Here is a 144,179-nt window from a genome sequence, read left to right as displayed (position 1 = left end):
CGTCGGCGTGGAATCCAAAATAATAAGAAACAAACTCCCTATAAGAGGATGTATTATTTTCCCATCACTCCTCGTCTACAGCGGCTGTATGCATCCACCGCGATTGCTTCTCATATGCGATGGCATCACGACCACCATTTTGACATGGAGACGATGACATACCCATCTGATTCTCCAGCATGGCGTCATTTTGACGAAACACACCCGTGGTTTGCTGCAGAAATTAGAAATTTCAGGTTAGGACTTTCAACAGATGGATTCCAACCATTTGGCCAAACGGGACAACAATACTCATCCTAGCCCGTCATTTTAACGCCGTACAATCTGCCACCTTGGATGTGTATGAAAGATGAGGTCATGTTCCTCTCTTTGATCGCACCTGGACCGAGTAACCCGAAGGATAAGCTTGATGTTTTCTTGCAACCATTGATTTTCGAGCTTCAAGAACTTTGGTACGATGGTGCTGCCACATACGACATACACTCGCAGACTAACTTCACGATGAGAGCAGCATTGATGTGGACCATAAGTGATTTCCCAGCGTATGCGATGCTTTCCGGTTGGAGCACAGCTGGAAAACAAGCATGCCCTTATTGCATGTCTGATTCGGAAGCGTTCACACTAGTGCACAGTGGTAAGACGTCATGGTTCGACAACCACAGGAAGTTTCTGCCCGATTATCACCGACTATGGCGTAAGAAAAACATGTTTATACGAGGGAGAATTGTTTTGCATCCTGCTCCTGCCATCAGAACAGGAACCGAGCTGCTAAATGATATAGAAGATTATGGTTTTCTACCTTCATACGATGTCCAAAACAGAGAGATATGTCATTTGGCAAGATGTGGTTGGAGAAGACGCAGTATTTTATGGGAGTTAACGTATTGGCTTACGAATCTGATCAGACACAATTTGGATGTCATGCACATCGAGAAGAATATTTTTGACAATGTTTTCAACACGATCATGAATGTCCCCGGACGTACGAAAGACAATGCAAAATCAAGGGCAGATCTGGTTGAAATGCGTATCAGAACTGAATTACATCCAGATGTGTCTACAGGTAGACATCCCAAGGCTAGTTACACTTTGGAGCGTAGTGCAAGGGAGGTTCTTTGCAGATGGCTTAAGGATGTCCGTTTCTCGGATGGTTATGCCTCCAACATGTCCAGGTGCGTTAAACAAATTGCGGATGTTCGGTATGAAGAGTCATGATTGTCACGTATTCATGCAACGACTAATACCCGTTGCATTCAAGGAGTTGTTACCCAGAGAGGTTTAGGAGGCATTGACCGAGTTAAGTCTATTTTTTGCAGACCTAACTGCTCGTAATATTAAACAGAGTGACATGATGCGCTTGCATGAGCAGATACCAGTAATTCTTTGTAAGTTGGAGAAGATATTTCCACCAAGTTTCTTTGATTGTATGGAACATCTTTGCGTCCATCTGCCCCCACGAAGCTTGCATTGCTGGTCAGTACAATTTAGGTGGATGTATCCTTTCGAAAGATTTTTACGAAGGTTGAAGAGCACGGTTCGTAATAAAGCACGCGTGGAGGGATCCATATGAAATGCTTATTTGGTCAGTGAGGCTTCCATTTTTTGCGAGCATTACTTTGGTGACTCGATACAAACAAGACAGCGGAAGACTAGACGCCAACAACAAAACATAGTGAACGAGATTGGGTCAGAGATTTTTGCAATATTTATGGTACGTGGTAGACATATCGGTAGTAAAAGACTTAGATTGCTGTCAAACGAGGAATACCATGTTGTGGCGACATATGTTTTGTTGAACTGTGTTGAACTGAAGTCCTACGTGAGGTATGCAATGTTATGTTTGCGTTTTCAATATTACCGATATGTATACACATTTTCGTAGTATTTCATTCTGACAACATTTTCATATCTGCACAGCATTTACGAGGACCAAATACGTGCCGAGATTCCTGGGATAAGTAATCAAGATTTAGACTCCAACATACAGGCTAACTACTTCGGTTGTTTCAAATCTTACATAAGAGTAAGATTAAATTGTAATTAATTTAATATTTAACATTAATTATTATTACTCTCATCACCTTCGAGGTGCTATTGACAATATTGTATGCTCAACGTAGGCTATCGAGCAACAAGGAGAGTTCGTCTCAGAACAGATTAAACAAGTAGCGCCTGGTCCAATGCGAAAAGTTAATACTTACAGAGGTTATTGTATTAACGGTTTTAAATTCTACACTGTTCACGACACAACGTTTAAAGCTACAGATAATTTAGGCGTTCAAGTTCGTGGTCATTCAAGTGATGATGTTCAAACCGAATATTACGGCTTCATCGAAGAGATCATTGAGATTGAATACCCTGGTCTCCCGTTGAAGAAGACCGTAATATTTAAATGTTGTTGGTACAATCCACATCCTAGACTAGGTACGCGCGTTCACCGTAAGTACAAAATTGTTGAGGTGAACCGGACCAGACATCTTCCCAGAAACGAACTCTTCGTCTTCGCTACACAAGCTTCACAGGTCGTGTTCTTGCAATACCCAACTTCAGGTAGAACCCCTTCTGCTTGGCTTTATGTAAGCGGTTTGAGACAGAGGGCTTATGTTGCAGACATCGTAACTGACAATAACGTACAGACCGACGCGACAAGTGCATTTCAAAACAATGAAAGTCAAGTTCATGAAGTTGAAACACAATTTCTTTTGAATTCAGAAAACCTTGTCGATGCCACTGTTAACTTTGACGATGAACTTGACGCGTTAAGCACAGACAGCGGAACCGAAGATGTACAAGAAAGTAGCGACGAAAACTTCGAAGTTGAAAGTGATTAAGTAATGTTATATTTATAAATCTGTGAATGTTTCTCTAGTATTAAATTACCATTTTCGCTATTATGAAATTTATTGCTTTTATTTTAGATTAATATCATTATTAAATATTTTTTTCATTAATCTTATTAATATCTATCCATTACTATTGTTATTTTTTATTTTCATAAATAAGTCATTCCTAAAAAATTCATTCTCGTAATAATTAACATCTAACCATTAGTATTATTATTATTATTTATTGTTGTCGAATACTTAATTTATATAATAATTATTGTCAAAGTTATTATTATAATTAAGTTTGAAAAAAATTCTCGAAATCACCAAAGTTATTATTAAATTAATAATTTAATTAATGCATATTTATAATTATGTAATTAGAATAAATATTGTTAATGAATGCTCAATTATATTTATTATTTGATAAGCAAAAAAATGATGTTGTAACATGTTATTATTATAATATAATTAAATTTTGGGTAGTGTTATTGACACTTCAAAAAATATTAATCATACTTCAAATTATATTTTTATTATACTAGTTGACAAAATTATCTTTATTTATGAATTTCTAAATAAATATAAAAATGAAAATATTATTTGACTTTCAAAATTTATATTTTTACATTTATATTATGAAAATTATTATGTTTACATCATCATTCATTCTAAATTAATATAAAAAAAATTAACAATTCATGTGCAAAAAAAATTATTAATATTTTATAATTATGTAAATTATTAATTTTAAGTACATATATTATTAAATATGTTATTATAGCTATTATAAACATAGATACATATACATGCCTAATCTATATCCTTCCCTCGACCTTTCTATATCCTTCCCAAATCCATTCACGTGTCCCCTGCTTTAACCTAGCAGGGTCCATCGATTCGCCGTTCTAATCCGGGGGAAAGCTACTTGGCAGCCTCCAACGATTCGCCTCAGTATTATCTTCATCGTCATCTTTGATACCCGGCCAGCTGTTCTCCCGATCTGCTTGTTCTTTCTTCTTCAAAACCTGTTCGAACCCATTTTTAGCAGCCCAGCGTATCGCCGCCCTTTCGCCGGCTCCGACAGCTTTCGATTCTATGGGAAGGTTTTTATGTCGTTTGGAACATTTTTCGAAGTTTTTGAGGTATAATTTCAAGCTTAGGGTTTCGAAAATTAAGACATTTTGTGTAAATTTAATTCCAATGTTTGATATTTGATTTACTCGTGGTTGTAGGAACTATACTGAAGGAGATTAAAGGTATCGGTTAGTTTTTAGAAATTATTTGAAATAATTTCAAAATTCCAGATTTCTTAAGTTGGGTTGTTCGACTTTGATAGTTGTTTAAAGCTATTTTCTGAAATTTCATAATATTCATATTTGTGTCATTCGATGTGTTTTTGTATTTCAGTATTATATTTTTAAGGTAGTACGTTTGTTTGTTTTGGTTGCTCTGCCTCACATTTCTTTTATTTTTGTGATTGGGCATTTGATTGTTCTTTTAATTTACATATTATTGTTGTAGTTTCTAGGTAGACTACTGTGATTTTTATTCACATTACTTAATTGTTATTTGCTGGAATTTTGATAACTTATAAGCATTTGATTAGGCACAAGCAGTATTGTGGAGAAAGGGGCTGATTATTAAAGCGCTATACTTGATATGATGATTTGTAAGCATTTTTTACTGCTGGTGTCAATAATTGTCTTGAATTTTTTCATTGCACAATCTCTATCCAATATCATAGTTAGTTTGTCTTTGTGAACCATGCAATATCTTTGTTACAAGTAATCTTTGGCCTCTTTGTAGATATTATATATTAAGACATGGCAGACCCATTTTTCGAGGACGAGAGTGACCAAGATCCACGAGAGTTCATATGGTTGGAATATGATAAGTAAGTTTCAAATGTTTATCATGTAATCATCATTGCATAAATATGATTGATGTCAAATTTATGTTTATATTTTATATTTCTCGTTTAAGGTTTGCCCCAGAGAATCATAAAGTCTCTTCGTACATAAATTCTTTATTCTACACACAAACTTGCGAGGAAGGATACTCTTGGAAGTTCGTGACAACTGACCAATGACAATGGTATTGGGATGAGTTCGTGGTAAGAATATATATTCATAGTAATTGACAATAGGATGCCTTGTTAATATTTACACATTAAACTATTGAATAATTTCTTAATTGATTGAGCAGAAGACGTACAGATGGGAAGTATCCATTGACTCATATATCAAGAGGGTTTGGTACATCAACATTAAAGAACTGTACCGTCAAACTATCCACCGATGGCGAACGTAGGGGAAACATCCAAAAACAGTCACTGAAGAGACGTGGTCCAAGTGGATGGAGGTGTGGGCTTCTCAAACTTGGCTGGACACGGCCAAAAAATACAAGGCGAACAAGCACTCCGAGTATGCGGGTCCTGGGACAGGCCAGACGAAGCATACTGGTGGATCCAAGTCTTATGCAATGCATGTTGTCGACATGGTATTTATCTTGTGCAATAATAAATATACTTTGATACTTATACTTTGTATTTTTTTTTATTTCATTTCACTACAGATCATTACTTCAATACATCGGTAAACTAATGTTTTTTAATAATATATAAGTTATTAGAAGAAAATCAAAGAGAATATTCTATTACATGTATCAGGTTTGGAAACTTCAAGAGCAAATCTGGTAATATTTTCAGAAACTAATTAACTTTGTTTTATTATGAATAGTCAATAGACATTGCAATTTTATTTGATCTGGAATTGTAATGACATATGATATAATGTATTGTTACAGCGTAAGAAGAACAAGCACGAGCCGAATGCGTGGGAGGTATTTTTGCAAACGCATAGGACGTCTGACGGAAAATTCGTGGATGAGCGTTCTAAAAAGCTTAATGTATGTGTCATGACTTTATAATTGAATAAATATTTTATATTTAAATATATAATTTTAAATAACTAACATATTTTGTTTATTTTGTACAGGAAGATATGGAAGCGTACATGTTGGAGGCCATGACTCCATTGGAGGATGGGACTATACATCCTGCGCCTACAAACAACGACATTAATGAACATTTTAAGCTCGTCAGCTGTGAGACCCCGTTTCTAATCTTCTAAATCGAATAATTAAACATAATCGAACATAATAAGCCGCGGAAAAACGAATTTTTTTTTTTTTAAAAAAAAGCCTCGCGCCCGCGCGAGGTCATCACCTCGCGCGCGCGCAGGCTACGCGAGCAGAGAATCGCGGAGATGCTCGCGCCCGCGCGAGAAGGGGGCTCGCGCGCGCGCGGGCAAAATCTCCCGAGCCTCTTCAAATTCCTTGCGCGCGCGCGAGGATTTGCCTCGCCCGCGCGCAGGCAAAATGGGCAGAGGGTCGAGGAGCCTGCAAAAATACAACCAACAAGGTAATTCTAAATATTCCAAGTTCAATACATAATACAAATAAATATTTAGAACATGCCAAATCTAGGTTCTGCCCAAAATACAATAACCAGTCGAGTTTAATAAATGAGTTCCACCGACTCAACAAAACTAATACAATTCCAAATAGACTCGACCCTACGACCCGGTGTCTCACTTCTATCAATCTCACCCCAAGCTAACCAGGACGACTCGGTCCAGCTCCTGATCCTCCTGTTGTCAAGTTACACATACAAAACAAAGACAACAGCCGGAATAATCCGGTTAGAAATATAATTTCTAAGTAAAAGAAACAGGCATACAATATCAATTAAACATTCCACCTTGAAATGTAACATTCATCAATCAATACAAATGAGAGTGGATGTATGCATGATTTCAAACTCGGGTTTATCAAGTCAGATAATCGAAATGTCAATCAGTATTCGGTTGGGATCCCGGGGCCAAGTCATCACAACAACTCACCGACACACCCATTCGGGGTGGATGTCGTTCAACTCAACCCCTAGACTTCAGAGCAACTATAAGAAGTATTCTGGTACTTGGAAAAACTCGAAATCCAAAGTCACTTCAATATAGCTCCCTAAATCATCTATATTCAAAACGAATCGAATAATCGGCTCAATATGAATGCAAGTGTAAACGAATAATCAGTCAAGTTCACACAAACAAATAACATGCAGTATGTGATTTTTGGGGCTCGAGAATCAATCAAACTCGAGTATTCAACCCCATTCAAATCGATGTAATCTTTTACCTTTTCTCAAAGCTTCAAGTGATTCCTGTCAACAAGAGATAACTCGATTCAAACTCTAAACAATTCGAAACTCAAAGTCGATAAATCAAGCAATCTATACCGTCTTCAAACTCTTCGATCGATAAACAAGTCTCCAAGTTCGATCAACTCCCGAATCCTCAATCAACTGTCAAAACATCGATTAAGGACTCAATATCAACTCGGAATTCAAACTCAATCAAATTCGATATACAAAACAAACCGAACCAAAACCGATAACGCAAACTCAATTTCGACGGCATAACGGCTATAAACTGACTATCCGGAAATACAAACCATCAAACAACAATCACAATAACTCAATCATCATCCCAATCCATCAAAACAACTCAAATCCAACCTCAATCAAAATCACCATTTTCGAGTATATGCCTCAAAAATCATATAAAATCCAAACTTCGTTCTTTTTTCAAACCGACTTCGAATACATGATCTGTACTAGCTCAAGAACAACATACTCCAATATTATCAAATTCTGACAACTCAAGAAAATCGAAGTTCAAGAGATCGTAGCAAAACTTACGTCTAAATGAATCCCTCGTTGCGGTGATCGTGAATCTCAACTCGGAATGAAAATCTAACGATCGGATCGGACGAATAGAACGAAGAGGACGAAGCTCAAAAGCCATCCATGGCTTCTCGTTTCCAGTACGTATGAAGAGGGGAGAGGAAGGAGAGGAGAGAGTGATGGGAAGCCAACTTGATAAGTCAACTTGGCTAAGATAATATATAAAAATTCAACTTTTGCATTTCAGTCCTTTATTTCTCCAATCTTGCAAAGTAACCCCCTGCTAAATATCAAAATGATCCTCAATCACAAAAAAAACTCTGATTATCTCGATTAAACTCAATTATAATAAAATCGGGGCATTACAATTCTCCCCCTCTAAGATTCGATTTCATCCTCGAAATCTGACAGATCACAGACTGAACAAAACGAAACAAACTGAAGACTAACTCACCTCAATCGAACAACTCTGGAAATCGCTGCCTCATATCGGATTCGGTCTCCCAAGTCGCTTCTTCAACTCCGTGACGACTCCACTGAATCTTCACCAACGGAATCGACTTGTTTCTGAGCTGCTTCTCTTTTTTGTCAAGAATCTGAATCGGTCTCTCGAAGTAACTCAGAGTCTCATCCAACTCGGCCTCATCTGGTTGAAGAACATGAAACGGATCCAGATGATATTTCCGCAACATCGAGACGTGAAACACATTGTGGATACCTGAAAGAGATGGAGGAAGAGCAATCCTATAGGCAAGATCGCCTATCTTCTCCAGAATTTCATACGGGCCAATGAACCTCGGCGACAACTTTCCTCTCTTCCCAAATCTGACAGTGCCTCGGAAAGGATAAATCTTCAGAAACACACGGTCTCCCTGTTCGAAACACAGTGGTCTGCGTCTGACATTCGCATACTTGGCCTGTCGATCTTGGGCTGTCTTCATTCTGACTCGGATCAACTTCACCTGCTCTGCCATATCATGAATCATATCTGGACCCAACTCAGGTGATTCTGAAATCTCATCCCAAAATAACGGAGATCTGCACTTCTTCCCATACAAAGCTTCAAAAGGTGCCATTCCAATACTCGCCTGGAAGCTGTTATTATACGAAAACTCCACTAGAGACAAGGAATCTTGCCAACCTGAGCCAAAATCAAGCACTACAGCCCGTAGCATATCCTCCAAAGTCTGGATCGTACGCTCGGACTGACCGTCGGTCTGAGGGTGATACGCTGTGCTCAAGTGCAAACGAGTACCCAATGCCTCTTGCAAACTGTGCCAAAAGTGAGAAGTGAATCTCGGATCTCTGTCTGATACTATCGACTTCGGCACGCCGTGCAATCTCACAACCTCTCTGACATACAACTCGGCCATCTGATCGTGACGGTATGTCATACGGTAAGAAATGAAACAAGCAGATTTCTTCAACCGATCAATCACTACCCATATCGCATCACAACCTCTGACTGAACGCGGTAGCTTCGTGACAAAATTCATAGAGATATGATCCCACTTCCATTCCGGAATAGGTAAACTGTGCAATAATCCTCCGGGCTTCTTCCTCTTGGCTTTCACCTTTTGACAATTCAGGCAACGGGATACAAACCTCGTGACATCTCCTTTAAGCTGCTTCCACCAGAACTGAGTCTTCAAGTCATTATACATCTTCCGGCCTCCAGGATGAACACTGAACCGACTGCAATGCGCCTCTCGAACAATACGCTGTCTCAATTCGGAAATGTCGGGTACAACAATACGGTTATTCACAAACAAAACATCCTCCTTGACCTGAAATTCTGACTGATGACCTGATCGGGCCTTCTCTATCGAACTCTGAATGCTTGGATCGGATCTCTGTGCCTCTCTGATCAACTGAAACAACTCTGGCTCGGCCTAAAGAGCAAAGACTCTGATAGATCTCCTATCGACCTCGAAATCTAGACCAGCAGTACAACAATCCTCAATCAACTGCGACACACCAATCGTCGATAAAGACAAGAAACAAAGCTTCCGGCTAAGAGCGTCTGCTGCCGCATTCGACTTACCAGGGTAATACTTGATCTCACAGTCAAAATCCTTAAGTAGATCCATCCATCGCCTCTGTCTCATGTTCAGCTCGGATTGGGAAAACAAGTACTTCAGGCTCTTGTGGTCAGAAAATATCTCAAACGACTCGCCATAAAGGTAATGGCGCCAAGTTTTCAAAGCAAAAACGATTGCAGCTAGCTTGAGATCATGGATCGGATAACGAGTCTCGTGAGGCTTCAGCTGCCTTGAAGCATAAGCTATGACGTGATTCCTCTGCATGAGAATGCATCCAAGACCACGGTGAGAAGCATCGCAGTACACAGAGAAACCTCCAGTACCTGATGGAATAGACAAGATCGGAGCGCTGGTCAATCTCTTCTTCAGCTCAATGAAACTAGCCTTACACTGTTCGGACCAAACAAACGGTGCATTCTTCTGGGTCAACTGAGTAATCGGCTTTGCAATGGAAGAGAATCCCTCGATAAATCGGCGATAATACCCCGCTAAACCCATGAAGCTTCGGATTTCTGCCACTGATGTTGGTCTCTGCCAATTCATAACTGCTTCGATCTTACTGGGGTCCACAGATATTCCATCTCCCGATACAATGTGGCCTAAGAAAACCACTTGGTCCAACCAAAACTTGCACTTCGATAGCTTAGCATACAACTGTTCGGCTCGCAAAGTCTGCAATACGATTCTCAAATTCTCGGCATGATCAGAACGGTTCTTAGAATATATCAGAATGTCGTCGATGAAGATGATGACGAACTCATCTAGATACCGCTGAAAGATGCGATTCATCAGGTTCATAAAAACTGCTGGAGCATTGGTCAAACCAAAAGGCATGACTATGAACTCGAAATGCCCATATCTGGTTCTGAAAGCTGTCTTAGGCACATCCTCGTCATGAACTCTCAGCTGATGGTACCCTGATATCAGATCTATCTTCGAATACACTGAAAAACCTTGAAGTTGATCAAAAATGTCATCAATTCTCGGAAGAGGATACTTGTTCTTGACCGTCGCTTGGTTCAACTGGCGGTAGTCGATGCAAAGTCGCATAGAACCGTCTTTCTTCCTCACAAAAAAGCACTGGTGCACCCCAAGGCGATACGCTAGGTCAGATGTATCCCTTGGCAATCAAATCTTCTAACTGTTCCTTCAATTCCTTCAATTCTAATGGAGCCATTCGGTAAGGTGCTTTCGAAATAGGTTGAGTGCCTGGTGCAAGTTCAATGCTAAATTCGATGTCTCGAATAGGCGGTAAACCAGGAATCTCGTCTGGAAAAACATCAGGAAACTCGCTAACCACCGGTATCTCGGACAACTCAGAGCTAAACTTCTGAATATCCAAAGCATAAATCAAGAATCCCTCTGCTCCTTTCTGTAGAAAACGTGACATGGATAACACAGAAATCAAAGGAATTTTGGATCGAGAACCCTTACCAAAAAACTTCCAATCATCTGCCATCTCAGGCCTGAAACGAACAACTTTCTGAAAGCAATCTACTGTCGCCCTATACTTGGTCAAAGCATCAATCTCGACAATACAGTCAAAATCAGATAATCCAAGAACGATGCAGTCAATCTCAATCGAATTCCCTTTGGATTCTAACACACAGTTACGGACCAATCTCACCGAAACAGTCTCTCCACCCAAAGGTGAAGTAATAGAAACAACATCAGATAAAGGCTCAACAATTAAATCATGCATCACAACATATCTTTCAGAGATGATACAGTGAGAATCACCCATATCAATCAAAACAAACGCAGGATAACCAAAGATCGAACAGTTACCTGCTATCACGTCATTCAGGGATGCATTGGCTTGATTCTCTGTCAAGGCAAACACCCTCGCCTGTTGTCGTGGAGGTTGGTTCTGGTTCTGATTACCTCCCTGACGATTCTGTTGCTGAGGCGGAAAGGAATGGACTGCAGAAGCTGATCTCTCGGGCTGAGCTGGCGGTCGAAAAGATCATAATCTCTTCAGAAGAGTCTCCATCGGGGTCGCGGTTGCATCAAACTGATCCACTCCTGTACTATCCTGATCATTCGGAGGAGTAATAACTGGCGGAGGATTCTCAGTAGAAGGAGGAGTCAAAGGTGGTTGATTCCTTCTCAAAGATCTTCGCGGTGCCATCTGATATCAAAGGGTTAGCATACAATATCTCAAACTCAATCTCAATACCTCGGTATCCAAAACTCCGCTCTGAGAACTCATGAATCTCAACGATATACAGTGACAGATATATATCACATAATTCATGCTTTATAAATTAAACCACAACTCATGTAATTCAATTAATCCAAGAATCAATAAAGCATGCTCGCACATATTTAAAAATAATCATTTAAATAAATCAATCACATGCGAGAGTTCAATTCATGCGGACTCGATCTACCCCGCTCACTCTAGTTCAAATCCAAGAATCTTATCGCTCTGATACCACTTAATGTGAGACCCCGTTTCTAATCTTTTAAATCGAATAATTAAACATAATCAAACATAATAAGCCGCGGAAAAACGAATCAAAATTTTATTTTTTTTTTAAAAGAAGCCTCGCGCCCGCGCGAGGTCATCACCTCGCACGCGCGCAGGCTACGCGAGCAGAGACTCGCGGAGATGCTCGCTCCCGCGCGAGAAGGGGGCTCGCGCGCGCGCGGAAAAAATCTCCCGAGCCTCTTCAAACTCCTTGCACGTGCGCGAGGTGTTGCCTCGCCCGCGCGCAGGCAAAATGGGCAGAGGGTCGAGGAGCCTGCAAAAAAAACAACCAACAAGGCAATTCTAAACAATCCAAGTTCAATACATAATACAAATCAATATTTAGAACATGCCAAATCTAGGTTCTGCCCAAAATACAATAACCAGTCGAGTTTAATAAATGAGTTCCACCGACTCAACAAAACTAATACAATTCCAAATAGACTCGACCCTACGACCCGGAGTCTCACTTCTATCAATCTCACCCCCAAGCTAACCAGGACGACTCGGTCTAGCTCCTGATCCTCCTGTTGTCAAGTTACACATACAAAACAAAGACAACAGCCGGAAAAATCCGGTTAAAAATATAATTTCTACGTAAAAAAAACAGGCATACAATATCAGTTAAACATTCCACCTTGAAATGTAACATTCATCAATCAATACAAATGAGAGTGGATGTATGCATGATTTCAAACTCGGGACTATCAAGTCAGATAATCGAAATGTCAATCAGTATTCGGTTGGGATCCCGGGGCCAAGTCTTCACAACAACTCACCGACACACCCATTCGGGGTGGATGTCGTTCAACTCAACCCCTAGACTTCAGAGCAACTATAAGAAGTATTCTGGCACTTGGAAAAACTCGAAATCCAAAGCCACTTCAATATAGCTCCCTAAATCATCGATATTCAAAACGAATCGAATAATCGGCTCAATATGAATGCAAGTGTAAACGAATAATCAGTCAAGTTCACACAAACAAATAACATGCAGTATGTGATTTTCGGGGCTCGAGAATCAATCAAACTCGAGTATTCAACCCCATTCAAATCGATGTAATCTTTTACCTTTTCTCGAAGCTTCAAGTGATTCCTGTCAACAAGAGATAACTCGATTCAAACTCTAAACAATTCGAAACTCAAAGTCGATAAATCAATCAATCTATACTGTCTTCAAACTCTTCGATCGATAAACAAGTCTCCAAGTTCGATCAACTCCCGAATCCTCAATCAACTGTCAAAACATCGATTACGGACTCAATATCAACTCGGAATTCAAACTCAATCAAATTCGATATACAAAACAAACCGAACCAAAAACGATAACTCAAACTCGATTTCGACGGCATAACGGCTATAAACTGACTATCCGGAAATACAAACCATCAAACAACAATCACAATAACTCAATCATCATCCCAATCCATCAAAACAACTCAAATCCAACCTCAATCAAAATCACCATTTTCGAATATATGCCTCAAAAATCATATAAAATCCAAACTTCGTTCTTTTTCCAAACCGACTTCGAATACATGATCTGTACTAGCTCAAGAACGACATACTCCAATATTATCAAATTCTAACAACTCAACAAAATCGAAGTTCAAGAGATCGTAGCAAAACTTACGTCTAAATGAAGCCCTCGTTGCGGTGATCGTGAATCTCAACTCGGAATGAAAATATAACTGTCGGATCGGACGAATCGAACGAAGAGGACGAAGCTCAAAAGCCATCCATGGCTTCTTGTTTCCAGTACATACAAAGAGGGGAGAGGAAGGAGAGGAGAGAGTGATGGGAAGCCAACTTGATAAGTCAACTTGGCTAAGATAATATATAAAAATTCAACTTTTGCATTTCAGTCCTTTATTTCTCCAATCTTGCAAAGTAACCCCCTGCTAAATATCAAAACGATCCTCAATCACAAAAAAAACTCTGATTATCTCGATTAAACTCAATTATAATAAAATTGGGGCATTACATCAGCGGTGGACGGAGAAATGGTAGGATGTATGGCTTGTCGACCTTGGAAAATACGATGTATCCAGTGGTCATGGCTCCACGTCAGAGAGGCTTTGTTGGCAGAGGACAAAATTTCAAAACTTTTTGTGACGAGGAACGAGCTGCAACGCAAAGGGCCAATGAGGCAGACCAGAGGGCCCTCAAAGCAACCAGGGAGTGCGAGGCATTGAGGGCACGTATTGCCTCTTTGGAGGAATCGTTTCGTCAATTTACTGGTCGTGCATCTTCATCCAGCGGCAATACCCCTCAGGGTCGAGAAGCATCACATGGTGGTCGTGGCACCCCAGCACATACACGCAGGTCGTCTCAAGGAAGCAGAGATGGGAGTCGAGGTTCACCAGCATTTAGGGGCTCACCAGCAAGCAGAGGGACACCAACGGAGAGGGGTTCCATTCATCGAATATCATCACAAAGACGTACTTCATCTTTCTAGTTGGACGCGAACCTTGCTACAAACAATGATGAGTACGATGATGATGAAACTCAACCATGAGTAGGTAATTAGGTAAGTCATTTCCTGACTTATTTTCACATAAATTGTCAAACATTAAATATATTTTTTGGGTACTTTATCTCAGGTTGACTGTTGGGTACCTATCGCTTGGATTGTTGAAGTTCAAACATCGTATTTGTGTCGTAGTATATTCGTGAGCCGTCGACGGATTTATGATATTATTGGTGTACATCGTATTTTGCGTTGTAGTATATTCGTGAGTCGTCGACGAATTTGTTATATTATCACTGTTTGTTTTGATATTTGAATGTATTTGTCTCGGAATAGTTGGTTTGTAAACTAAATCTGTATGACGAAATTGGTTTTTCACAGTTCTATGTAAATTATCCATTTAGTTAATTTTGTGGTTGTATTGTGTATACGGTTCATCTTATTTTTTAAGAAATGTGGCTAGTTACTACGATTATTAAAAACCTCATGTGGCTAAACTAGCAACGTTTTTTAAAAAAAACCGTGGCTATATTAACCACGCATTTTTAAAAAATGTGGTTAGAGTTTAACCACGATTTTTTAAAAAATGTGGTTCAACTTACCCACGGTTTTTATGAAAAACGTGGGTAAATTTAACCACGGTTTTTTAAAAAAAACGTGGTTAGATTTAACAACGATTTGTATAAAACCGTGGCTAACATAGCCACGGTTTTTTATAAAACCGTGGCTAACTTAGCCACGGTTTTTTAAAAACCGTGGGTAACTTTAACCACGGTTTTTTAAAAAATCGTGGTTAATTTTTAACCACGGTTTTAAAACGTGGATGAACTTAACCACGGTGCTTTTAGACACGATTTGAAAAAGCGTGGCGAAAACCGTGGCTATTTTTTTTAGCCACGATTTTAACCACGGTTTTTGTCGTGGCTAAAATGATAAATTTTTTGTAGTGACGGTACGAAGGTTCGAGAGATTCCAGCAAAATGAAGAACAAATTTATTCAAGGCAGAGGTATCATGTCTCTGATACCAAATGTTAGAATTTTTTCAATAATCATGTTTATACAATATATGAACATGATAAACAATATGCGGATGTAAGATCGAGCGTTACCTTCAGCCATCGAATAATTTGTAAGTGTGCTGCTTTTCTCTCCAGTTGAAGCCTTCTAAACACTCCAACTCTCTCGCAGATGATGTATTTGTGTTGTTATGAGTTGTTTGTTTAGGGACCTCAAGAGCCTCCGTATTTATAGGCAAATTCTCATACCATCAATGAGTGTTCGAAAGCACGAGATTCAAAATAAGTGTGTTTTGCGTGGCTCACTTTTTTTAATGTAAGACGTCATATGCACAGTGTTCAAGTATGACGACATCAATCGTCACTGCTTTCGTCATCAAAAATATCTCATTTAATTATATGCCATATTTTCTTACACAACCAACTAAGAGCAAGAGCCTTCCGAATTGCCAAAGCTTCTGGGATAGAGAAACGCCGGGAGTTCCAAATTATTTGCACTTCATTCAATGTTGCACACGCTTCATTTAATAGATTAATTTTATTAAGCAATTATCGTTAATATATAAAACTTTTTTTAAACCCTTTTACACACTAGTTTGTTTATATTATGAGAAAACTAAATTTTTGGTCATATAATTTTCATGTTTTTCATTTTTGATTATGTTATCCGTTGGAATACCAATATTAATTATGTTCTATTTATTTTTATCAATAAGTTATTATAAAAAGAGAAACTTAATTGTTATTTATGATATTTTTCTAAATTTACTCGATCAAACAAAGCATATTATTATTTATTAAATATTGTTTTAAATCATACTCAAATATTTTAGTAATTACAATACAATATTATTTACCTACTATGTATATATATCTCATCTATTCATACCAACTAAATGCACCCCAATAAGATATAGGGCTAGAAAAATAGGTGATGTATATTCATAGCATTCATTTCTTTTGTTTCATTTCCATTCTACCTTTCATAATTCTGGTCCTTGTAATTTGAAGAATATAAGGTAGAATTAAAATGAAAACAAAAGAAATGAAGGAATCCATCAAAAACTTGGAACCTCATAAAACCATACATCTCACTCATGATAACGTACCATCTATTGTCTTTATTGGACTTGGCATCCTCTCCGCCACCCATTAATCCATGGAGACTATGAATATTCAATATATTTAAAATAAAATTTATATGTGGTTTTTGAGATAATAATATCCATCAAAGCTCAAAGATTTTTTTTCATTAACTGAATCCATATTATCAAATTCCCGCTTTCTAAGAATTAATTTCGTCAAATATATATATATCCTCCCTAGCTCTCTGTTAAAGGAATATTATTCATAAATCCTAAGATCGAATCTGCAACAAGAAAATATCGGTACGTAGTTATGGATATTTGGGCATGGATATGTGAACTAATTCCTGACTCGGACGAGTGGAATATTCAGTCCAATTCACAGCAGATTTTGCCACTCTCATCTTCCAAAGATAAAAACTCTGAAGCTCATCAATCGATTGAACTCAGAGCTGAGAAAATTCTTGGGTCGACGGATTCGGATGTTTTCCTTGCTTTCTCGATTTGCTTGGTAGGATTCCCGTGTTTGGAGGAGAAGGAGACGACCATCTGGGCTTCCGACACGTGTCCCTTGGATTCCTTAATGTTGCCACTCGTTCTTCAACTCCTTGAAGAAATCGTGTCGCGTTCGCCCACCGCGCATGATGATCATATTATAAGCACCAGCCGCCGTTTGGAGAAGCCCGTGTCGTGGATTCTCGACTCTTATTCGCCAGAATCTTTCTCCGTCTTCTTCAACCTCGTCTTCCTCATCCACCTTTTCTGGCTCTGCGCGTGGGACGCGCCGTCGGAGGTTGGATCCTTCTATTTCCGTTCGTTGCTGGCACCGAACATCGACGCATTTACGTGCAAACAAGCGCCGGTGCTGCGAAGCTTCTTCATCGCAGTTGGAGCAGATGTGGAGCACTGTTTCATGCGCAACTTGGGGTACATCATTGCGAAATGGCTTATTTTAAGAGATGTTGAAGCTGGTTTAATTCAGTATTCACCTTCAAAGAATCTTGGATTTTCTTATGCCATGGAAGCTCACGGGTTATGGGTTTTGAAAGGTTTTGCTCCGGTGAAATCCATGAAGTGCGTGCATGAGGGTCAAAACAGTAATTTCCCTTCTGCCACGGAATCTTTGCTAAACTATGCTTTTGCCCACCAGCAGCTTGAGGCTGTGATTCAGTTGGAATATACAGTTGGGTTCCATGAAAATTATGTTCAAGTGAAAGCACGTGTGGATAATTTACGTTTTCATGTGGTTAAACTAGGGTTCCAGAAAGATTATAAGGATGATCTTTTACTGGAGGAGAAGTATTTCCCATCAAGGATTCAGATATGGGTTGGGCCGGAGTCCGGGGCCGGTTATGTGGGCGGGTTGAGTTTGGGTCGGTCCACGGATAACGTGGAGAGGGAGACGGAAATCCAAAAGATCTTCAAGGGTAGTTTTGGAAATTCAAAGAGTACTCCTAAGGTGAAAGCAATGGAGAAGAAGGCAACTAGAGCCAAAATCAAGAATTGGAGATGGGACCAAGATGTAGAGGGAAATGTTGCAATATTTGATGGGAGTTTGTGTGACACTACCACTGGGGTCGAGGTCGCCATGTGGAAGCCTACTATTGGTGGACACATTGGGGCAGATTTTAGAAATCGATACATGGGCGGTGGCCGAGGGTTTACGAAGTCCGGCGGTTTGGTGGTTTCCGGGGCGGAGTGTGGTGGAAGTGTGGGGTGGAGGATGGGCAAAGAGATGGAAGGGAGTGTGTTGAAGTGGAGGATAGGAGGGAAGATATGGGTGACATATTTGGCAAATAATGTGAGGACTTCATATTATGAGACGAGGTGTATTGAATGGTGTGATGAGGTTGATTTGCCCATAATAGCCAGCAAGAATTAGCTTCGATTAGTCCATTATTTCCATGGATTATGTAGTCAAATATATATTGTCTTGGTATGTATATACTTTAACTAATTCATATGTAAGCAATATTTAGATAAAATAATTTAATTTACTTTTATATAATGTGGGATTTTGATAAAATAATAATAGGAACACCGCCCAAATTTGCGATCTAAAATTTTAGCATGAATTTTTGTAAGGAAATTTTTTTAACATGGTTTAAACTAGAGCTATATGCAAATTAAGAGCCCGTTTGGATTTTGTAGTGATTTTTTAAAATAACTGCTTTTAAAAGCTATAATTTTTTGTTTTTAAAAAAGCTCTAATTTTGACTTTAAAAAGTGCATATTTAAGCACTTTTTTGGTCAACCAAACACCTTTTTAACTGAAAAGCACTTAAAAAGTGCTTTTTTGGCCTGGCTTTTGAAATCAAACGGGGCCTAAATCGAGTCAGACGCTTCTTCTATAAATCAAACTCACCATATCATTTTTACTTCAAATCCACATACGAATTTGATATAATTAAATAAGACATTTTTCTTTTTGTTGGGTTAGGGAAAATTGCTTTTTTCAAAAGTAGAATTTTTGCTTTTTACTTCGCATATTAACTGAAGACTTAGATAGATAAGTACCGAAGTAGATGAGCGTGAAGTAATAGTGTACTATTTTACTTTGCTTAATAACTGAAGTCTTAGCCAGAAAATTACCGAAGTCTTTGATCGGTTCACAGAGTCAAAACCGGTTCAGGATTGGATCGTTTCCAAAGTATAAATAATGTCTTTTACTTCAGCGGTTTCGTTAAATGAAAAATTAATAGAATATATATTACTTCAAAAATTACATTGAATGATGAAGTATTTGTTCTACGTAACTTCACATGTTATGTATTGTGGTGAAGTAAAATCATCTCTTTTACTTAATCAGTTTCTTTAAGTGACGAAGTAATAGATAAAAATTAAACAATTTTAATTATATACAAATATACCACAATATATATATATATATATCCGAAACTAAAAATACACTAATTAGATTAATAAATTATCCATCCAAAAACTACGAACATCCGTATATCCACAAATCCACAATTATGCATCCACAAATCCACGACTATAACCCGAAAATACATGTATCCACAAGTATTCCACAAAACTAAAAGTTTTCTAACAAGTATATCCAATAATCCATAAAGACAAAACAAAGATTTATCCCAACGTGCACGACCAACTTAGGCACCAACATAGGAGTAGACGAATTCACTCCATTCACTTCTAACTTCATCAAATTGAGCTTGGCTGTAATATTGGTTCTTAATGGATCCTGCAAGCTGAGATGTAAAAAGAACAATGCCAAGTTCAGAAGACCTAGCAGCACATTGCAATCGACACAATATCTTCGCCAAAAAAAATACAAATGCGTTTACATTTTGTAAAAATAAATGTAAGTATTGTTTTGTATCTGTTTCAAGCCACACACACACACAAGACCACAATATATGATCGAATGTGCCAAGTACAGAATTTCCAGCATTTCCAGCACAAAGTTACACAGGTGGAGCAGAGACAATCCAAGAACAGAATCCTACCAAAACTGCCAAGTTCAGATTCATTTCTGAGGCAACTAAGCAGCAAAGAAGGATGAAAACTCATTATATCAACTTCACACTAATTAAGTTAAATCCAAAAGTATATTTTTCATCATGAAAAAATTGTCTGTGCAATGATCATTAAGGAGAACCAACAATGTTTATTAATACAAAGTTGTCGTATTCTATTTGTGCGGAAAAAAAATCCTAAGTTGTATGTGTAAAAAGAAAGCATAACATATTCATGTACATGCATTAGTGGTGCTGAAATGCATACAATAGAACCTTGTATATGTGCTGAAGATCAAAAAATATTGATTAAGCTTTAAAGATTCATATGAAAAGACATCATTTCATAGTAATACAGAGATCACAAAGCATGGTTCTCTGCCCATCCAGAAAGCATACACAGATACGCTAGAAGTAACCATAAAACAAGAAAATTTAGAATAAAAAACATGTAAATTAAAAATAGAGCATTAATTACCGTTAAAATAGAAAATGGCGAGCTATTATAAATTTATAACTATGATAAGGTTTGAAGTGAATAAAATTTAAAACCGAGGAATAGCCTCCATAAACCAAACCAAGACAGAGCAAGAGTAAACAAATAGGCTCGTTGACATGATAATAATCTATAAAATTCTAACAGTCCCAGTCACCAAATACGAGAAAGATCAAGCTACACAATCACAAGTGTTAAACCAGAGCTTAACCACAAAAGTTTTTAAGAAAAAACATCAAGCACTTACTTCTTCACAAGCCTATGATATGGGGCCTTGTTGTCGTCCTCAACTGAAATTCAAGAAGAGTGACTGATTAGAGAACAAGATTCGTGGATTGAAACCAAAAAATTGCACAAAAATACGGACCTCATTTAGAATATTTGCAGCACCAGGGATATTTTGCTTTTCTTTCTTTAGAAGTTCAAGACGGTCACTGATATTGCACTTTTGCTCCTCAGCCTACACAAAACGAAATAAATAATAAATAAAATTTTGTACAGATGACAAATATTGATCATCACAATTTCAATGTAAGAACTGTTAAAGTTGTCTGAAAAAGTAATAAATCATTATTAAAATCTCACCAGGCGTGCACATAGGCTCAAGGCTCATCTAGCCCATATACCATGGCACAAGTCAAGGCGCAAATCTTCCATTGAGTATGCTTCTTAACCACAAATCAATGGCCTTAGTATGCTTTAAAAGAATGTACAAGCAATTAAAATCAAGACCCAATGGAAAATAGCATTTATTCTTTATTCGCTTATTATACTTCATTTTTTTTATTATCTTTTAATAATTAGTAAACTACGCATTGTATCATATGTGATTATATTTGATCAAAATATATAGATTCTAACATATCATCATTATCATTATGACGCTTCACTTCAATAAAGAGGACGTCTTATATGCTGTCACATCTTATCTGTTATCTTGTGCATAATCTCTGGATACCTATAATCCTCAGAATGCCTTGCACTTCTAATTGCCACATTGAATCCATTATAAATTGAGCAGACTCAAGATTCTAGAAACAAAAGTCTTGTCTGTTTGTATTCTTCATAAAATCTCCCCCTTGAGTAGGAAGCACAACAAAACATGGTTCTCTTCCTAAACACTGAAACTTGTGGTAAATATTGCACATTCTCCCTAAATACTATAGGGTACGTATATGGAAGCAAAAAATAATCCACATAGGCATAATCACTTTCATTCAAACATCCAACACAAAATTTTCCGTAATGTGGAAAGATCGAATAAACCAATCAACAGAACCTGCCTATATAATTTCAAGAATCAAGATCACTTCTACAATCTAAATATATTCAAAATACAAGCTATAAAGTCGAAATAAATTCTGAAAAAATCGCAAATTTTATGGGTACCTTCAATGGTCTCGAATAAAGTACCTACAATCAATAATATACCACAAATCAATAATATAAAGACTATCTAACAGTAAGTACCGAGATTCATCAGATTTATCTTAATTTTTGCAACAAGGCTACAATTATGAAAGCTTCTCAACGCAACCAGAACACCTTTGTTGCACTCCTCACTGCAATTTTCACATTATGCCATTATAAAATCCAAAAATTAAAACACATTCATGTTGAAACTGCATGCTCAAACTTCAAACAAACAATTAACAACAAGGATTCTCATAGAAGGAAATTGAAACTAAATTAATACAACATTTTCTTTACAGATTTATAATTTGAATTATCTGGAATGACAGGAAACTAAAAAGCCAGCACTATTTTGGAATCAGAATTTCAAAATTCTATAGTAAAGTAAAATTAGCAATAATTTCACAGCAACAAAAACATGAAAAACACTAAAAAGAAGAGCGCGGGTATGGAGATACCATTTGATAAAAGCACTGCCATCTTTAGAGCGCTTGAGAGGAGTAGCAGAGGAAGATGATTCCGCCTCAAATCTCTTCCTGACTCTGTGAGGCGCCGATGATTTTGATGCTCCACCTCGATGGCTTTTGTTTCCGGCTACAAGATGTCGGCACGAGAGGAGATACAAGGGAAATGCATAGAGATCGCCATAGAGGAAGGATGAAGAAGTTCCACCACACACATTAGTGAGAACGCAAAAAACGTGCAGTTTTTATTGGGTTGGAGTGCAGTTCCCGGCGGTGGTGGAAGGCTGGAGATGGAAATCGGCGACCGCTAGGGTTGAAGAAGATAGGGGATCGCGTCGTCGATTTTTTTTACGGTACTAGAGATAAGAAGTTAGAAAGAAATGAAGACGAAAGGAGATTAATATGCCGAAGTAAAATGTTGTCATTTTTCAATTGAATTTTTTTTTTCACCATTTTACTTCATCAAATATAATATGCCGAAGTAAAATGTTACCCAAAATTATTGGTGAAGCCCGGGTTTTGTAAACTCTGAAGTAAAAGGTGTGTGTTTACTCGCCTGTATTATTACCAAAGTTGATTGCTACATATTACTTCGTAATTACTAAATACCGAAGTAAATATTGGCGAAGTAAAAGCCCACAATTCTACTAATGTTTAGTCCTATATGTTTGTCACTTTGCGATTTTGGTCCTCTATATTTTCAGATTTAAATTTTAGTGTGCTATCTTTATTTTTTTTTGGCAATTTTAGTCTTTTTTCTGATGTGGCGCTTATGTAGCACTGACCGGCTAAATCGGTTTGATAAAAATCTACTGGCAATTTTTGAGATCTGTCAAGAGAGTGAAGTAACTGAGCCAGAGCATGAAGAAATCATTTTTGAGGAATCTTCTTGTGAAGAAGAGCCAAACGTAATAGTGGAGGAGGAAGAACTATACAAGGAGAGAGATTTTACCTCGTTAGTGGTCGTTTTATGTACACCGTTAGAAGATACTTTTTTGCCATTGACGCCACCTCCACAGTATTACATCCTCTTTGAGCTTCAGCCTAGAATCAGAGTCTCTTTCCAAAGGAAAAATTTTATGCCGAGTACTGTTGGACCGACAAGCTTAAACTGCAAATATCACGCCAAGCTTGAGGGCGAAGAAATTCAAAACCCCTACGTAGAATCGTATGATTCTTACTATGGGCGGCAGCCGCTCTTTGATGGTGGCTTCTGCATAGTCGGGCTATAGACTATAATTTTAGCGCTGACTGGGAGGCAACCCAGTGTTTTTGCTTTTGTTTTTATTTTGTTTTTTTTTTATATTTTGTTTTTATTTGATTTTGTTTTCTTTCCCATGCCAGTTGGTCATGCCTGCCGATATATCTAGACTGATGCTACTGTCCCAGCTGATGCCGTCAAGAAGGAAGAGAATGAAACAAAAACCAGGGGAGTGTTATTTCTATTTTCATTGTGTTTTTGTTCGTTTTGAATTCTGTTCATTGTCTGAAGCATTGAGGGCAATGCTTTGGATAAGTATGGGGGGGTAGACTAGTTTATTTCATTATGTTTTGTGTTTGTGTTGCATAAAGTTCGTTTCATGTCTGTTTGCATATAGTGTGTTTTTGTTGTTGTTTGTGTTGTCCTGCATGGGTAGGATAAGTCATGGTAGCCTATGATGATGAAGTTTGAAAAAAATGGATTTTTGAAAAAATTTTGCTCTTGACTGGACATGAGAAACTTTAGGTTGAACCGTGAATATTTTTAAGCACTAATGTTAGACCAGTGAATTGTAGCGAAAGATTTGATGAAGTTTCTGTCTGTTTGACCATTGCACGGCAATAGGTGGTTTGTGGATCTTGATTGTGTTCTATGAATTTTGATGAGGCTCTAGTTTACACTTATGATCTTGGGCGCACCTAGAAAAATTTATAAAAAAAAAAAATCAAATTTAAGGCTAAGTATGCGGATTCAATGGGATTGATGCTCCATCCGGGCTATAGACGAGGGGATTAGAAAGAAAAAATAGAATGATTTTTCGTATCCTAGCCAGTTATAGCTAAGTCAGCGGGTAATTATTGGGGCTAATGCAATACCGAGTGCAAAATCCGGAGGAGTGTAATTCATTATCTCAAGGGAGGTGGGTTTGTCTAGAGGTCGTTGGAAGGAATGAGCACTTGAAGAGTTAAACTTGCACTAATTTGTCATAGGTCGCTAAGCAGTTTTGAAACGAATTCGGTCTAAGTTGTATGAAACTGGAATGACATTTCACACACACACGTTCACGTTAAACCGAAGGTGTATTATGAAAAGTTGAGAGCATGTCTGTGTTTTTTGTTTTGTGATTAAACTTCTCAGAGGCTTTGCACATTTATGAATCGTCCTTACTTATGTTTTTGTCTGCATTTTGTTTTTGCATGTCTTGCTCGAGGGCGAGCAAGGTTTAAGTATGGGGGTGTTGATAAGTGCATTTTGTATGCATTATTTCATGTTATTTTTATGTCTATTTTGTGTGCATTCATATTATTTTTATGTGTTTTTATGTGTTTTAGTGCATGTGTGTGTATTTCACTCCTTGGGTTAATTTTGTAGGAAAATGGATTTTTGAAGAGTGAATTACGGAGCAGCCTTGATCGAAAAATCATATTTAATTTTAGATACATTGAAATCCAATCTCCACTGTTCAGATTAAATTTAAAGATGTTTTGAAGCTTCTGTCCAAATTTCAGCTCAATCCGACGGCTAGATCTCGAGATATGAATTTTTGAAAATTGTCGCTCGGTGCAGATTTTTTGTACTGCGCGCGCGAGAATCAAGCTCGCGCGCGCGCGAGTCCGACGTACAGCCTTCTGTTTTTATGTGCTGCGCGCGTGCGAGGCCTATGCCGCGTGCGCGCGCGTGTTCGGGGGTCATATATGTTCCGAAAAATCCTTATTTTGAGAGGATATTAACTGGTAGGCGTTCCGGACCATATATATAGAAGATATAACATATTTTTGAGGGTTTCGGAAGCTCCAGAGCGCAGACAACGCAAGAGGAGGCGGCTACAAGGTTTGGGAGAGAAGATTTCTCTTTTCTTTTCTTCTTCTTATTTTTATTTTTGAATTATTGTTTTTAATTATTGAGTAGTTTATTTTCAACCAAGACGGCGTGATTGTGCCGAACAAATTCATGTAGAAAACTTGGATGTTTGTTTGGGATTTTTTAGAGTTGATTTTATTTTATTGATTGTCAGATTTATATTTGTCTTGTGAATAGTTTGATCAACTGTTTTCTTGCATGTTAATCAATTCCAAATCGACAGAGGAGGTTTTGATTTTGATCACTTTGATAATTAACATATTGTAAAACTGACTAGAAATAGAATTCGGTTTCATTATGCAGTTTGGGTGTAAACTGAATTCTATTTCTAGTCAGTTTTACAATATGTTAATTATCAAAGTGATCAAAATCAAAACCTCCTCTGTCGATTTGGAATTGATTAACATGCAAGAAAATAGTTGATCAGACTATTCACAAGACAAATATAAATCTGACAATCAATAAAATAAAATCAACTCTAATAAAATTCCAAACAAACATCCAAGTTTTCTACATGAATTTGTTCGGCCCAATCACGCCGTCTTGGTTGAAAATAAACTACTAAATAATTAAAAACAATAATTCAAAAATAAAAATAAGAAGAAGAAAAAAAAAGAGAAATCTTCTCTCCCAAGCCTTGTAGCCGCCTCCTCTTGAGTTGTCTGCGCTCTGTAGCTTCCGAAACCCTCAAAAATATGTTATATCTTTTATATATATGGTCCGAAACGCCTACCAGTTAATTTCCTCTCAAAATAAGGATTTTTCGGAACACATATGACCCCCGAACACGCGCGCGCGTGCGGCATAGGCCTCACACGCGCGCAGCACATAAAAACAGAAGGCTGTACGTCGGACTCGCGCGCGCGCGAGCTTAATTCTCGCGCGCGCGCAGTACAAAAAATCTGCACCGAGCGACAGTTTTAAAAAATTCATATCTCGAGATCTAGCCGTCGGATTGAGCTGAAATTTGGACAGCAGCTTCAAAATATCTTTAACTTTAATCGGAACCGTGGAGATTGGATTTCAATGTATCTAAAATTAAATATGATTTTTCGGTCAAGGCTGCTCCGTAATTCACTCTTCAAAAATCCATTTTCCTACAAAATTAACCCAAGGAGTGAAATACACACACATGCACTAAAACACATAAAAACACATAAAAATAATATGAATGCATACAAAATAGACATAAAAATAACATGAAATAATGCATACAAAATGCACTTATCAAGCACCAATGCAGTACTGATGTGGAGTTGACGTGTATAGTGTCACGTAAGTATTTTCGAATAAAAAGGACTGAAATTGCCAAAAATCAAAACACGCAGGACTAAAACTGAAATATGAAAAATAGAGGACCGAAATCGCAAAGTGACAAACATAAAAGACCAAAATTGCAGTTTTCCTATTGGGTTATATTATTAAAGAGAAAGAATAATGTTATTGTAAAGTGTAAACTTTATAATTGATTGATATTTGTGATTGCTAAAAGATAGTCAAACAAGTAAAATACCAAGACCGGATAACAACTTCCCAATTGATTTGATGCAAGTTTCTATGTGTACCAATATCGGTTTGATTAATTCTATATATAAAAATACATAAATCAAAACGGATGAGTTTAATTTGCATTCGATGAAATTCGAAACGGTCTAGCTAGCTAAGACACTCAATTTCATCTTCTACTTATGTACTGTGGATCTTACAATTTCGTCTTTCAAATGCAACCATGAATTGATATATAATTGTTGACTACCTATCCATCTCATTCATGCTGCGAAGTTGAAAAGCATTGTTTCCATTTTCACGTTGCTGCATCTCCAGTAGCTTTGCTGAATTCACCAATGTCAACACACGACATTTTCACAACTCAATGAGCTGAAGTGAGTCGTCTATTTCTCCTATTTCACAAGGAATCTCATCAAGATCATATGCACGCGTGAGGATTAAGCTTTAGAGGTTTGGGAAGTGCTCATTTTCCACTTCCCACTTCACCAAATGATATAGCGAAGAATGTAAGTACTTCAACTGCAGAAATTGGCCTTCAATTAGTTTCCACTCTTCATCTTTAAGGAGAAAACTATCCATTATCTCGAGCACTTGGAGATTCGGGAAGGACCCGATTATGTTCATGTTTTCCCAAAGGAAATGAACTCTGTTTAGAGTTAACTTCTTCAGGCTGATTGGAAAAGAAGGGTTTCATGTCCTTAGATCACAGGGCATGTCCTCCACTTTGATTTCTAATTATTCCAGGTTTTGAAAACGGTAAATATTGTCGAGATATAAATCATTGTATTTGTGACGTCTTTTACCAATTTTCAGTCTCTTTAGATTCATGAGAATATTGATGGACTCCTCAGTGAAACTAAAATCAATAATTGTCTCTAATATTTGTGTAGTGACCCACACCATGATCACCTACTGATCAGAAATTTAAGCATGCAATTAATCTATTAATAAGCATAATCAGAGTAACTGCGGAATTAATTCAAAATACTTAAACGACATAATACAACCGATAAATAAACCCAAATAATATGTACAACCCAATTGAATTAACTTAATAAAAATGAAGTAAAACCTAGCAGCTAACCCTGCAATCCTGCCTTGATCACCACCTAATCTCCAAATCCCTGGGATAACTACCAACAACTGCCCCGTCGAATGGGGTGTCCAAGAAACACAAAAACATGGACGTGAGAGAACTACGCTCAGTACAAGAGTATGAATATACAAATACTATATGAACATGAATGCAAGTATGGGATACCAAGACTCAAGGTCAAGAAACTTTGATCAATCAGATTTGGCGCCAAGGTAAGTATCACTCTGCACCGTCACACCAGGAGGTGGCTCACATACCATACTGTCGATATCGGTGACCTAATCACGAGTAAACGTGTCCAACCATCCACTAACACATTATGGTATCCACCCTAATACAGGCTATCTCAAGGATACAAGCTCAAGATGATCATGCATGCAACATAATATAATGTCATAATATATGCAGATAAAATCATGTCATATAAATAATGCAACACATAACACATGCATATTCAGTTAGGATATCTCGAACAATACTTTCATACCTTAATAATTTTCCTAGATGTCATGCCCCAAGACCGAGATGTGTCACCGGCGTTGTTTCAAATTCACACAAAATATAAAACAACCAGCCTTGTAGTACAACATATACCAAATTACCAGTCTTTTCTCATAAATAAACTTCAAAAACATCGTCTTTACAACTCGATAATCCAAAAATAAAAAACACTTACGAAAGTGCTAAAAATTTAAATAACCAAAATATTAATTTATAATAATCCCAAAACAACGAATAACAAAATAAAATTCAAATTCTTCCCATCACTGTTGCGTAATTTTGTGCCCGCAAGTGCACATTGTCAACTTTTAATATAATGATAAATAGAGTGTCGATCCCACGAGGAGTAAAGTGAAAATATTCAGTACTTATAATTAAAATAGTCTTAAATTTATTTATAAAATCAATTATCAAAAGATTTGCAGAAAAATAAAAATAAGCAAAGGATTTTTAGTAACACGCACACAATTTTTAGATAAATATCAATCAGAGGAAAAATGGTCTAGAGGTATTGATTTCACCTAGTTTTGACAACAGTTACTCTTAATTAACTTAGTTTCATGAATCATATTCAATTAATAGCCAAGAACACTTATGTGAATTATTTCCCTCTCCCAAGCAACAAATAATATTTATCAACTAATTTTCAATTCCAATATTCCTATTAAAAATCTAGTCTTAGTGATATCTGTAAATCGATGTTCTTCCTAAAGCTTCATTAATATTATACACTCTCCCGAGCTATATAAATAATTAACGGTGTAATTTCTATTGGTCCTATCTAAATTGCCTCTCCCGAGCATCAATTTCGAATAAATATAACATTCCAATTATTGATCAAGTAATTGAAAATACTATCAAAACTAAAAAAACAATTAATTTAGGGAGATTCAATCCAATAAAATTAAGAATTCGTAAAAGTGTCTCAACGAGGCTACATCAACCTCTAGACTATTAAAAGTTTTGTTCATACTCAAATTATTGCAAAAATAAATCATGTTCAGAAATCTAGACATCAATTTAATAATAATAAGCTCAAAAGGAAGAAAAAAAATCTGAATATTCGATGTCGTGTCCGGTCGATCGATCTTCGTCTTCGTTCTTTGATTGTTCTTCAAGTTCTTGTTCAGATTTCTTCTCTCAATTCACAATCCAAATCTTTGAATTTTTCTGTGTTGTGCGGCTGATGTTTTTGCGGCTCTCTTACCCTATTGTGTCTTTGAAGTCCTTTTTATATGTCCTCGAAGCCCGCCAAATAAAGCCCGACAAATCATGTATTTTAAAAACTCAAAAATCTGCAAAATTCACGAACAGAGCGGCGCGAGCGCGCTAGGAAACAACTAGGGCGCGCATGAGCTTCGAATTTACTCTTATTTTCACGTCCAGGACAGCACGGGCGCGCATGCCTCTCGCATGTGCTATTTTTCAGCGCGACAATTTTCAAAAAATCATATCTCACAATCTAACCGTCGGATCGAGCTGAAATTTTGACAGCAGCTCCAAACATCCTAACTTTATTATGAACGGTAAAGATCGGATTTGGATGTTTCAAAAATTCCAAGTAATTTTCTGAAGTTTCTTCTCCATAATTCATTCATCCGCTACTTCTCGATACTTTTGCTCCAATCCTTGCATCTCACAAAAACAACAACTAACGCACATAAAATCCAATCGATACATTAAAAAATTCTCGGTGGCCTAAACGATTGAAATCTCCTCGGCAATTCTTCCATCGGTGTCCGAGTGACATCCCTCAACTCAGTAGTACGATCTAGATCAGTCAAAGGAGTTACTGTTTGTTGTCGCCTGCTAAAACTCTTCAATGAGACAATTCTGATAATTCTAGATGATAGGGACTCAAATATCTCCATCTAAAAAAAAATTGGTGCCCACAAATCTCTGTTCGATAAGCTCATTCTACTCCAAAGGTGTTTAATTTCGGATCTCAATCTGATTCTCATTCGCAATTCAAACAATCTCTGCTCTTCTTGCTCAAGCAATTGGAATTCAGATCTAAAATGAAATACAGTTCATATCTCAAATAAGTAATGCTTTACAATTTAAATCACATAATAATCAGGTAATTCAAATAATTCTCAATTAATAAAGCATGCTCTCATGGCGTTTAAAATAATCATTTAAATAACTCAAACACATGCGAGAGATCAGTTCAAGCGGACTCAATCTACCACGCTCACTCTAATTCAGTCCAAGAATCTTATCGCTCTGATACCAATTAAAGTGAGGCCTCGATTCTAATCATCTAAACAAGAATTAATCCTATCTATAAACAAACAAGAGCCAAGAGATAACGCAAATAATAATAATAAAAAAAATTTGAAGAACAGTGCTCGCTCGATCGGTAAAATCTTACTGATTGAGCGGCCCAAAAATAACCCAAGTTCTGCCAAAAATTTAAAAGGCCCTCCGCTCGATCGGTAAAATCTTACCGATCGAGCGGCACAAAAAAGCCAACCTTCTGCCTGCAGAACAGGTATGCTCTCTTGATCGTTAATAATCAGCCGATGGAGCGGGCACAGCTTAGCAGAAAAGAAAATAGAAGTGTTCTCCTTACATCATGCAATACAACACCTCAATTCTCAACCTACAACATGTAATTCCAACATCAATCTTGTCTCATACAATACATGAGGTTCTAAGGTTGATCAAAACTCAACAGAAGTACATGCATCGATTCTAGGTTCCAATACAATTACAAAACGAGTTCGATTACATAATCGACTTCTAAACACCAAGGCCTCACTCTATCAACTCGACCACCTAGCCATGCGATATCTGACTTGGTCCTGCCCCACCTTTCGCCATGCACACATACAAAGACAAGACAACAGCTGGATAATCCGGTGAAAAATATATTCCCAGTAAAAGAGACAAAACATGCATATCAATTAATATATCAACTCGCGATATACAAACATCAACAATGCAATTCAAGAGACTCTAATATGAAATGCATGTCTTTAAAATCTGGGATTATCAAGTCTGGATAATCAAAAGGTAAGGGTTCTCTGCTCTTTTTGGGATCCCGAGGACAAAATATCACCAACACACCTGCTCTCCCGCTCGAGGTGGACGGTGCATATTTTACTCCCCTAAACTCTGGGCATCTATAGAGAGTGTTTCTCGACAATTGGTTAAAATTCTGCTCACCAATGTCACTCAACTATAGTCCACAGAATATCTAACTCTTCTGGTCCTCTCTTACCCGTAAATAAAGGTAATTGGCTCAATATGAATGCAATGCAATTCATAACTCATTCAATAAATTCAAGTAAGTCAAGTAACATGCAACTATGTGATTTCTTCGGAACACTCGAATCAAGTCGAATTCGAGTCACTCATTCCATTCCAGTCTAAGTCGTCTTATACCTCTTCTTTGATTGACGTAGCTGCAATCCGGACAAGCTACAAGCACAAAAGGCTCAATCAAACATCATTCGATTCAAGTTAAAGAATAAAGTAACCTCGATACCAAACCTCGATCAATTCTTCAACGATTCGAATTATGTCAATTCTGGACTCCACGATCTGCAACTGAATCTGAAAGAAGATATAAAAGAATTCCTATGTCAAACCATTCAACTCAATTCCAACTCCTAAATCCAAAATCTCATCAATATAAACAATTGATATTCCAAAACTCAAACTGGCGGCGTAACGGCTATATTCTGATCAATCCGAAATGACAGACAGCAGTATAAATAACGAATACACTCAAACCAATATCACATCATCAATAACAACTCAAAACAAACAAATTTCAAAACCCAAATTCTCGAAAATCATCTAAAAATTCATAACAAATCCGAACGACGCTCTAATTCCGATTTGACAGAGAATAAACGATAAGAACTAGTTCAAGAACATCCTATCCGAAACTCAGTCGATTCTAACAACATCCGGAAAATAAAGTACAACTGATCGGAGAAAAACTTACTATAGAACAAAGCTCTCGCAGTCGGGATCGCTAATCTGCCTTCAGAAATAAATTCTAACAGATGGATTGAGCAGAAACTGAAATCACAAAGCTTGGAAAAGCTTGGAAGGCGTCTCTAATGGAGGAGTCTGCCAAGGGGAGGATGATGGAGTGAAGGAGAAGCCAAAACAAGCTATAAATATCAAATTAAGTCCATATTTTCATTTTAGTCCCTCAAAGTTCAAAATTTGCAAAATAGACCCTGATCAAAATCAAGTCAGCTCTTGAACTATGTGATCTCTGATTATCTCAAATAAAGTCAATTAAGATAAATTTGGGGCATTACACTTTCTCTATCATTTCACGGATTATATCAGGTTCAATATCAGGTGTCTCTGAAATATCATCCAGTACAAAGGTGATCGACATTTCTTTCCGTACAGTGCTTTAAATGGTGTCATTTCTATGCTGGTCTGATAGCTGTTATTATATGAAAATTCAGCAAGTGATAATGAATCTTGCAACGTAGATCTCTAAGCATATCCTCAAGTGTTTGGATAGTCTGTTCTGACTGTCCGTCTGCCTGAGGATGATATGTTGTACTCAGATGCAATTGAGTACCAAGAGCTTGTTGTAAACTATGCCAAAAGTGTGATGTAAATCTAGGGTCTCGATCCGAAACGATAGATTTAGGCACACCATGCAATCTTACCACTTCTCAAACGTAGATATCTGTCATCTGATCATGTCTATACGTCATTCTATACAGAATAAAGCATGCTGATTTCGTCAATCTGTCAATAATCACCCAAATGGCATCACAACCTCTGGATGAATGTGGTAATTGTGTAACGAAATCTATCGAAATGTGATCCCATTTCCATTCTGGAATGGATAAGCTATGCAATAGACCACCTGGCTTATTTCTTTCAGCTTTTACCTGTTGGAAAGTTAGACATCTGGATACAAAATCAGTCACATCTGACTTCGTCTGTTTCCACCAATACTGCATCTTCATATCATTATACATCTTTCTGCCACCAGGATGAATACTGAACCGACTGCTATGAGCCTCTTTCATAATCTGATGTTTCAAATCTGAAACATCTGGTACAACAATTCTGTTATTCACAAATAAAACATTATCAGCATTGACCTATTCAGATTGATGTCCAGATCTGACCATCTCAATCGACTTCTGAATATTCGGATCAACTTTATGTGCTTCTTTGATTCTTATCAACAGTTCTGGCTCAGCTTGAATTGAATAAACTTTGATAGGTTGTATATCTGTCTCAAATACTAATCCAAAAATACAACAATCTTCGACCAAATGAGATACACCTATCGTAGATAAGGATAAAGAACATACCTTTCTACTCAAGACATCTGCAACTACATTGGATTTCACTGGATAGTATTTGATCTCGCAACCAAAATCTTTCAGTAAATCTAGTCATCTTCGTTGTCTCATATTCAATTCTGACTGCGTAAACATATATTTCAAGCTTTTGTGATCAGAATAAATTTCAAACTTCTCATCGTAAAGATAATGTTTCCATATCTTCAATGCAAACACATTGGCTGCCAATTCAAGATCATGAATTGGATATCTGGTTTTATGTGGCTTCATCTGTCTCGAGGCATAAGCAATAACATGACCTCTCTGCATAAGCACACATCCCAAACCTCTGTGAGAAACATCACAATAAACAACAAAAGTACCAGTACCTGAAGGAATGGTCAACACATGTGCACTGGTTAATCTCTTCTTCAACTCAAGAAAACTAGCTTCACAAGCCTCTGTCCAGACATACGGAATATTCTTCTGAGTCAACTGAGTAATAGGCTTGGCAATGCTGGAGAAATCTCTGATATCATCAGCTGAGAGTATGAGAAGAATATATCTCCAAATTTGCATTCAGAACAAGGTATGGTCACTATGAATTTATTGTCATGCCTTTTGGATTAACCAATGCTCCTGCAGTATTTATGAGATTGATGAATAGATTTCAGAAATATTTGGATGACTTTTTGTCATTATATTTATCGATGATATTTTGATCTATTCCAAGAATCCAACTGATCATGCTGAACATTTCAGAATTATATTACAGACTTTGAGAAATGAGAAATTATATGCCAAGTTATCGAAATGTGAATTTTAGCTAGATAGAGTTGTTTTTCTTGGGCATCTTATTTCAGGTGATGGGATTTTGGTAGATCCAAGTAAGGTAGAGGCTGTGATCAATTGGCCTAGACCTACATCTGTTCCAGAAATACCATACATCATGCCACATAATAATGCCACAGAAATGCAACATATACACATGGATACTCGCTGGCAATCTCAGTCAATGTGTACGTACCTCTAAGCTAGTTCGAGTGTAGTAGGACCTAGGTTCCAAGCCTATAATCAAAAGTTCACTGTATCACTACATAAGTTCTATAAGCCTTAACTAAGCTAATAGATACTCTCAAAACTTAATAAGATTTCTGGACCATACCTTCGTCCGTAGTAAGCCCTTTGGAGTTGCTCGTTCAGGAGGACTATAACAACACCTTTGTCATTCCAGAACCTCTCTATTAACCGATAGGACCCTCAAGTGTATACCTCACACTATATATAATTGAATAAGGAAACTTAGGAATTCATAATTCATTTCTGAATCTGAAGAACCCTATTTATAGCCCCAAACTTGGCTACATTCGGAGCCTCCGATATTGGGATCGAAGCCTCTGATATCTGCATGCACGGAACGTGGCGATCGGAGCATCCAAACTCGAGATCGGACCATCCGATCTGATGAATACTCAAAACTTTTCAAAACTCGTTGCTTAGTCATCGGGCATTGCTGGCCGGGGAAGATTGGACCGTCTGTTCTTGGATCGGAGCGTCCGATCATGCATTAACTCCGAAGTAAAAAGCCTCGTTTTGGAGTTTCCGATCTTGCAGGGTTCGGATCGTCCGATCTGGGTTCGGACCATCCGATCTTGTTCAAACTTTGGAAGTCCAATTCTTACATATGAAGCCTGATTAAGCCCTTGAATTGGTCAAATACTAACTCTTAATCATGTTTATCATATTATTATCTTAAAATGGACTCTGGGTTACTACAAGACTGATTCGGGCGCTTGGAATTCTCCCCGTTCGAAGTAGATTGGCCGGTCAGAGGTCGTTTGTTCTTGAAGTCACCTTCTCGATGCTTGATATTCGTTTCAGCTTGGATAGCCACTCCCATCAGATCTGCAGATTTGGTAGGCTGATAGACTGCTAATGCCGACTGGATTCGGTTGTTCAACCCCTTCTTGAAGTGGTGTAACTTCAGAACATCATCCGCTATAATAGCTGGGGCATAAGTCCCGAGCCCGTTGAACTTGGAGGTGTATTCTACCACTGTCATGTCCGGAGTTTGAATGAGGTTTTCAAAATAATTTAGTTTTTGTAGTCGCACCTCAGCTGGAATGTACTGCTTCAAAAATGCGGAGCGGAACTGCTCCCAGGTGATTGGTCCCGCAGCTAACATGGCTGATGAGACATCTTCCCACCACTTACTTGCTTTGTCTTCCAGGAAAGGTATTGTCACCTCTACTTTTAGTGCTTTAGGAACTTCGAGTAAACGCGGTTTGTCCTCCATTTTCTTCATCCAATTTCGTACCACTTCTGGGTTGGCATCTCCCTTAAACATTTGAGTTCGATTCTTACGAAGGGATTCATAGTGGAATTTGACTCCATTCTGAGCAGGTGGCGGCGGCGGCGGATTGCCGTTACCTTTTTTATTTCCCAACCCTTGGTGAGTTTTTGCCACAATTGTTGCGATAGCCGCAAGGTCCCCTCTGCTAAGATTAACTCTTGGTGGTGGATTCTCATTTTCTTCTTGATTCGAGTTATTGCGAGGGTTTCTCGGGGGTCTTCAGGCCATTTCCTACAAGAATAGGATTCTAAGAATTTGTCGAAACACGATATTTTAAGAAGAAAGGAAATAGCGGAATAAACAAATCAATAACTAGTCGAAAGAATAAAAATTATTTTATTGATTCCCAAAATGTCATGAAGGTAAATAAAAAAAAGAACTAAGTCTTGAAAATCAAAACAATGGTGAATGAAAGAACAAGATCAAAGTCAGAAATTTTAAATCTGATCAACAATTCTTCGACGATACTCAAGCAAAATCTAAGTCGGACGAGATTTTTCGAAAATTTTTCCAAAAATGGAAATTTTTGAGATCTCCCTATTTTTGAAACTACTGATTATAAGGAGAATGTGGCATTCGACGGAATTGAATTCTGAGTTTCCCACGAAAAGTTATGGGTTGTCCAAAATTTTCCAAAAATAGAAAAAACGCGAATTCGAAGGATCAAACGACCGAATTTGGTCTAAAAACGTCACTAATCATACAAAGTATGTGTTTGACTCAGTGGGTCGATTCGGGCCAGGATACGCTGGTCTTGGGTCAAAATTTGACATGTCAAATTTTTGTACGGAATCCCATCCGGATTATGAACCTGGCAACTCTGATACCACTTAAATGTCATGCCCCGAGACCGAGACATGTCACCGGAGTTTTTTCAAATTCACACAAATTATAAAATAATCAGCCTCGTAGTACAGTATATCAAACCACTCTTTTCTCATAAATAAACTCCAAAAACATCATCTTTACAACTCGATAATCCAAAAATAACAAAAACTTACGAAAAAGCTAAAAATTTAAATATCCAAAATATTAATTTATACTAATCCCAAAACAAAGAATAACAAAATAAAAATCAAAGTCTTCCTATCACCATCCCCAAAACTGATTTTTCTCTTGGTTCTCTAATTTTTCTCCGGTATCATCTGGGAGGGAAAGAGGTAAGGGGTCAGCGTTTTGGGAAACACTAAGCAAGTGGGGGCCGATCGATCATACCAAAAATATATACATATATATTCATTTGAAAAACTCATACTTGGATTACAAGCATAGCATAATTCAAAACATATCATCTCATAGCATGTCTCACATAGCATAGCATGTCTTACTTATAACATAGAATAAACATCATAACAAAATAAACATGACTTAACATGATTTGGCCAGACACTGAAATTCATCTCATTATTCGTGGCTAACTGATCAGTCCCCTATATGTAATCCCTCTAAGGGGTGAGGTCATGGAACGATTATTATTACCCACCGCATCAGGGTCATAACATAATATGGTTCGAATTTCTTTTCCACTCTTAATTTGAGTCATAACAGTGTCAAAACATATTTTCAACAAAGTTTATTACATAACAATATTCCAACAATTATCATGAACAATCGAGATTTTTCAAACATACATATGATTTTAAAAACAAAAGCCCACTTACAGAATATGTTTGTGCAAGAATCAACAACTAACAGGCGAAGCTTGAACCGAAAACTTTAGAATGCAATTCTCAAAAATTGGGCAGATTTTTCTTCCCCAAAATTCCAGCCTTGTTCTGGACAGATTCCTAGCCACTTATCTTTCCTAATCACTATACTTTAGTCTTCAAAAATCTATGGAAAAAGTGGACTGGTTTATGGGGAAAAGTGGACTGAACTTTGACTCAAGGTGGCAGCCTTTGTAGTGACCCGCACCGTGATTACCTACTAATCAGAACTTAGGCATGCGATTAAACAATAAATAATCAAAATTAGAGATAAAATGCGGAAACTAAAATAACTAATACCAGCATGGAAAAATATAGTGGCTGACCCTGCAATCCTGCCTTGTCACCACCTAATCTCCAAACTTCTAGGAAAACTACCTGCAACTGCCCCGTCAAATGGGGTGTCCAAAAATAACAGTACGAGGACGTGAGCATTAAAAGGCTCAGTACGAGAGTATAAGTATACAATATTATATGTGCATGAATGCAAGTGTACGGGTACCAAGACACAAGATCAAGAATGTGTGATCAAGAACAAACTTGGGCCCTGGGTATATAGCACGTTGTGTCATCGCTTCAGGAGGTGACCTACATACCCAACTGATGGTGACCTGACACAAGTCCATGTGTCCAACCATCCACTGACAGGATAGGGTAAACACCCTGCTACATGATATCATAAGGATACAAGTTCAAGATGATCATGCATGCATCATAATAACATGTCATAATATATGCAGATAAAATCATGCCATATAAACCATATAAAACATGTAACACATAATACATGCATACTCAGTTATGGTATCTCGAACAGTACTATTGTACCTTTCTAAGGCAGATCCTAGAAGCTCTCATCTAGGTTCCAAGCCTACCATGCAATACTATAATCCATAATAACCAAACATCATCTATCATGCTCTAAAAGCCTTAATTAAACTATAGCATACTCCTTATTTATAATAAGAAGCCAGAGCTATACCTTCGTCCGTCGTCAGCCCGATGATGTCGAATGCCCCAGAGCTTGGGCTCAACCTTGCTACGACTTCTGGACACCTCTTCAGAGCTCCGCTGCTCGGCCACTACTACGGACACTGTCCGTTAACTTTAAAAAAATACTACTACCTACTCCAACTCTTAAATAAAGAGTCTCGAAGCCCTTAAAATAGAGTCATATGGGAGAGGAGAGGTTTCGGAATTGGCAATCAAATGAGATCCTCGGACCCCCTATTTATAGGTGGAAATTGGACGCTCCGATATGCGCATGCATGCCACGTTCCGATCGGCCAAGATTGGATGCTCCGATCCCATACATGCAGCTACGTGTTCAATTTTCGTTGATACGTGCATGGCACTATGATCGGACTCTCCGATCTAAGCCCATTAAGCATCTTTCGGGCGTTTTGGACCCAAATCTTTGGTCCGTTAGATTATATTAAAATCCCATAACTATGTTTTAATAAATCTCAACATGATTAGCAAATTAATCTTGTAAAATGGAACCGGGCTATTACAGCCTTAGTCTTCTCACAAAATTAGGAAAAAGTTGGGCAGAATTCTAGACTTAATTTACTAGGATTCCTTTCGAAAATATGGAGAGGAAATAGAGAATGTTTTGATTGTGATTTTTCCTACAGTTTGCTTCTCTATTTATAGGCACCAAAAAGAAGTTTAAGATTAACTAGGATAGTGATATTCAAAGTTTGAATAAAAATTCTCTCTCTCTCGATTTGACTCCATCTAAATATTGATCACTTATATTATTTTTTTGTGAACTAATTATCTCACAAAATTAATAAATAATAAATAAATAGATGCTCACCAAATCTTAGGAAATTTTCGGTTTTCACACTAGATGTCCAAGCATCTACAACCCATCACTTCTACAGCTCATCACTACAAATCATGATAACCATTCATTACTCATAATTCTCTAAAATCCTTAACTAAGCTATTAAATACTCCCAAACTATTTATAAGATCTCGGGAATACCTCCGTCCATCGTCAACCCATTGATGTCGATTGCCCCAGAACTTGAGCACAACTCCGCTACGACTCCGAAAATGCCTCGCCAAGGCCCGCCCCTTGCTAAAGAAGGCTGGGAAGTCCCTAAAACTACTACAAAATAAGAGGGAAATAAGTTATTTTGGTACAGAATTCTGAATCTCGGACCCCATATTTATAGGCAAAGATCGAACGATCCGATCTCTACTTCGGACGATTCGATCTCGCATCTTCACCATGTGTCTGATTGCTCTGATCGGACGGTCACACATGCAATACCAGGTGTCAAGATCTAAGCCATCTACCTCTCTATAACTTCGGACGCTCTGATCATGGACTTCGCTTCGTCCGATCTCTTCCACGTGTCAATCACAAGTTGACAACACATCGGACTCTAATTGCTTGGGTTCGGATGCTCCGATCTTGGGATCGGATCGGATCGTACAATCTCACCCACCTTTCGAACCCCAACTTAGATTCCGAACTATTGAAGTTCGGACCATCCGAACTTGGGTTCGGATCATCAGATCCACCGAATGTTTGGACCCTTCCGGATCATTTTTGAATGTCTTGAATCTGATTTTCCTCTCCAAAAATCCAATTGGAATTTCCTTAATCATGTTTTATCCATTCTAAACATGTTTAAATAACTTAATCTTGTAAAATGAGACTGGACTACTACATTCTCCCCCACTTAAGAGATTTCATCCTCGAAATCAAATCTTAAGTACACAAACACCGAATAAAACGTTCTTTTATTACATCTGAACATTTTACAAGATACAATTTTGAAAATCCAAAAGAACGATCAAAACAATTATGGATGCTCTACTTGCATACGACTCTCTAATTCCCAATTGGCTTTCTCAGTGCCTCAGCGCTGCCACTGAACTAAATCAAAAGAAATGATCTTATTCATAATAGTAAAAAAATATACATTTAGTCTGTTACCGAATTGAATACAGTCTATCTAGCTTTACCTAACTGTATTCCAAAATTTGCTTCCAGATTTTACCATTTTTCTATGGTAAGAATTACAAACACGAATGGTCAAGCCACAAAATTCAATCATCGAATCTACTAATCATTTGGATAAATTCAAATGAAATTCTAATAACTCCAATATCTGGCAGATACTCAAGATTTGAGTCATTCCTAAACCTAAATAAATCATACAAAAATTTGCATCGAACTTAGTAAAAAGAATCTGAAATCCACAAGAATCTCAAAGCACTGTCAATTTATCACAATAGTTGTTATATTGCTATTTGAGATTTCTGATATCTAATCCATACATTAATAATCAATAATTGGTACAATCCTATCCATTCTTTGTCAACTATGGCTAGACATTGTCTATTAGCAACATCTTTAGATGATACGGTTAGTTCTTTAACTACTCACTATTTATTCCCTCATACTGGGAAATTATGACTAGCTTGCATGAATATCCTCGAACAAATCATTGTTCTACCAACAACTGACCACGTCAAGTAAATCAACTCGGTGGTCCAGGTGGATTCCAGCTTGAGAATATATTCACCCTCAGAATCTAAGATCTTTGGAGGTGTCCACCCATTAAGGATACTCTATCATGGACGCACATCCATCGCTTTAATAATAAAACGCATCCTAGTCCTCCATAAGGCATAATTTGTCCCATCTAACACCGGAGGTTTGAAAAAGGAATTTGCAATTGCTGAATCCATATTATTCCCTGAAAAGAGATATTAACTAGGATCAATTCTTAATGTATCAAGATTCTTTCTTTGATACCACTTGTAAGGAATAAATGGTTGCAAAAAATATCAGATTTAGATGTTATCACTAGATGTTGACAACATCTGACATAACATGTAGTGGAAATATTGAAAACCTGAATAAAATAAGAAATAAATAAATAAACACAATTGAATAATTAAGTACAAGTACAAAGTACTCGTGCAGTGCCTCAGGGCAAAAAGCTTCACTAGAAAAACAATAAAGAGTTTTACAAACTCTAAAACTAGTGAATTATTGTAAAAATAATTTTCTCAAAACATGTGAAAAATAAATAATCAAAACAACTCCCTTAAACATCTACTCAAAGTAGAATGATAAAAAACAAAGAAGGAGTTGATCTTTGACGGTAAAATACGAGAGCAACGCATGCTTTCGATCCAATCTTCAAGTGTTCTCCAAACCTTCAAGGCGATCAAGTAAAAACGAGCTTCAAATATAATTCAAAAATCTCCTCAAGGTGTATGCTCAAGATTTCTCACGAAAAGTCTCTGAAGCTCTCTCAAATTAGACGTCTGCTCATCTACAAGCCTTCACGCCTTTTAAAGCATATAGAATATATCCTTCATGAGCTTATTTAATTCAAAATTGAACCTACAAAAATAAAGTATAAAAATATTAGGATAAGCATATAATATCATATATCAATTGAGTATAAAATATTTTCTTATTTAAAAATCTCTCAATTGATTTAATAACTTGAAGTCCAAGAAAGACAAATAATTTAAAATAAATTTTTTATTAAACTTTAAGGAATTTAAGGAAATAAATATTCCCTTCAATTCATAAATATAAAACCTTATAGTTGTTGTTATCATTTCCATATTAATAGGTTTTAAAATTTCTATTATTAATCTGGGGCTCTAGCATTCTTGTCGATGGTTCAATGGATCAAATTACATTTAATATTTAAATTGAATTTACTACGTTTTTAAATCCATCAACATCAATAATGTTACTAAGAACAACCTTATAGTTGCTGTCTTATTCAATATGAATATTATATTTTCAAATCTCTAATAACCAGATTATAGAGTTCATTTGATTAGGTTTTAAGATGAGCATATAACGTAGGTAGATAAACTTCTTCCACTTTTACCGCATCAACCTTTTTCCTTGTTATTTCCACTTCTATAAGCTTCTTTCACTTTCACCATTCTTATTTTTTTAAACACAATTCTAACCTGAAATAATAATTAGGCGTGACTCGTCCCGTAACCCCCTACCAAATTCCCGTCTCGAAAAGAATCGGAAATTTTTTTTTCTTCCGATCCCGTACCGGACATATTTCGTGACTCGAATATTCGGGATTCTGAACACTCGAGATCATGTCGGTTTGGGAGAAGAAATCTCGAAATTTTTTTTCATGCTCAAGATTTCGTTCAAAAAACAAAAAAATGTCATTATTTTATAAAAAATAATATTTATAAATAATATTTATAAATAAAAAATAAATAAATATTTAACTTAAAACATATAATATTAAAATATTTTGGATAATAGCTCAATGTTTTGTTAAGAGAAAATGTGCATCGAATAATTATTAATATAATGTTCTGATACAAATTAGTAGATAAATTTTGTTAAATATATGTCAAATAACATTTCTTGTTATGAATTAATTAAATTATTAATTAATTTTTTTAAAAAAAATAAACAAAAACAAAATGTCATTTCGTGATTCCACAATTTGATCATTCCAAAATAAACAATTATGCGAATTAAGTCCACGGTTAATTGTAAGGAAAAATAAGTTTTTTGGTCCATTAACTTGTCCATATTTTGGTTTTGGTCCATTAACTTTTCCGATATGGGCTTTGGTACACTAACTTTGCATTTTCAGTATTTTTTGGTTCAACTGTATACGTGTCAACTTCTGATTGATCCAAAATGATGACGTGGACCAATAAAAAACTAACACGTATGCAGTTGGACCAAAAAAACTGAAAATATAAAGTTAGTGTACCAAAACCCACATCGAAAAAGTTAATGGACCAAAATCTAAAAGGGATAAAGTTACTGGACCAAAAAACTTATTTTTCCTATTTGTAATATGGGTTGAAACCCAATAATATTTACCTCAATCTATTAATAAAATTCTTAATAAAATATATTATAATATTATTTCGAGATGGGTCGTGAATCTTGTCGGGATACGGTTTTATTCTCGATCCCTCTCCCGATATTAATAAGGACGGGAAAAATCTCAAAAATTCGGGTCGAAAAAATTTCGGGTTGGGATTTTTTTGGGAAAGGAATGGAATTGGATTCGGGAAGGGTCAGGATTTCGAGAATTTTTGCTACCCCTAATAATAATCATGTAACTACGAATATGAAAGAAAATAAAAACAACTATTATCAAATTATATATTGATTCAACCAAAAATAATAGCATTCAGATAATTTGATCTGGTTAGCTAAATCCGTTTTAAAATAGGATCAGTAAGCCTTTTGCAAATTACAATATGCATATGCAACTCTAACAATATTAAACTTTCAAACTCTACAAATTCTTAAATTTATAAATTTCTACATCTAACATATCATCATCTTACACCCAAACATATCACACATACGTAAATCCATTTACTTTAGTTTATATATATTTATATATATATATATATATATATATAGTTTTGCAATATTGTTCACCCACCGTACTCATTATGAGGTGACACTCAACTATTGGATATATAAATATATATATATGAGTTTTTTTATGGTGTCCAACAACTATGCCCAACTTCGTGCCCACCATGTATAAGTCAACTCATCAATTGTGCTTGTCAACTCACCTATTGTACATGGTGGGTACGGAGTTGGGCATAGTTGTTGGGCACCATTAAGTACTCTCTATATATATATATATATATATATATATATATATATATATATATATTACAATACTGGCTTCTTTTTCTCCCCATATTTAACATTGACAGAAGTTATATATATTTTCCATTTTTCATTCCTTAACGTTTGTACTCGGACACAATAATTTTGATTAATACCTAAAAAACTCGAATTATGTATTGTTAGCTATATCAATTAATTATGAAGGAATCAATAATTGTTTTCTTTTAGTTTAGATTTAATTATTGGTTATAAATTAAAAAAAATTAAAGTATAAAATAAGACCTATACAAAAATAAACGCATGTTTAATTTCTTTTTTTAAAAAATAGAAATAAAAACCTGGGTAAACACCTAGAGAATTGAGGTGAACTTGCCTAGTATATATATCTATATTTTAATTTTATACAATGGGCTGGTTTGATTAGTCAAGGGAAAACTGTATTTTTTGTCATGTAATTTTTTTATTTTGCGAATTTGATCACCAGTGTGATCAAATTTAAGTGTTAATCACATATTTTTTTATTTTTGGAAATTTTAGTAGTTACTTTTTATTGGGAGCGCTGACGTGACACCATACACATGTCAAATCAAAAAAAGAATTTAAATTATAAAAACAAATAAATATAGCGAACTAAAACTAAAATTGATAACATAGTAAATCAAAATCACAAAATGACAATCACATACCACCAAAATAATTCTCCCTACTAATTACTATTTATAAAAATACAGATATAGACATTTCTTTATTCCGCATTTTAAAGAATTAAAATGAATGTATATTCTCGATCGAGTGGCGCTCTCGAGAGCATTGTTCTAAAAATCTCCGCCTAGACGGCGGCCCACCGCCCCTTTTAGAGGCGTCACCCGCTTAACTGTCCGCCTAGGCGCTTTCTACCTAGGCGGTCAAGTTATTATTAAAAAAAATTAAAACTTAAAAGAAAAGAAAGGGCCCAAGAGAAATAGAAATAAAAAGAAAAGAAAAGACGGAAGAAAAGCAGAGAAACGAGAAAAGAGAGGGCCGAGAACGTGACAATCTTTAATCTTCAATCTTCAAGCTTCTTGTTGCCGGTCGCCGCAACTTTCGCCATCCATTTCACGTGAGAGACTATATTATTAAAATTTTACAAGAATTTCATACGAAAACAGAAAAAACATATGAAATAAAAATTATATTTTATAGAAAATCTCATAAATATCCCAAGATATTTTTTTTAGGTTTAAAAAAAAAACCGCCTAGGCGGCTAGACCCTAGGCGGTGGGTCGTCGCTCGCCTACCACCTAGCGCCTTTTAAAACATTGCTCGAGAGCAGAGGACGTCACACTATCCTTTGTATATTAATAGATTTTCAAATTTCTTTTGTTAATCTCGGGCTTTAGCTTTCTTATCCATTGTTCAATGGATCAAATTACATTTAATATTCAAATTGAATTTACCATGTTCATATATCCATCAACTTCAATAATGTTATTAAGTATAAAGACCTTATAGTCGCTATCATATTCAATATGAATATTCTATTTTCAAATATCTAATAACCAGTTTATAGAGTTCTCATCTTATTATGTTTTAAGATGAGCGTATATTTCATGTCCAATTTAAGGTAGGTAGTTAAACTTCTTCCACTTTTACCCCTACTCAACCTTTTTCCTTGTTATTTCCACTTCTTTAAGCTTCTTTCACTTTCATCATTCTTATTTTTTTAAGCACAATTCTAACCTGAAATAATAATCATGTAACTAGGAATATGAAAGAAAATAAAAACCACTATTATCAAAATACATATGGCTTCAACCAAAAACAATAGCATTTATTCTAAAAAAAAAAAAAAAAAAACAATAGCATTCAGATAATTCGATGTGGTTAGCTAAATCTGTTTTTAAATAGGATCAATAAGCCTTTTGCAAACTACATGAATATGCATATGCAACTCTAACAAGATTAAAATTTCAAAGTTTACAAATTCTTAAATTTATAAATTTTTACATCTAACATATCATCATCTTACACACAAGCATGTGACACATACGTAAATTCATTTACTTTAGTTTTTTAATAGATAGATTACAATCCTGACTTCTTTGTTTCCCCATATTTAACACGATTGACAGAAGTTATACATATTTTCTATTTTAATTTCATTTCTTTAATGTTTGTACTCGGACACAATAATTTTGATTAATACCTTAAAAACTCAGAATTATGTATTGTTAGCTAGCTATATCAATTAATTATGATGGAATCAATAGTTGTTTTATTTTAGTTTAGATATAATTATTTGTTATACAAAAATTAAAGTATAAAATAAGACCCATGCAAATATAAACGAATGTTTAATTTCTTTTTTGAAAAAATAGAAATATAAATCTGGATAAACACCTCGAGAATTTAGGTGACATTGTCTAGTATATATCTATATATTAATCTATTACTATATTATTAAGTCTAAGCAACCTATACTAACTGATTTTGGTGTCATGGTGAATTTTCACCAATTTATTCCTTTTGTACCCCTCATCACTCTCTCTCTCTCAACTTCCTTCCCACTTCTCACTCCTTCCAACAACCTCCATCTTCCATCCGAGGATAATTTCCTATCTATTTTTTTACAATATATTTTTCTGAATTTATTTGTATTTATGTTTTGTATAAAGATATAAATACTTTTAAATATCTAATTTTTGTCATTTTTATTTTTACACACGCATCGCAATACTTTTAAATATCTAATTTTCGTCATTTTTATTTTTACACACGCATCGCGTGTGCCACGACGACTAGTTTTATATAATGGGTGGGTTCGATTAGTGGGGGAAAATAGTATTTTTTGTCCTAATTTTGCCATTTTGTGAATTTGATCATCAGTGTCATTAAATTTCAGTGTTAATCACATAATTTTTTATTTTTTGGAAATTTTAGTAATTATTTTTTATTGGGAAGACCATATATACACACGCCAAATCATAAAAATGACTAAAATAATAACATACAAAAATTGAAATTTGATAAAATCAAAATCAAAATCGCAAAATGAGAATCACTGGATCACCAAAACAATTTTTCCTACTAATTACCATTTATAAAATTACAGATACAGAAATCAAAACGGATGAACTTGATTCCATGACTCATGCATATATCTTCTAGTTTCATCGATCATGGAGCTAGAAATAATTTTGTCCAAACAAATACAAATCCTTACAAGTTCCTCTGTCAAATGCCACCACAATAATTTGTTCATTACGAATCAGGGACAGTGCCTTTCACGATACGAAGTTGAAAAGCAATGTTTCCATTTTCATGTTGCTGCTTCTGTAGTAGCTTTGCTGAATTCACCAATGCCATACGACATTTTCGCAACTTAATGAGCTGAAGTGAGTCTATTTCTCCTATTCCACAAGGAATCTCATCAAGCGACCAAGCACGCGTGAGGATCAAGCTTTCGAGGCTTGGGAAGTGCTCCTTTTCCACTTCCTACTTGACCACATAATCTTATCTTATCATATATTTATTTATATTTTAGAGATATATTAGAATATTGCATGGATCTAGTTGTCTGATACATTAAAAATTCTATATGACTGAAACTCTTTTCCTATAAATAAGAGGTATCAAACCCTTATTATTGTACTTTTTCTACAGCTATTTCATACGCTCTTCACGCTCTTTTATATACTTCTAAATGCTCTTTTATACGCTTTTACGCACTTTTCATACATTTTTTTCATATATTTTCTACTGAATCATATACTGACTTGAGCATCGGAGTGACTTCGCCTTCTAGCAAAATCATCTCACATATTTTCTTTGATACATAGAAATATTTTAGGATCATTCGGCTCGGTTTATTGAAAAAATTGGTTTGTTGATTATCGATTCAAGGTAATTTATTTGATGTGAAATTTTTGAACGCATCAATTGACGTCGTTTGTGGGAACGAAGACCAAACCCACGATTACTCTTCACGGTTGACTCAAGAACAGAAAAAAGAAGGAAGAATTTTCTGTATGAGTTTCAGATTTTGTACATCAGTCCACTTGCAAAAGGCACTGTGATAAACTGAATTGTCGGATTGGGTTCAAATTTGATTCTAACCGTCGAATACAAACTGCACAACTCGCATGGTTTCTACGTGTCTTGATTGCATATACAATTGCGGAAAATATAACCGTTGGATTTATGAAAAATTTACACCTTGTGTTTGGAGCATCATGTTGCAACTTCTGAACGGTGGAGATCCTTATTGGTTGCTTTTAGATGCAGATATTTTAGGTCAAATATAGTCTGCTGTTATTCTAGCATGATTACTGTGCGGTATTCTTGAAAAAATAGTTACAGAAAATATAACCGTTGGATTGCTTTGAAATTTATACCATGGATTTGAATTATCACGAATTAAGTTCTGAACGGATATACGGCCGAACATAATCTGTTGTTCTTCTCGCATGATTATTCTGCAGCATTTTTGAAAAATCATATACGAAAAATATAGCCGTTGGATTTTTCCAAAATTTATACCACGTTTTATAACATCTTTACGCTCATTCGGGATAGTGAAGATCATTTTTTGCTTACTATATCAAGTCGGTTCTTTGAGCAAGAAATAGGAGATGTTATCTTGCTATACATCCAAATTCATGTCATCTACAACGCATGAACGAGAGATAAGTATTTCAATTATATTTATGTTGTAATTAAATTATTAAAGTTTTGTTTTTGAAATTTATTATCATTTTTTAAATAATATTCTGAGGCATCTCCTACTCTCAAAATTATATGTTTGTTTTATGGTGATCAAATTTGTCAAAATTGTTATATAAATGATACATCTGGTTTTGATAAGCCAATTAACTATTTTCAACGCGTCAATCACCATGTAAGCCCACTAACTTGGCATTCTCGATTTAAGCCCATTATCTTGGCATTCCCAAAAAGCCCGATCCGCTCGGCACCATGTAAGCACATTAACTTGACATTCTCGATGTAAGCCCATTGACTTGGTATTCCCAAAATGCCCGACAAGCTCGGCACAATATAAGCCCTTTAATTTGGAAGTCTCGATGTAAGCACATTAACTTGAAATTCCCAAAAAGCCCGATCCGCTCGGCACCATGTAAGCACATTAACTTGAAATTCCCAAAAAGCTCAACCAGCTCGGCACAATGTAAGCCCATTAACTTGGCATTCTCTATATAAGCTCATTAAATTGGCATTCCCAAAAATCCCGACCCGCTCGGCACCATGTAAGCTCATTAACTTGGCATTCGATGCAAGCCCATTAACTTGGCATTTCCAAAAAGTCCGACTAGCTCGGCACTATAAGCCCATTAACTTGACAACGACGATAAGTCCATTAACTTGGAAAAAATCATAAGCTCGACTAACTCGGCACTATAAGTCCATTAACTTGGCAATGAAGACAAGTCCATTAACTTGGCAAAAATCACGAGCCTGACCATCTCGGCACCATGTAAGTTCATTCTATCACGATCGCTCGAAGAAAATTGCAAACAACTAGAATATTGTCTTATATGCTCTAAAATATAAAGTCAACCACTTCAAAGTTTTTTCTCATTTTACTCGTCGTCACTTCTCTCCGGGAGGTAGTATTGATGATATGATAAAAAAATTTATCTTATCTTATCTTATCATATTTTTATTTATATTTTAGGGATATATTAAATTATTGCATGAATATTCATGTATCTAGTTGTCTGATACATTAAAAATTCTATATGGACTGAGACTCTCTTCCTATAAATAAGGGGTATCAAACACTTATTACGGTACTTTTTTTACAACTCTTTCATACGCTTTTACACGCTCTTTTATATATTTCTTGATGCTCTTTTATACGCTTTTACACACTTTTCATACATATTTTTCATATATTTTCTACTGAATCTTATACTGACTTGAGCGTAGGAGTGACTTTGCCATCTCACATGTTTTCTTTGATACACAGAAATATTTTGGAATCATTCTACTCGATTTATTGAAAAATTTGGTTCATTGATTACCGGTTCGAGATAATTTATTTGATATGAAATTTTTGAACGACTCATTATATATTTTTCATTTCTTTAACGTTTGTACTCGGATGCAATAATTTGATTAATACCTTTAAAACTCTGTTATAGCTATATCAATTAGTTATGAAGAAATCAATAGTTGTTTTATTTTAGTTTAGATTTAATTATTTGTTATACATTAAAAAAATAAAGTATAAAATAATACATATTCAAATATAAATGCATGTTTAATTTCTTTTAAAAAAAAAACTTGAAATACAAACCTGAGGTACACCTTAAGAATTGATGTGACCTAGCCTAGTATATATGTATATATTAGTTTTATATAATGGGCTGGTTTAATTAGTCAGGGAAAAATAGTACTTTTTGTCCAGTAGTTTTATCATTTTGCGAATTCCATCATCGATGTCATCAAATTTCAGTGTTAATAACATATATAATTTTTTTATTTTTTGAAAATTTTAGTAATTATTTTTTTATTAAGAGCGCTGATGTGATAACCATTAACACGTCAAATCATAAAAATGAATAAAATTATAGAAACAAAAAAAGATAATAACATACTAAAATTGAAATTTGATAAAATAGTAAATCAAAATCGCAAAATGACAATCGCATTGAACCACCAAAATAATTTTCCCTACTAATTACTATTTATAAAAATACAGATACAGAATTTATGAAAACAGATGAACCTGATTCCATGACTCATGCATCTTCTAGTTTCATCGATCATGGAGCTAGCAATAATTTTCTGTCCAAACAAATGCAAATCCTTGCAAGTTCCTCTGTCAAATGCAACCATATATAATAATTGTTTAATGGGAATCAGGGACAGTACCATTCACGATACGAAGTTGAAAAGGAATGTTTCCATTTTCATGTTGCTGCTTCTGTAGTAGCTTTGCCGAATTCACCAATGAAATGCGACATTTGCGTAACTCAATGAGTTGAAGTGTATCTATTTCTCCTATTCCACAAGGAATCTCATGAAGACTCCATGCACGCATGAGCCTCAAGCTTTCGAGGCTTGGGAAGTGCTCCTTTTCCACTTCCCACTTCACCACATAATCCAACGACGAGTGAAAGTACTTAAGCTGAAGAAATTGGCCTTCCACTGGCTTCCACTCTTCATATTCATGATCATCAGTGAAATGACGAATGTTTATTATCTTGAGCACTTGAAGATTTGGGAGAGACCCGATTATGGTCATATTTTCCCAAAGGAAATAAATTCCTTTTAGAGATAACTTCTTAAGACTGACTGGAAAAGCATGATTCCATATCCTTGAATCATTGGAGTAGAAATGCAGTTTGACTTCTAATTCTTCGAGTTTTTGAAAACGGAAAAGATTGTCAAGATATAAATCATCATATTTATGAAGCCTTCTAACAATTTTCAGTCTTTTCAGATTCTTGAATATCTTGATGGACTCCTCGGTGAATCTAAAATCAATCACTTTCTCAAGTGTTTGTAGATTACTTTCACCAATGGTTTCTCCATTAGATGGACATAACAAATGGAAAGGGGTGTTGATGATCAGATGCCTTAAACTTCGCTTCGACCAAATTTTGTAGTTTATCTCCAATCTATTGTGGTAAACTCCGCCAGTAACTATAGTTTGGAGATTACAAAGTTTGGATATCGAGTCGGGAAATCCACGGGGGCATGATTTGGAGTCCAAGGCAAAAGCAAGGTACCTTAATCTGACAAGTGATGAGATATCATTTGAGAAATTCGGCAAAGTCACCCAGGGTGCATCCAAGATATTGATCCTCCTACAACTTAAATATAATTTTGTTTCCAAATTTCTCTCAGGGAAAATGATAACTGAATGTACACTCGAACCTTGTACTTGCCATTGCTTAAAAGTCCCTGATAAATGAATGCTGATGCGATGACCTGGATTCACTAGGACATTTTTTTGGGAATTTGGTTTGGATGAAAAACGATGGAGAAAACCTTCTTCTTCTGCTTTTGTTATACAAATATCTCTCAACATATCATGGATTTCAACAGTTTTGAGTTTTCCGTCTGGCCCTTTCTTGCTCACTAATATCAAACTTCTACATATGAGATCCTCCAAATACCCCTCTCCTATATCTTCCAAGCTTTTACATCCATCACTTGGTTTCAGAAATCCCTCTGCAACCCATAACCTGATTAGCTTTGAAACATCGATTTTAGAGTCTTCTGGAAAAGCTGCAATGTAGAGGAAGCATGGCTTTAGTCGGAGAGGCAACCGATCATAACTCAGACATAGTATCTTTGAGCAATGCAGTGCAATTGTGGGCTCTGTTGAACTTATATTTCCCAAAATACTTTCCCACATTTCTTGTTTCAAGATGTTTCCATTAGAGAGGAGTAGTCCTGCAACCACTACAATTGTGAGTGGAAGCCCCCCACAATTTCTCGCAATCTTCTTCCCAATTTCCACTAGGTGGAGAGGACAACATTCTTGTCCGAAAATCCTTCCCCGAAGTAGCTTCCAACTTTGATCTTCATTCAAAAAGTCCATTTGATGAAGTTCATGAGTACCAAAAGATCCTGCATGAATTGCCACATCTAATAGCCTAGTAGTCAACAAGATCCGACTTCCATTACTACCATCCACTGGAAATATCATCTTCAAGTCATCCCAAGCCTTGGTACTCCATATATCATCGATCACGATGAGATATCGCCTACCGAAAAGATTTTGATAGACTTGCTTTACCAATTGGGCATCGGTCGCATTGGATCGTTGATTGTTGTCTTGTTTGTTCAAGTGCTGAAGAAGCTCTAAAAGAACATCTCTCTTTTGATACTCTTGAGACATAGTTGTCCAGGCACAGATGTCGAAGTACTGAGCCAAGAGTGAATGCTCGTAAGCTCTTCTAGCTAGAGTAGTCTTCCCGATTCCTCCCATCCCAACAATAGGGATGATTTGGAGTTTAGCAGAATCTTCATACATGCGTTCTTTGATAGTATCCAGATCATCATCATCGAATCCCACGACCACCGTGTTTCCAGTGATATTTTTGACTACTGTGGATGAATGAACATTAACAGGAGAAGAATCTGCATTGTCTCTGTTTTTCATCTTCATCACCTCTTCCCAAAGAAAACTAATTCTTTCGACCGCTCTGTCCAGGTCTTGATCCAAGCTCGTCTCATCACAATCATCCCGCGGGGTCGTGGATACAGAACACAGATACGAATCCACGGAATCTTGCGCTTGGTATGCGGCATTTCTGAATTCATTTCCCAGGGGATCGAGTGTTCCGCAATGCTTCTCCGAATAATCTTCCAAGAAAGTGACGATGAAATCAACCTTTTCACCAAGGGAAGCTAATTTTCCATGTCCAAGATCCAAAATCTGGCGTATTGATCGAGCAAGTGAGACAAGTGCGGCATAAGCTGCCATGGATTGGAGACGAAGATGGATTATTGGAATCAGAAGATATTGATCATATGTAGTGAAAGTTGACCAACTATATTAATTAAGCATGTGGGAGACATAGAGCTGCTACCAATAACATTAATCATTAATATTAATATTAATATTAATTAATCATGTGTAGTGATAGTTGACCCCAACTATATTAGTTAAGCATGTGGGAGACAGAGAGCTGCTACCAATACCATTAATCATTAATATTATTCTAAGAAGGAAAAAAAAAACAAAGAAAATTATTCTAAGATGAATCATTTGACTGCGTAAAAGTCCACTTCAAAAATGAGTTTGCCCGACCCAAGGATAGGCTCGTCTAGTCATAAATTTGCACATACCCATATGTACAAATCTCCTATGTCCACATTAGATAATATGATCAATTTGTACTATATTTGTAATAATAAATTTAATTGGAGAAGGGAAAGTATAAAAATATATAAGTTATAGCTGGATAACATATAAATTTACCAAAGTAGATTTTTATGATAATTTTTTTCAAAACGAACTTTTAGCACGTGATTTGTGCATGCATATTTAGATTTTTTAAAAAAAAAAAAAAATCTAGGAACTATGTTAAAATTTTTAAAATATTAAGTAATAATTTTTGTGTTATAAACTATAATAGAATCATTAAAAACTAAGGTTTCTTTTAGATATTTATTTATAAATGTGTTTTTTTTAAAAAATTTATAAAATATTTTAAAAGTTGTTTTAAGAATAAATATGTGTGTGCATGAACTAGGGATGGCAATGCGGGCGGGTCCACAAGCGGGTCCGGGGCTGATCTTGGGTTTGGTCAAACCCGCCCCAAACCCGTCTCGTTGACATCCCTAGTGTGAACAACTAACTAGTCTATAAAATATTTTAACATTTCAAAAATAATTTTGTTCATCTTTGTATTTCAAAGTTCAATTCTAAAAAAATCTACTAACACATCTCAAGAAGTCTTTTAAGAACTGTACTTAGACAACACTTTTTCATTCAAAAATATTTTACAAAAATTGTATCCAAACACATAATTAAAGTTTTTTTTCACTTATAAAATTCTAAAAATGTATAGAATATATACCTAAATGTATATTAAGATTAAAAAAATATGCTAGGTGAAAGAAACAGTGTACGTGGTTTGTTATGTGAAATAGGAAGTGTTGTACTTCGTGTTGTAATACCAAAGACAACACAGTGCAGCGAAAAATTAAAGCGTAAATAAAACACGTACAAGTAAATAATTTTGCATGAGTATAAAAACTTGTGCGGGTGCCTTAGGGCTAAATATCACTAGTAAACGTAAGATCAGTCTTACAAAATAATCCTAATGATTTTACGAAAAATCATTAAATCCTAAATTTCATAACAAGTTGAGAAATCAAACTTGCATCCTAAACTAAATCATAGTATAAAAAAAATCGGATGCAACTCCCGTAGCCTAAATTGAAGAGACACGAAAAGATCTTCAACAACACAATTTCAACAGTGTTGTCTCTGATGTCTTCAACAAAAACGACAGCACGGGGACAAGCAACAACGAAGGTTGCAAAACCTTGCTTCAGAATCTTCGAATTCTTCAATGGAATTCTTCAGTCTATGCGCAGAGAGTTGTACGTTTGAAGTTTTGCTTCTCTTGTGCGTGAAAACCTCCCTTTATAGATTATCATCCAAGTCTTGAAGGTTTCCTTAGATAGAGTCCTACATGAATAAGGAAACATGTTTAAGTAAGAATAAAACTCTATCAAATCTAACAAATCATATCTTGATAATATCAAATACTTAATATATCTATTAACTACCTTATCAAGATATAATTGATCATGCCAAATATATTTCAAGAGATATTCGAAATATACACATAATATTTGCGAAATATTGTAACTTGTCTAGAAAGCAAAATCAAATATTATCTAATAATTAAGAACGATAATATCAAATAATTAAAATTCCTTTCAATCTCCCCCTTTTTGCTTTCTGGACAAAACATAGCACAAGTAAGAATTAAACATAAACTCTCCCTGAGTTTAAAAATCCTTCTCCCCCTGAATTGTAAGTCTCCCCTTGAAATGTTGTACCTCGTGTTGACAACACCAAGGATAACACGAGCCATGATTTAGGGATTTTATAAATCATATTCAGAGAATAAACTGGGTAGAAGATGTTAGTCTAGTTAAAGCATGTAAGAGTACTTGAAGCACATAACTAGATCAAACAAAACAGTTATATTAAAATCAAAACGAAACTAAACAACTTAAGCAAAGATGGGAGAAGAAGCAAAATCTAAAATTGATCACTATCGGATCCCTCTTGAGCAGTAGCTTCATCCTCATCATCCTTAGTCCCAGATGGACCAGCTTCATCATCTTGTGCACTATCTCCCCCTGCTTGGCCAGAAATGACAAGTTGTCTTTGGCAATCAGGCAAGACCATGCTATAGAAGGCAATGTCTTCCTGATCTTGAGCAATCTTCTCCTCATCACGTGTCATCAGCAGCTGAATAGTGGCAGTGGTAAATTCCATAGGAGTAGAAGTAGGCACTGTTTTTTCAGTGTTGTCACCCGTGTTGGCAACACCGGGTGCAACATCAGCAACTTCAGCAGCAGGAGTAGGAGTGGCAGTCCAGGGTAAATCAAGAACTCGATTTCCCTTGAGAAGTCCAGCTGCTAACTTCAAAATCTCAGGTTGATCCGATAGATCTTCTGTGATATTGTGGATGAATGCCTGAGACTCTAAAATGCCATATATTAAGGATGGGAAAGGCAGCTTAGTAGACTTGAGTCCTTCATCAGCAAATTAAAGCACTGTACGAAATACTTGCTTCCCAAAATTGAAAGGACTCCCAGTCCCTATGACATATAGAATGAACTCCTGTGGCCTTGTGATTACTGTAGAGTTTGATGAAGGCGTCCAATTTCTCACAGCTATCTTGTGAAGGACCGAATAAAATGAAATTAACTTGGCTGCAAAAAAAATGGTCAGAAAACTTTTTGACCAAGCCACCAGTAAGGACAGAAATAACTTCATTGACATCTGGATGGTGTCCTTCATCTACATCGGGGGTTGAGTATAGAGAGTTGATAACAACTGGAGTAAACTCAAACATCCTACCCCGAAGATACACCAAACCATACTTTGTAGACTCTGGATCTTCAATGCTTGAGGTCAGGTTTGCGTAGAATTACAAGAAGACCCTCTTACAATAGGGTATCACAACAACAACAGTATAATAAAGCTTCCTAAGCTTCAAAAAATCAACTAGATTGTACCTATCATAGGAGCGTACATCAATGTTCCTCTTATCCAGCAGTCCTCTATGAATGAAGAGAGACCAAACAGCAGCAGCTTCTCCAGAGTAAAACATGAGGGATTGAGCAGAATCTGTGTCATATTCCTCATCAACAGTGTTGTCTGTGGTGTTGACAACACCACAACAACACTGGCTTCAGCAGTTGAAATATCCTCTTTCTCCAGAGGTTCTTCATCAGCATCCATGCTGGAAACATCATCAGAGTCTTCTTCTTCTTCTATATTAACACTTTTATCAGAAGATTCGGCATCAGAATCGGCAGAAGAGGAAGATGAGGAATTCTCAGTATCTTGATGTGCTTTGCCTTCAGCAAACTCTTCCATCATCTCAGTATCAGGCTCATCATCGGAGAGATGAGCAGAGGAAAGAACAGAATAAGTTGCCTTACCTTGCTTATGACTTTCCAAAATTTGTGCCAACGTGGCATCTTCATCAGAAAAATTTTCTTGAGTCTCCGTATGATTGGATGATTCACCAACTGCTTTCTTGGTTTGAGAGGGAGGCACCACAGAAGAGCTTGAATCATCACTCTCAAAAGCAGATTCAAAATATACCAAAGTAGATTTTTATGATAATTTTTTCCAAAACGAAGGCCGACCATTAGTTACCCTGAGATGTTAACTAGTGGCTTTTAGCACGTGATTTGTGCATGCATATTTAGATTTTTTTTAAAAAAAAAAATCTAGGAACTATGTTAAAATCTTTAAAAATATTAAGTAATAATTTTTGTGTTATAAATTATAATAGAATCATTAAAAATTAAGGTTTTTTTAGATATTAATTTATAAAAGTGCTTTTTTAAAAAAATAATAAAATATTTTAAAAGTTGTTTTAAGAATAAATATGTATGTGCATTAACTAGAGATGACAATGCGGACGGATCCACAAGCGGGTCCGGGGCGGATCTCGGGTTTGGCCAAACCCGTTCCGTTGACATCCCTAGTGTGAACAACTATTCTATAAAATATTTTAACATTTTAAAAATAATGTTTTTCATCTTTTTATTTCATAGTTCAATTCTAAAAACATCTACAAACACATCTCAAGTGATTTTTTTAGAACTATACTTAGACAACACTTTTTCAAAAATATTTTACAAAAATTGTATCCAAACACATAATTTAAGTTTTTTTCACTTATAAAATTCTAAAAATGTATAGAATACATGTTCAAACGGAACCTATATGTATATTAAGATTAAAAAAAATATGCTAGGATAGATACTAGCGAAGATTATGACAAAAAGTGTTCAATTATTTTTCAGTTGCAAGAAATCAAAATTAGGTTCTATATATTATTGTCCTTCTGGGCCTGCGAGCCATGATAATATTAGCCTAATATTGGGCTTGGTCTGCTACATGTGAATACGGCCCAAAAATTAAGCCGCACGATCTCCTGCGTAGCAGCGTATCACTTCCCCAAACCCTGGCCAAAACCCTTCCAGCGCCACTCCCAATTCCGGACGAAGCAGCAGTTATGGCTTGGCGTGGTTCGTTTTCCAGATCTTTCATCTCCAGGGCCAGGGCTTCCGCCTTCCGCTCGTCGCCGCCGCTCGCATCCTCTCGACGAGTTCGCCCGCCATCCCTCCAACCCCGCCGCTTTTCGTTTTCCAATCCCAGGTCCTAAATTTCGATACTTAATAATTAGATTGCCATAATTTTAGTCCAATTCAATTGAATTATCCCACATTCTCACGCTTAGTTCAATTTCTTGTTAATATTTTTGGTGCATCCCTCATTGTGATCTATTTCTTATCCTGCTGCGTAATTCCATTTCCCATTTGTGTCTCAGCTCGCGTGAATTGGATTCTTTGTAGAGATTCACCAAGTTATGTGGTGCAGGACATTGGGGGAACTGGGATGCACTCAATCGCTGATGCCACTGCATAATGTAATGGCCGGAGCACGGCTGACATCTCACTTGGCAGCCAATGTGCGGGCGTGCTGTGAGCTGTACAATGGTACCTTCTGCCGTACTTGTCAGGATCGCTAGTAGTTTCTTTGTGAGTCCGATGCATTTGTTATTAGGATATAGTCCTGGTGATAAATGCTCTATAGGAAATTTGGAAGCTTGTTTAGGTTTCTATTATGATTTAATTTTTTTATTTTTTCCCAAATTTTGTTTACTTTGATATTTGTTCCACTAAGGGGTGAATTAGTTAAATTATGTGTTGGCTTTGTGAAAATTGGTTGATAAAAAAGAATTGGGATTATTGGGATTATTGGGATTGATAGGGAGGAATGGAAAAGATGGGTGATATCAGCAGCGGTTCTCGACAAGCAATGGCAGGATTCTGACACTGAATTGTAGGTTAATTTTTTCCCTTCAATTTGTAGTTTGGTCCCGCGGAGGTTTTTTTTAATGAGTATTGACAATGATATTACGTGAGTAGAAGAGAAACTTGATGCTTGAGGTTGAGTTGCAGATTAAGACAACCTCTATGAACGATAAAACTGTTAACTGGTAGATTATCCTACTAGAATGGAAAATTGATGTTTGAGGTTGTGTTGCAGAGTAAGACAACCTCTGTGAACGAGAAAACTGTTAACTGGCTTATTATTCCACATTTCCACTATTATCCATTTGCAAAAAATAGTTCGTTTTATTCTTGGTCCAATTAAACAAATGTTCAGACTTCTGAGGTGTCCTCTCATTGTGTTTTCATTGCTTTCCTTCACTTTGGAACTCATCAAATAGCAGAAAAAGCAATAGTATTGCTAACATGAGAAGAAGTTAAGCATGCTTACACCGTCTCCTTGTTTCATATAATATATATATAATATAAAATATTTGAAAGAATGCAGTCTCGTCTTTCATACAACATAAAACATTTGAAAGAATGTAGGAGACTCGGGCATTAGGAACTGACACAGCTGGTATATTTTCATTTAAGCTGACTCATGCTTCTTTTATTTGCCCTGCTCCTTTGTGGTCATTGATCATCCCCCCCCAACACACACACACACACACATCTTAACTGGCAGAAAACCATGTTGTCTTTATCTTTGCTGTATTCACTATTAGTTATCATGTTGCCATAAAATTGCAATCCTTCAGAGGTTATCTGCTATTCTCGAGTCAAATGATGATACTAAAGTTTCATGCTTTTGCGACTTTAGTTCACTTTCCTTGAATATTTTCAGTTTGCTGCCTCTCAAGCATTCTAACAAATAAATCTATAGATTTATCTTTAACGTATGGGAATGAGAGGACCATTAATCTTGGGTAAAGCTGAGTAATTCTGTAGTTCTACCCAAGTTGATAGATCCGTACATTGATCTATTAGTTCTTAGAGAGTCAATTCTGCTGGTCTGGGTAGGAATCCTGCTATTTCACGTGTTTAAGAGGACCACCATTGGTAACATTGGTCAATTGAAGGACCACCTCTGTCATAAGGGTGAGTGGCATAGTCTTTATCTTGACATAGTAATATAGCATATACAGTATGTATATTGTTTTAGTTGGCTAAGGTTGGTCATAATGTTTAGTTGTTTTCTCAGGGACATGGTTAGAAACTTAGAAAGGGAGTGGCATATTAAAAAGAGCCTTAGCTAGATAGCTACCTATGCAATAGAATTCAGGCTATCAACAGATTTATCCATGTTGACATGACCCTAGGTCAATCAAGTTTGGTGGAGCTAAAATAGGTTTGATATCCACATATTGCTGTCTTAGAACTTGATATAAACTCGTTGTCCAAGTTCGAGTCCCTCCTCCTCCCAACATATCCATAAAACTGACTTGTTTGAGATAACAAAAGATTGAAGATAGACCCTCTTCCATTTGAATTTGGTGTCTGGCAAACTGATACTTTATGGGTTAGTTTTAACCCAATTGTTTTACACGAGAAAATGTGTGATGCGTACTTTGCTGCATCAGTTGCATTGTAAGATATGGTGTCGCTATCACGTGTTAGAACCATCAAATTTACTTGAATTAGGTTGGAGTTACACTGTCAACTTTTGGATGTCTGTCCAGTTCCCCACTAAATTAGTGCTGAAGAAACAAGTGGCTCTCCAGAGTCGTGGTCTATGAAGTGATTGACAACTCACCAAGCATATATGAAGTAGATCAAGTATTCTTAAATACTCCCCCCCCTCCTACCCAAATCAATATTCCATTAGCTACGCCCACGCCCAAATTGCTTTAGCATTTTGAAGAGACTAATGTGTCAGCTGTATACTTGCAATACTAAAATTGACTTGGTTGAATGCAATAATACGACACTTGAAAATGGACGGAGTGAGTGCTAGTTTTTCAACTATTTACAGATACAGACTGTTTCACATTTCATATAACCATGTAAATCTTACATTGTGGCAGGTACTTAAAACTTGTTGGATCAACACAGTCAGTAAAAAGATTGGATCTCGGCGAAAGGTGTCTCCTGCAGGAACTCTTGAGAAATAAAGAAAATGTTTGTAAAGAATTGATCACTCGTTTTCATGTTTTAGTAGATCACCTTTTTTTAAAAACTGTTGATACAGATATTTGCTAGCTGCGAAACAATTGTGGTTGTCACAATCAACCAAAATCTGTAGTGCTTTGATGTGTATTGCTCTTCCTATTTGGATTAATTGTCACTCATCGTATTTAATATACTTTGAAGAGTTAAGTGACTATCTATTGCGTTAAGTGACTATCTGTTGCGTATTGAAACTGTATATATAGATATATATACGCATAAACACACTCGTTCTTTGAGACTTTTATGGCGGTCCCCAATCACTAACGAAGATCTTTTATGTACTTAATAATGAGCCAAAATTTTGATTAGGTAGGATGTGTGACTTCGTGGGTCACTATTGTATTTATAATACGAGTGGAAAAATATTCAGAATATTATATATACGATCATATAAAGTATTATTCGTGCTGAGGACATCCGCAATGCAGGGTGTTAATAACACTCAATAACACTTTTCACGTCATCAAACGACGTGAGTCCCACTGTTAATAACACGTATCTCTTTTTAGTTTTTACCTACAATCCTTTTAACATTAACACTTATTATTTATGGGTCTCACATTTCACTAAATAATTTAAAATTGTTTTATATTAAATAAATAAATTTTAAAATATTTAAATTTATATTTATTTTTTAAATAATAATCTTATTTTTTTAGTTTTTGTTTTATTAATTTTAAAAAATAATAATAAAATTATTTTAATATATTTATTAAATACAATGTAATTATGAAATTGAAATGCAACAATAACTTAGAAAAAAAACCACGATACGATGAAATTAAAAATAACATATGAAGCACTAATTCACGGATTGTTGTTTCAATTCTCCCAGATATGCTCCACTAAGTCGTCGCGAAGTTGGTGATGAACTTGAGTGTCACGTAGCTCAGAATTTTTCCGAAGATAATCCTGAAATCCTCGGTTTGAGCCATTAATAGGTTGTACGGGTTCGCCACCTTCATTGTTGTACCAATTTGTCACGTGACCTCCCTCATCCTCAACAATCATGTTATGCAAAATAATGCAAGCTAATATGATTTGTTTTAACTTTTTCCTATACCAATAACGAGTTGGGCCTCTAACAATCGTCCATCGAGATTGGAGCTCCCCAAATGCCCGCTCGACATCTTTTCTTGGAGACTCCTGTCTTTTCTTAAACAACTTCCTCTTGGGATCCTCCGAGCAAGGAAAAGTCTTAATGAAAGTAGCCCACTCGAGATATATTCCATCTGTTAGATAATAACCTTTTGTATATGTAGTGCCGTTCACCGTGAAATTTCGGCGCATTTCCATGCAAGACGATGTTGAATATGGGAGATTCATATAACACGTTAATATCGTTACGTGAACCGACGACCCCAAAGAAGGCATGTCATATCCACAAATCATGAGACGCGACTGCTTCAAGCACGATTGTTGGTGACCCATGTCACCTTGTAATTTGACATTTCCAAGCAACTGGACAATTTTTTCATTTCCAGTGCATACAATCAAGGCTACCCAACATATCAGAGAAGCTATGTCTCTCATCATGCATTTGAAGAAGATGTTGAACATCATCAACATTTGCTCTTCTTAAGTACCTATCATCAAATATTTCAACCACGTATTCGCAGGACTTGAAAAGACACATGATGGCAGTTGATTCACCCATACGTAGGTACTTATCAAGATGGTCTGCGGGGACTCCGTAAGCCAGTTGACGAATCACAGCGGTGTACTTTTGTAGTGGTGACAACCTTTTTCTTCGCACAGCATCGTCCCTCTGTTGAAAAAACGCAGAATGATTCTCTAACACAGTCACTATGCGGAGGAATAACTCTCTTCGCATTCGAAATCATCTTCTAAATATTTCATCGTGGTACATCGGGTTTGAAGAAAAATAATCAATGACGAGCCTGTCATGCCCGAATTCACCATTTCTTTGGATGAACCTCCTTCTTCCGTGTGTTTCCCTCCTCTGATATGCTTCCATAACTTGTTGGTGTTGTTGAAGTACCATTAACATAAGCTCTTGTACCGGATCATCTTCTTGCTCGTAGATTTCAACATGTACTTCGTATTCACTTGTCGAGTTGGAACTTGAGCTAGAGCTGCCTGTAGAATGAGACATGTTTGGAGGAAACACGTTGTTGTATATGTGTTTGCGAAATGTAGCTTAGTGGAATGAAAATCTCGTAGCACAATGTGTCTATATATATAGTTATTCTCATTCAACGGCTAGTTTCTAACAACTAGTTTACAACGACTAGTTTGCAATGACTAGTTTCTAAAGACTAGTTTACAATGACTAGTTTGCAACGACTAGTTTGAAATCACATTAATCGAAATTACAATAATTAAACATTACAATCACTCGGAAATACAATAATTAAATATTACAATCACTCGGAAATACAATAACTAAACAATAAAATCACTACGAAATACAATAATTAAACAATACAATCAATCGAAAATACAATCGAAATGCGCAAACATTTTAGATATCCCACCTCGACCTGATATCCTTGCACAGACATTCATGTATGATAAGTTGCTCCGTAGTCATCTGCGAGGTGTCTTTGTTCAAGATCACATACTTCTTCAACTTCAATTGACGATTCTTAGCTTCAGCATTGGACAAGAAAGATTTTTCCTTAATCTTCTCAACTTTAAGTATTTTTGTTTCAGATTGACTTCAGACTTTTTTACGCTTGTGTACTCATTGAACTTTGCAAACATATTGTCATAGTTTAATGTCAGTTCCTCCAAGGTCGATTTGACTTTGTATTTTCCCTTTATTTTTGTTGCCTTCTGACCCATTGGACGAGTATCTTCGTCATCTAGGTCTATACTCACATTTTGGTTGGAAGATGTGTAGCTTGCTACTGACTCGGAGGTCCTCGTCTTCTTTGTGGCCACAAAGTGATCATCGGATTGTGGAGTAAACATTGGACGATCTTTGAAAATTCTCCACACATGCTCAAGATTGAATGCAACGCCATTGTTTTCGTCGCGATATTTTTCATACGCAAATTTCAATATATCTTCGTCATTATGACCACTGTGATATGAACTGTAAATACTATTGTAATTTGCATTAAATCGATTTATCTTCTTTTGGATTGTGTTGTGCCAATGTGACCGTATAACATTTGCCTTTCTGCTGTTGGAACCTGGAGTACGATTCTCATTGTAGTACCTGGCAACACGTCCTCAAAAAGCATCTGTCTTCTGATCATTGCCGATTATTGGATCATCGCTGATTGTGAAAAAACTTCTCTCCAAGACCTCGTCTTCAAACTTTGTCCAAGTTGAACGCTTTCTCGTACCCTCAGCATTTGGAACCGTTCTTTCTAAATTCACCACCTCGATTGGGGATTGACGATCGAAAAGTTGAGTCTCCGGGACAAAAAATCAAAGTTGCAGGTTCAATCGGAATCAGAGATGAAAAATGCGTATCAGTTGTGTGTGGGGTACCATAGCCTTGAACAACCGGCGGCGTGAAATGTGGCTGACTTATGTTTTTTCAATATTCGCCTGGAAGCATTTGATGTGGACCTCTGAGGAAAAAATTCGGATTATTCATAAAATTTCCAAAACCTTGAAAATTTTGAACGTTTTGTGGAGGAAACTGCATATTTGGAAATAGATGTAGATATTGATGAGTTGGTGGAATTTGTGGATTTCGGGAAGATGAATTTTCTTGCCGGTTTTGTGTAGAATTCAACCAATTTGTAAGAAATGTAGAGATTTCAACTCAACCCAACCCGCCAACCCGACACGACTCAACCCGAAAAATATCAGGTTAGGGTTGGGGGGTTTTTGGATTTGGATCGAATCGGGTTGACCCGAAAACTAACCCGAAAAAATTAATCGGGTTCGGGTCAACCCGGGTTGACCCAAAACTTTTAGTTATTATTATTTTTATATAAAATTAAGATAGATTTACTACATTTTTATACGCTGTGTGTTTGAAAAAAATATTATTATATATTGATATAATAGATTTTCGTTATTTAATGTTTATTTTGTACAATTTTTATTTTTTAAAATATTTTTTTATTTTTTAATAAGTATACTTTAAATTTTCTATAACTAAAAGTTCAAGTTTAAATTATATATAAGCTTAGATTTTGTTATTATGTGATTAAATTAAATATTATTTTTTTACATGTATTAAATATTATTATTATTATTATTGTGTGTTTTGAAATTTTTATTTAATTATTTTGTTAAAAAAAATAAAATCGGGTTGGTTCGGATTGATCGGGTTAGTCGGGTTCGGGTTCGGGTTGGGCATTTTTGGGTTGATTCGGGTTCGGGCCGGGTTTGGGTTGAAGAAATTTTTAGAGTTATTTTCGTCAACCCGATGCGAACCCATCCGACCCACCCGGATCGACACCCCTAAAGAAATGCCCTCATATTTTCATCCATTTCGCATAGAAAATAAGATTGTAGAAACTAATAAAAAAAAAGGGAGAAAATGAAGAGTTGAATTGGAGAGTGTAGGGAGTTGGAATGAAATTTTGTGTTAACATTGGTGAGTATTTATAGATGAAAATTCAAAGTAGCCGTTAACTATCCATTAAATTTTTTTAAATTTTTATTTATTTAATTAAATTTAATAAAAATTAAATTATAAATAAAAAAAATTATTTGACAGTTGAAAAAATCAATTCGTTGGACTCAATTTGGCCAAATTCTTGAAATATTACTGTTTAATAATATATAAATTAAAAAAATTAAAAATTAAAAATATATATAATGCAGGTGCAGACGCGTGGGGCCATGTTTGCACCTGCTACACGCGATTTTCGACGCGTGCAAGATACACAAAGTGTCTGGTGCGTGCTTGCACGCGCCATTTTTTTTTAAAAAATAATAATAGAGGGCGGACCGTTCAGCGCTCCCTTTCTCTCTCTTAACACCCACCCACAATGCATTTAAATGGGTGTTAAATCTGTTATCTAGGAAACAATTTCTGTCGTTTTTGATTTCACAAATCTGTATAAAGCCATAAAGGTAATCAATTGTAGGTAGAAATATTAAAAATGAATACTTGCGGGAGATGAAGGCTTACTTAGAGGGTGTTTGGCAGAGCTTAAAAGCTCTTTCAAACAGCTTATAAGCTGTTTTAGAGCTTTTAAGCTCTGAAAATTTGTTTGGTAAAATTTTTTAAAAACAGCTTATAAGCTGTCAAAATAAGTTGTTTGACAGCTTATAAGCTGTTTTAAAAAAAGTAAGGGGGGAGGTACTTTTTTAAAAAAGATCTTATTTTAATATTCCATCTCTCTAAAATATCCTTGAATATTTTAATAAATCTCCATCTTATCCTCCACTCATTAAATATTAAAAATTATTTTTAAAAAAAATTACAAATCACATAAATTTTTCTAAAAGTAAAATATTAAAAATAATTATTTTTTAATATAGGTTTATTCTAAAACTATTTTTGTATATGTATAACTCGAAACATTATTTTCATAGAATTTATACCCTTCTTGGTAATTTTGACAATAAAAGATCTTATAATACCAAACATATCAACATCTTTAAGTTGTTTAAAATAAGTTTACCCAAACACTTTAACAACTTATTTTTAAAATAAGTTCTAACAGCTTATAAGCTCGTAAAACAGCTTTTAAGCTCTAAAAGCTTATAAGCTCTTTTTAATAAGTTTAGCCAAACACCCTCTTACTAATACTCATGCATGGATATTGCATTTAAATTTTTAAGAAGTTTTTATATATATATATATATATATATATATATATATATAATATAGTTTTGTTATGCTGCCTACCTCCCGTGCCCACCTCCATGCCCACCTCTGAGATGACAATCATCCCATGGATGAGATGAATCATATACAAATGGTTCATCCAATGGATGAGTGTCACCTCATAGGTGGGCATGCAGGTAGGCAACATAGCAGTTTTGTTATGCTGCCTACCTCCCGTGCCCACCTCCATGCCCACCTCTGAGATGACAATCATCCCATGGATGAGATGAATCATATACAAATGGTTCATCCAATGGATGAGTGTCACCTCATAGGTGGGCATGCAGGTAGGCAACATAGCAAAACTCTATATATATATATATATATATATATATATATATATATATATATATTGCCACAAATCAGCCATGGTAACTTATTAAACACTAGTATTTTGCACACATTGTCGTAAACTTGTGGATATAATCAGGGACGGAGCCAGAAAAATCAAATAGGGGGGGGGGGGGGGCAGATCATGGTTCGCAGTTGCGGTTGCGGAGGCTGTTGTTCCAATTGTATTGGAATTTCACGGAACGGTCGCGGTTATTGTCGCAGGATATTTTTATAATAAAAATAGATATAATTATATAATTTGCTAAAATTTTAATTGAAAAAATTAATTAAAACGTTCCGCAAAATCCGTGAAATTGCCGTTTCGTTCCGCGACGTCCGCAAAATCGCCGATATTTTAAAGAAAAACAGTGTTATATTAATCAACTGTTTTTTCCCGTAACTTTGTGAACCATGGGCTAAATGAACAACACATATATTTCAAGAGAAAGATAATTATAGGACAAAATATTACTTCAACAAAATAAAAAATCGTCAAACAAAAAATAAAGTACTTAGATAAAAAAATAAAAATTTCAATGTAAAATTTTTATTTTTATTTTTATTTATTTTAGCTTTTTAATCTTTATTTAAAAATAAAAAAATTTGGCCACTCCGACTCGCCCCCCTTACCCCCACCAACGATATAAATTTAAAATTTATTACTAGAAATAAATATAACTAGACAAAAAGAGCATAAAATTATAAATAAAATAGATTATTTTAAATAATTATTAAAAATTAGGATATCTGGTGAAATTGTAAATAAAAACTCTTGTGAGATCGTCGGTTAATTTTTTTTTGACGAATTTCCTACTCAACTCAACCTATGAAAGCATATTACTCTTTATACAAAAAGTGTTATTTTTCACAATATATATGGATCTAGTCGACCCATCTCATAGATAAATATCCATGAGATCATCCCACCACCTATCCAAATTCAAGAACGTTTACGTTGAACATTGATCAGTCACCGTCGAAATCGATTGGGATTAGCAAGTATAATAGATCAGATTATAATAAACTGGATTTTTTTACGTCCAATCTATTCAAAAAAAAAAATCAAATATATAACTATTAATATTTTTATTTTTAAACTTAATCTAGAGAAATTAATTTATAACTAAGTGAATGCGATTATCAAACTAAATTTGAATTATAATTATAAAATAAAGAATTTTAACAGATCAGATTAGATCGAGTTGATTAATTACGAAATAAATCAAATTCAAACAAAATAACCAAAAGATATAAAAATGTCAATAAGCCAGGTTTAAACTCAGTCTAACCCCATTTGGGGCGAATTAAACCTGGTTACGTGAGTCTATAAGCGGATTCCGAGTGGATCTTGATAATTAGTGAATTAGCTTCAAAACCCGTCATCCCACTATATATATATTTTTTGAAAATCCCATTATATATATTTACTTACACATATATATAATTAATTATTTATTTATATTTTTTTATAATATTTAATAATGAAGAATTAATCCAATAGTTCACAATATTTTAGAATTAAATAATTTTATTCTATCAAGATATATTTAATATTAATATATTATTACTTTCTCTTTGTTATTAGTTAAATATAAATTAATAGATTTTAAATTGTGATAATATTTTCTATTTCTTAATATTATTGATATAGAGTCGGAAAGTAATTTTATTGATATATTTATTAAATATTAAAATTTGTATTGTGTTGAATAAAATTTAAAAATTATATAATTTATAATGAAATTCAGGGTGGGACATGTCCTGAGTTTGGTCAAATCTGGCCTAGGCTCGCCCCGCTGTCATTCTTAGAAATATACAACGGTATCGAACTTGACCATGTGACACATGTTCAAATTCAATAGACTGTTCAAATTCTTGCCTATGAAAATGAAATTCCTTATATTATTTATTAAATAATTTAGACTTAATAAACTTATTTTTATTTAACAAAATTTTCTGAAATTTCAGTTTTCATCTAAAACCATGCATCGAAACGAAATACTATTTCCATTCGGTTTAGTCATGCGTTGATTGATATTTTAAAGTTAAACTTTAATTTATAGCCTTTCATCTTCCAATTGGTTTAGTCATGCATTGATTGATATTTTGAAGTTAAAATTTAATATATAGTCTTTCCGTTCGATCAAACAACAAATATCTATTACTATCTATTACAATTTACTGAAGCAAGAGGGTGTTATAGTAACTATTTTTTTGGTATTTTTATTTGAACTTCAAAAAATAACCATATCTAATAAATAAATAAATAAATAAAACTATTTTGCAATTTCAATTATTTTCATACAACTTTTCCATAATTTCATACTTCACGTTTGACATATTTTAATTTCAAAATTCAAAAACTAACTCTCACATATATTACCTACTTGAGATTGGTTTGTTAAATTTTTTTTTAGAAATTAACAAATTTTATCATAAATTATCTTTTAATATGATAATTTGATAAACACACGCATTGCGTGTGCAAGACGCTAGTGTAAATGATTGAGTAGATTATTTACATGTAAACCAACAATTAAATATAAATCAATCTAAAATTAAGACACAAATGATTAAATAAATAAATCTATTGAATCATAACCGAATATCGTTAATGAAATGTAGTCCATATGACACTAAGATCCAAAGTTTGTGATGATGTCTTGGGTTTGATTTCTTGCTAAAAACTAAATTCTCCTCTCTCCAAACCTTCAAAACCCTATAGCTTGCTTCTCCAAAGAGTGGAAAAGTCTTTTCCATGAATCCGGGCAGGCTTCCATATTCATATATAACTACCTTGAATCCAACAATAGAGTCATCCTAGCTATACTTGGAATTATAAAAATCGAGTTTGGAATATTGACCAGAATTCAAATAGAGGCTTAATTTTTTTTTTTCAAAATTTGCTTACATAATATTCATTTGTTCATTCTTTCAAATATTGTCCATCTTAATTTTTTCAGTTTTCGTCAACACAAATTATAAAAATTCAATGAACTCAACAATGCAAACCATGACCTAGCTTCAATGGGGCACAATCAACGGATGGTCTCGGTTTTTCCATTTAGACTTTAGAGCCAAAAAAAAAAAAAAAACGTCATCCATTAATGATAAATATGACTGTTTATTTAGATATATGTGAAGTTATAATATCTAAAAATATATATATATATATATCATATAAAATTAACTTTATAGTGCTAAAAAGTAAGTGGCTCTCTTTCAAGTTTCCAAGCTTCTCCAATAATTCAGGGGGCCACAACCCAATTGCGAAATGTCCTATTATACGAAATAGTTACTTTGAGGAACTGATCCCATGATAATTGTTTAAGTCGGCCGAACACAAGTACTTGGCATCTTCTCTCAGTTGGCCCTTTCAGATGCCCAAATAATTTACTAAAATCTTCTTTAATGAGGGCCAATCAAGATTCTTCTTGTCCTCCAACATCCACTTTTATATTAGGAATTTGGAAGAAACACAAACTCAATCAATATCTTCAATTTTTGGTGCCTTTCTTTTCAGTACTTCATGAGCTTCAGCCGATCCAGATTTAGATGAGTAGAACATATATATATATAAATTTGTCATCTTTCGCGCAATCAAAAAAATAATGTTATGTTATTATACACGTGTATTACTGACGGTCCCATGCATATATATATATATATATATATATATATATATATATATATATATATATATATATATATGCATGATTTATCATCGCGCGAATTTGGATATTGAAAAATTGGCATATTGCGACTAATTCATAAATACAAGATAGATTATTCAAGATTTGAATTCTTGTTAATTATAAACACAAATACTGTCACGCTCGCCTCTGCCGTGCCAATCGTTGTGTGCATCTTAGCATAATTTGATGTCAACTTCCTATTATGATAAAAGATAAAGCCCTATATATCCTCTGGAACAAGGTGGTTGTGGTCCTCTAATATTCTCAATCCAATCCCAATATGAATTCATCATCTGATCTTTGCTTTCTTTTCTCTTTTCTTCAGTTCACAAAATGTTGGCCTAAAAAGCCAACCTCAAAGTTTGCTGTATCATCCATATCCTTATTATGAGAATGTAACTTGTGCCCTATTATCAACATCAGTGCATCTTGTGCCAACACTTTTTCTTCTTCAATGCATCCACTCTCTTGGGATTTTTTTTTTCCTTTTTCAATCAATCATTGCCAATTAGATCACCGCAAGGAAAAATCATTCCGCCGAATTAAGGGCGGAATCAAGGGTTGACTAAAAAATTAGACAATTGTAGTGTGCTTCTTCGAGGCTAGTCCAGGGACGTAGCTAGAAATTTTTTTGACATCGGGTTGGTCGATGCAATAATATTGAATTGAATCAGTGTCGATAATAAACACTTACAAAATATTTAATGACAACTACAAGTATTACATAGTGACACGAAAAATATATAAACCATTGAATGCGTGCCTTGTGATTTTTCGATGTCGATAATAAACACTTACAAAACATTTAATAGCAACTAGAAGTATTACACCATGGCACGAAAAACATATAAACCACTGGATGCATGTCTTGTGGTTTCTCACATAATAGAACTTATCAATTATTGAATCAGTGTAGATCTTTATGATAAACAGTCTTTCAATGTCGACAATTATATAATCTGCCAATAATTATTCTTCCATCTTCTTTTCGGGGAGACGTTTTAAGAAATCTCATAGCTTGGAATGATCGTTCAGCTATTGCATTAGAAACATATAGAGTTAAAACAAGATGAATTCAATTTTCATCTTTAATCGATCCTTACAGCACACTCAAAATGAAAAATATGATGTATCAGATAATAGAACACACCATAAAAAAAATCAAATGAACAACTAAAAAACACCTCATTTCCGATAAAAGAAAAATAATAATTTTGAAAATGTAAAAATTTAATTGCAAAGATAAGTATCTAAATGAAATCGGAAAAATTTATGGAAGAAAAAAAATATATAAACCCTACAAGTGAACCACTAGAAAAACACGCGTCATTTACATATTCTAATGAAGAAAATACAAAAAATCAATGACACGCCAAATCATAGAAACTAAATGAAATCATTTCAAGAAAAAATATGATGTCTACTTTACAATTATTTCCAAGACACCCACAATTGCATACATTAATGAAATTAAATAGTCATTCAAAAACAAATACTAGTTTACAATTAATATGAGAATTTGGGTGTGACAAAATTTTGTACACCGGTTCCTCGACCTTTTCAGCAGAAAATATTTTCATCAAAATATGTTATGTTTTGGATATTTTTATACTGCATATATAATATACAAACGTTTGATTATCAATTTGAAAGACATCAAAGGTATTCGTGGTTGTTTTCAAGTGTGCACTTTGAAAACAACATTCTTAGGAATCCATTGTATCCTAGAGGAGAATTCGCTTAGCCTGAGTACATCACCGTGGTGGGAGCCAATAGTTTCTTAAGGAAAGCGAATGTACGCGCCTTAGATTCGAAACTCTGATTTTGTAGCAGGAGATTCGTGCAATTCTTTGACAGCATCACTGTACAAGAAAGGTTCCCTGAAAGCAACAAAATACAAGGAAGGTTCCTGGGCAGAATCTGAATCGAATAAACCATATCCCACCAACAATCTTAAGAAACTATTTTGTGCAATCGATGGATTCTCAAGGAAATTCGCTTCGTAACTTTGTTGCGGATTTTGTCAAGTTGGAAAGGTTTGATGGTGCAAACTTTCGGCGTTGGCAAAATAAGGTGCATTTTCTACTCACTTCGCTAAATGTGGTGCATGTTCTTACCACACCAAAACCGGTGGAGGCGAAAACTGAAACCATGGAAAAAACAAGGGAGAGACAAAAGTGGGACCAAGATGACTATGTGTGCAAGGGTCTTTGCAATGCAATGTCCGATGCTTTGTTCGACCAATACTACAACAAGGAAACGACAAAGAAAATTTGGGACTCACATGAAGCTACCAAGTATCAATTTGAAGATGCTACAAGTAAATATTTTTGTTTTCCAAGTTTTTCCAATATCGCATGATCGAAATTAGGAAAGTGATTGAGCAATTCCATGAAGTCATACACATTTATAATCAATTTGCCCAACATAAAATGCATATGGATGAATCTATTGTCGTGTTTTTGGTTATTGACAAACTTCCTAATTCTTGGAAAGATTATAAGAATAATCTCGCACAAAAAGGAGAACATATCTCTGGAAGAATTGGGTAGCCATATTCGAATTGAGGAAGATTTTCGTGCTAAAAATTCAGAGGAACAATCCTCTAAGGTGCTTATGGTGGAGGAAGTTAAGAATCCAAGGAACAGTGATAGGAGGAACTCCTCTAAAACCAGAAAGAGAAAAGATGACAAAAACCAGAACTCCAGGAACCATAAAAGAAATGGCATTTGCCATTTTTGTGGTACATCAGAGCATTTCAAAAGAGAATGTCGGCTCCTGATGAAACAAAAACAGGCTGAAAGACCTGATTTTGTGGCTATGATCGTAGAGGCATGTGTGGTTGAAGATTCCCAAGATTGGTGGTTGGATTGCGATGCTACTAAGAACATTTGCATCAACCGAAACCAATTCTCTACCTATTCATCGGTAGAAGAAGATATAATTATCTAGATGGGGAATCACTCTACGACGAAAGTAAAAGAAACAGGAACTGTCAAACTGGAGTTCACTTCAAGGAAATCACTTACTTTGACTAATGTGTATCATGTGCCTGAAGTTAGGAGGAACCTTGTTTTCGGAAGCATACTTAGTAATTATAGCGTCAAGATTGTCATAGAATCTGATTTTGTAACCATTCTCAAAGAAGGTGCATTTGTTGGCAAAATATTTGTGTATGATGGAATGTTCAAAATGAATATCAATAAAACTAATTTTATTTACATGGTTGACTCATTTAATTTTTAGCATTTTCGTCTAGGGCATCTTAACTCTAGAAAAATGCATGAAATGAGTCATATGGGCTTGATACCAAAATGTAAGGATAATATGCTAGAAAAATGCAAAGTATGCATACAAAATAAAATAACTAAAACCCCGTTTCTTAGTATAAAGAGAACAAGTTCTATGTTGGAATTAAACACAGTGATTTATGTGATTTACATGCTACGCCTACTAGGGGAGGAAAATGTTATTTTGTTACTTTTATTGATGATTTTTTTTAGATATTGTCATGTGTATTTAATGAGGACTAAGGATGAAGTGTTGGATAAATTTAAAGTATAAGGCTGAAGTTGAAAATCTATGTGACTCTAAGATTAAATGTCTTAGAAGTAATAGAGGAGGTGAATACCACTTTCCTAAATATTGTGAAGATATGGACATTGTACATGAGATATCTTCTGCGTATACTCCTCAAAAAAATGGAGTGGCGGAAAGGAAAAATCGAACTCTTATTGAAATGGTGAATACTATGTTAAGTAATTCACAAATGAGTAAGGGTTATTGGGGTGAGGCGATCATGACTGCATGCCATATTTTAAATCGAGTTCCTACCAAAGAAAGTAAAGCCATCCCATATGAGTTATGGAAGAAACGCAAGTCTAATCTGTCTTACTTGAGAGTTTGGGGATGTCAAGAAATCGTTAGACTTCCTGAATCAAAAGTGAATAAGTTAGGGGAGAAGGGCAGTGAGTGCATCTTCTTGGGCTTTGCCGAGCATAGTAAGGCGTATAGGTTTCTTGTGATTGAACCTAATGATTCCATGAACGTAAATGTAATATTTGAGTCACGTGATGCTGTATTTTGTGAAAACAGATTTGCAACTATACCTAAAGCCTTAGATCCTGAAGTTCCTATTGATTTTACTACTAGTACACAATTTGTCAATTATGAAGGAACTGTTCATGCCAATGTAAATCCTCCTAAAATAAGGAGAAGTATAAGGGCTCAAAAAGAGAAATATTTTGAATTTGACTTCGTAATGCATCTAATGGAGGGAAGTCGAGATTCAAATATGAAACAAATTTCCATATCCGATATGGTGGAATCTGATCCCAAAACATATGAAGATGCAATGAGATCAAGGGATGTTGCTTTCTGGAAATAAGCAATACATGATGAGATGGAGTCTATCATGAGCAATAAAACGTGGAAATGAGTTGATCTTCCACATGACTCAAAACCTATCGGTTGTAAATGGATCTTCAAAAGGAAGATGAAAATTTATGGAACTACATAAAAGTTTGAGGCAATGCTAGTAGCAAAGGGCTTTAAACAAAAAGAAGGCCTACACTATTTTGATACCTATGTACCCGTGACTAGGTTTTCTACTATAAGGACCTTGATTGCATTAGCATCAATTTATCATCTTGTACATCAAATGGATGTGAAAACGACTTTTCTAAATGAAAGGGTAGATGAGGAGATCTATATGGAACAACCAAAAGGGTTCGTTGTGCCTGGACAAGAGCATAAAGTATGTAAATTGGTTAGGTAATTATATGGACTTAAACAAACTCCTAAATAGTGGCATGAAAATTTCGATCAAGTGATCGTTGGGAATGGATTTAAGATCCATGAAGCTGAAAAATGCGTGTATAGTAAGTTTGAGAATGGTAAAGGTCTTATAATCTGTCTTTATGTGGATGACATGTGGAACCGATATGATTAGTGTAAATAACACTAAATCATTGTTGTCATCATGTTTCGATATGAAGAACTTGGGTCCAGGGGATGTGATCTTGGGTATAAAGATCATAAGGAAGGAACAAGGTCTTGTTCTTTCACAATCTCATTACATTGAAAATGTATTGAGAAAGTTTGACCATTTTGATTGTAAGACAGTCAAAACACCATTTGATTCTAGTATTAAACTGCATCCTAATACGGGAAGGGCAGTGAACCAACTAGAATATGTCAGGGTTATCGGTTCCCTGATGTATGCAATGATATCAACGAGACCTGATATTGCATTTGCTGTTGGAAAATTGAGTAGGAATACCAGTAATCCGGGACAATTATATTGGAATGAAATTTATTGAGTATTGAAATACTTAAGACACACTATGGATTATGGTATATATTATCCCGATTATCCTCATGTTCTTGAGGGATATACGGTTGCAAGTTAGATATCCGATCTAGATGATTATGCATCTACAAGTGGATAGATATTCAGAATTGGTGGAGGAGTCATATCATGGGGTTCCAAAAAGCAAACTTGTATTGCTGATTCCACAATGGCGGCCGAATTTATAGCACTTGCTTCATGTGCTAAGGAAGCAGAATGGTCGAGGAACATGTTGATGGAAGTTCATCTGTGGCCGAAACCAGTGCCTCCGGTTGCTATACATTGTGATAGTGAGGCTACACTATCAAGGGCATATAACAATATATACAACGGGAAGTCGAGACATATTGGATTGAGACATAGTACAGTTAGACAATTAATATCTGAGGGAGTCATAACTATGTACTATGTGAGGTCAAGTCTTAACTTGGCGGACCCTTTGACGAAAGGCTTTGCAAGGGATCTAGTTTTGAAAAAGTCAAAAGAGATGAGACTGAAGCCAACTAATTGATCATGAATAGTAGAAACTCGACTCAACTTTGGATGATTTCCAATTTTTGGGTTCAATGAGCAAAGTATACTATATGAATGAGTGAAACACTTAAATTTTGTCCTAAGGGAAGTGCTTATTCACGTAATGAAATGGTTAGGAAAAGCTTCATTGCTTTGAATGGAGTTATAAAGAGAAATCCTTCGGAATACTTACTTATGTGGGTATTCTTCATAACATCCACTATGTGAATATAGGAGATGGTGCCGTCTCCAGTGTGGTTTGGCTTAAATACATAAATATTCATGAAAATCCAGGGTAGTAAGACACAAGGCCGATCCGTGTCGCCAATATGAATACCAAGGATAAGAAAAGTCTACGTGTGAGATCCATCCGGTTAATCGTATAAGATCGCTGGTTTAAAGTCGGTCTACCAATCACCTTGATTATCATTTGAGAGGTCTTCACCATGTAAAGATTCAAATCCATTGGATATCTTTATTTATGTATAAGACTTGTGGCTTGTACTCGAAAAAATTCTTTAAAATTCATTTTTATTAAAATGGTGGAGGATTGTTAACGACTTCCATAAAAATGGAAGATCCCATGTTAGAAATGATAGATGATATCTGAAGGAACCAAAAAGAACCTAAAGGAACCATGAAACCAAAGTAGGAGGAGAATCAGACTTAAGGAACAAGGAACTCTTTGCACTATGATGTGAAGTTCCTTCAGGTCTGTAACGAACAGAGACGTCTGTTCATGGCATCCCTTCGTGGTTTTGGCAGTTTTTGATGATTCAAACGAACGGGTATCATCAGAAAGACGCGTCTTATCATAGAAAATGATTCGGTCATTAAAAATACTGCATCAATCATCATTTCAACATATCCGAATACAATTAATCTGAGAATCTGAGTGTGAGAAAATTTTGTACACTGGTTCCTCGACCTTTTCAGCAGAAAATATTTTCATCAAAATATTTTGTGGTTTGAATATTTTTATACTGCAGATACAATATACAAACATTCGATTATTAAGTTGAAAGACATCTAAGGTACTCGTGGTTGTTTTCAAGAGTGCACTTTGAAAACAACATTCTTATGAATCCATTTTATCATGGAGGAACATTTTCTTAGTGCGAGTGCATCACCGTGTTGGGAGCAAATAGTTTCTTAAGGAAAACGAATGTACGTAGGGATGGCAATGGGTCGTATCTAAACTCGGCCCCGCATTGAACCCGATCCGGTCAAGCGGTCCACATGCGGGTCCGGACGGGTCCCGAGTTTGGCCGAACCCGCCCCGAACCCTCCCCGCCAAAAATATATATATTAAATATACTTTAATATATATATATATATATATATATATATAAAATATACATGTATATACATTAATAATATATAATTATATTATTTATATTACATAATCAATATTTTATCCCTAATTTGAGTTTATAATATTTTTGGATTTAAATAATTTTAATATATTATGATATTTTTAATATGAAAATATATTAGTATGATTTTTCTTTTGTTATTAATTATTAATTAAATAAAAAAATGATATATTTTAACTTGTAGGAATATTTTTTTTGTCCTAAATATTATTAATATAAATTTAAAAAATAAATTTAATGATGATTTGTTAATTTTTTAAATTATTTAATTTTTTATTTAATAAAATTTAAATTATATTTAATTTGGCGGGTCCAACGGGTCTAACCCGGATTGGACCCGCTGGGTCCACGGGTTGGCGGGGCGGGTCTCGGGCTTGCCCAAACCCGCCCCGTTGCCATCCCTGAATGTACGCGCCTTAGATTCGAACCTCTGATTTTGTAGCAGGAGATTCGTGCAGTTCTTTGACAGCACCACTGTACAATAAAGGTTCCCTGATAGCAACAAAATACAAGGAAGGTTCCTAGGCAGAAGCTGAATCGAAGAAACCATATCGCACCAACAAAATCAGCCCCCTCCTTTTTTTAAAAAAAAAAAAACTAAATGAGAGATTTATTATAACAAAGTCTCGTAATCGAAACTTCATCCCAAATTTGAGACTTTAATGTCCGTTATAATATAAGTTACAACTTTTTTTCTAATCTTTTATCTTAAACTTAAGATGAAGAATATGTTGGACTTTAGACTTGTGAATATGGGGTTTCGTGTGAACGAAAATTGAACAAGTAATCGGGCTTGTTAAAGTGGATGATTAAGTGTGTGGAATAAATGAGAATCACATTTAAGAAAATAAACATGGCATGTGTAAACTTATACTGTGTTACACTTTATGAAGGTGTAAGAATGATTAATCAGGAGGCTCTCTCAATCGCGCGCGCCTGCGTGGGGTTCAAATCAAGGGTCCGATCTGCAATGGAAAAGGCTTGACTTGTGTGCAAGATTACGGGCGCAACTTGAGTGCATCGAATATCGGATCGATCAAGGCAAAACTGCCCACCAGGGTTCATCTAGTTTTTGCTATTTCTATTTTCGAATTTTTCACTCAGAAGGGTGTGGATCCTTCTGGATGCGACCTTCTACCTGGCTGACTGTTGGTGCTCCATATGGCTGATTGCTAGTGCTCCATTTGAGCAACCTTTGACCTTTCATATGGCAGTCTGTGATTGTCCATATGAAACCCAAGTGCCTATATATAGAAGCAGTCTCCAGTCCTTCAAACAACACAAAATTCACAACTCAGTTTCATTTGTTCTCTTTTCTCTGCTTCCTATTGTTTTGCAACAATTCTTAATAAAGTTCAGGTACTTCTTTAATTCGCCGGTGTAGTGCCTTCGTGCTAAGTTTCTACTGGTTTTATCCGTTGTATCCTGTGAAACAATCATCCGTCTTCATCCTCGCAGCACATACCGAAGAGGACGAATCTGTTTTAAGGGCATTGTACTTCTTATATGCGTCGGTTTGGTTTTGTTTATGGTTTTTTCTACTGTCTGCATACACAGTGTTTACATCATCTCCAATATATTGTTTTAGCGTACCATTACATTTATCGTACTGTTTCTGCTTTATTCTTATTTCGGATTTTAGCATTTAGGCTAACAAATATATATCTATATTTACCCGAAAGCAAATAGTATACTAAAAAAATAAAAGAAAAGAAAAGGCATTTAGGTATACTAAAAAAATATAGAAAAGAAAAGAAAAGGCATTTAGGTACGTGTATATGAAGACATCCTCACGACTTAGAAATCCTTAAAAAATAAAATTCCTAGGAAAGTACTAAGATAAGAAGTTTACATTACAAAACTTTGCAATCAACCCAAAATATGACTAGACAGTAGACAACAAGTTAGTTCACCAGTCAACCGAAAACTTCTCAATATCAACTGAACTTGCTTGGAACTTTTTTTCTTTTTTAATTTTTTTATGCAGTCATACAAAACTTTTCAAGTATAATTTATATACTATTTTATCACGTATCATATCTGTAACATAACTTTCGGTAAAGCGGACAAGAAATGTGAATTCATAAAATTGACCGATAATCAAACTTTCAATATTTTGTATGTTAACTACATATAATTTTTTTTGACATACATGTTTCATTGTTAGGCACATGTAAAACATCTACCTTGTAAATAAATATAAAATTAACGCGAAAATCTAAAGTGGGCAGCTAGAGTCTTGCACTTCTGACCTTTAAGTGAGGGAGAAATTCAGATCAAAGTACAAAGAGATTTTTAATGCACATGTACACCAGATGCACATTGCCAGCAAGGAAGTAAAATCCAAGGAGGTCCAACATGAAGACACCCACTTAGATACTCATGTTCTCACAAAAAATCTAAAGAAAACTGGTTAAGATACCCTCTAAATCTTTTCCTATTTTCATTACCATTATTGCTATAGATCTAGACCCCACCACTTTCCTCTAGACTTTTGTAGGTATCAAAATCTGAACACAGCCTATCTGATATAATTCTGCAACCACTAGCTTAAACATTTATATTCTACATAGAAGCTTATCATTCACACATTTAAACTATAGAGGAAACACTCTTTTTTTGGTGGGTTCCATCTTCAATAAAGTCCACACCTACCTGACTTGAAACCTTTCATAACTCACTACTATGTTAGCTCAAGGAAAACAGAGAGAAAAGTTACCTTAGATTCTCACATCAGATCAAGAATAAGAGCGGAAATTTATCCAAAAACATTGACCTAAAGTCATGTGCTAAAAGTAGATGGCTGATGACAAACTTTAAGAAGACAGAAATCATGGCAGGCAATGAAAGCATACCACGAGACCTTGATTCGAACGCGAATGGAATCGTCGTTGGATTGTCAACCTTTGTTTACTTTTAACTGCTCCAATGAAAACCAATTAAAGTTGATGTGGTCTCAACTGATAAGGAGAAATATGGTGAGTGGGGAATCACAAGCTTGAAAGAGGCAAATATTGAAAGATTACGTAATCATTCTCCTTTGGGAAACCCAAGCATCACTGGGTGGGGACGGTAAACAGAGACACATGATAGATCTATGATGTCTTATATCATACTGCTTCATTTGTCTGGCTCAATTTATTCCCCCCCCTCTATATAGCATTGTTTAATGAGTAAAGAGAAGGATTCAAAAGAGTACCTTCACCCAGAGAACCAAGAATCAACAAGAGCAGAATTGGCAGCTCGAGAAAAGAGATGCATAGTCAAGAAAGTGATGATCAAGAAATGTCACTGCAAAATCCCGGAGAGTGGTTGAATTTGAGCCTCGGACGAAATCCATCTGAAGCCAAAGAGCCCGAGTCCCAATCAAGACCTGTCTCAACCAAGGTCTTCTCATGCAACTTCTGCATGAGGAAATTTTACAGTTCACAAGCACTGGGCGGTCATCAAAATGCTCACAAAAGGGAAAGAGGTGCAGCAAGGCATTACCAATCACAGAAGATGATGACATTGATGGCTCTGCCTATCCATAATTCAATGTTCAGATCACTTGGTGTGCAACCCCACTCACTAGTCCACAAACCAGGCCGAGATGCAACTTCATTTCTGGCAAGATCTAATGAGGCTAATGCAAGATTTGGGATAGCGTGGCAACCAGGCGCGGTGGAGGAAGCAGCAGATTTGATGTGGCCCGGAAGTTTCCGGTTGGATCCGCAGCAAGCGGAGCAGCAATCATCAAATCTTAATATGCTTGACTTGAGTCTCAAACTGTAATCAGTTTATTAAAGTAGCTACCTTTTCATTGTAACATACTGTCGTGCCTTCCTGTGATTTGCCAATCAGTTAAAAATCCCTTTAAAAGGCAGGCTCACCATTATTTTGAATTCCAATAAAATAGGATATGCAATCTCATTAATTAGGAACAGATTCATGAAGATCTAGTTCTCAGCTTATGATAAGAACTTCCAGCTCTTGAATTACCTAAAAGCTGAAATGTTCTGATTCTCAGGCACTTAAATGACTATACTAAATGCCTATCCTATGAATTTATGCACCTTATACACATTAAAGGGAAAACAGCGTAAGTAAAAATCAATTAATGCCACTGGTCTTTCACTTCAGTTTTTTTCTGCAACCAGTTTCGCTCATCACCTTTACAAATTGAAGTGACATCGCTGTTTTGATGAAGCATGAGATAACTATATTAACCAATAACAGAAAATCATACACTTTTATGAGCTAAAATGCTTATTTTGGAACCCTCAGCTTAAAAGAATCTCTACCACAATTCCTCGAGATTCATTTTGTGCATCTTCTTAGAAGAATGAGTAGTTACATACAGCTATACTATGCATTAACTCATTGCACGATCACCAAGACCAAGAAAATTGAAAAAAAATATATATATATCCTTATCAATCATTTCTCAGAAACTAAATACACAGAGCAACAACTACAATCCTAAAATATGAAAAACAATCCATTTGCTTGAAAAATCTAATCTGAACACTGACAGAAACAATTTCAAATCATAAATAATATTTTTTCATTAATGGAACTACTGACTTCCCCAAGTTTAAAATCACATCCACATTACATATAGCTCCTAATTCTTCATGAAGATTCTCTATGATTTCTTAAGTGAATAATCATGACGACTTATCAGCTTGCCTAAGCTTCTAGGTCTTGTGCTTGACAATTGTGAGCCCTTCACTTATGACACCAGTCACCAAGATCGCCATATGCAGCAGAATCAGAGGGATATCCTTTCTGCAACAGTTAATTAGAGAAATGAATACGATTAACAGAGAGCAAAAAATTTGATTCACAAGGAAAAACAGTTCAAGGACTAGTAAATTTGGAGCAATTCAGACAATCGAGTCATTTGCTGGTAATGACACCAAACTGCAGCACCTTATGGTGATGGAAATGAAAAGGAAAGCATCCCTGGTGGATTTCAGGAAAACAGCTAAATTTAAAGAGTTCTGTTATAACCTAAAAGTGGAGTATTTTTAATGTGATTCTGCAAAATTTCGATTGTTTACCTGGGAAGAATTGATGTTAATCCATCAAATAAATCATGAATAACAATGCAAATGGTTTAAATGCGAAAAGTAAATGACACCTATAAAAACACAAGAATTGCTTATAGAGATTTGAGATAGCACGTCTATGTCTCCTCTTCTCAAAGATAATTTCCTTAGCCGAGGGATTCAGTAAACCCCTACTGCCATCAAGCAAGCCACAGACACCCCTAAACATAGCCACTTACAACTGCATCGAATTCACTTGACGATGACTTGCAGAAGTTTCCAACTTGTTTTGGTGTTGAAATACCTTACAATGATTTACACTCTTGCGAGTTACAAATAATTACCCTTTTATTATGTCTTCAAATCACTCTCACAAGAACAAGAAACAACTCATGGAAATAAAACTCAAAAACTCAAATATTGAATACAATGAATTGAGCTAAAATAGCAAAAAACATAGCTCACTTGAGATTGTGTGCATTGAGCTTGAATTACTTGTGACTCTTGATTTTCTTATTTCTTTAGCCCAAATACGATATTTATAGTGCATTTAGCATCCAAAATGTCAATTCTCAGCCACAAAATGTTTCTAATTTCAAATAGCAAGTTTTAATCATTTAATACATAAAAATAAAAGCTCTATTTAAATTAAGGCCGATCAAATTTTCTCAAAAACCAGTCTAAGCGAACAAACCAAACCAAACCAAACCAAAACACACCATTATACCCAATTTTTTTACAATAAACTGTGATTTCAAAAAAAAAATCTCAAACTGCAACGAATGCAATGTGTGGTGACAATTTCAAGGAAAAAACTGTACCGATTTTGCCGATAAATTGATAAGTTTATTTTATTGTTAATTAATAATGATGATGCACAAGCCATGATTGCTCAATATATATAGTGCACACTAGGTACAAATATCAATACATAAAAAGTAAATTTTTTATCATAAAAAAGATATACAAACACGGACATTAAAATTATGCTTCAAATGCATTAATCTCCATGTTAATTAAGTTCAATAGTCATACGCATTTAAGATGTGGCAAATTTAACTTGGAAAAACGCAGTTTAATGTACCACTAGATGAAAAAAATATAGCACACAACTTACAAATGACAAGGCAGGAAATATAGCTTCTCTCCAGCAGCTTTTTCGAAGAGTAACTGGGCTGTGCTCTCCCCGAAATTATAATGCATATGGGTGTATGGCTGTCCCTCAAGCTCATAAGCACTCCAACACTATGAGCTGTAAGAAGAAATCAGCAATGAATAAATAGTGAAAGAAATAGTTGTAACATGAGCGACAATAAACAATACATACAAAATGGCATTAGAACAACATCCTTAAAACTGCTATGCGTTGTAGAGAATATATAAGAACAAAATGTAAAATCTGGAACACTTTTTAACATGAAAAATAGGGTACACAAAATAGGACAAAAAGAATGCAACAATTAAAATTAGGGTTAATTGCATACACTACCATTGTGAAATCCCGAAATTGTTAAAAAATTTCCATTAAAAATTGATATATGAACTCCCCATGTTTTTAAATCTTTAACACATGCACCCTTGACCGTACGTGTGTTCAGGGGAACATGTGCTCAAGATTTGAGAAAGAGTAGATAAATCATTCTTTCATGGGAGTTTTCAGCAATCTAAGGATTTCACGGCAGTAATATATGCAATCAGCCAATTATCCCTTAAAATTACCAATATAACTGTGAAGAGGGACATCATTAATCATTATCAGCCAAGGCATCTTCAAACAATATTACCTATTGTAACATAATTGCCTCACTGCGTAACACGCAAACCAAGGAAAATGATTCTAATGCTAAGGACCTATCTAAATGTGTTAGAGAAGTTTATTTAAGAAATATTTGTTCAAGATATGATTTGATTTTATTTGATAGGAACAAAATATCTCACAGATTTGGTGGGATATGATTCTGAGTTTTTACTATCTATTTAACGTGCATCAATTGTTAAGTTTATATACATAGAAAAATAGGAGATAATAATTTTTCTCTCCAATATATAGGAGACCTAGGCGATCATGAATTATAAGGCGGCAATGGTCGGTGTTACCAGTGGTAATGAATCCAGCGGTTCCAGTAGCACTGGAAGTTCAATCTCTTCGAGCAGCGGATCTCAAACACCAGACATTTCTTTCTCCGATACATCCCAACAGATCACAATCCATAAATTAAATAGGAACTACCTTGAGTGGGCGCAGTCTGTGAGTCTCGTCATCGATGGAAAGGGTAAGCAAGGATACTTAACCGGTGAAGTGAAAGCTCCACAAAAAACTGATGTAAAGTTCACTCAGTGGAGATCTGAAAACTCACTGGTTATGGCATGTCTCATTAACTCCATGGATCCAATAATTGGCAAACCATTTCTGTTTCCGCCATTGCCTGTGATATTTGGGAGGCAGTTCGAGAGACGTACTCCGACTCGGAGAATTATTCTCAATTATATGAGCTGACCACTTGCATGTGGCAAATACAAGGTAGTAGGGATGTCATGGCCTACTACAATGAACTGATGGGTTCTCTGGCAAGAACTGGATCTCCTCGATGGGGAGGAGTGGGAATGCAACAAAGACAGCATGCGCTACAAGAAAAAAATTGATCACAGCAGGGTGTTTGTGTTTCTTGCTGGATTAAACAAAGACCTCGACGAGGTTCGTGGCATACCATTGAAACATGCTGGTAAATTCATGGGAAACCAGCACATCTCAAGAAAAAGTCAGTCAACCATTACAGACATAGTACTGGTGGTTGTGCCATTCAAGCAAGTGCGGATGAATCTGGACAGCAATCGTCACCCTCAGAAACTCTTCTTTTTACTAAGGATCAGCTTGAGCACCTGTACAAAACGTTTGACAATCGATTCGGAAAAACCAATTCTTCCTGTTCTTTAGCCCAAACAGGTATTTCCTCATCCGCCAATATCGTCAGCTCTATTTCTAACAGCTCCTGGATTTTAGATACATGTGCAATGGGACCATATGACAGGATCGTCGTAATATTTTTCCTCCTATGTACCTTGTGCAGGGAACAAGAAAGTTAAAATTGCCGATGGTTCCTTTGCTTCTATTGCTGGAAAAGGAACAACTTTTGTGTCCCCTTCTCCAGCACTTTGTAATGTTTTACATGTTCCCCTCTTTTCCTACAATCTCATATCTATCAGCAAACTACCCTTGATCTTGACTGTCGTATCAGTTTTTCGCCTTATCATTGTGAATTTCAGGATTTATCACTCCTTGGAAGGCAGAATCAGAATATGTGTCTCAACTCCAACTCTACTTCTGGTGTTAGTGAGTTTATGTCATCCAAACTTTGCTTATTTAAAACAGTCGTTTCCCAAATTATTTATTAATAAAAATTTCTCTAATTTGCATTGCGAATCGACTGAGTTAGCTAAACATCATCGATCACCATGTAAAAAATCTGCACCTTTTTGCCATGGTTCATAGTGACGTTTGGGGTCCATGCACAGTAAGAACTTTGTTTGAAAAAAGGTGGTTTATAACCGTTATTGACGATCATTCTCGAATGACTTGGGCATTTCTTTTAAAAGACAAGTCTGAAGCATGAATTATTTTCCAAAATTTTTACAAAATGATACAAACACAATTTCAAACAAGGATCAAAATTTTTCGGAGTGATGATGGCAAGGAATATTTCAATCATATGCTAGGGAATTTTTTCATTAATCATGGAATTATACATCAAAGTTCTTGTCCTCACACTCCTCAACAAAATGAGAAAGCTGAAAGAAAAAATAAACATCTCCTCGAAGTTGCTCCGGCCATTAGTTTTCACGCTAAAGTTCCCAAGTACCTATGAGATACCCACAAAAATTTTGAACTTTCAAACTCCTATGACCATTATTTGCCATGATTTCTAGTTAATGCGTCAGTTACAACTTTGAAACAACAGTTGTAGTCAGTGTTTTAAACAGCGCGCTATAGCGCATTTTTATGGCGTAGCGCTACATAGCGCTACTAGTTTAGTGTTTTGCACAAATAGCGCACGCTATTTTCAAGAAAAGCGCGCTATAGCACAAATAGCGTGCGCTATAGCGCTATTTTCTGAATAGCGTAGGCTATTCGAGCAAAAAATAAAGGCCCATAATTGACATGTTTTGACCAAAATTAAAGGCCCAAACAAGTAAGGTTGGGTTTTGTTAATGTGGAAAAAGACTATATGGATGTTGAAACTATATTTTGGCATCTAATGATCAATTATTATGATTTCATGGCTAATTATCTCATTTATTTACTTGTATATAAGTATTTTTCTATTTTTTAATTAAATAAATTAAATAATTGTCATGCACAAATAGCTTACGCTATGCGCTACGTTATTTACGTTACGCTATGACAGGACAAAAACACTACGGACTAATGCTACGCTTTTTAAAACACTGGTTGTAGTTCAACTGAATGTCTGCTCACTCGACTGGTTTTGGTCTGCTGAATTGACCTCAACTGAATTCGGTCGGCTGAATTGTTCTCAAACAGAATTCGGTCTGCTGAATTTGTCCTCAACTGAATTTGGTCAGTCAACTAAACTGTTCCAAACTGACTGAAATTTCGGGTTCTCACATCCCTCCTTATGAAAAGTTTCGTCCTCGAAACTTGATGCTTCCACTGGTTTGAAGAGATTAAGATATCGTTTCCGCATAACCTCTTCTAATTCTCATGTAGCTTCAAGTTCCGTATGGTTAGACCACTAGATTTTGACATGGTATAGTTCTTCGTCTTAAAACTCGGTCCGTAGTGTCTACTATGCAGATGAGAACTTCTTCATACATGACTTGGATCATGTGTGTATTTTTTCAACTGCGATACATGGAAACCAGAGTGAATTCGGAACAAGTTAAGGGCGACCCGGGCCCTCACCCGCGCCTGTACGACTGCACAATAGGCCCCTATAGCAACTATTTTGTTTCGTCCTCCCTTTACGAAAACGATTGACCCAAGGTGCAATAGAAGTCCATTGTAGGAAGTTGTAAATTATATTTATCGATATATTTGTGTTATTTTCAGGCTAATTGCAATGGAAAATATTCAAAATGAGGGTGGACAAGAGGATGCTGATGATTATTCTCCTTTGTGGAGATTTGTAACCAAAGTGGAAAAGGCAGCCGGGGAGGAGGAAATGTCACTTGGTCGTGCAATATATGCACTAAAATGTGCAAAGGATCATATTCGAGGGTGAAAGCACACTTGTTAAATCAAAAAAGGTGTTGGAATTGCTGGTTGTACGGCTGTTACAATGGATCAAATCAAGCGTATGCAACAACTAGTGGATGACGCGGAACTGAGAAAGAAGAATGCTAAACCGAAAGAAGTTTCACTGCCTTCATCATCTGTATCATCAAACATGGTTTCAAATCCTCATTTAGTGATCCTTTTTCCTTGCAAATTGATGATGCAACGAAGAAGAGGAAAGAAACATTTGGTCGTCTTGAAAAAGCTTTTAACTTGAATGCTAGAAATGAACTTCACTCTGAAATTGCTAGGTTGTTTTACACCGGGGATTATCTTTCAATATTGCCAGGAATCCTCATTCGTGCTTTCAGTTTGGCTACTCAACGAACGATTCCAGGATATCTTCCATCCGGATACAATTTATTGAGAACTTCACTTCTTGAAAAAGAAAAAACCCATATTGAAAAGTTGTTGGAGCCAACAAAATCAGCTTGGAAACAAAAAGGAGTTAGTATTTGCAGTGATGGGAGGTCAGATGTGAAAAGAAGACCGCTGATTAATATCATGGCTGTGTGTGAGAGTGGTCCAATGTTTCTGAAAGCGATAAATTGTGAAGGTGAGTACAAAGATAAAACTTTCATCTCGAAGTCGCTGATTGATGCCATAAATGAAGTGGGGCATCAGAATGTTGTCCAAGTAGTCACCGATAATGCTCCGGTATGCAAAGTTGTAGGGTTACTCGTTGAGGTAAAGTACACACACATATTTTGGACTCCTTGTGTTGTGCATACACTTAATCTTGCTTTGAAGAATATTTGTGCACCGACTGACTCATTGCAAAATAAATAAGCCTTTGATGAATGTAAGTGGATAGCAGAAGTAGTATAAGTGATGCTTCAATGATCAAGAATTTTATAATGAATCACAATATGAGATTATCAATGTTCAATAATAACTCAAACTTAAAGATGCTATCACTTGCGGATACTCGATTTGCTTCCATGATCATTATGCTTAAAAGGTTTAAAGAAATTAAGAAATGTCTTGAAAACATGGTGATTAGTGAAAGATGAGATCTGTACAAGGAGGATGATGTAGTAAAGGCCAGAGTAGTTGGATGATCAGTTTTGGGAAAAAAAAATTGATTATATTCTTGCTTTCGCATCTCCAATTTATGAGATGTTAAGAAAAGCAGACACTGATCAACCTTGTCTTCATTTAGTCTATGAGTGGTGGGATGAAATGATAGAGAAAATGAGGGTTGCTATATCCAAGGGGCCTCATAGTGAAGATTCAAAGTTTTATGATGTGGTTCATAATATTTTGGTGGAGCGATGGAATAAAAGCAACACACCTCTACATTGTTTGGCACATTCTTTGAATCCAAGGTAAAGCTCTAAACATTTTAAACTTTCTAAGTTTTATCTTATTTAAAATATTAGTTCATGAATCATGTTAAACTATTTAAGTATTGATCTTTTTAATTTTCAATATAGGTATTATAACAATGAGTGGCTCCAAGAATCTCCCAATCGTCTTCCTCCTCATTGGGACATCGAAGTTTCGAGGGAAAGGAAAAAGTGCATTGAAAGATACTACCCCAATTCTTCCGAAAGAAAAAGTGTCAATGAGGAGTTTGCCTCATTTTCAGCCGTCATTGATGATTTTTCTGATAATAATTCAATGCGTGATCGAGGTTTGATGTCTCCGACTAAGTGGTGAGTTATCCATGGTGCTTCTGCACCAACTCTTCAAAGTTTAGCTTTAAAGCTACTTGGGCAACCTTCTTCGTCTTCTTGTTGTGAGAGAAACTAGAGCACCTACAATTTCATACACTCATTGAAGAGGAACAAGATAACACCACAAAGAGCAGAAGATTTGGTGTATGTTCACTACAATCTTCGTCTTTTATCTAGGAGGAGTCCACATTATAGTAAAGGAGAAAGTAAGATGTGGGATGTTGAAGCAGATGGATTTGATTCTGTAACACCCGAAAATTTTAATACGTAAATTTGTATGCATAATTAGGAAAAATAATTATTTAAAATTTATATTTGGGTTAAATGACATTTATGTGTTATTATGTGGATTATATGCATGATTTAAATTTATGAAATCATTTAACCCGCAGTTATTGTATTTTTAGATTTTTAAGGAATTTATTATTTTGATCGCGTAGACGGGACCGTGGACGGACTAAGTATTGATTTTTCATCCCAAATATTTTAGAAGACTTTTAGTGGCCAAAAATATTTATTTTGGAAGTTTTTATTTCCAAAATTTATGATATTTTATTTAGATATTTTAGAAAGTCAATTTTTAGCCAAATTAAGTCATTTTAATGACTTTTATTAATTTTTAAAAATACTATAAATTAGTATTTCGGGATTTTTGATTAGTTATCAGATTGGTAAGTATTTTAGGAGTTTAAAATTTTATATTTTATGATTATATTATCTACCTAATTAATTTATACCAATTATTGACCTATATCTACCCAAAATAATTCCAAAAAAAAAAAAAAAAAAAAACACTCCCTACCCTACGTTGTCTCCCTTAGCCGCCTTCAACCCTCTCCTACCCTCACCATCAGATTTTCAGAATTTCTTCAGCCTCCATAGCCGATTCTTCAAGGATTTTTGGTGGTTTTTCATTCGTACGTCGTCCCAGAGCCCCGAATACGCAATAGTCCTCGTATTTAATTTATAATGCATGTCTAAATCCTTTCTTTGGCCACAATATGAGCTATTACACGATTTCTTTACAGATTCTTCATGTTTGTTTTGTTAGCATCGATTTTATGTAAGAATTGGATTGATCATGTCATAACTCACGTTTGCTTGGTTTGTGTTGCATCATAACATCACGTTTTCTTACCTGGTGAAGTACTGCTGCTGGTCACGGCCTAGAGGGGGTTCCTTAGGGTCCCTAGAGTCGGTTTGGTCTGGTGGTTCGTGCCAAGTAAGGGCCAGGCCGAAGTTACACCAGCCGATGGTTAGGCTGTGCGCAGGGCTAGGGTTGCAAGGAAGGGGTTCGGGTTCTCTTCTCCTGGACTGCATGGGGTCGGGTTTGGGGTCTGGTTTGGACCGCCCAGACGTGGGCTACGTCTGGGCGGTGGTGCTCCGGCCAGGGGCGGCCGGAGCAGGGAGGCAGCGGCCATGAAATAGCTGCTGCTCGCCCAGCCGAGAAAGGAGAGGAGGGGCTACGGGTTGGGAATTGGGTTTAGGGTTTAGGGTGTTTCCGGGTCGGGTTTGGGGCCTGGGTCGGGTCTGGTAGGTCTAGGGTCGGGTCAGGTGGTCCGGGTCCGGGTTAGGTGGGCCGGGCTCGGGTATTTTAATTTTTAAGTATTTAATGGTTTTAGTGTATTTTGGGCTTTAAAAATTAGTTAGAAAATTATTTGGGCCTCCAAATAATTTTATTTGGGTCTCTAAATAATTTTATTTGGACCTTAAATAATTTATTTAAGTTAGCCTAATAATTTTTATGGTGGGCCAGTCAGTAGATTTTGGGCCAGTCTAGAATTTTATTGTGTTTAATTAAATTAATGGGCTTAAATATTTTATTTGGGCCCAGTTAAGTTTAATTAAGTTATTTGGGCTAAAAATATGATTATTGGGTTTTATTTAAGTTTAATGGGCCTAGATGAGTGACCAGCAGTCTGGACCAACCCATGAAAAATAAATAAGTTCGGAATATATATTTAATTATTTTATGCATAAAATTTATATTTTAAGTATAAGTATATTTATTATGAAAATAAATTAAATATATATCACGGACATATTTTCAGTGCATGCATTCATGAAATTTCTTATGTATATAATTATGTAAATGATGAGCAATAAAATATTTTGGTTGAAATTGAAGTATGTGTGGCATATGGGTGGTTTTCCACCATATGATTCGGTAGTTTTACTACCATAGGGGTGGTTATCCACCATATGATTCGGTAGGTTACTACCATAGGAGGTGATTTATCACCGCCATCGTACGTTGGTTCATGAGCCTGATCAGTCGACACATGAGCGTCACACTTATGGATAGGACCATCTTCAGGTTTCAAAAGCATTGCTCAATTATGTTATATATGATGAAGAAATAATATGTTTATGATTATGGTTATGATTCAGTTTATGATTCAGCAGTTTTATTATGTGATGAAAATATTTCCATGCATGCTCAGGTACATGTATATGTATTAGTAATTATGTGATGCATTATTTTAACCTTGTTATAAAGGATTAGACATGTTGAGCCCCTAGGCTCACTACGCTTATATGGTGCAGGTGAGCATGATGACGTTTATGTAGCTCCTACCGGTGGTGAGGACTTATGAGCTCACGGAGCAGTGAACCCCGTGACCGTCGCAGCTATTTAGTTTATTATGTTGAATTTTGAAACATGTTTTATTTTATTATTGTTTCCGCATATGAAATTTTTCAGCAGCATTGTTTATTATTTTAAATTGATGCATGAAACATTTTTAAGGATTTATTTATTTAATATTTTTCAGGTTATTTAAGAAAAAAGTATGTTATTTTTATATACATATATGTATGGGCATGTATGTATAGTAGTATTATTTAAAAAAAAAAAATAAATTTCCGCATTTAATTTTTCAGGTTATTTAAGAAAAAAGTATGTTATTTTTATATACATATATGTATGGGCATGTATGTATAGTAGTATTATTTAAAAAAAAAAAAATTCCGCATTTATTAGTAGTAGGCGTTTCATTTGGTATCAGAGCGCGATCCTTGGAGGGTGTCCTACTGCCACGTGAAGCTCAGAAATCCTACTACCGGTCTGTAAGTTTTAAATGTTTTCTTATGAATTATAAGGAGCACATGTAATGATTTAAGATTTTCATGTTAGAAAAGTTTTAGAACCCTTAAGTTATGCATTGCGATTTACGTAAAAAAATATGTGGTGGTGCAGAATGCCTCCGAGACAGGTTAACAGACGCGGGGGACCTCCACCTCCACCTCCGCAGAATCCGCTTTCGTCATTGGAGCAGGCCAATGCGAATATGATGGCTGGGATTACTAGGGGTGGAATCGGGTCGGGACCCGTCCCGTAACCCCCTTACCCGATTCCCGTCCCGATAGGAATTGAGATATTTTTTTTCTCCCGATCCCGCACCCGAGAAGTATCGGGACCCGAATGTTCGGGATCCCGAACATTCGGGATCCCGTCGGGTCGGGAGAGGGTAATCCCGAATAATATTTTTTTTTAAAAAAAAATTCTATGAAAATATTTTTTTTGAAAAAAAATTATGAAAAAAATCAAAAAATATCTTAATACATTACAAATAAATTAAAATTTCCTTATATATAACCATTAAAAAACTAAAACATTTTTTAAGTACATTACAAATAAACTAAAACAACTACTTTATTAATAAAAAAACATATAATTATTCATAATAATAAAAAAAATAGAATAAAAATTTATAACTCAATGTTAATATTAAAAAAGATAAATATAAAAAAAAATTATATGGTATATAATTATAAAACATTAATATTAAAACATAAAATTTTAAAAAAAATTATTTTTTTAATTAAAAAATATTATTAAAAAATATTATTTTTATATTCGGGTCGGGTCGGGAATCCCGTCGGAAAGGGTTGCCTATCCCGATCCCGATCCCGACATTGATCGGGTCGGGAAAAATCCCGACCATTCGTGTAACACCCGGTATTTTTAATTACATAAATCCGCCTGCATAATTAGGATATTTAATTATTTAAATTTATGATTTATGGGTTAAATAATTATGTGAATTATTTGTGTATGATTTAATTTATTTTTAAGCATTTAACCCATAATTAGTGATTTTTATGATTTTTAGTATTTTAATTATTTGATCGCGTAGACGGGACCGTGGACGGACGAGATGACAACTTTCTAGCCAAATTATTTTATGAGCCTTTTTAGAGCCCTAAAATATTATTTTGAGTTTTATTATCTCAAAATTTTAAGTATTTAATTTTATATAATTTTAGGAGTCCTTTTTATCCAAAATTAGCCAAGATAATGACTTTTAATCACTTTTAAAAATTCCCTTAATTTTAATTTCGGGATTTTTATTAATGTTTCAGATTTTTAAATATTTATTTTAGAATTTTGTGTTAAGTTATATTTTATCTATATATTTAATATCCTTAATAATATATTAATTACCCTATTTTCTTAAATATTAAAAACCCTAACCTAATCTACCCAAACCCATCGACCAAGCCATCAGCCGCCTCCCTCCATTCTCCATATTCATCTTCTTCACCTAGCAATCCTTGAAGAACTCCATAGCTCGTTTTTGAAGGTTCAAGTCGGTTGTCATCGCCCCCGTCGTCCCGGACTCGTCGCCTTCTCGTTTTCTCTACTACTTTGGTGGAAGGCATGATTTTTCCTTCTCTTTTCTTCTCCATATCAGTATATGCATGTGGGTATCGTGTATACATCAAACTTTTCCAAGATTTTTCCAGAAAATTTCGGTTTTGGACGTTGCACCTTGTTCTTGCATTGTTTTGGTTTGCATACTCACGTTTTTCTTGCATGGATTGTGCATGGCTGCTGTCCACGGTTCAGAGGGGGTCCAAGGGTCCCTAGGATTGGGTTTGGTCAGATTTGTGGGGCTGTAATAGGCTGGAGTCGAAGCCATGTCTTCTGGAGCCAAGCAAATCGCGCGCAGGTTTTTGGCTTCTGGTAGAATGGTTCGTTCTCCCTCCTCAGGCCACTATTTTGGGTGAGGTTTGTTGGGTTGGAACCTACTAGATGTTGGCTGAGTTTTGCAATTGGTTTCGCGATTTTAGGTGGTCGGAATCTCAAGAACGAAGCAAAACGCCACAGCTGCTCCTGTCTGCGCGCGAGCTGCGGGTAGGCAGTTTTGCAGAGCTTCGTTCTCCCTCTATACTTGATGGTTTGGGCTGGTTCTTACATGGTTGGAAACGTCTTGAAGAGGGCTAGAGGTAGGTGGTGGTGCTCCGGCCAGGGGACGTCCGGAGCATGGCGGCAACTGCCCCGGAAGGCTGCTGCTCGCGGCTGTGGGAAAGCTAGGAGGGGTTTCGGGTTAGGGGTGGTCCGGGTCGGGTCTGAGGGGTCCGGGTCGGGTCAGTAGGTTAGTGGGTCGGGTTAAGTGGGTCCGGGTCCGGGTTTGGTGGGCCGGGCTCGAGTCTTTTTATTTTTAAAATATTTTATGAATTAATGGGTTTTTGAGTCAATTAATTTGAAATAAAATTATTTGGACTCCCAAATAATTTTATTTGGACTTTTAAAATTTTAATTAAGTTAGTCCATTAATTTTATGGGCTTTTGAGCCCATAAAAGTTATTGGGCCAGTCTTTGGGTTTTTGGGCCCATTGGGCCAGTTTAAGTTGTTATTGGGCTTAGGGTATTTTAATGGGCTTTATTAATTTAATTGGGCTTAGAATAATTATTTGGGCTTAAAGTTTAAGATATTGGGCTTAAGTATGTTAATGGGCCATATTTAAGTAAATGGGCTTGAGTGTTAGGGCCAACAGTCCAGTACAATCCATGAGAAAATTTGCATGTGTCCTGATTATATATTTAATTATTTTTATGCATTTAAGTTATTTTAATATTTATATGTTAGTAAGAAATTTAATTAAATATATATGAAGGACACACATTTTATTCAAGTACATGCATTCATGAAATAATATTTTATGCATAATTTAATGTTTAAGGTTGAGCAAGAAAATATTTTATGTTGGAAGTTGAAGTAGTGTGACAATTTAAGGGGGATTCGTCCCCATATGATTGAAGGGCAGTTTACTGCCAATTTAAGAGGTGATTCGTCACCGGCCACGTACGTTGGTTTCCACGCTGATCAGTATTTAATGTATGATTTAAGGTTACACTACGGATACAACCATGCGATGTTAGAAAATTAATTGCTCAACGATGTTATGTATTATGTTATTTAAGTTTATTTAAGTTAAGTTATGTTATGAAATTTTTAAGCATGCTCATTCATGTATATGTATGTATTAGTATTTAATTGTTTTAAATTATTTTAAACCCTTGTTATGTTAGCATGTTGGGCCTCTAGGCTCACTACACTGGTATGGTGCAGGTGAGTACACAGAGGAAGATGGCTCCCACCGGAGGCGAGGATGTATGAGCGGACATGCAGTGACCCGTGACCGTGATAGATGTTTGAGTCACATGCATGTTTTATTTATGTCGGCATGATATATTTTTATTATTTGTCAGTGGTTGTGAGTTTAGAATATTTTATTAACTATTTTCAGTGCATGCAAATTTTATACATTTTATTTATGCAGTATTTTTTTAATTAAATGTTTGACTCAGATATTTATTTTATTTTTAAGAATGCATTTTTATTTAAGTATTTATTTGTTTATTTATTTAGTTATTTTAAATCTTTTTATTCTGTTCATATACGTATGGGCGTATATGTACAATACTTTATTTAGTAAGTATATATAATAATAAAAAAATTTTTTCCGCATATTTATTTATTAATTATAGAGTTAGGGTCGTTTCAGTTGGTATCAGAGCACGGTCTTCGGAGGGGTCATTACTGCTATGCGAGCTCAGAAATCCACGCTACCGGTCTGTAAGTTTTAAGTGTGTATAGCATGATTTAATTTTTAGGATTTAAGTTAGCATTAATTTTAAACCACTTAGTTATGCATGGCGATTTACGTAAAGAAATATGGGGTGATGCAATATGCCTCGGAGACGAGTAGTCCTTAGGTGTGAAATTGGGTAAATTAAGATTTTGGTGCAGCTACTTGGAAATATTTTCTGCGTGCAGGGAGAATTCTAGTTGGAGGAAATTCCACGTGTGCGTTGCTAGATTCGGGAGTTACGCATTCGTTTATCTCCTTGGAATTTATCAGACGGATAGACATTAAGCCCGAGGTTGCTGAAACAGGGTATGATGTAACCATGCCGTCTGGACAGGTTCTTTCTACCACTAGTACCTGCAGAGGCTTGGAGATGGATTTACAGGGGCGCACTACCAGAGCAGATTTAGTGGTCTTACCGTTGACGGGATTCGATCTGATTTTGGGTATGGATTGGTTGTCAGTCAACGGAGTAGTGACTGATTTTTGGCAGAGAACAGTGGCAGTGAAACCGGAGGAGGGCGACCAATTTGTTTTCTATGCATCTCCGAGCAGTGAGATCTCGCCTGTGATTTCTTATACACGTGCGAGGAAGTTATTGAGACGTGGTTGCCAGGGGTTTCTCGCCAGTGTAGTCACTTCATCAGAACCACCTAGCAGATCATTGTCAGATATAGAGGTGGTTTGTGACTTTTCAGATGTCTTTCAAGAGGACGTTGTAGGAATTCCACCAGCGAGAGAAGTGGAGTTTAGTATTGAGTTAATGCCCGACACTGTGCCTATTTCTAAGGCACCGTATCGACTTGCTCCTACTGAGATGAAAGAGTTGAAGGAGCAGATTCAAGAGTTGTTGGAGAAAGGCTTTATTCGTCCTAGATTTTCTCCTTGGGGAGCTCCAGTGTTGTTTGTGAAGAAAAAGGATGGTAGCATGAGACTTTGCATCGATTACCGAGAGCTCAATAGGGTCACTCTGAAGAACAAGTATTCACTGCCGAGGATTGAAGATTTGTTTGACCAGTTACAGGGATCTTCGGTGTTCTCTAAGATCGATCTGCGATCTGGCTATCTTCAGTTGAGGATCAGAGATGCAGATGTGTCCAAGACTGCTTTCCGGACACGCTATGGGCATTACGAGTTCCTAGTGATGCCATTTGGGATGACCAATGCTCCAACGGTTTTCATGGATCTCATGAACCGAGTTTTTCAGCCGTATCTAGATCAGTTCATCATAGTCTTCATTGATGATATCTTGATCTACTCTAGGAGCATTGAGGAGCATAGACAGCATCTACAGACAGCCTTGCAGACTTTGAGGGAGCATCGTTTGTATGCCAAGTTCAGCAAGTGCGAGTTTTGGCTTGAGCAGGTGGCATTTCTTGGCCACATTATTTCGAGAGATGGGATTGCAGTTGATCAGTCGAAGGTTGAGGCAGTGCAGAATTGGGGTATTCCGAAGAATGCTTCGGAGATTCGCAGTTTCTTGGGTTTGGCAGGATATTATAGGAAGTTCATCAAGGGTTTTTCCTCTATTGCAGTACCCTTGACTTCCTTAACCAAGAAGAACGCGAAGTTCATCTGGAGTTCAGACTGTCAGAGGAGCTTCGATCAGTTGAAGGAAGCAGTCACTACTGCACCGGTGTTAGCGGTGACAGTACCACACGAGGAGTTAGTGGTGTACACCGACGCGTCTAAGCTGGGTTTAGGCACAGTACTTATGCAGTGTGGCAAGGTTATTGCATATGCGTCGAGGCAGCTGAAGGTTCATGAGCAGAATTACCCGACGCATGGCTTGGAGTTAGCAGCAGTGGTTTTCTCTTTGAAAATCTAGAGGCACTATCTGTATGGCGAGAAGTGCAAGATTTTCACGGATCACAAGAGCCTCAAGTACTTCTTCACTCAGAAGGAGTTGAACATGAGGCAACGGAGATGGTTGGAGTTTGTGAAGGACTACGACTGTGACATTAGCTACCATCCGGGTAAGGCTAATGTAGTGGCAGATGCTTTGAGTCGAAAGTCGTCAGTGGTATCATGTTTGACTGCACAGTTACCACTACAGACCGAGATTCAGAGATTTGGTTTGGAGTGCTATCCGAGGGGCCATGCACCGAGTTTGTCAGTGTTGACGGTGCAGCCAGTGTTGAGAGATCGGATTAGAGAGGGACAGTCCACTGATGAGGAGCTACAGCGATGGAGACAGAGAGATGAGGCCAGAGGTAATCTCTTGTATACAGTGGAGGATGGCATCGTTCAGTACCGTGGGAGGATGTGGGTACCGAACGTTGATCAGTTGAGAGCCGAGATTCTAGCAGAGGCTCATGCATCTCCGTACTCCATTCACCCCGGAAGTACGAAGATGTACCGAGACTTACAGTTATCGTATTGGTGGCCCGGGATGAAGAGTGACATCGGGAGAGTGGTGTCAGAGTGCTTGACTTGTCAGCAAGTCAAAGAAGAGCATCAGCGTCCAGCAGGACTTCTTAGACCTCTCCCTATTCCGGAATGGAAGTGGGAGAATATTACGATGGACTTTGTGGTTGGCTTACCGAGGAGTACCAGAGGGTGTACAGCGATTTGGGTGATTGTGGATAGACTCACCAAGTCAGCTCATTTCTTGCCGGTGAGGACTACTTATACTTTGACACAGTATGCAGAGCTTTACATCAGAGAGATTGTTAGACTGCATGGCATACCAGTGTCTATTGTGTCAGACAGAGATCCGAGATTCACATCAGCGTTTTGGAAGAGTCTGCACACAGCTTTGGGGACGAGACTTTTGTTCAGTACAGCATTTCATCCCCAGACAGATGGTCAGTCTGAGAGGGTGATCCAGGTTCTCGAGGATCTTCTGAGAGCTTGTGTCATCGACTTCCGAGGATCTTGGGAGACTAGACTGCCATTAGTGGAGTTTACCTATAACAACAGCTTTCAGTCGTCTATAGGTATGGCTCCATATGCAGCACTTTATGGGAGGAGATGCAGATCTCCGGTGCATTGGGATGAGGTTGGAGAGAGGATTTTGTTGGGGCCGGAGATTGTGCAGCAGACAGCTGACATGGTGACGCAGATTCGAGACAGGATGAGGACAGCGCAGAGTCGGCAGAAGAGTTATGCAGATGCCAGACGACGCGATTTGGAGATTCGCGGTGGGTGATCACGTATTCTTGAAGGTGTCACCTATGAAGGGAGTAACGCGTTTTGGGCGGAGAGGCAAGCTTAATCCGAGATACATAGGGCCATTCGAGGTCTTGGAGCGAGTTGGCACGTTGGCCTATCGTTTAGCTCTACCTCCAGGGCTAGCGGCAGTGCACAACGTTTTCCATGTATCCATGCTTCGGAGATATGTCTCCAATCCGTCGCATGTATTGGATTTTGAGCCCTTACAGTTGCCACCAGATCTTGTTTACGAGGAGAGACCAGTGCGGATTTTGGCTAGAGAGGAGCGGAGGCTTAGGACGCGGGTCATACCGATGGTCAGAGTCCAGTGGCTGAATCACTCGGAGGAGGAAGCTACTTGGGAGACCGATGAGGATATGAGGACTCGCTACCCGGAGATGTTCGGGTAAGTACTTTAATTTCGAGGACGAAATTCAATTTAAGGGGGGGAGAATTGTAACACCCGGTATTTTTAATTACATAAATCCGCCTGCATAATTAGGATATTTAATTATTTAAATTTATGATTTATGGGTTAAATAATTATGTGAATTATTTGTGTATGATTTAATTTATTTTTAAGCATTTAACCCATAATTAGTGATTTTTATGATTTTTAGTATTTTAATTATTTGATCGCGTAGACGGGACCGTGGACGGACGAGATGACAACTTTCTAGCCAAATTATTTTATGAGCCTTTTTAGAGCCCTAAAATATTATTTTGAGTTTTATTATCTCAAAATTTTAAGTATTTAATTTTATATAATTTTAGGAGTCCTTTTTATCCAAAATTAGCCAAGATAATGACTTTTAATCACTTTTAAAAATTCCCTTAATTTTAATTTCGGGATTTTTATTAATGTTTCAGATTTTTAAATATTTATTTTAGAATTTTGTGTTAAGTTATATTTTATCTATATATTTAATATCCTTAATAATATATTAATTACCCTATTTTCTTAAATATTAAAAACCCTAACCTAATCTACCCAAACCCATCGACCAAGCCATCAGCCGCCTCCCTCCATTCTCCATATTCATCTTCTTCACCTAGCAATCCTTGAAGAACTCCATAGCTCGTTTTTGAAGGTTCAAGTCGGTTGTCATCGCCCCCGTCGTCCCGGACTCGTCGCCTTCTCGTTTTCTCTACTACTTTGGTGGAAGGCATGATTTTTCCTTCTCTTTTCTTCTCCATATCAGTATATGCATGTGGGTATCGTGTATACATCAAACTTTTCCAAGATTTTTCCAGAAAATTTCGGTTTTGGACGTTGCACCTTGTTCTTGCATTGTTTTGGTTTGCATACTCACGTTTTTCTTGCATGGATTGTGCATGGCTGCTGTCCACGGTTCAGAGGGGGTCCAAGGGTCCCTAGGATTGGGTTTGGTCAGATTTGTGGGGCTGTAATGGGCTGGAGTCGAAGCCATGTCTTCTGGAGCCAAGCAAATCGCGCGCAGGTTTTTGGCTTCTGGTAGAATGGTTCGTTCTCCCTCCTCAGGCCACTATTTTGGGTGAGGTTTGTTGGGTTGGAACCTACTAGATGTTGGCTGAGTTTTGCAATTGGTTTCGCGATTTTAGGTGGTCGGAATCTCAAGAACGAAGCAAAACGCCACAGCTGCTCCTGTCTGCGCGCGAGCTGCGGGTAGGCAGTTTTGCAGAGCTTCGTTCTCCCTCTATACTTGATGGTTTGGGCTGGTTCTTACATGGTTGGAAACGTCTTGAAGAGGGCTAGAGGTAGGTGGTGGTGCTCCGGCCAGGGGACGTCCGGAGCATGGCGGCAACTGCCCCGGAAGGCTGCTGCTCGCGGCTGTGGGAAAGCTAGGAGGGGTTTCGGGTTAGGGGTGGTCCGGGTCGGGTCTGAGGGGTCCGGGTCGGGTCAGTAGGTTAGTGGGTCGGGTTAAGTGGGTCCGGGTCCGGGTTTGGTGGGCCGGGCTCGAGTCTTTTTATTTTTAAAATATTTTATGAATTAATGGGTTTTTGAGTCAATTAATTTGAAATAAAATTATTTGGACTCCCAAATAATTTTATTTGGACTTTTAAAATTTTAATTAAGTTAGTCCATTAATTTTATGGGCTTTTGAGCCCATAAAAGTTATTGGGCCAGTCTTTGGGTTTTTGGGCCCATTGGGCCAGTTTAAGTTGTTATTGGGCTTAGGGTATTTTAATGGGCTTTATTAATTTAATTGGGCTTAGAATAATTATTTGGGCTTAAAGTTTAAGATATTGGGCTTAAGTATGTTAATGGGCCATATTTAAGTAAATGGGCTTGAGTGTTAGGGCCAACAGTCCAGTACAATCCATGAGAAAATTTGCATGTGTCCTGATTATATATTTAATTATTTTTATGCATTTAAGTTATTTTAATATTTATATGTTAGTAAGAAATTTAATTAAATATATATGAAGGACACACATTTTATTCAAGTACATGCATTCATGAAATAATATTTTATGCATAATTTAATGTTTAAGGTTGAGCAAGAAAATATTTTATGTTGGAAGTTGAAGTAGTGTGACAATTTAAGGGGGATTCGTCCCCATATGATTGAAGGGCAGTTTACTGCCAATTTAAGAGGTGATTCGTCACCGGCCACGTACGTTGGTTTCCACGCTGATCAGTATTTAATGTATGATTTAAGGTTACACTACGGATACAACCATGCGATGTTAGAAAATTAATTGCTCAACGATGTTATGTATTATGTTATTTAAGTTTATTTAAGTTAAGTTATGTTATGAAATTTTTAAGCATGCTCATTCATGTATATGTATGTATTAGTATTTAATTGTTTTAAATTATTTTAAACCCTTGTTATGTTAGCATGTTGGGCCTCTAGGCTCACTACACTGGTATGGTGCAGGTGAGTACACAGAGGAAGATGGCTCCCACCGGAGGCGAGGATGTATGAGCGGACATGCAGTGACCCCGTGACCGTGATAGATGTTTGAGTCACATGCATGTTTTATTTATGTCGGCATGATATATTTTTATTATTTGTCAGTGGTTGTGAGTTTAGAATATTTTATTAACTATTTTCAGTGCATGCAAATTTTATACATTTTATTTATGCAGTATTTTTTTAATTAAATGTTTGACTCAGATATTTATTTTATTTTTAAGAATGCATTTTTATTTAAGTATTTATTTGTTTATTTATTTAGTTATTTTAAATCTTTTTATTCTGTTCATATACGTATGGGCGTATATGTACAATACTTTATTTAGTAAGTATATATAATAATAAAAAAATTTTTTCCGCATATTTATTTATTAATTATAGAGTTAGGGTCGTTTCAATTCGGGTCGGGAAAAATTCGGGACGGAAAAAATTCGGGACGGGAACGGGTTGGGAATCGGGACGGGTCGGGATTTGTGTAAAATTTGCCACCCCTAGGGATTACTGCTCTGTTGGAGCAGCAGGCGGCACGTCCTAGGCTCACACATGACGAGGATGTTGCCGAGTGGTTCCAGAAGAAGGGACCTAAGGAGTTTGTCGGCACCACTGATCCACTCATTGCTGAGGGGTGGATTCGATCACTAGAGTCCATATTTGACTACATGGGGATCACTGATGCTGACAGGGTGAAGTGTGCAGTGTATATGATGCGAGGTGATGCAGCCTCTTGGTGGGAAGGTGCGGTTCGAGGTGTGAATCTACCTACATTGACTTGGATAGAGTTCAGACGCATGTTCTATGCCAAGTATTTCACTGAGGATGTGCGCAGTCGCATGATCCGGGAGTTTATGAGTCTCCGCCAGGGAGACAAGTCTGGGTGGATTACATCACCCAATTCGAGAGAGGGTGTCGTTTCGTACCTCTTATTGCTGACAGTGCGCCAGATAAGTTGAGGCAATTTGTGGATGGTTTGCGGGCTGACATCAAGCATGACGTTCGCATGTTGGATGTCACTACTTATGAGGCGGCAGTTAGCAGAGCATTACGTTCTGAGGAAGGGAGGCGAGAGATGCAGCGAGAGCAGCAGAGTAAGAGGCAGTTTCAGCCAGGGTATCAGAGGGCGACTTCGCAGCCTCCTGCGAAGAAGCCGTATACTGGGCCGTCTAAGGGCCCGAATCAGCAGGGACAGCAGCAGAGGCCTCAGGGGCGTCAGCCACAGCAGCAGCAGAGGGGCGGGGCCCCTAATACTGGAGGAGTTCCGATCTGCCCGCAGTGTCAAAAGCCGCACACCGGGAAGTGTCTAGTGGGGTCCAATGTATGCTATGTTTGCAAGGAGCCAGGGCATGTTTCATATAACTGCCCGAAGAGGAAGAACACCACTGGGCGGGTGTTCGTCATGCAGGCTGAGAAGACAGACCCAGATACCTCCTTAATCACCGGTATTTCCTAAACTTCTTCTTTTAAGAAATTTTTGGGAATTTAATTCATGATTTTAAATTGCATGAATTATCTGTTTGTTTGGTTAGAGTAGGATGTTCATTTTATTCGTGTTTAATTAAGAGAAATATTTTGTAACTTGTATTGGGAGAAAAGTAAATTTAGTATGCGATTGTTGGGATTTTCTACGTGCAGGGAGAATTCTAGTAGGATAAAATTCCACGTTTGCGTTGCTAGATTCAGGAGCCACGCATTCGTTCATCTCCCTAGAGTTTATCAGGCGGGTAGGCATCAAGCCTGAGGTTGCTGTTACAGGTTACGATGTCACTATGCCGTCTGGTCAGATTCTTACTACCACTAGCGTCTGCAGAGATATGGAGATGGAGTTACAGGGACATACTATCAGAGCATATTTTGTGGTTTTACCGTTGACTGGATTCGATATGATTTTGGTTATGGATTGGTTGTCAGTCAACGGAGCAGTGATTGATTTTCGGCAGAGGACAGTGGCAGTGAAACCAGTGGTAGGCGACCAGTTTGTTTTCTATGCATCTCCGAGCAGTGAGATCTCGCCTGTTATCTCTTATACACGTGCGAGGAAGTTATTGAGATGTGGTTGCCAGGGGTTTCTCGCCAGTGTAGTCACTTCATCAGAACCACCTAGCAGATCATTGTCAGATATAGAGGTGGTTTGTGACTTTTCAGATGTCTTTTCGGAGGACGTTTCGGGAGTCCCACCAGCTAGAGAGGTGGAGTTCAGTATTGATCTGATACCAGGTACTGTGCCTATCTCTAAGGTACCGTATCGACTTGCTCCTACTGAGATGAAAGAGTTGAAGGAGCAGATTCAAGAGTTGTTGGAGAAGGGCTTTATTCGTCCTAGCTTTTCTCCTTGGGGAGCTCCAGTGTTGTTTGTGAAGAAAAAGGATGGTAGCATGAGACTTTGCATCGATTACCGAGAGCTCAACAGGGTCACTGTGAAGAACAAGTATCCACTGCCGAGGATTGAAGATTTGTTTGATCAGTTACAGGAAGCTTCGGTGTTCTCTAAGATTGATCTGCGATCTGGCTATCATCAGTTGAGGATCAAAGATGCAGATGTGACCAAGACTGCTTTCCGGACACGCTATGGGCATTACGAGTACTTAGTAATGCCGTTTGGATTGACCAATGCTCCAGCGGTCTTCATGGATCTCATGAACCGCGTATTTCAGCCGTACTTAGATCAGTTTATCATAGTCTTTATTGATCATATTTTGATCTACTCGAGGAGCATTGAGGAGCATTGAGGAGCATAGACAGCACTTGCAGACAGCATTGCAGACTTTGAGGGAGCATCGACTGTATGCGAAATTCAGTAAGTGCGAGTTTTGGCTAGAGCAGGTGGCATTTCTTGGCCATATAGTTTCGAAAGATGGGATAGCGGTGGATCAGACGAAAGTGCAGGCAGTGCAGGATTGGGGAATTCCGAAGAATGCTTCAGAGATTCGCAGTTTCTTGGGTTTAGCAGGCTACTACCGGAAGTTCATCAAGGGTTTTTCTTCTATTGCAGTACCCTTGACTTCCTTGACCAAGAAAAATACGAAGTTTATATGGAGTTCAGACTGTCAGAGGAGCTTCGATCGGCTTAAGGAAGCACTCACATCTGCGCCAGTGTTGGCGATGCCTGTTCCACATGAGGAGTTAGTGGTTTACACGGACGCGTCTAAGCTAGGGTTGGGCGCCGTATTGATGCAGAGTGACCGAGTCATTGCCTATGCGTCGAGACAGTTGAAGATTCATGAGCAGAACTATCCGACGCATGACTTGGAGCTAGCAGCAGTAGTTTTTGCTTTGAAAATCTGGAGACTATTTGTATGGTGAGAAGTGCAAGATTTTCACAGACCACAAGAGTCTCAAGTACTTATTCACACAGAAGGAGTTGAACATGAGACAGCGTCGATGGTTGGAATTAGTTAAGGATTATGACTGTGACATTAGCTACCATCCAGGTAAGGCTAATGTAGTGGCTGATGCGTTGAGTCGGAAGACTTCAGTGGTATCTTGTGTGACAGTCCAGTTGCCACTTCAGGAGGAGATTCAGATATTCGAGCTGGAGTTGTACTCGAGCGGTCAGGCACCGAGTTTGGCAGTGTTAGTGGTACAGCCGAATCTTCGGAATCGTATCAGAGTTGGACAGCCTGCAGATGAGGAGTTGCAGCGATTGAGGCAGAGAGATGAAGCCAAGTGCGGGCTTCTCTATACAGTTGTTGATGGTATCGTTCAGTACCGTGGTCGTATGTGGGTACCGAACGTTGATCAGTTGAGGATTGAGATCTTGACAGAGGCTCATACATCTCCGTATTCCATTCACCCCGGATGTACGAAGATGTATAGAGATTTGCAGTCATTGTATTGGTGGCCCGGCATGAAGAGAGATATTGGCCTATTTGTATCAGAGTGCTTGACTTGTCAGCAGGTCAAGGCATAGCATCAGCGTCCTGCAGGGTTACTTAAGCCTCTACCCATTCCGGAGTGGAAGTGGGAGAACATCACGATGGACTTTGTAGTTGGCCTTCCGAGGAGTACTAGAGGATGTACAGCTATTTGGGTGATCGTGGATAGACTCACCAAGTCAGCTCATTTCTTGCCAGTGAGGACTACTTACTCATTGACGCAGTATGCAGAGCTTTACATTAAGGATTTTATTAGACTGCATGGCATACCAGTGTCGATAGTATCGGACAGAGATCCGAGATTTACCTCTGCATTCTGGAAGAGTTTGCACACAGCTTTGGGGACTCGGCTATTATTCAGTACAGCGTTCCATCCCCAGACAGATGGTTAGTCGGAGAGGGTGATCCAGATTCTTGAGGATCTACTGAGAGCTTGTGTCATTGATTTTCAGGGCTCTTGGGAGACTAGACTGTCATTAGTGGAGTTTACCTATAACAACAGTTTTCAGTCGTCTATAGGTATGGCTCCTTATGCAGCTCTCTACGGGAGGAGATGCAGATCGCCAGTGCATTGAGATGAGGTTGGCGAGAGGATTTTACTTGGTCCCGAGATTGTACAGCAGACTGCCGATATTGTGACACAGATACGGGATCGTATGAGGACAGCTCAGAGTCGTCAGAAGAGTTATGCTGATACTCGACGACGAGATCTTGGGTTTGTAGTAGGTGATCATGTATTTTTGAAAGTATCACCTATGAAAGGGGTGATGAGATTTGGTCGCAGAGGCAAGTTGAATCCGAGATATATTGGGCCATTTGAGATCTTGGAGAGAGTTGGCACTTTGGCATACCGTTTAGCACTACCGCCAGGGCTTGCAGCAGTGCACAACGTTTTTCATGCATCCATGCTTCGGAGATACATCTCTAATCCGACGCATGTGTTGGATTACGAGCCTTTGCAGTTAGCACCAGATCTAGCATTTGAGGAAAGGCCTGTTCGTATCTTAGCCAGAGATGAGCGGAGATTGAGGACGCGGGTCATACCAATGGTCAAAGTCCAGTGGCTGAATCACTCCGAGAAGGAAGCCACTTGGGAGACCGAGACAGATATGAGGACTCGCTACCCAGAGTTATTCGGGTAAACACTTTAATTTCGAGGACGAAATTCAATTTAAGGGGGGAAGAATTGTAACACCCGAAAATTTTAATACGTAAATTTGCATGCATAATTAGGAAAAATTATTATTTAAAATTTATATTTGGGTTAAATGACATTTATGTGTTATTATGTGGATTATATGCATGATTTAAATTTATGAAATCATTTAACCCGCAGTTATTGTATTTTTAGATTTTTAAGGAATTTATTATTTTGATCGCGTAGACGGGACCGTGGACGGACGAAGTATTGATTTTTCATCCCAAATATTTTAGAAGACTTTTAGTGGCCAAAAATATTTATTTTGGAAGTTTTTATTTCCAAAATTTATGATATTTTATTTAGATATTTTAGAAAGTCAATTTTTAGCCAAATTAAGTCATTTTAATGACTTTTATTAATTTTTAAAATTACTATAAATTAGTATTTCGGGATTTTTGATTAGTTATCAGATTGGTAAGTATTTTAGGAGTTTAAAATTTTATATTTTATGATTATATTATCTACCTAATTAATTTATACCAATTATTGACCTATATCTACCCAAAATAATTCCAAAAAAAAAAAAAAAAAACACACTCCCTACCCTACGTTGTCTCCCTTAGCCGCCTTCAACCCTCTCCTACCCTCACCATCAGATTTTCAGAATTTCTTCAGCCTCCATAGCCGATTCTTCAAGGATTTTTGGTGGTTTTTCATTCGTTCGTCGTCTCAAAGCCCCGAATACGCAATAGTCCTCGTATTTAATTTAAAAGGCATGTCTAAATCCTTTCTTTGGCCACCATATAAGCTATTACACGATTTCTTTACAGATTCTTCATGTTTGTTTTGTTAGCATCGATTTTATGTAAGAATTGGATTGATCATATCACAACTCACGTTTGCTTGGTTTGTGTTGCATCATAACCTCACGTTTTCTTACCTGGTGAAGTACTGCTGCTGGTCACGGCCTAGAGGGGGTTCCTTAGGGTCCCTAGAGTCGGTTTGGTCTGGTGGTTCGAGCCAAGTAAGGGCCAGGCCGAAGTTACACCAGCCGATGGTTAGGCTGTGCGCAGGGCTAGGGTTGCAAGGAAGGGGTTCGGGTTCTCTTCTCCTGGACTGCATGGGGTCGGGTTTGGACCTCCCAGACGTGGGCTACGTCTGGGAGGTGGTGCTCCGGCCAGGGGCGGCAGCAGCCATGAAATAGCTGCTGCTCGCCCAGCCGAGAAAGGAGAGGAGGGGCTACGGGTTGGGAATTGGGTTTAGGATTTAGGGTGTTTCCGGGTCGGGTTTGGGGCCTGGGTCGGGTCTGGTAGGTCTAGGGTCGGGTCAGGTGGTCCGGGTCCGGGTTAGGTGGGCCGGGCTCGGGTATTTTAATTTTTAAGTATTTAATGGTTTTAGTGTATTTTGGGCTTTAAAAATTAGTTAGAAAATTATTTGGGCCTCCAAATAATTTTATTTGGATCTTAAATAATTTATTTAAGTTAGCCTAATAATTTTTATGGGCTTGGGAGCCCATGAGAATTATTGGGCCAGTCAATGGATTTTGGGCCAGTCTAGAATTTTATTGTGTTTAATTAAGTTAATGGGCTTAAATATTTTATTTGGGCCCAGTTAAGTTTAATTAAGTTATTTGGGCTAAAAATATGATTATTGGGTTTTATTTAAGTTTAATGGGCCTAGATGAGTGACCAGCAGTCTGGACCAACCCATGAAAAATAAATAAGTCCGGAATATATATTTAATTATTTTATGCATAAAGTTTATATTTTAAGTATAAGTATATTTATTATGAAAATAAATTAAATATATATTACGGACATATTTTCAGTGCATGCATTCATGAAATTTCTTATGTATATAATTATGTAAATGATGAGCAATAAAATATTTTGGTGGAAATTGAAGTATGTGTGACATATGGGTGGTTTTCCACCATATGATTCGGTAGTTTTACTACCATAGGGGTGGTTATCCACCATATGATTCGGTAGGTTACTACCATAGGAGGTGATTTATCACCGCCATCGTACGTTGGTTCATGAGGCTGATCAGTCGACACATGAGCGTCACACTTATGGATAAGACCATCTTCAGGTTTCAAAAGCATTGCTCAATTATGTTATATATGATAAAGAAATAATATGTTTATGATTATGGTTATGATTCAGTTTATGATTCAGCAGTTTTATTATGTGATGAAAATATTTCCATGCATGCTCATGTACATGTATATGTATTAGTAATTATGTGATGCATTATTTTAACCTTGTTATAAAGGATTAGACATGTTGAGCCCCTAGGCTCACTACGCTTATATGGTGCAGGTGAGCATGATGACGTTTATGTAGCTCCTACCGGTGGTGAGGACTTATGAGCTTACGGAGCAGTGGACCCCGTGACCGTCGCAGCTATTTAGTTTATTATGTTGAATTTTGAAACATGTTTTATTTTATTATTGTTTCCGCATATGAAATTTTTCAGCAGCATTGTTTATTATTTTAAATTGATGCATGAAACATTTTTAAGGATTTATTTATTTAATATTTTTCAGGTTATTTAAGAAAAAGTATGTTATTTTTATATACATATATGTATAGTAGTATTATTTTTTAAAAAAAAAAAATTTCCGCATTTATTAGTAGTAGGCGTTTCAGATTCCATGGACATAAAGGGTGCTTCTATCCTTGAAATTGCCAATTTATCTCTTGATGAACCTGAATTGGAGTCAGTCTTATTTACTGATGAAGGCAGTGTTGGGGATGCGACCGTTATGGATGTTTGATTTCTTTTTATTTGTTTAAGATGGATTTGGTGTTTATATTTTGTTATGTTTATTTTTTTTGTTTGTAATGGATATTATGACCAATGAATTAAAATTTTTCTATCTTTAGGACTTTTAATGCTTATTATATATATATATATATATATTTTTAATCCTAGCCGTATCGTGTCCTATATTTTCAAAATTTCTCATATTGCCGAACCCGTATCGTATCGGATTCGATACCCGTACCCGTTTCCATGCAACATAGGTGCCAAACAATGTAAAGGTGTGTTGCTTTTATTCCATCGCTCCACCAAAATATTATGAACCACATCATAAAACTTTGAATATTCACTATGAGGCCCCTTGGATAGAACAACCCTCATTTTATCTATCATTCTATCATTTCATCCCACGACTCATAGACTAAATAAAGACAAGGTTGATCAGTGTTTGCTTTCCTTAACATCTCATAAATTGGATATGTGAAAGCAAGAATATAATCAATTTTTTCCCAAAACTGATCATCCAATATCTTATACTTCACTACTCTGCCTTTACTACATCATCCTCCTTGTACAGATCCCATCTTTCACTAATCACCATGTTTTCAAGACGTTTCTTGATTTCTCTAAACCTTTTAAGCATAATGATCGTGGAAGCAAATCGAGTATCCGCAAGTGATAGCATCTTCAAGTTTGAGTTATCATTGAACATTGATAATCTCATATTGTGATTCATTATAAAATTTTTTATCATTGAAGCATCACTTGCTACTTCTGCTATCCACTTACATTCATCAAAGGTTTATTTATTTTGCAATGAGTCAGTCGGTACACAAATATTCTTCAAATCAAGATTAAGTGTATGCACAACACAAGGAGTCCAAAATATGTGTGGGTACTTTACCTCAACGAGTAACCCTGCAGCTTTGCATACCGGAGCATTATCGGTGACTATTTGGACAACATTCTGATGCCCCACTTCATTTATGGCATCAATCAGCAACTTCGAGATGAAAGTTTTATCTTTGTACTCACCTTCACAATTTATCGCTTTCAGAAACATTGGACCACTTTCACACACAGCCATGATATTAATCAGCGGTCTTCTTTGCACATCTGACCACTTATAACTGCAAATACTAACTCCTTTTTGTTTCCAAGCTGATTTTGTTGGCTCCAACAACTTTTCAATATGGGTTTTTGTTGAATATTCTTTTTCTTAATTCCTATGATCCTCTATCTTTGTAATATGGGTAAATTATATTGGTAAAGTAGGAATAGATTATTTCCTTAATTTAGCTTTTATTCATATTTATAAATTAGGTTGTATCCTTGTTTGATAATCAATGAGAATAATATTTTTCTCTACAATACATTGTTTCTATACTTTCTACATGGTATCAGAAGTTCCGGGAAGTTTCTTGCCATGATCTCGTTCGGCAGTATGGCTTCTTCCGAAGACGACCCACAGCCCAAACTGCCGCCCAACACCCCTACTGCCTCCCCTATTCCCGAAGCCACTCCTTTCTCCTCTATCACATGCCATAAATTAACAGGCCACAACTACCTCCAATGGTCTCAGTTCGTCAAGATGTTCATCTGCGGCAAGGGAAAGGAGGATCATCTCTCCGGTGCCTCGACGTGTCCCGCCGCCGGTGATGCTAAATTCAAACTGTGGACTGCCGAGAATAATATGGTTATGTCGTGGCTCATTAATCTTGGACACCAAGCGTGTCTTCCAATTTCTGTTGGGCCTCCATCCATCTTTCGATGCTGTCCGGGGCCGAATTTTGGGCACCAAACCACTGCCTGGCCTTCGTGCCGTCTTTTCTGAGGTGCGCCATGAAGAAAGTAGGCGCCACTTGATGCTGGGCTCTCCTGGTTCTTCTCCATCTGTCGAGGGGTCAGCCCTTGCCACTCATCGGCCCACTTTTAACACAGGCCCAGGACCCCCAGCCCATCCACCAGCAATCGCTGCCCCCTTTGGTGAGCCTAACATCCGCAATGGTAGACCATGGTGTCCAAAGTGTAAACGGCCAAATCACACCCTCGACACTTGCTGGCGCATCCACGGGAAACCAGCCGATTGGAAGCCGGCTAGGGCTCGTCAGTCCATCGCCGCTGCCACTGACAGTTCCTCCTCCACCCCGCTGCCTTTCACCAAGGAACAATTGGAGATGTAGAAAACCATGTTCACTCCATCCGCTTCTTCCCCGTCTCTCCTAGGGGCTGGTAACATTGCCCATCACTCTGGTATTGCTCACTGTGCCAATGCTCTGCTTTCGAAACCCATATTATCTGATGTCTGGATTGTTGATTCGGGTGCCTCCGATCACATGACTGGGAATTTTTTGTTATTTGACTCTTATCGTCCTTGTGAGGATTCTCGTTCCGTTCGCATTGCTAATGGGACTACCTTCTCGGTGGTTGGTATTGGTTCGGTTACTCTCAACAGGGATATTAGTTTACAGTCTGTTCTCTTCGTGCCCGAGCTTACGTGCAATTTATTATCTGTCAGTCAACTTAATTCCTCTGTTCATTGCCGGACTGTATTTAATAGTGACTCTTGTCTCTTTCAGGATCTGGCTTCGGGGAAGACGATTGGCTGTGCTGATCTTCGTGCTGGTTTATACCTTCTCCGTATGGACGCTTCTCCCAAGAATGGGCCTCCTCGTGTTCCTGCCTCATTGTTTTCTACTTCCTGCTCCGTGTTTAATTCCAATAGGGATAGTGACTTGTTATTATGACATTATCGCTTAGGGCATCCAAACTCTTTGTATCTCTCCAAGTTGTTTCCATATCTTTTCAGTAATAAAAATTCAAAGTTCTTACAGTGTGATATTTGTCAGTTTTCTAAACACACACATCGCTCTTTCACGTCTCAACCTTACACACCATCAGCCCCATTCTCCCTTATCCACAGTGATATCTGGGGTCCGTCGCGTGTGAATAATGTCACTGGCACCCGCTGGTTCCTCTTATTCGTAGATGATCATACACGGGTCTTTTGGGTCTTCTTGATGAAGGAAAAATCTGAAGCCACATCCTTGTTCAAAAATTTCCATACCATGATCCAAACACAATTCTCAGCTAAGATCCAGATACTCCGTTCTAATCGAGCCCGTGACTTTTTTAATGTTGTATTGGGTGATTACCTTGCCCTTCATGGCATTGTTCATCAAAGCTCGTGCGTTGACACCCCTCAGCAAAACGGGGTCGCTGAACGTAAAAATCGTCATTTGCTTGAGGTCGCTCGTTCTCTTTTATTCACGACCAAAGTACCTAAACACTTCTGGGGCGAAGCTGTCTTGACTGCCACATACTTGATTAATCGCATGTCTTCTCGGGTACTGAAAGTCAACTCCCCTGTCAGTTCCTTCCTTGCCTCATTTCCAAACACACATCTTATTCAGTCTCTTCCCTTCAAAGTTTTTGGTTGCTCTGCCTTTGTCCATATTCATTCCCAGCACCGCAGCAAACTTGACCCTCGAGCCCTCAAATGCATTTTTCTTGGGTACTCATCCAATCAGAAAGGCTACAAATTTTATTCCCCCATCACTAGAAAATTCTATCATACACTGGATGTTACCTTCTTCGAAAATGAGCCTTTCTACCCCAATTTCTCCATTCAGGGGGAGCGTAGTAGTGAATCTCCAAATTGGGATCCTTTACTACTTGAACCCTTGCATCATCCAGAATCGAATCCTTCATTTGACCTCCAGTCAACTCTGCCTGAGTCTCCGCCTGACCCCGCTCCTCGTTAAACACCTCTCAAGGTTTATTCTAGGAGACATAAGCTTCAAACGAGGAAGCCACATGAACCAGTACCAAATCATCCAGACCATGACACTTCTCCAAAGTCAAAATCTACAAAAGATGACCAAGGTACTGTTGACCTCAATTATGATTCGAATAATGATGACATACCTATTGCATTGAGAAAAGGGAAAAGGGCATGCACTCAACATCCAATAAGTAACTTTGTCTCATTTGAATGGTTATCACCTGCATATCGTGTTTTTGTTTTTGGTATAGATAAAGTTCAGACTCCATCTTCTATCGAGGAAGCCTTCAAAGATCCAAAATGGAAAACAGTAGCCTTTGAAGAAATCAAAGCCCTCGAAAGGAACCAAACCTGGCAGATTACTGAACTTCCACTAGGGAAGCGAACTGTGGGGTGCAAATGGATCTTTACAGTCAAACATAAGCCGGATGGAAGCATTGAACGGTACAAAGCACGTCTAGTTGCAAAGGGGTACACACAGTCATATGGAATTGATTATCAGGAGACATTTGCACCAGTTGTCAGACTTAACACTATCAGAGTACTTTTCTCCATTGCGGCAAATCTCGATTGGCCCTTATTCCAATTGGATGTAAAAAATGCTTTCCTGAATGGTAATCTTGAAGATGAAGTCTACATGGACATACCTCCAGGATTTATGCCAGAAACAATGAAGAACAAAGTGTGCAGGCTGAAAAAATCTTTGTATGGGCTGAAACAATCACCTAAAGCATGGTTTCATCGGTTTACAAATGTGCTGACTAGTGATGGATATTTACAGTGTTAGTCTGATCATACTCTGTTTCTTAAAAACTCTGATGGTAAGGTTACAATTCTTATTGTCTATGTGGATGACATTGTTCTTACTGAAAATCATGAGAGGGAAATGAATCGGATAAAAGGTGTCCTTTCAAAAGAATTCGAAATGAAGGACCTTGGACCGCTTAAATATTTTCTAGGCATGGAAGTGGCCAGATCTTCAATTGGGATTTCAGTCTCTCAGCGGAAGTATGTTCTTGATTTATTGAAAGAAACAAGAATGCTAGGGTGCAAACCAATTGACACCCCAATGGATCCAAATGTCAAGATAGGAACTGAAGAAAATCATGCACCTACTGACAAAGCCAGATATCAACGATTGGTTGGTAGACTTATATATCTTTCTCATACCCGACCAGATATTGGATTTGCTTTGAGTGTGATCAGTCAACATATGAATAACCCAACTGTAGAACACATGGAAGCAATATATCGCATACTGAGATATCTAAAGGGAACATCTGGAAAAGGATTACTCTTTAAGAAAACTACAGTCAGAAATGTGAAAATATTCTGTGATGCAGATTGGGCTGGTTGTCCAGTTGACAGAAGATCTACTTCTGGGTACTGCTCTTTTGTGTGGGGGAATCTTGTGACTTGGAGGAGTAAAAAACAACCAGTTGTAGCTCGTAGCAGTGCAGAAGCTGAATATCGTGCATTGTCCAATGGGATATCTGAAGGAATGTGGATAAAAAGGTTGCTCACCGAGTTGAGATTAGAAGATAATCATCCTATAGATATGATGTGCGACAATCAGGCTGCCATAAAAATTGCCAGAAACCCAGTGCACCACGATCGAACCAAACATGTTGAAGTAGACAGACACTTCATCAGTGAAAAGATTGAGCAGAAAGTAATCAATCTCCAGTATATTCCTAGTCACTTACAAATTGCAGATATCCTGACAAAAGCTCTTGTTCGACATACATTTGATGAGTTGATGTCCAAGCTGGGCATGATAAACATTTACTACCCAGCTTGAGGGGGAGTGTTGAATATTCTTTTCCTTAATTCCTATGATCTTCTATCTTTGTAATATGGGTAAATTATATTGGTAAAGTAGGAATAGATTATTTCCTTAATTTAGCTTTTATTCATATTTATAAATTTGGTTGTATCCTTGTTTCATAATCAATGAGAATAATATTTTTCTCTACAATACATTGTTTCTATACTTTCTACAGTTTTTCCTTTTTCAAGAAGTGAAGTTCTCAATAAATTGTATCCGGGTGAAAGATATCCTAGAATCGTTCGTTGAGTAGCCAAACTGAAAGCACGAACATAATGAAGATTCCTGACAATATTGAAAGATAATCCCCGGTGTAAAACAACCTAGCAATTTCAGAGTGAAGTTATCTCTAGCATTCAAGTTAAAAGCTTTTTCAAGAGGGTCAAGTGTTCCTTTCCTTTTCTTCGTTGTATCATCAATTTGCAAGGAAAAAGGATCACTAAATGAGGATTTTGAAACCATGTTTGATGATACAGATGATGAAGGCAGTGGAACTTCTTTCGATTTAGCATTCTTCTTTCTCAGTTCCGCGTCATCCACAAGCTGTTGCATACGCTTGATTTGATCCACTGTAACAGCCGTACAACCAGCAATTCCAACACTTTTTTGTTTTAACAAGTGTCCTTTCACCCTCGAATATGATCCTTTGCACATTTTAGTGCATATATTGCATGACCAAGTGGCATTTCCTCCTCCCTGGCTGCCTTTTCCACTTTGGTTACAAATCTCCACAAAGGAGAATAATCATCAGCATCCTCTTGTCCACCCTCATTTTGAATATTTTCCATTGCAATTAGCCTAAAAATAACACAAATATATCGATAAATATAATTTACAACGTCCTACATAAGCTATTCAACAAGTTATTAAAGGTGCAAACTGCAATGTAAATGGGCAGAGCCACAAAATTACATAAATATGCTATCCTTAGAGATTGTCTACTGTAAAAAATTTATTTTTGATTTTAGCATAACAATTATCAAATAATCAACAAATCATTCAACAAGAAATAAGAAAACACAATTCTGAAATCTCAAAAGAAAAAACAAGTATTTAAGAAATAAAAAAAATAACAAACTTACCAGAAACTGGAGGCTGCGTGCGGCACCTAAGGCAGCGGCGTGCGGCGGGCAACGGGCGGTGGAAAAGTTCAGGAGTGGTGTTGGTGATGATCGACGATGAGAAGCAGAAATAACGAAGAGAGAATGGAGAAGTAGCGAAGAAGAAATAATGGATGTCTGATGCGTTAGGGTTTTTTAAATCCAATACAAATTATTATATTTATTTATAAGTCCTTATAAATTTATAATTTTTCAATTGAACCCTTAAAATTTTAAATTATTTGCGATTTAGTCCAAACGTACCCGAAAACGTACCCGGGACGTACCCAAGTCGTACCCAGATCGTATCTAACTGGTCAAACATGAAAAAGGTCAACGACACGGGTTTGACCGTATCCAACACGCGTATCCGCGTGTCGTACCCGTACCCGTACCCGATACTCCAAAAATTTTTTTTCCAGCAATACCCATGCTACATAGAACTTCATAAAGGAGACGATTGAAGAAAGCATAATTTGTACTCCTTTGGTTCCCAATACAGTGCAGATAGTTGATGTCCCAACCAAGGGGCTGTCAATACAATTATTTGAAGAACAAGTCAACAAGTTGGGCATAATACATATCTTCTCACCAACTTGAGTGGGAGTGTTGAGAAGTTTATTTAGGAAAGATTTGTTCAAGATATGATTTGATTTGATCAAAGATTTGGTGGGATATGATTTTGAGTTTTTTCTGTCTATTTAACGTGTATCAATTGTTAAGTTTATATACACAGAAAAATAGGAGATGCTAATTTTTCTCTCCAATCTATCGTGTTCTATAATTCTACAAAATGCATGAGGAATAATGAATCAACCGTTAACAAACCCCATCTCAGAGAAGAATAGGCTCTTTGGATGCCTGTGCAACTGAATCGGTTTGCTCCTGGAGATCTTGCCAATGAAGATTGCATTTACATCTCTTTGGGGTTCCTTCCCAAACTGAAAACTGAACATAAAAATAAACAAAGATGTATATTATCTTCCACATATTTAGAAGAATCGAGATTTCACTTTATAGAGGATATCCGAATAGGTAAAAGTCTGCATATAAAATTCAACCATTATAAGGCTCTATTTCTGAAATATATGGCAATGCTAAGTGCTAACATCTATTATAACTGATACTATAAAATTTGATAAAATTAAAGCTCAGAAGCATTGGAGAAAAAAAGAAACCCTTAGGATTTCTTTCAATAGAAGCACTTCCTTAGTATTGTTGTGAAGGTATAATCATACTCCAATGTCATCCAACCGGTATGCTTCTGCAGGATTTACGAAAATCATGATTGAGGGGAGAGAGTGAGAATGATTATTGTAGATATTGTATCAATTATTTCCTCCAAATACAGTAAGAAAGTAAGAATTTGTCAAGTTTTAAATGCCACGGCAAGCTTCGCTATCCATAGGTAATAGAAATATCTACTCAGGCATAGGGACTGATTTACAAGGACAGCAACTGCCAGTTAATTAATAAATTAAGATCCTGAATATCTATTTTTCCCATGCTATCAACATTTTACAAATTATTTAAATTCCTCTTCTTCCACTTTTCTGTTCCAGTTTATATATCAAATGAAATGGCTCAAGTAGTCGAGCATTTTACTCTGAATTTAGAGCACATGATGTTCAATCAAATCTTTGTATGCTTGTTTCAGTATCTCATGGGAAACCACTTGACCCATTACTCAAATAAAAGTTTTAGAGATTTGATAGACAATATTTAGCAGCTGTAGAAACTTCAACCAGAGGCAATGCCTCCTGCTTTCATCCACATATAACCTTTAAAATAAATTTCAATGCCTGTATTCACAAGCTTCAAAATTTAAAAAAATTCCCCAAAAATAATCTAGCGCAAGTGTGAAGTCTAAAGCTTCTCCTTGCACCTGCAGGTATATCGACATGGAGAAAACATACCAAAGTAGGGTGGTAAGAACAACTTAACAGTATTGTTTTTTTCCAACTAATTTACTATTGGCATTCTCCGGAAATTGGAACCAGAAGGTAACGAAAATTAAAACTTTTCATTCAGGGCTCCTGAGAATAATTGATTTGCGTTCAATTCATACAATCAATCCCTACATAGAACCATGCATGAATATTATTCCTCATAACTTCTGTCGTGATGGAATATTGGTTTTGTCCCGTATCAAACTGCAACGGCAGAACTTTGCTGCTATACACGATCTGCCTTACTATCCGGTCCACCAACCCAAATGAACTACCGTCACAACATTGGCAACAGATAATATATGAACCAATACGAACAAGCTAATCCAAAATCGTTGTTAATACAACTAAAATTATGTATAATATGGCTTAGAACTAAAAAATCAGCTGCAGCAAAATTCACCAGAGTCGCACGTTTTCTTAGGTGAGGGGGGGTAAGATTTAGATTTTTTAAGGCTGAAACCAACCCCCTAATATTTTGAAACCGTCTTTTAACAGACATATACAAAGTATCCTATTTGGCTTAAAAATAAGACTCTTCATTAGTTAAGTTTCAGTCAAAAAAGTTAAAAACTAACAAATATTCTCAAATTCTAAGACAAAATTACCCATATCTTTCAAACCATGGTCCACAAAAATATATTGCATTTACTCTGGTGAGGGTGACGAACTTGTTACTATGGTACCCATATCACTATTTTCGCACCCTTCAAAAAATGGACACCCTTCTCAGTTTTCTTTCTACCTTAAATTAGCTTATCGATTATCAAAGCATTTCAATTTAATTTATTGAATTGTGATTACTGTAAGAAACCTTACGTCACAATACCCTAGATACAAATCTTTAGTCAAGAACCTTCGAGTACAGTTGACATACAGTACAATCGTTCAGCTCATATGTGCCGATCGGATCTTGGATATTGACTTTTCGAGGACCCAATATGAATCTAATAACTGTGTGTACATTCCAAAATGTTATATTTATCTGTATATAGCTAGAAGAAAAACTCATGTCTCTTAAACATATGTTTTGTTGTGGTGCCACAAATTTGATTGTTGCACATTCAAGAGCATGTTGACTTCATTTAGTATAATTTCAATAGTCTGAATGTCATATGCATACGGTAGATAAAAATTTAAAAATCCATTAAAATTAGATTGGAGGTGAACTTTAGATTATTAATGATAAGAGCGGGTGATTATTACAGGAACTTTAAGCGTTTCAATTTCGGATTAGAGGATCTACTTTTGGTATTTCCAGTAAAGTTACACATTTACTGACATAACTGGAATCAATTTAATAAAATGATTCAAATATATTATTTAATGAATCTTTGTTATATATTATTTCCTATCGCTTATGCCAAAACTTACGAATATTGTCAAATATTTATTATGTTCATATTTTAACCACCAAATCAAATTTCCAATTTTAAAAGGTTGGTGGCACCAAAAAATATTTAAGTGATACCAACAATACAATGTCAGGACGATTCATGTACAACAAATAAGTCAACCACTTTAAATGTTTGGTATCACCTATCACACTGCACAACCAAAGCTAATGATCACATCATCAACTTTGCTATTTGGGTTCGAATGCTATTTGGGTTATTGTTCGAAACTAACAAGCCCCATTATAGCAAAAAGATCAAACCAGTCTTTTTATTCCATAAAAACGAAATTCAAATTTACAACTCGAAAACAATAAATGAAAATATATGAAAATGAATTGTATGAGGAAATATGATATAACTACAACTTCGGGAATAAATCAATGCCTCCCTCCCCTCCATTTGTATAGTAGGGGTTGACCACAAGGTGTAGAAGACAAGCCAGGGACGACTGGACGAGAATGCTTTGATGTCAAAAAGTTGTGATGTGACATTTTATATTTTTTTCATAATTTTGTATGGGCGCGGGGTCCATGCAGCCTCAGGGTGGGTGCTTGTGTCTATTCATTTCAGCGTAATTTCATTTGAATTTCAAGGAAAAGGGGATCCGTGTGGGTGGTGCTTAGGCATGGGGTCCGCGCTTGCTCAATCACATGTTGCGCGAACTATAGCAAATTCAAAATATTTATCTGTGTGTGAGCATGGTTGTTGAGAAATAAGAAATTTCCAGAATATTTAACAACTAGCCGCTGCAATATAGCATCTTACAGAAAGGATAATCACATCCGTTTCAAGAAAGTGTCAAACAATAACTCAGACAGGCAGATAAAAGCCATAGGATGATTTTCCACGGACATAGTCATAAATAACTTCATTAATTACCTGAATCACGTGGTTTCAAGACATGAAAATGCTGCAATCACTCATGTACAACCACCACATAGTATCCAACACAAACACGAACAAAGGTAGGAGGAAGTGGAGGAATCAAAGAATTACCGTTTGCGAGACTCGATTCCCACCATCCGCTCATTCATATCCCGATGGCTCCGCCTACCGCTGGCCGTCAGCTCGTGTAGTTAACTCTGTCATTGCTTTCTTTGATCTGCTTGATCCTTTTTAATATCCGTTGAAAGGAGTTTGTTTCCGGTTAAAATCGTGCTACCAGCATAAATCGTGTAGCGCTTTCAGTTCATCATAATGGTTACTTTACAAATTACAATTTAATGTTATTCTCTTGTTTTCTTTTCCCTTTGTTTTTTTTTTTTTGCCCCCGAAACGATTGTGTTTATATGGGGTTAAAAATATTATTTAGGTTCTAGTAACAGCTTTAATTACTGTATTCATTTGTCACACAATTATTTCTATTTGGTCTGAGTGTCAAAAAAATTTGTTAATCTTTATTCTGATTTCGAGAATCGGAGTGTGTAGATTTAGCTCAAATTTGATGGTTGTACTAACTCGCGTATTATGTTCGTGTTTCCTCTTTCAATTTGTTTTAGATCCTATTCGTGATGTTAGATAGTTACCGGTAATAAAGTCAATGATTATCAATTCGTTTGATTCTTCTTGATGGATTCTGATTTGTGTGGTTCATAACAATGACAAGAATATAGTTTGAAAGAAGAGCCGAGAAATGATTCATTTCAACAATACATCGAAAGAGTAAACTCCATGCGTAATAAAATTACAAATCAGGACACAAATCCCAACAAGACGACTCAGTGATCCGTGTGTGTGCATCAATCAAAACTATTTATCCACCTCAAGATTTAAGCCCTGATGTAAAAAAAATACAGATAGCAACCCCAAACTTCAAATCCCTTTGGTCGAAGGCACCTAGCTGAGAAGACGGTTCCTGTAGCACGAACATATCCTTAATGCAAGATGGCAAGCTTAGAATGAATCTCAAACGATTTACCAGGAATCAAGTAATATATTTGCTGTTTCTTGTCTGTCTTTTAGTAGTGTCAAGTTGTGTAGGTGGTGCATCTTGCGCCTTCTGCTCAATAGTACAAGCGCTGGCTGTTGCCGGATCTTTCTCAACTTTCCCTTTTCTGGATTTCCTAATTCCAGAATTCTCTCCATTTGTGTTGGTTACCAGATTTTCCACACCTGCTCCGGGATTAAGCGTCTGAGGGGTAACCTGATTGGATGGTGTATTTTTTGTTATAATAGGAGCTTGAGACTCGTGTGGCTTCTCAGGTGTATTTGATTCCATCCGTGGTTGATGGTTATGGCTCCATCGGGCATTTTCAAACCATTTACTAACCTGCATGACAAACGTTCGTACATTGTAACAAGATATAATGCTTGCAAAATGACCACATTGAACTGTGGATCCGAAATAAAGGAAATATACATATGCAGACCTGCTGAAGTGTTAGACCTAGCTCTTTAGCCAAGTTTTCTTTTACATCTCTTTTGGGATATTGATCTTCGTTGAAGGATTGATATAGCCTCTGCATCGACGCAACAATAATATGATCAATCTACAGCCAAATCCCCGAAACTGAGATAATATCATTCTGGTACAAGAGCAAACAGCAGAAGAATAACTGAGGGTAGCTACTTTCTGGGCTATGTATGCACGTCATACGTATACAAATTATTTATATGAATGCTTCTATGCGGGTAAAGCAAGCATTTATGCCACACCTAAATCCTAATAAAGAAATTTTTTAAACATTTTCGCAATAATTGAAAATTTTAGTTCATTATATCAAAAGGGGAAAGCCTGTCGGTTGAGTGGAAGGACCTGTGTTACAGCTTCTCCAAGCCGCTTATGAGCTGGTCTCTTAGTACCAGAACCAGAAGAAACATTTTCAGCTGATGACTTATTTGTGCCACCATCAACAAGGTTTCTACGAGTTCTTTTTGGCAAACGATAAATTTCTTCTTGGTTTTCATCCTTGGTGTCTACAGCGCTCTTTGTAATTGGAGTTCTATTAGGGGACAAAACCATGGTTTTGTCACAACTAATCCTCCTCCGTTTGGGAGGAGCAGTATCATCAAAATCTTCATCACTTGAATCAGAAGAACTTGCACCAAACTCCTCATCACTTGAATCAGAAGAAGAGTTTCCATATGTTTCCTTCAGATACACGGTCATTACACCAATAGTCAACACAAATACAAGAAATGGATTAAGGTCAAGAAATAAAATCCTTTATTCTAGCAGTCTACTCTCGTGAATGATAGCATAAAGATGATCAAAGAACAATGCAGATATTTTCATCAATAAAATGCGATTGAATAAACTGTTCGGTTGCATAAGGTAACTTCTTATGCTCTAGTCAAATATTTATTTTCTGCAATTCAAATAATAAAAAAAACAGTAAATTATATGGGATCATTGGCATAGAAACTCAAAACCCATGATAATAGAAATATTACCAATTACCATAAATCAAACAAAGCTTTTATGGTACTTTAATAGTTTAATTAGAATTAAAGTGTACCATCCATATTTTAAGTGTCATCTAAATTATTCAGCTCAAGAAATAAGGTCTTTCTGATGCAATTAAAAAAATTTGTTAACAAACTTTTCCCAGCTTGATTAGGGTACTCAGCAGCCAAATACAAATTAAATGAAATCTAAGTTAAATTCTGTTCAATCCAAAATAGCAGAAGTTGCTGGACAGTTTTCTAGAAATTAACAGAATATGTTGCTTGGGAAAAACTTATTCAGCAACCAAAAATGGAGTATAAGATTGCCATAAAAGGCAGTAACACATGGACAACCATGCCATAAACCTTAACCATGCTATTAACACCACATTATTTCACAGATTTGCAAATTGAAAATTGAGAGTGCGTGTATGAATGTTATATTATCATGTCTATGCATCCTATGAGAGTGCACATAGAGAAACTCACTTCAAGCAATTTTTTGTAGTCTAACCGTTCTACATGTCTTTTGTCAGACAGAGACTGGTCACTAGTGTGCAGAAGGTAATCGAGCTCAGCTTTTAGTCCCTTCATTTTACCCCCTGCAGCATTTTCTTCTTCAGCGGCTTCGGAGGGCAATTTGCAGTCTGATGAAGGCGAAATGTATTCTGGATCTTTATCAGTCATGGTGGCATCATCAAGTAGAGCACCAAGATCCTCTGAATCGGAGGTAAAATCAGAACTTGAATTACTCAGCTTCACCTGCTCATCTTTATCTGGAGCTGTGGGATCAAAATCATTGTCAGCTGAATCATCAGAAGGAAGCTCCAGATAATTGTCCTTATCCGGAGCAGTTGCCAAGCCATCTGATGCTGAAAAATAACTGGATTCATCAGAACTGGATTCATCCCCTTGAATCTTTACTGTCTGCGGCTTATCAGGGTCAAAATCATCATCCTGAGAATCATCTGACGACCCATAACCGACATCCAGTTTCTTTCCAGCTGCAACAGCCTCAGGAAAGATCTTCTGCACAAAGAGACGACGGATTATAATTAGTGGCTAAGGTCAAGATATAGAAAGAATAATGCATAACAATGAATAGACAGACCTCCCAACCATCATCTATGTCGAGATTCGCTCCCTGAAAATCCTTCAGCATATCAATGCAATCAGCTTTACAATCACATCCAGGACAAAGCCAGCCTTCATCATCCGGAGGAACTGCAAATAACACCATCAAAGAGTGGATAAACTAAAGGCCGATGACAAGGTATAACCAGGATATGCTAAACAAAAACTAAAAATCCGCTATAGAACTTACTCTGCGCTTTTAACAGAGGTGGTTCCAAGCAAAACTGGTGAAATCCACGTTCACAGGTACCATCACACAGGATTATATCATTATCAAGTGATACATCCCTTGAGCCACATTTTGAGCAGAAAATCTGCAAAAAAAGAATACGGATGCTCAAGCATTCCTGAATGCCAATTCTGCGGCATTAAGGTATACGTCCAATCTTGTCAAAACAAAATAAATGTCATCATCATTAGGAAGAAGTCTTCTCTACAATTTTGAAGTTTCCGCAATTAAGCACACAATCCAAAATGAAATAAAGTTTCAAAAAATGAACTAATTCCCAAAAACCAGCCATAATGGAAAAACAGCTGTAATGTAGCAATTTGTGCTATTATATAATTTTAAGGAAAAAGAGAACTTTCATTGAATCAAAAGAATAAAATACCAATTAGAAGAAGAATGACGTGTGATAGCCTCGACAATGTTTTTGCAGGGAAATAATATGAAAATCAATAAAAACATCCCAAAACATTTTAAAAAATGTTTTTCTCTCCCTACTTTAAGCTCTTAATGTTGGTCAGGTTATTACTTGTGTGAATTTTCCTTTAACGTATAATTTAGATAGAAAAAGGTCCCCAGATTATTAGACTTGGTTCACTGAAAACCATGAAGGGCAAAAAGTAGTAAAACAACAAATAACCCTACATCTTCGCTGTCTATCTCTCCAACAGAGTCGAAGAGAGATTCTGGAAGTTTTCCCACAGTAAGTGACAGATCAAGAATCCGAAATAATTCCCTGATCCTCAATTTGTAACGCGAAATATGAGATTTTGCGTGTTGGAGTTCCTTCTCAGGCTTTAATTTTTCCATGCTGCAAAAAGTTAAAGAAAATCACATAGGTTGCAATTTTAATTATCAGAAACAGTTTGAAAATGAATGAATGGTGGAACGACAACAGCAATGATAAGAAAGACCAACCCAAAACATGTCATCCATTCATTCACCAAACCAAGGATGGAGGCTTCTATTATCAAACATTAAATCTTTAATCCTAGACATTCAAAAATCAAATTGGAAAACCTTCCATAAAATTTGAGCCACATTAACCAAAGTGAGGCAGCTCGTACACATATTGAAGGATTGTCCTTCGACCACTAAACCCCCCCATGCTTCGGTTTAAGGATATCACATTGTAATAAGATTCTTATAAATGATGGTGGAAAGAGTTCGTTGCTGCATATATATGTGGATAGAGGAACACATTTTAAATTTAATTGAAAAAAGGTTTGATAAACAGCGATAGCTAGAAGTAATTAATGCCTATGGTTATTAAAGCACATGGCGCACTAAAGCTTATATGTATTGTAGAGCCTACACATAATCCGAAGCACACACTTTATTAAAGTGAAACCCTAAATAATGATATGCTAAATGAAAATATCTAAAAAAATTAAATATCTAAAATGTAAATATCACAAAAATTTCATCGCATACAAGGCAATTTGTGATTTACAAATTATTAAGAAAACACTAAGGTTGCGCTTGAGTTGATGGATTTACTTTGAAGGAAGATAGAGAAATAGATTTCAAATGACACTCGTCTTAAGTGTAATTAAAATCCACTACAATCACAATTAAAATTGTTTAACTTGATATAGAGTGCTTTTGAAGTTAACTTGAGTTATTTCCAACCAAGCGAGAAAAGAATTTAAAATCATCAAATCTATCATCTCACATCCATCAATTAATCCAAACATAACCTAAAACAAAATTCATTAGGACATGAGCAAAAATATATGCTAATCATCTTGTATTTCATCGTTGATTTACCATATCTATATTTAGTGAGACAATACGGGTTACAGGATAATGGTTGGGATGCGGGATTAGCAAGAAATGTCACATTTAGAAGCCCATGGTAGTTTATCTCTATAATATACGGGGCTTCTCTTCAGTCGGTGAGGGAGTGGTAAAAAGGGGTAACTAAATCAGGTTCTGGAAGGATAGGTGGTGGGGGGATTCATCTTTTAAGGCTACGTTTGGTTCGGAGGATGAGATTATTGAATGAATAGTATATAAATGAAAAAAAAATGATTGACGTAGAAATGTAATGCAGGATGATAAACACTAGTTTAACCAGTGTAACAAACAATAATCCAGTCTAATCCTTTGTACCAAACATGCCATTAAGAGTCTTTATCCATCTTTATTCCAGATTTCAGTCGATTAACTCTTCCAGCTCTGCAATTATTACTTGGGGCATGCATTTTCGGCGGGATTTGAGGGACGGGGACGGGGACGTGAACGAGTTGAGTCTTTTGTTAGGTTCTTTAGAGCAGGTCAGGTAGGTCGAAGGGGTTGCAGATATTAGAAAATGGGTTGGGGGATCATTCAGGGATTTTTTCTGTCAAATCTTTCTACGAGTCTTTCTTTTCAGTCAGTGGTTTTCCTTGATTCTCTCTTTTTCATGTCATCTAGAAAGTACCCACCAATCGAAGGTTCAAGTTTTGTTGTGGATTGTGATGCAGAGAAAGTTGTCAGCTTGTGAGATGATGCAAAAACGATTGCGGACTAGTTCTCTTTGTCCGAGGTGGTGCATGTTGTGTCGGCAAGAGGTGGAGAGCCAGGACCATATGTTTATTCACTGCCTTGTCACGAGACGTTTGTGGTTCAGAGCACTGGAAGAGTTGGGTTTGGTTTGGGTAGCTCCGAGGTCAACGAAGGACTTATTTGATGCTGATCTTGGTGGTGATCTTTGTAGGAAGGGTAGAATTTTTGGTCGGTGGTAGTTCACTGCATTTGAAGGTCAGTTTGGTTGGAGAGGAATGGAAAGTTTTTTGACAATATAGCAGAGTCGGGAGAAGAATGTTGGGATAAAATTAAGATTCGGGCATCTACATGGATTAGGAATCATAAAGAGTCTAAGGCATTTGCCGTTTCAGATTTGGTTAGGGATTGGAGCTCTATATATTGTTTCCGAGCTTTAGTTGTTTAGTGTACGGATCTCTTATCCTCTTTTTGTAATTAATATCTGATTATTATATAATAATTTAATTTCCTATTAAGGAAAAAAAAAAGTAATTACATACGCTACCCCTGTTGAAATGCCGAGATTGCCAAAAACCCTTTATGAAAAAGGGTTGATTTTTTAACTCCCTGTATTTCTTAATCTTGAGCACAAACATCCCCATGTTTTCGAATTTTGAGAACACAACCCCTTGTCCATACGTGTTTTTAGGGGTATGTATGCTCAAAATTTGAAAACACAAGGGTTAATAATCATTGGGATTTTTTAGCAATCTCATGATTTCACATGGCTAGTGTATGCAATTATCCCAAAAAATAATTACCATATCTATGTTGAAGGCGCACTTAAAAGTGGCCTTAAACCTTTAAAACACTTCACTTGCACTTTGTGGTTAAGGCAAGGTCTTCATTGAAGGATTGTGCCTTACCTTGTGTCAAGGAGCAAAAGCATAGGCTCAACTAGTTTTGAGCCAGGCACATACCTTGTGGGCTTTTCATAAGACGTTAAGGTCAGAAACCAAGCACGTCAACTTTATCAGCCATAGAAATGGGTTAACCCATGTGATCCAATTTATGAGACTCAACTCCACTCAGTGTTCTAATTGGTGGTCGAGGGCCGTCTCCCTTGGCATCAGTGTTCGAAAACTCGGCCTAGGCGGCCGCCTATGCGCTAGGCGGCCGCCGGCCGCACCGAAAAAGTGGTAATCGGTCGCCCTAGGCGTCCTGGCCGCTTAAGCGGCAGTAAGCGGCCCTAGGCGCCGCCTAATCGGGTTGTGCGGCGTAGGCACTGCAGAAGAAGATGTAGGCGGCAGAATTCTGTGGAAGAAGAAGAAGAAAGGCGAAGAAAGCTGCAGAAGAAAGAAGAAGATGCAGAGGTGGCTGAAGAATGAAGACGTTTTATTTAGGTTTTGTTTTTTAGGTTTTGTTTTTAGGCTTTTAGTTAAAAGCCCAACTACCTTAAAAAAGTTAAAATCCCAATAAAAAATGAAAGCCAATTTTTTAAGGTCTTAAACTAAAGTCCAATAAGCAAACTCAAGTTTACCCTAACTTGAAAGATAATGATATATATTAATCTGTAATAAAAATTTGAGGTAGAAAATTTTTTTGAAGGGATTTATGATTATTTTTGTTCATATCGGGGAATCCGCCTAGCGGCGCCTAGTCCCCGCCTAGGCGGCCTAGGCGCTAGGCGCTAGGCGGGCGAATTAGAACCATGCTTGGCATCAGGCAGTCCAAGGCTAGTAGGCGGGCGAGGCAGACGAGCAGGCGGGTGAAGCGGTTGAGTGGGCAGGCGGTCAATCAAAGTTTATGAATTTAAAAGCCCTAATTATAAAAATGCATTCCACTTTCTTTAGTTTTTCTTTTTGGTTTAAAACATGCTCCACCATCAGCCAACACCCTCCTCAAACCGCCCACATCCACCAGCCACCGCCGTCTCTAGCTGCCATTTACTACTATTTTTTATGAATTATCTTGTTAGTTTGCATAACTATATTTATTTACACCTTGTCTAAATTGTATTATATTGTATGAAGCTTCTTTATGCATAAGTATATTTAATTACATATATTACATAAAAAATTACCAGGATAATTGCATATACTACCACTGTTAAATCATGAGATTGCTGAAAACCCCCTATTGCTATTAACCCCTTGTGTTTTGAAATTTTGGGCACAAATACCCCTGAAAACTCGTACGGACAAAGGGGTTGTGTGCTCAAAATTTGAAAACATGGCAAAGTACGTGCTCAAGATTAAAAAACAGGGAGCTAATAAATCATTCTTTTTTCATAGGGGGTTTTAGCAATCTCGGTATTATACAAAAGTAGTGCATGCAACTACCCCTTATAACTACTTGTAATTACATTTACCTATAAAATAATTGCTAAAAAAATTCAACCGCCTAAGTGGTACGCGGTCACTGACCACCCCGCCAACGCTTCATGCCATTTACAACATTGACTCCACTATACAAAGTGCAATCTGGGTCATTACTTCCAAGTTTCAACAACTACAAAACCATAAAAATCATCGCCTAGGAAATCAAAACTTCTGAGATATTGGCATTTTGTATCAATGTTTTATCTCTTGTTGTTTAAAATGTACATGTATATAGTGCCACCCTTGCGCATTTTTTCTGAATAAATAGAGTCGTGATACATTCCTAACTATTGTAAAGGTAAGTCTATTTTCGTCCCCTTCTCGATGTCTGTCTAACGACCTCTATCAATGTTTTGGAATGTTTAAGATCGTCTTTTGTAACAAGTAGACACACGATAAGGACTTATAAATGTTCCTGATCTCGTCTGCAAGTAATAACTATTCATAGTTGGTCAGTCAGTTGGACGTGGCTCTTAGATAGAATTTGTTCATGGATAGAGCTAAAACGAACCAGCCAGCCATCAGACATGGTGGAGCTGGTTGGAAAAATCACAACCCACCTTGGGTTGCGGGTTACATAGGCCAACCGGACTTGGATTGCGGGTTAAGCAGGCCAACCCACCAAAAATTGGAATAGGGAACTTAAAAAAAACACACAATAACAACAACCATATCCATATTTTATAGTACATATATCATTTATTGCATTTGACCAAATGGTTCAACAATCAATATCGTTACCGTTGGATCTTCATTATCTACACATAAATAAAAAAGAAAAATATAAGTAAAATTTTAAATTTTAATTAAGCAATATATCAAGTATCAACTAAGTAAACAAAATAACTCAATAATTTATTAAAATATTTACGAATAATAAAAAATGGGGATGGAGGATAAAAATCGATTGTTTTATAATTAATAAAAATTAATTTTTTTAATAAATAAGGCTGTTGGACTTGGCCCCCAACCCGTAACCCCAATGAGCTGACCCATTTTGACCACCTTTCAAACTAGTTGATAAAATTGTAACACATCGTCCCGCCCTTTTTTTAAACAGGTTGGGTCGACCCGACGAACTGAACCCAAATTGACGGCTCTATTCATGGATGAGCTTCTACCAAACCCAAAGTGACGGCTCTGATCATGAGGTCGTGACACGACATTGATAATATTTAATTCTTGTTTAGAAAATGAGTATGGTGAGTCCCCTTAGGCGAACTTCACATTCCATCCAATCAGAGTTGCCAATTAATCAGGCAAGCCTCTTAATTGAAAGAGTGGCATTTACCATGGATAGAAGGATGTCTTGTGGGTCTTGGTCGCCTGGAAATTTTTCTTCGTTTGATTGAAACCAATAATTTTAGGAGTTGGGACTTATGCTTGTTGGGTAAATAACTCCAAATTGAATAGTTTTAAGACACTTCTAGAGAACAGGAGACATAATTACAGTGTAGTACTACAAAAGGATCTTATTTCTCCAGGTTTTGGAATATGAGGTATTGATATTGTTTTGCAGCTGGGGCCAGCTGAACTGAAGACGGCTATTTGGTTCTGATGACAATTTTAACAGATGAGATGTAGTTATTTATGGCATTACACAATTCGTCAAGTTCAATCCAAGGTGCACCTTGCTCTTTTTTCAGGTAGCTTCTGGTGATGGCCGAAATTAATTGAAGAGATAAAAAGAAACGAAAGGTTTTTCTATGCCATTATTTAACCACATAACATCTTCCACATTTAGCTTGCCTTCATTTACCCATAGGCACACAGAAATTTAAGAGACATACCCACAACCATATACAAGTTGTGGTTACTCATGGCAGTACGTAACCACAAATGTATCCCCGATTAATACAAGTAAAACAACTTCCTATTATCTTAGTTCAGCTAAAATCAATGTCAAAATATGAGAACAGATGGCTACATTAAGAACCATATATCCCATCACATAATATATTCGAGACAGAATCAATGTAACCAGTAAATTCAAATAGCAAATAATATTATAATTTCCAGAGCACACAAATGACAAACCTTTGTCTTTTCCAGCCTTCTGCAGTGTAAGCATCAATTAAGTTTTGCTCACATTTTATCCGGTGCAATAAATATCTTAGATGGGTCTTTGTTCTTGAGAACTCACTGACAGAACCTTTATTCATCTGCTTCTTTTTTCTCCTCTTCCTTTTCTTTTCTCCATCAACACTGCCTTCTTTCACAGTCAGTTCAGGCTCCAGCACCTTGAGTTTCTCTTGAGATTTTGAACGCAGAACCCGGGAGCTAGTAACTGCAGATCTTGATTTAGCTTTATTGTTTCCCAGTTGTGCATCAATCCTGTTATCTTCATTTTCCAGGCGACCAAGACCATTGCTTCTTGGCTCCAATTCTCCATGAGCAGGACTTAAAGAAGCGCGGGCAGCAGGTATATCCAAACTCATAACATTCGCTGGCCCATCATAGGACGGCAATTCCATGTTTTCAGGAATTGACAAAGTATTCACATTTTCCAATAGTGGTTCTCTTTTTTCTGCACTACAATTCTGGAGAGTAACAACAGGATTTGGTCTCATTTCTTTACCCATGGAGATTTCTTCAGTTGAAACTATATTCATTTCATTTTTTTGTTCTCCAGCAAGCTTTATCTGATCCGCAGGTTCAACAACAACTGCATTACAACCTTTGTCTGGCGACAGAGGTTCACAACTTGACTTCTGAGTCAGAATTTCAGAAGCTTTCGATTTTTCAATTTCGTTTGACTCAAGTTCTTGAGCCCCATTTCCCGTTGAACCCATATTGCACTCAGAAACTTCCAGACTTTAGCCGCCTAATTCACTCTCAAAATACTACCCACAATCCAAATCTCCCGTTTCTGCTACAGCATATTGCTCGAGGCCTTAGAATTCCTTCAGCACTGCAATTAACGCTGCTCACATTAACATACATTTACGCAAAAACTGTGATTTTTTAATACTGTAGTTCAATTATAGCCAACGAATGACAATATTCGGTCCTCCAACTCCAAAAGGTTGTCAAGAGAACAACAGCAAAACCCAAGAACTGATTTTCCAACAGAGCCACAATAAATAAAACAATGGCCTGCAACTCACACGCTAACAAAACATTGCAACTAAAATGAAACCAAAACCCAACATAAAAACTAAAAACCAATCAAATTTCCAATTTTCAATTTAGAAATCTTCAAGAACATAACCACATAGCCAAGGAAGCGAAAAGAATGCGAACAAATCAAGCAATTACATGTATCTGCGACGTCGTGGCAACAAAAGAAGCGTGCAGAAAGCTAGGGATTGGTTACCAAAAGAAGAAATCAAAGTTAATACCCCAGGATATTCGGTTTCCAGAAGATTGTTCACACCGCAAATGAAACGCGAAACCGCCGCCAATAATTGCGTGTGTGAGCTTAACACTCTATATCATGCGAGGATGGCGCCGGTTCACGAAGAGAGGGAGACTGCTATTGTGCGCGGTGGACAAGGAAGCATTGAGCGGAAATGATTTACGCCGCATGCCTCTGATGAGAATGGATCTGGGCCGATTGACAACGAATACATTTGGCCCAATTGGCCCATCTTGTAGACCACGTGTACAAATAATATCGTCCATCTCATGTTTGTGTTTGGATTTATAAAAAATGAGAAATGGAATTAAAATTAGAATTGGAATTTCGTTTTGGTGTTTGATAAGAATTTAAAATATAGTAATGTGAATTGATAATATAATTTTTTAGATAAATGATATTTTGTAAAATTTGCAAAGAAAATTTGAAATCTAAGATTAAGTTATATAAATATAATTTTTAAAACTCAAATCATATGAAATCCCACGAATCCGACCAATTTTATAAGAATTTCATTTAGTTAATTGAAATCTCGTAAAATCCCATCAAATACCAATCTTATTTTAAAATCATATTTTACCAAACACTAAAATAGTATTTGTAATTCCGAATTCCATCAAATCTCATTGAAATCCTGGATTCCAAACACACTTATGTAAGAAACATTTAGTTGGTCTCTTGGTATACCCACAAAAATATAAAATAAATATAAAAACACACATCATAAACCGTTTTCCTCCACTGTCTCAATTACTTTTCTTTTTTTTATTTAACTATTTCTCCCTTTTTTCTCAATTTTTTATTTAATATAATATATTGTACAATCATTGTATTTGACAATTTTAATTGAAATATAATTTTATTATAAAAAACGGATTGTTTGGTGCAACAAGACACTAGTATTAAATTATATTTCAAGGCCACCTCACGTAGAACAATAAGAAAATTGTCTTTCAATTGGTTTAGGCAATATCTCTCTCAAATGGTCTTGTATAACAGTTTTGAATGGTATTTGGTTTTTTAGATCATTTTGTAATCATCAAAACATCATATTTCAATAGAGTGAAAATAGATTTGGTACTATGACAAATGGACTAATAAAAATTGTTATTATGGTGCACTTCGAATTCTGAAAATTAGTGCGTCAATAGCAACAACAGCAGCAACAAAGACGAACAAAGTCGAGGCGAGAGAAACTCTCTATCTGCAAGACGAAATTGCCCGTTAACAGTGCTCAACGTTGACGACAATTGTCTCTGAGATACAACGACTATACAATCGAGATATAGCAGCACAACAAATATCTCGATCTTCGTCGAACTAAAATATGTATCAATTTTTTCTTTTGTGAGAGATAAGGAAGATTTTGCAGAAATCTGATGTATACACGTTATCAAATGTTCTGTATATCTTTTCTGTGTTATAACTACCGTATATATAGACTTATACACGAAACAACACGTTATAAGGCGTAAGGATGCAACCCATGACAGAAAAAGCCCAGAAACAGTCCTGACTTTTCAGTCTGCAGAAGGCGGGCACGATCGGTTATTTTTGACCGATCAAGCGCCCCTCTTCTGACAGACATTCTGCCTCGCTCAAACCATGGTGCGTTCGGTCGGTTAAATTTAGCGGACCGAGCGCCCAACTTTTATGAAACATTCTGTCTTGGCAGAGGAGGGCTGCGCTCGGTCGGTTGTTTTTAACCGACCGATCGCACTCACAAAAATAATAAAATATTATTTTTGAACCAAATTTTATCCAAAAAGAATATTTTATCATAAGACCTCGCCTCGCCACGCCGCGCCGAGCCGAACCGCGCTGGCCGGCCGCGCGCATGTGTGTTTGTTGCATCGATTAGTGTCTTGCCCCTTTACAAAACATCGGTGTCCTAAGGGTCCAATCTCATAATCCTAAGTTGGATTATATAAGGTGAGCAACAAATTGGAGTTGTTCCAATGTAGGACAACCAATTCCCCATTTTCCTCCAATTTATTTCACCAAATTCAAATTATTTGTAACACTTGGGACAAAATTTTCAAGCCTTTTGGGACAAGCTTTTCAAGCCCATTATTTCCACAACTCATTCTATAACAATTTTCAACAATCCCCCACATGAATGAATTTCATGTATATTAGCATTCTCACTAGAAAATCAGTTTTAAGTTATTGTTACATCAGGATAGGTAGCTTGTGGCTTTGAACCTACCTTAGTAAAATACTATCGGATTTACTAGTTGCATAGTGACGCGATGTCTTGAACTAGTCAACCGTTTGTGTAAACCAAGACAATAGTACTTACATAACAATACTCTAACATATTTTGTTCTCACGTTGTGTTCATTTCGGCCCTGGACCATATCTTAGATTCATAAGTGTTACAATCAAAGCGGCCAATACTTTGCACTTATATAGGTGATCTCCTATCAAGAGTATCCTGCGTTACTCCACCTCATAGGTATAGGAATCATTAAAAGAAAACTTAACCTCACCACATTTTGCAGGTCATTTATACTTGGATATTTCAGGAATGAGAAAGTAACAATTCCAAGCACTCAAACTAATATTTATAACTTAGTTATCTCATTGAACCAAGATTTTAGGATCTTCAATTCTCAAGGTTGGGTTACCGCTATAAATATTTTAATTTGTGGATTTTAAACTCATTCCTCCAAGTAGTTTGTACATTTGATCTCTATTTATACTTTTTGTAAGCGGATCCGCAAGGTTTTCCTTTGACTTCACATAGTCAACCGAAATAACCCCATTCGAGATCAATTGTCTTATGGTATTGTGTCTCCGACGAATATGTCGAGATTTACCATTGTACATATTACTTTGTGCTCTTTCTATTGCTGACTGACTATCACAATGAATCGTAATGGAAGACACCGGTTTATTCCAACATGGAATATCTTCTAGAAAGTTTCGAAGCCACTCGGCTTCTTCTCCAGCTTTATCTAGAGCAATGAACTCGGACTCCATAGTCGACCGAGCTATACAAGTTTATTTAGAAGATCTCCATGACACCGCTCCTCCACCGATAGTGAACACATATCCACTCGTAGACTTGGAGTCTTTCGTGTCAGAAATCCAATTTGCATCACAATATCCTTCTAGGACTGCAGGATATTTTGTATACACTATTCCATAAATAGAAGTGTATTTCAAATATCCAAGCACTCTCATTAGTGCTTTCCAATGATCCTCACTTGGATTACTTGTGAATCGACTAAGTTTGTTTACAGTATATGCAAGATCAGGACGGGTACAGTTATTTAAGTACATTAAACTTCCTATCACCCTTGCATATTCCACTTGTGAAACAGGTTCTCCTCTATTTTTGGCTAAATGTGTACCTAACTCCATAGGTGTTCTAGCCGGAGGACGATTTGTGACATTAAATCGTTCAAGAACCTTTTCGACATAATGAGTTTGGGATAACATAATTCCAGCAGGAATTCTAGAGACTTTAATCCCTAGAATTATATCACACAATCCCAAATCCTTCATATCAAAATGTTTTCTCAACATTTTCTTGGTTTTCACAATCAATTCATGGTTGCTTCCCATGATTAACATGTCATCTACATAAAGGCAAACAATTACATATGCATTTGTAGTACCTTTAATGTAGACACATTTATCACATTCATTTATTGTGAAACCATTTGACAACATAGCAGTGTCAAACTTTTGATGCCACTGTTTAGGTGCTTGTTTAAGTCCATACAATGACTTGACAAGTTTACACACATTTTGTTCTTTTCCGGGTACAACAAACCCTTCTGGTTATTTTATATATATTTCTTCTTCCAACTCTCCATTCAAAAACGTTGTTTTAACATCCATTTGATATATATCAAGATCATGAAATGCTGCAATAGCTATGAGAACACGGATGGATGTTATTCTATAAACCGGAGAGTAGGTATCGAAGAAATCATATCCCTCCTTTTGTCTAAAACCTTGAACCACTAGTCGAGCTTTATATTTATCTATAGATCCATCTTCTTTGTATTTCCTTTTAAGAATCCACTTGGATCCCAAAGGTTTACATCCCGGAGAGAGATCAACCAACTCCCACGTATGATTATGTATGATGAAATCTATTTCATTTTGTATGGCTTCCTTCCAAAAAGGAGCCTCAGGATTTGATAAAGCCTCTTGAAGAGTTCTTGGTTCATTATCTAACATGTATGTTAGAAAATCAGGACCAAATGACTTTTCAACTTTTACACGCTTGCTGCGCCGTGGTTCCTCGTTGTTTTGTGGAGTTTCAGTTGTGTTTTCATGAGTTCGCTTGTTCGAACTAATTTCTTTTCTTTCTTTACATGGAAAGATATTTTCAAAGAATACAACATTTCTTGACTCCATAATTGTGTCTTCATGTACATCAGGAATGGTTGACTTATGTACTAAAAATTGATATGCACTACTATTGTATGCATAACCAATAAATATACAGTCAACCGTTTTAGGTCCAATTTTTATTTGTTTTGGTTTAGGTACTTCTACTTTCGCCAAACACCCCCACACTTTGAGGTATTGGTAAGAAGGTTTACGATATTTCCACTGTTCAAACGGTGTTTCATCTTTTCCTTTGATTGGAATCTTGTTTAGAATGTGAGTTGCTGAGAGAATCGCTTCACCCCACATATTTTGAGGTAAGCCAGAATTTATTAACAATGCATTCATCATTTTCTTTAATTTTCGATTTTTGCGTTCTGCAACGCCATTGGATTGAGGTGAGTAAGGGGCTGTCGTTTGATGAATGATGCCCGAAGTTGAGCAAAATTCTTCAAAAGGAGCCACATACTCTCTACCTCGATCACTTCGAATCATTTTAATTTTCAAACTTCGTTGATTTTCAATCTCAGTCTTATATTTCTTAAAGCTTCAATTGCTTCATCTTTGCTTTTCAATAAATATACGTAACAAAATCTGGTGCAATCATCAATGAATGTTATAAAGTACTTATTTTCAGCTCGTGTGTGTACCACTTTTAAATCAAATACATCAGTATGTATTAATTCAAGTGGCGTAGTACTTCTCGTGACATTATGAAATGGAGCTTTAACCATTTTTCGCTTCAACACAAATCTCACACTTGTTTTGTGGATTTCTTTTAAACGTATGTATTACATTTAAATTTGCAAGTCGTTGCAACGTATTGAAGTTAACATGCCCTAATCATTCATGCCATAATTCATAGCTTTCAAGCAAGTAAGCAGAACCAACAACTTTATTCTTCGTCTCAGGACGGATAACATTCATTACATTCAATTTAAAGAGACCACTATCTTGGTACCCTTTACCAACAAATACACCGGATTTTGTTAATACAAATTTATCAGACTCAAACACCATTCTAAAGTCTGCCTTGCTCAAGAGAGAACCCGAAACTAAGTTCTTCCTAATGTCTGGCACATGCAGCACATTCTTGAGCGTCACCTCTTTGCCCGAGGTCATCTTCAACACCACGTTTCCCACTCCCACAATTTCAGACGTTGCAGAGTTTCCCATGAACAATTTTCTATCCCCAACGGTGGCATAGGTGGAATACATATCTTTATCGGCACAAATGTGACTCGTAGAGCCGGTATCAATCCACCATCCTCTCGGATCATCCACCATGTTGGTCTCACAAATAACGGCTCTTAAATCAATATCAGAAATTGCTAAAGGTACATACCTTTGTTCAACCAAGTTTGATTGATTTCGTTTTTGATTTGTGTTGTTTTTCTTTGGAATTCGGCAATCCCTTGCCATATGATTTGGTTTGCCACAGTTGTAGCAACTTCCTTGGAATTTATTCGCTTTCCCCTTTTACTTTCCATCATGGGGGCGCTTCCTCTTGTGACTCGTACTAGATTCCGCCATATTTTCTTTGGCCTCGGTTTCCATCATCTTTTTATTTGACTTGGCCTCAGTATTCCTGTTGTCCTCCTCGATGCGAAGTCTTACAATCAGATCTTCAAGTTTCAACTTCTTACGTTTGAGCTTAAGGTAGTTTTTGAAGTCTTTCCACATCGGAGGCAACTTCTCAATGATATACGCGACTTGGAATGGTTCATTGATTTCTATCCCTTCGGCCAATAAGTCATGCAAGATGATTTGTATCTCTTGCACTTGACTCATTATAGTTTTTGAGTCTATCATCTTGAAGTCCAAAAATTTGCCAACCACGAACTTCTTTATACCGGCGTCTTCAATTTTGTATTTATTTTCCAAGGAATCCCAGAGTTCCTTGGCCGTCTTGACTGATGAATAGACACTATAGAGAGTGTCATCAAGGCCATTCAGAATATAGTTTCTGCACAGAAAATCGTTGTGGTTCCATGGATCAACTGCGGTCCTCCTTTGGGTGTCAGAATCGCCATCAACGACGACAGGGGGATCCTCCTTCAGGAATCTAGACAGATTCAATGTGGTAAGGTAGAAGAGCATTTTCTGCTGCCAATGTTTGAAGTCGGCACCAGAAAACTTTGGCGACTTTTCTCCATGTGCAGGGGCGGAAGCGAGCGGAGTGAATGAAACGGTATACATCTTCAAAATCTGAGAAATACAAAGAATTTTGTCTTGCGATTGTTATTAGGGTGTACTTCGAATTCTGAAAATTAGTGCGTCAACAGCAACAACAGCAGCAACAAAGATGAACAAAGTCGAGGCGAGAGAAACTCTCTATCCGCAAGACGAAATTGGCCGTTAACAGTGCTCAACGTTGGCGGCAATTGTAAGGCCCTGAAAGATTAAGTTATTAATTATGAAATTTGAGATTTAAATTCTATAATTTGGGAAAATATCAATTGGATAATTTATGAAAATTAGAGATTTAATTTCCGAGCTGGAAATATTTAATTTGAGAATTTACGGATTTTGAGATTTAAATTCCGGGATTCTTAAATTAAAATATGAAAATATTTGAATTGACTATTTTGGAATTTAAGATAGAAATTCCATGTTCCGGGAATTTAAGAGTATTTAATTCGGAGGTGAAACTCGAGCAGGGACTATTTTGTAAATATCGAAGAGTTGAGGGGCCAAAGTGCAATTTTCCTTGCAAGTGGGAAATCACACGTGAGTGCTATACATTTATAGGTGTAATTGATGTCTGAATCATCACATTCAGCAGCCAAAGTCGAGAGGCTCTCCATATTTCAGATTCTAAGTTCATTCTTGAGCTTCCAACTTCGATAACTTCTACTCCGGTTAGCCGATTTCAATTCTGAAAATAGCGTTGCGATCCTTTCAAGAAGAACTACGATTTGATGTAAGATTTCTTATGATTCAGAATGTTTTGAGATGTTATAATTTTGATAAATCATATTTGATTATGAATATGTGTGCTTGAGTTTCTATATAGTGTTATATCGAAAGCGGTTCGACGAACGAAAGCCGTATGCAATTGATATGAATATCTAGCATGTATTTCGAAACCTATGCCTATTGATCTAGCTGGTTTTTGATGTTATGTTGCTGGTATGAATTGTATTTGAAGTGGATGTGATTGTTAGAGTTGATAGAGTTGAGTTTTGGGTTACCGATTTTATATCGTTATGCCATCGGTTCAAGAATTTGATCAAGTTTGAGTTTATAGTGTTTGAACTGAGTTAGTTAGGAGTTAATTGCTGATATATGCAGCATATTTACACTTCATATCAGATTGAATATGAATGTTTCGAGTTCGGAAAGCTATATTTCGAATCGGCCAAGAATTGAGCAAAGTTTGTAACTTGTTTTGCCTTGAAGTTTGAGATGTGATTGAGCAGATTTTTATGTGAGTTTGTAGCTGATATAAATAGCTTGATATGCTATATTTCAGATTTGTAAAGAAGAGATTCGGACTCGAGACTTTATCATTTGAGAAACGAGATCGAATAGCTCAAGGTTGAAGTTATGCTACCTTGAAGATGAGATGATGAACTTGAGCAAGTGTGTTTGCTATTCTTTGATGTAGGTTGTTCAGATTTGAAGCAACTATGACTCAACGAAACGAAATGTATAAGATGACATCGAGAGTCAGGGATTCGATACTCGAGAATGATGCTTCTTGAGTTATCCCGAACAAATCACATACTTGTTTATGTACTTGTTCTTGAGGTAGAACTTATGTTATTATTGATCCATCACAGGTAGTGGATCTTTATTGCTTATGATATGATATGATTTGATATTGAATTGATTCTAATGCCAAGGTCAGATGGACCTTATTTTCGAGTCTGATGAGACGACGATAGATGGATATCCATGTCAAGATCGGATACGAATCTTGATGGCAAAGAGTGTGATATGAATCAATTCTTGTTAGCGCGCTATATAAATATTTTGATTTGAAGTATGATTTGAAGTATTGATTTATATGTTTTGAATTGATTTAGATATGTGTTATATTACTCTATCCTTGATTTAAAATTGTTAGAGTTGACATGTTTATATTTTAACGCATGTATATGTCTTTTATACTAGGAATTATATTCTCGCCGGAGTTTATCCGGTTCTTGTCTTGTTTTGTATGTGTGCATGACGAAAGGTGGGGCAGGAGCTAGTCTGAGACGACAAGGGTAGCTCGGGAGAGAGATTTAGCATGTGTGGACTTGGGTTTTAGATGTTGTATTGCTGTCACGAATTGAGTTGGAATCAAGTATAACATGTTTATATACTTGTAGAACTTGTTGTATAGTTAGTTCTTGTAGTGACCCTGCATGGAATCACCTACTAACTAGCAACTAATAGCATGTATTAAACTTAATACAGCAAAATACTTAACAGAGTAAAAACGTGCGGAAACATAATTCATAATTTACATATCAGCTTAGTAAAACAAATTCAGGCTTAAATCTATAGTGATACAACCAAATCGAAGAACTTAAAAGTAAACATTATACAGCTAAAACAAATCCTGCTGTATAAATTCCCCTGAAAAGCTCCGGCTCCCTAGTCCTGCCTCGAACTACCAGCTCCGTCCATCCTGCGACCTGCCCCATGGAATAGGATGTCTAAGATAACAACTAGGACGTGAGCGCTAACGCCCAGTACATAGACATGAATAAACATATGTATATAATGCATGCAACATGATGACTGGTAAAGGGTCATCTGAAAAGTCATGCTCAGTACCGGTGCCACATGAGTGTTGCCACCGCATGGATCAACCTCTGGGTGCAACCACACTCGTCTAGTACACCAGAGTAGACAGACATAAATGCCCCCGCCGTCGCGGTACTCTCAGTGACAGACTATCGAGTATAGAGCTGAGCGGCTCTATAGTCAGGTATAACAAGGTATAGGCTCAACGTGTATATGCACATGACATATGAATATAGAAAGCGGTAAATCATATATCATGCCATATAATAATGCCAAATAAATGCAACATATAAACATGTATACTCGCTGGCAATCTCAGTCAATGTGTACGTACCTCTAGGCTAGATCAAGTATAGTAGGATCCTAGGTTTCAAGCCTATATTCAAAAGTTCACCGTATCACTACATAAATTCTATAAGCCTTAACTAAGCTAAT

The 144,179-nt window shown here is 36.7% G+C and overlaps 10 protein-coding genes across 18 annotated transcripts; 4 read left to right on the top strand and 6 right to left on the bottom strand.

Moving 5' to 3' along the window:
• Positions 1 to 342: 342 nt before the first annotated feature.
• Positions 343 to 2,831, top strand: LOC140862561 (uncharacterized). The gene is made up of 4 exons (XM_073265588.1): positions 343 to 1,172; positions 1,723 to 1,824; positions 1,918 to 2,023; positions 2,121 to 2,831. Exons 1-4 carry the CDS (start codon positions 343 to 345, stop codon positions 2,829 to 2,831), a joined length of 1,749 nt encoding a protein of 582 aa, XP_073121689.1.
• A 14,138-nt stretch (positions 2,832 to 16,969) lies between these two features.
• Positions 16,970 to 18,543, top strand: LOC140867713 (uncharacterized). The gene has a single exon (XM_073272762.1). It carries the CDS (start codon positions 16,970 to 16,972, stop codon positions 18,536 to 18,538), a length of 1,569 nt encoding a protein of 522 aa, XP_073128863.1. The 3' UTR covers positions 18,539 to 18,543.
• Positions 18,544 to 51,337: 32,794 nt separating this feature from the next.
• On the bottom strand, positions 51,338 to 54,072 carry LOC140866643 (putative late blight resistance protein homolog R1B-14). The gene has a single exon (XM_073271671.1). The coding sequence runs from the start codon at positions 53,772 to 53,774 to the stop codon at positions 51,504 to 51,506; it is 2,271 nt and encodes a 756-aa protein (XP_073127772.1). The 5' UTR covers positions 53,775 to 54,072; the 3' UTR covers positions 51,338 to 51,503.
• A 4,735-nt stretch (positions 54,073 to 58,807) lies between these two features.
• On the top strand, positions 58,808 to 62,039 carry LOC140864934 (uncharacterized). 5 transcript variants are annotated; one of them, XR_012144430.1, is made up of 4 exons: positions 58,808 to 59,036; positions 59,259 to 59,377; positions 59,652 to 59,727; positions 61,741 to 62,039. XR_012144430.1 is itself a non-coding variant. In XM_073269361.1 (4 exons), the coding sequence occupies exons 1-3, from the start codon at positions 58,894 to 58,896 to the stop codon at positions 59,672 to 59,674; spliced, it is 285 nt and encodes a 94-aa protein (XP_073125462.1). In that variant the 5' UTR covers positions 58,808 to 58,893; the 3' UTR covers positions 59,675 to 59,723; positions 61,741 to 62,039. The 5 variants fall into 5 exon arrangements, 2 of the variants coding, with proteins under 2 accessions (XP_073125462.1, XP_073125461.1); XR_012144428.1 differs by having other exon boundaries at positions 59,259 to 59,419; positions 59,652 to 59,723; XR_012144429.1 differs by having other exon boundaries at positions 59,259 to 59,419.
• A 668-nt stretch (positions 62,040 to 62,707) lies between these two features.
• On the bottom strand, positions 62,708 to 63,316 carry LOC140862560 (uncharacterized). Its single transcript, XM_073265587.1, has one exon. It carries the CDS (start codon positions 63,314 to 63,316, stop codon positions 62,708 to 62,710), a length of 609 nt encoding a protein of 202 aa, XP_073121688.1.
• Positions 63,317 to 64,480: 1,164 nt separating this feature from the next.
• On the bottom strand, positions 64,481 to 65,112 carry LOC140862559 (uncharacterized). Its single transcript, XM_073265586.1, has 2 exons — positions 65,030 to 65,112; positions 64,481 to 64,934 (listed from the first exon to the last, which is right to left on the bottom strand). Exons 1-2 carry the CDS (start codon positions 65,110 to 65,112, stop codon positions 64,481 to 64,483), a joined length of 537 nt encoding a protein of 178 aa, XP_073121687.1.
• A 15,775-nt stretch (positions 65,113 to 80,887) lies between these two features.
• On the top strand, positions 80,888 to 82,743 carry LOC140866650 (zinc finger protein 1-like). Its single transcript, XM_073271678.1, has one exon. It carries the CDS (start codon positions 82,178 to 82,180, stop codon positions 82,694 to 82,696), a length of 519 nt encoding a protein of 172 aa, XP_073127779.1. The 5' UTR covers positions 80,888 to 82,177; the 3' UTR covers positions 82,697 to 82,743.
• Positions 82,744 to 83,322: 579 nt separating this feature from the next.
• Positions 83,323 to 122,880, bottom strand: LOC140864321 (uncharacterized). Of its 4 annotated transcripts, XR_012144207.1 has the most exons (5): positions 122,696 to 122,880; positions 119,532 to 119,617; positions 118,336 to 119,301; positions 85,073 to 85,207; positions 83,323 to 83,692 (listed from the first exon to the last, which is right to left on the bottom strand). XR_012144207.1 is itself a non-coding variant. In XM_073268429.1 (4 exons), coding segments are annotated over exons 1-4 (306 nt in total). In that variant the 5' UTR covers positions 122,734 to 122,865; the 3' UTR covers positions 83,323 to 83,690. The 4 variants fall into 4 exon arrangements, 1 of the variants encoding a protein (XP_073124530.1); XR_012144206.1 differs by lacking the exon at positions 119,532 to 119,617 and having other exon boundaries at positions 122,696 to 122,875; XM_073268429.1 differs by lacking the exon at positions 119,532 to 119,617 and having other exon boundaries at positions 119,171 to 119,301; positions 122,696 to 122,865.
• A 435-nt stretch (positions 122,881 to 123,315) lies between these two features.
• LOC140861104 (pathogenesis-related homeodomain protein-like) lies at positions 123,316 to 134,826 on the bottom strand. 2 transcript variants are annotated; one of them, XM_073264109.1, is made up of 9 exons: positions 134,555 to 134,826; positions 133,334 to 134,207; positions 127,092 to 127,257; positions 126,411 to 126,534; positions 126,198 to 126,310; positions 125,576 to 126,115; positions 124,455 to 124,790; positions 124,069 to 124,158; positions 123,316 to 123,968 (listed from the first exon to the last, which is right to left on the bottom strand). In XM_073264109.1, exons 2-9 carry the CDS (start codon positions 134,086 to 134,088, stop codon positions 123,624 to 123,626), a joined length of 2,469 nt encoding a protein of 822 aa, XP_073120210.1. In that variant the 5' UTR covers positions 134,089 to 134,207; positions 134,555 to 134,826; the 3' UTR covers positions 123,316 to 123,623. The 2 variants fall into 2 exon arrangements, with proteins under 2 accessions (XP_073120210.1, XP_073120209.1); XM_073264108.1 differs by having other exon boundaries at positions 134,638 to 134,826.
• A 5,657-nt stretch (positions 134,827 to 140,483) lies between these two features.
• On the bottom strand, positions 140,484 to 141,203 carry LOC140862558 (uncharacterized). The gene has a single exon (XM_073265584.1). It carries the CDS (start codon positions 141,201 to 141,203, stop codon positions 140,484 to 140,486), a length of 720 nt encoding a protein of 239 aa, XP_073121685.1.
• Between the last annotated feature and the right edge of the window lie 2,976 nt (positions 141,204 to 144,179).

Source organism: Henckelia pumila, chromosome 4, assembly GCF_033568475.1.
Source record: "Henckelia pumila isolate YLH828 chromosome 4, ASM3356847v2, whole genome shotgun sequence".
Lineage (NCBI taxonomy): Eukaryota > Viridiplantae > Streptophyta > Magnoliopsida > Lamiales > Gesneriaceae > Henckelia > Henckelia pumila.
Note: the sequence above shows the minus strand (reverse complement) of the source record. Positions and strands in the feature narration are given on the sequence as shown.

What these genes read in the sequence shown, in the direction of transcription:
- LOC140861104 (XM_073264109.1), bottom strand. Translation starts at nt 134,088, where the DNA reads ATGGGTTCAACGGGAAATGGGGCTCAAGAACTTGAGTCAAACGAAATT. An exon ending in ACATAGATGATGGTTGGGAG is followed by an intron (nt 126,116 to 126,197) that starts GTCTGTCTATTC and finishes CTCTTTGTGCAG; the next exon opens with AAGATCTTTCCTGAGGCTGT. An exon ending in TAGGTCTAACACTTCAGCAG is followed by an intron (nt 123,969 to 124,068) that starts GTCTGCATATGT and finishes TTTGTCATGCAG; the next exon opens with GTTAGTAAATGGTTTGAAAA.
- LOC140867713 (XM_073272762.1), top strand. Translation starts at nt 16,970, where the DNA reads ATGGATATTTGGGCATGGATATGTGAACTAATTCCTGACTCGGACGAG.
- LOC140864934 (XM_073269360.1), top strand. Translation starts at nt 58,894, where the DNA reads ATGGCTTGGCGTGGTTCGTTTTCCAGATCTTTCATCTCCAGGGCCAGG. An exon ending in TTTTCGTTTTCCAATCCCAG is followed by an intron (nt 59,037 to 59,258) that starts GTCCTAAATTTC and finishes TATGTGGTGCAG; the next exon opens with GACATTGGGGGAACTGGGAT.
- LOC140866643 (XM_073271671.1), bottom strand. Translation starts at nt 53,774, where the DNA reads ATGAAGATGAAAAACAGAGACAATGCAGATTCTTCTCCTGTTAATGTT.
- LOC140864321 (XM_073268429.1), bottom strand. Translation starts at nt 122,733, where the DNA reads ATGAATGAGCGGATGGTGGGAATCGAGTCTCGCAAACG. An exon ending in GGAATCGAGTCTCGCAAACG is followed by an intron (nt 119,302 to 122,695) that starts GTAATTCTTTGA and finishes TTTTATGTTCAG; the next exon opens with TTTTCAGTTTGGGAAGGAAC. An exon ending in TGAGATGGGGTTTGTTAACG is followed by an intron (nt 85,208 to 119,170) that starts GTTGATTCATTA and finishes TTCTTCTTACAG; the next exon opens with CTCATAGTGTTGGAGTGCTT.
- LOC140862558 (XM_073265584.1), bottom strand. Translation starts at nt 141,203, where the DNA reads ATGTATACCGTTTCATTCACTCCGCTCGCTTCCGCCCCTGCACATGGA.
- LOC140862560 (XM_073265587.1), bottom strand. Translation starts at nt 63,316, where the DNA reads ATGGGTCACCAACAATCGTGCTTGAAGCAGTCGCGTCTCATGATTTGT.
- LOC140862559 (XM_073265586.1), bottom strand. Translation starts at nt 65,112, where the DNA reads ATGATCAGAAGACAGATGCTTTTTGAGGACGTGTTGCCAGGTACTACA. An exon ending in CAGGTTCCAACAGCAGAAAG is followed by an intron (nt 64,935 to 65,029) that starts GCAAATGTTATA and finishes TTCATATCACAG; the next exon opens with TGGTCATAATGACGAAGATA.
- LOC140866650 (XM_073271678.1), top strand. Translation starts at nt 82,178, where the DNA reads ATGCATAGTCAAGAAAGTGATGATCAAGAAATGTCACTGCAAAATCCC.
- LOC140862561 (XM_073265588.1), top strand. Translation starts at nt 343, where the DNA reads ATGAAAGATGAGGTCATGTTCCTCTCTTTGATCGCACCTGGACCGAGT. An exon ending in GAACTGAAGTCCTACGTGAG is followed by an intron (nt 1,825 to 1,917) that starts GTATGCAATGTT and finishes ATATCTGCACAG; the next exon opens with CATTTACGAGGACCAAATAC. An exon ending in GTTTCAAATCTTACATAAGA is followed by an intron (nt 2,024 to 2,120) that starts GTAAGATTAAAT and finishes TGCTCAACGTAG; the next exon opens with GCTATCGAGCAACAAGGAGA.